The sequence below is a fragment of the Rhinoraja longicauda genome, chromosome 5 (genome assembly GCF_053455715.1).
Source record: "Rhinoraja longicauda isolate Sanriku21f chromosome 5, sRhiLon1.1, whole genome shotgun sequence".
Lineage (NCBI taxonomy): Eukaryota > Metazoa > Chordata > Chondrichthyes > Rajiformes > Arhynchobatidae > Rhinoraja > Rhinoraja longicauda.
The window spans coordinates 5,637,201-5,780,778 of record NC_135957.1 but is presented as its reverse complement, the minus strand read 5'-3'; the positions used below and the strand labels follow the sequence as shown (position 1 = coordinate 5,780,778).

Sequence of the window (143,578 nt, the reverse complement as noted above, 5' to 3'; positions counted from 1 at the left end):
TAAATCCCCCACCGCTCCCCTCCCCCAAGGTGTCCCCCAAGGCTCAGTCCTTGGCTCCCTCCTCTTCATCCTCTACCTGTTCCCCCTTGGTCAATTAATTGCCGTCATGGTCTCAACTTCCACTGCTTCGCCGATGATATCCAGCTCCTCATCTCCACCAAGTCAATGTCCCCCACCACACACTCTACACTGACAAACTGCATTACTGAAATAAAATCTTGGCTTCAATCAAACTTCCTCAAACTCAATTGCAACAAATCTGAAATCATCATCATTGGTCCAAAAACGCTCACCAAATCCACCCAAAACTTCATCCTCAACATTGATGGTCTCCCAGTATCCACCTCACCTCACATCCGGAATCTTGGAATCATCCTTGATCAAACCCTCTCCTTCGACAAACACATCGAACACATCACAAAGACAGCCTTCTTCCACCTCAAAAACATTGCCCGTCTCCGTCCATCCCTCTCCTCCACAGCTGCAGAAACCCTCATCCACGCCTTCATCACCTCCCGTCTGGACTACTGCAACAGCCTCCTCTATGGCGCACCCTCAAAAATCATCAATAAATTTCAATACATTCAAAACTCCGCTGCCCGTCTACTCACCCACACCCCGATCCGTGACCATATCACCCCCGTACTTTATAAACTCCACTGGCTCCCCATCCCCCAGAGAATCCAGTACAAAATCCTCCTCATAACCTACAAAGCCCTCCATAACCTGGCCCCATCCTACCTGACCGACCTCCTCCACAGGCACACTCCCACCTGCACCCTCCGCTCTGCCGCTGCCAATCTCCTATCCCCCCACATCCGGACCAAACTCAGATCCTGGGGGGACAGGGCTTTCTCCATCGCTGCTCCCACCCTATGGAACTCACTACCCCAAACCGTTAGAGACTCCTCCACACTCACCACATTCAAAACATCGCTGAAGTCTCACCTGTTCAGTACTGCCTTCAACCACTGAAGGTCACCTCACCTTCTGTCTCCTTTCTCTGTTCATTTATTTATTTACTTATTTATCTATTTATTCATTTCCCTATGTTCTCAAAATCTCTGTAAAGCGTCTTTGAGTATATGAAAAGCGCTATATAAATAAAATGCATTATTATTATTATTATTATTATTATCTCTAAGCTCTAAGGATAAGGAATCTGGGCTCATGTAGTGTAAAAACTGACGCTAAATTTTGCACATTGCCAATTGCAAGAAATTGGCAGCAACAAGGGATGAAACAAGATAACTACATGCTGGCGAGAGAGCTGTTCTTCTGAAGAAGTTGTGGACACACCAAACAAATTCCCATTTGAAGTATTCCATCATTTAATGAGATTATACCTGACGTGTAATTTAATTTCACCTTTACCCTCTGCCTCATAATACCTCTGATTAACAAAGATCTATCAGGTTCAGATATAAAAGTGGCACGGTGGCGCAGTGGTAGAGTTGCTGCCTCACAGCGCCAGAGACCGGGGTTCCAGCCTGACTACGGACGCTGTCTGTACGGAGTTTGTACGTTCTCCCCGGGACCTGCGTGGGTTTTCCCCGGAATCTCCGGTTTCCCCAAAGTCGTGCAGGTTTGTAGGTTAATTGGTTTGGTGTAAAATGTAAAATTGTCCCAATGTGTGTAGAGGATAGTGTAAGTGTGCGGGGATCGCCGGTCGGCGTGGACTCATTGGGCAGAAGGGCCTGCTTCCACGCGCTGTATCTCTAAACTCAACTGAACTAAACTAGAGTATCTAGGAGCACATCTCCATCTGAGATTCCCGAAGGGGCTGTTTCTATGACTATCAGCATGTGAGCCAGACCTTTGTGATACAAGTGCTCGTCTAGATGTTGTGAGGATACTGTTCAATGTGGTGAGGATACCCTTAAATGTTGCATTCTCCCTCCTGGCATTGGTTCGATCACGACTACGGGTGCCATCTGTACGGAGTTTGTACGTTCTCCCTGTGACCTGTGTGGGTTTTCTCTGAGAGCTTCGGTTTCCTCCCACACTCCAAAGACGTACAGGTTTGTAGGTTAATTGGCTTGGTAAATGTAAAAATTGTCCCAAGTGGGTGTAGGATGGTGTTAATGAGTGGGGATCGCTGGTCGGTGCGGACCCGGTGGGCTGAAGGGCCTGTTCCATGCTGCATCTTTATCTCTAAACTATATTCTGCACTCTGCAATGTTTCTCTTTGCACTACCTGCTGTACTTTTTGTGTGGGTTGATTGTACCAAGATGGGTGTTAAATGAACAGCATGCAAACAAAAGCTTTTCACTGTACCTCGGTACTCATCTTAGTAATAAGCCAATGACAATACCAAATAGGCCAACCGAGCCCCTTGAGTCTTTACCAGCTTCAAGAACATTCCCATCACTTCCATTCATAGAGTCATAGGTTATACAGCATGGACACAGGGTGTAGGGTCTAACACATCCATGCCCCATCTTAGCCAGTCTTATTTGTCCACATTTGGTCCATATGCCTCTCAACAGGACATCAAATGTTACACGGGGAAGGCAGGAGAAAGGGGTTGAGAGGGGAAAAACGATTAGCCACGATCGAATGGCAGAATAGGCTCGGTGGGCTGAATGTCCTAATACTACTCCTATGTCTTATGGCTCATAAGGTCGTAAGTCAAAGGTGCAGAATTAGGCCATTTGGCTCACCGAGTCTACTCTGCCATTCAATCAAGGCTGATCTATCTTTCCCCCTCAACCCCAATCTCCCGCCTTCTCCCCACAATCCTCAACACACTTAGTAATCAACAATCTATCAACTTCTTGCTTCAAAATACCCAATGACTTGGCCTCCACAGCCTTCTGTGGCAATTAATTCCACAGATTCACCACCCTCACAGCCCTTATCTCCTTTCTGAAGGTACGTCCTTTAATTCTGAGGCTATGGCCTGTGATCCTAGACACTCCCACTAGTGGAAATGTCCTCTCCACATCCACTCTATCTGTCTTTCACTATTCGTTAAGTTTCATAACCCCATACCGTGCAACCTCAAGTCCTGTGGTGATGGGAGAGTGGCGAAGCAGCAGGTGTGGATACACTGGAAGCTGTAGTCACGAACCTGCACACAGGTGGCCCAGGGCATAGGGTCGCCCTCTACTGGACCGAAGCAGCAGTGGAGTTCGGCAGCCCCCGGGTGTCTGAGCAGCCCTCTCTAGGATTCGCTCTGCTCACCTCCATGGAGGAAGGGGCTAGAAAAGGTGCCTCAAACATAGCCTGCTTCTCGTCACCTTGGCCAGCATACCGCGGCTGGCGGCGATCCCAATCAGTGGTTGAAATAATAAGAAAAACAAGTTGAAAGTGCTCAACCTTGGCACGTGGAACGTGCGAACCCTGCTGGATAACATCAAGGCAGATAGACGCACTGCAGAGGCACAGAGGAAACGCACCGCGCGCAAGGCCCGGGCTACCTCCACTTCTGCTGCAGCACCCATCCACTTGTGTCCCACGTGTGGGCGTGCCTTCCGGGCCCGGATTGGCCTCACCAGTCACTTCCGGACCCTCAGTCACCAATCCTCCAATAAGGGAAAGCAAGGAGAAGGCCAAGGGCAGAAAGGTCAGTGTGGGAATGGGAAGGGGAGTTGAAGTACGATGGCACGGTGGCGCAGCGGTAGAGTTGCTGCCTTACTGCGAAAGCAGCGCCGGAGACTCAGGTTCGATCCTGACTACGGGCGCCGTCTGTATGGTGAATTCACGCTCACTTTCGAACCCGAAGGACAAACAACAACAAGTTTCAATGAGGTCCCCCTCATTCTTCTAAACTCCATAGAGTCCAGGCCCAGTGCTGTCAAAGGCTCATCAAGCATTAACCCACTCATTCCAGGGATCATTCTTGTAAACCTCTTCTGGACCCTCTCCAGAGCCAGCACATCCTTCCTCAGATATGGGTCCTAAAACTTCTCACAATACTTCAAATGTGGTTACTCCAGCTTTTTGTGTCTATCTGCAGTGCAAACCAGCATCTGCAGTTCCTTCTTATACAAATATGGTCTTCTGGACTAAGCCTTTCCTATCCACTTCCAATCCCATCGATGTACTGTTCACCAATACAAGGATCAGTGGAAGGATTGCACCACCTCACTAATTAACCACCAGGCCTCACCATCTGCACCTCATCATCCACCTCAGAACACACACGTAACCTATCCCAGATCCCAAGGATAGACACAAAATGCTGGAGTAACTCAGCGGGTCAGGCAGCACCTCTGGAGAGAAGGATGATGTTTCGGGTCGAGACTCTTCTCCAGACTGAGACTCACGGGAGAGGGAAACTAGAGATATGGAAGGGCACAAAGAGAATGTGAAAAGGACAGATCAAGGCAGGCGATGCCCGAGGAAATGTAGAATGGTTCATTGTTGGCTGTGGGGAAGGTGATAACGAGGCATACAAACAGTAAAATTAATCAGGAGGACAGTGAAAGTAGTCGGACTAAGGTGGGGGGAAGATGGAGAGAGAGGGAAATCAAGGAGAAGGCCAAGGGCAGAAATGTCAATGTGGGAATGGGAAGGGGAGTTGAAGTGTTTAGCAACCGGGAAAACGCATAGGCCTAAGCGGACTGAGCGAAGGTGTTCAACGGAACTTACAGATCCCGACGGATTGCTGAAGAAAAGGAACAAGCCAGTACCAGCAGTACAAAGGGAGCTGGAATGGGAGCTATTCCTTGGAGCGCAGAAGGATGAGGGGTGATCTTATAGAGGCGTATAAAAGCATGAGAGGAATAGATCGGGTCGATGCACAGAGTGTCTTGCCCAGAGTTGGAGAATTGAGGACCAAAGGACATAGGTTTAAGGTGAAGGGGAAAAGATTTAATAGGAACCTGAGGGGTAACTTTTTCACACAAAGGGTGGTGGGTGTATGGAATAAGCTGCCAGAGGAGGTAGTTGAGGCAGGGACTATCCAACGTTTGAGAAACAGTCGGACAAGTACATGGATAGGACAGGTTTGGAGGGATATGGACCAAACGCAGGCAGGTGGGGCTAGTGTAACTGGGACATGTTGGCCGGTGCGGGCAAGTTGGGCCGAAGGGCCTGTTTCCACGCTGTATCACTCTACGACTCTATGACTCCATGTGTGCCTTAGATCCTTGTGTAAACAGGACTTTCCTGCTCCGTGTTTTCCAAGGTTGCTTTGTTTGTAGTAGAGGCAGCCTTGGGCTAACGGTGTATATACTCACACTCACACACACACACACACACACCTACTGTTATGTCTGTGAGGTGTCCAAACATTAGTCACTCATTATCTGGATTGTTTTCATAACGTGGTGTTCCTCTTCTTGTTATTCCCATTGACGCATCGGTCTCCGTGAGCTGATTCCACCTCTCCAGACGCGATCTATTGTCGAGGCGCTGGCGCGTACCTGTTCTGCTGACTGGAAGTCTTGCAACAGGATGAGGGAGGTCAGGGTACGTTGTGCAGGAGAGGATCTCTCGGTCTGTGTCAAGGGCAGGAGTCAATGGCTATTCTGATGAATGGCTTGCTTAACGTTATGATAAACACCGTGGAATGTCACTGACCCACTGTAGGCTGCACAAATTACCAAGAGGGGGAAAAGAGCTCAGTAGAAAGAGGCGGCTTCCAATCATCAGTGGATTTAATGTGCAGGAAAGAACTGCAGAGGCTGGTTTAAATCGAAGATAGACACAAAATCCTGGAGTAACTCCACGGGACAGACAGCATCTTTGGAGAGAAGGAATGGGTGGCATTTTGGGTCTCGACCCGAAACATCTCCCATTCCTTCTCTCCAGAGATGGTGCCTGTCCCACTGAGTTACTCCAGCATTTTGTGTCTATCATCAGTGGATTTACTTTAGTTTAGATTAGAGATACAGCGTGGAAACAGGCCCTTCGGCCCACCGGGTCGGCGCCGACCAGCGATCCCCGCATGCTAACGCTATCCGACATGCACTAGGGACCATTTACAATGATGCAAAGCTAATTAACCTGCAAACCTGTACGTCTTTGGAGTGGGGGAGGTAACCGGAGATCCCGGAGAAAACCCACACAGGTCACGGGGAGAACGTACAAAATCTGTACAGACAGCACCCGTAGTCAGGACTAAACCCGGGTCTCTGGCGCTGTAAGGCAGCAACTCTACCGCCGCGCCACTGTGTACAGTTGTCCCCTAAGACTGGGAGGAGGAGTTGAGTTTGAGTTGAATTTAGTTTATTGTCATCTGTTCCGAGGTACAGTGAAAAGCGTTTGTTGCATGCTAACCAGTCAGCGGAAAGACAATTCATGATTACAATCGAGCCATTCACATCGTCCAGATCCATGGTAAGGTGCATAATGTGAACAACATTTAGTTACAGGATAGTCCGAGGGTCAGCAAAGAGGTAGGCTGTAGCTCAGCACTGCTCTCTGGTTGTGGTGGGATGATTCAGTTGCCTGTTAACAGCTGGGAAGAAACTGTCCCTGAATCTGGAGGTGTGCGTTTTCACACTTCTGTACCTTTTGCCTGATGGGAGAGGGGAGAAGAGGGAGTGGCCGGGGTGAGACTCGTCCTTGATTATGCAGCTGGCCTTGCCGAGGCAGCGTGAGGTGTAGATAGAGTCAATGGAAGGCTCAAATGGAATCAAAGTTGGCCTCAGTATTTGGAGACGGAGACAGGCATGGCTGCTCGCTCTGGTCATGGGTCAACCTGGGGGTTACGGCACCTGACCTCTGATCTCTGACTACCTATTCCACCATCGGTCCAGCCATCGATGGGTAAAGAAATAGGCTGCTGTCGAACCTCCAGTGCATTGTCACAACTTGAAATTTTAGTGTAGGAAAATAACTGCAGATGCTGGTACAAATCGAAGGTATTTATTCACAAAATGCTGGATGAAAATCCAGTCTGAAGAAGGGACTCGACCCGAAATGTCACCCATTCCTTCTCTCCTGAGATGCTGCCTGACCTGCTGAGTTACTCCAGCATTTTGTGATTAAATACCTTCGACTTGAAATATGAGGTTCATTTCTCCCTCCATCGTTGTTGCCTGACCTGCTAGGTAACCCCGGCATTTTCTGCTTATATCTCAATTAGCCGATTGGTTAAATTCATCCCATCTTGTTCAACGGCTCAATGGTGCTTTATTGCCACGTACGCGCACAGCACGGTGAGATTCTTTTTGCACAGCCCATTGATGCACTGTCGCCTTATATCAGCGCCATTTACAAAGAAAAAGATAGGAGTCCAAAGTCCGGTCCACGTGTTGGAAGTGATGAAGCACTCCTGACCCAGGTAAGCCCAGGTAAGCCCTTTGTGCAGGAAGGAGCTGCCGATGCTGGTTTAAACGGGCAATAGACAATAGACAATAGACAATAGGTGCAGGAGGAGGCCATTCGGCCCTTCGAGCCAGCACCGCCATTCAATGTGATCATGGCTGATCATTCTCAATCAGTACCCCGTTCCTGCCTTCTCCCCGTACCCCCTGACTCTGCTATCCTTAAGAGCTCTATCTAGCTCTCTCTTGAATGCATTCAGAGAATTGGCCTCCACTGCCTTCTGAGGCAGAGAATTCCACAGATTCACAACTCTCTGACTGAAAAAGTTTTCCCTCATCTCCGTTCTAAATGGCCTACCCCTTATTGTTAAACTGTGGCCCCTTGTTCTGGACTCCCCCAACATTGGGAACATGTTTCCTGCCTCTAACGTGTCCAACCCCTTAATAATCTTATACGTTTCGATAAGATCTCCTCTCATCCTTCTAAATTCCAGTGTATACAAGCCTAGTCGCTCCAGTCTTTCAACATATGACAGTCCCGCCATTCCGGGAATTAACATAGACACAAGCCTGAAGAAGGGTCTCAACCTGAAACATCACCTATTTCTTTCCTCCAGAGAAACTGTCTGACTCGCTGAATTACTCCAACTTCTTTTGTGTCTATCTTTGTCTCTAACCCTTTTCTATCCATGTACATATCCAAATGTATTTTTTAAATGCTGTTATAGTACCCACCTCAATTACCTCCTCTGGTATTTTGTTCCACATACCCACCACCCTCTGTGTGAAAAAGTTGCCCCTGGAATTCCTATTATATCTTTGCCCTCTCACCTTAAACCGATGCCCTTTGGTTGTTGATTCCTCTACCCTGGGAAAAAGTCTCTGCGTAACGTGTGAGTGTATGTTCCTGCCATTGAATGTGTGGGGAAAAGGCAAAACCGGACCTCCTTATCACTCGAAAGAGGAAATAATCTTTCCTCCTGGAAGTGGTACGCCAATCTCATTGCTGTTTCGGGAAATTGCTTCTGTGTGATTTATATTCGTTCCCAAGGGACAGGGAGCCGGCAACAGGAAGAAAATACTTGTCAGACTGGATACCATATCTTGGAATGGAACTGAATCCATCTCCTTTAGGGTTTGGGCAGAGCAGGATGCTTCCTTGTACATCTAGGCCATTGGTGAGGGGAACTAGGAACTGACAGATTGGTATCTGTACTGATTTCCACAGTGAAGAAATAAGAACGTAACGCACATTTAAAGTTAAGGCTTCCTCATTCACATGGAGCAGCTTGTTCCCACCCTCATGACCCGGTCACGGTGGCGCAGCGGTAGAGTTGCTGCCTTACAGCGCTTGCAGCGCCGGAGACCCAGGTTCCATCCTGACTACGGGCGCTGTCTGTACGGCATTTGTACGTTTTTCCCGTGACCCGCGTGGGTTTTCTCCGAGATCTCCGATTTGCTCCCACACTCTAAAAACGTATAGGCTTGTAGGTTAATTGGCTTGGTATAAGTGTAAATTGTCCCTAGTGTGTGTAGGATAGTGTTAATGTGCGGGGGTCGCTGGTCGGTGCGGACCTGGTGGGCCGAAGGGCCTGTTTCCTCACTGTATTTTAAACTAAACTAATTTAAACTAAACTAAACTAAATTAAACTAAACTAAACTAAACTAAACCCACGAGCAGAAGGTCATAAACTCGGGATTCACTATGCAGAAAACATATAGGTTGAACAAACGTAGCAGATAAAATCATGAGGGGATTCAATAGGGTGAATGCACAGAGTCTTCCACCCAGAATCGGGGAATCAGTAACCAGAGGACATAGGTTTAAGGTGAGAGGAGACAGATTTAATGGGAACCTGAGGGGCAACGTTTTCACACAGCGGGTGGTGGAATGAGCTGCCAGAGGAGGTAGGTGAGGCAGGTACTATGTGACATTTGGACAGGTACATGGATAGGAAAGGTTTAATGGGATATGGGCCATATGTGGGCAAATGGGGGTTAGATGGGGCATCTTGGTCGGCATGGACGAGTTGGGTCGAAGGACACATTTTTCACACAGAGGGTTGGCTGGAGGAAGTGGTAAAGGTAGGTACTGAATGATAACAGCATTTAAACATCATTGAAGATAGACACAAAAAGCTGGAGTAACTCAGCGGGCCCGGCAGCATCTCTTGAGAAAAGGAATAGCTGATGTTTCGGGTTGAGACCCTTCATCAGACTCATGGTAAGAAGGGTCTCGACCAGAAACGTCACCCATTCCTTCTCTCCGAGATGCTGCCTGACCTGCTGAGTTACTCCAGCATATTGTGAATAAAAACCTTCGATTTGTACCAGCATCTGCAGTTATCTTCTTATACAACTCATGGTAGGGAGGAGAGGTGTGAAGGAAAACAATTTGTGCGGAGGGGCCAGATGTTGTAAGGAGATGTTGAAAGAAGGGAAGGTGATGCAGGGAGGGGAGAGAAATAAGAAGGGGAGAGTTGTTGTGAGGGCAAGATAGTGTATAGAGAGGGGAATCATGAGGAGGGGAGAGATGTAGTCAGGGCCGTCTTAACGCATGGGCCTGATGGGCACTTGCCCGGGGCCCCACGAGCATAGGGGCCCCATGCTGATCTGTGTATGTTAAGTGACTTGCAATAAATAAATACTACTTTAAAAATGTAGGTTCAATAAGTGCTTTTTTTGCAACATTTTCGGTCCCTAAGTGCTTCTCACAGCGATCTGTTTCGCAACAATTAGCTCCCTAAGTGCTTTGCTTTTCCATCCCTAAGTGCTTCTCACAGCGATCTGTAAGTGCTTTTCGCAACAATGTAGCACCCTAAGTCCATCGCTAAGTGCTTTTCGGTAAGTGCTTTTCGCCGGCTCGACAGGGGGGAAACAGGCCCTTCGGGGGGGGGGGGGCTATTATCACATTGGGTTAAAGCATAGAAGGAAGCGAGCAACAGGATTAATGTGAATGGGAAAAAAGGTTGGCATGAATGTTGATTGTTTGAAAGATACAGCATGAAAACAGGTCCTTGCGTGGGCAAGTTGGGCCGATCGGCCTTCTCCCACACTGTATGACAGGTCCTTTAACCCACCGAGTCTACGCCGGGCTTCGATCACCCGCTCACACCAATTCTATGTTATCCCACTTTCTCATCCACTCCCTGCACACTGGGAGCAATTTACAGGGGGCCGATCAACCGACAAACCCCCACTACTTAGGTATGTGGAAGGAAACAAGAGCACCCGGAGGAAACCCACGCGGTGACAGGGAGAACGTGCAAACTCCACACAGACAGCTCCCGAGATCAGGGTGGAACTTGGGTCTCCAAGTGAGGTGACAGCTGTGCTGAATACTGCAGGCCGAAGGGCCGGTTTCTGTGCTGGATGACTATGATTCAATGCCTTATACTGGATTTGAAACAGCTGCCCTTGGCTCACATCCAGAGTGGAACGGGAGTGGAATTGGATTAGTGCTGCTGCACATCCTGAGGTTATGCAATGGTTAGTCAGTGCAAAAAAATGTTCCACTCTTTCACTAGTTGGAAAGGACGACTTCAATGTTTGCTGAGAATCTGTCACTGTTGTGCAAACTCCCAGGGAGGGTCGACATCTGAGATGCATCTGGAGGGTGATGGTTCTTTGCTGCCGGATTAGTTGCTTATCCCCTCGCTGTCTCTGCACTTCCCACCCCACCCCACCCCAACTCCTAGCACGCACTGACTTGAATGAAGAACTAACAAGACAGAACATGTGCGATGGGATCAAGTTTTCTCCCACATTACAGGGAATGTAGAGAATATTGAACAATACAGCAGTGGAACAGGTCCTTCCGTCCACAATGCCTGTGCCGAACATGATGCAAAGTTAAACAAACCTCCTCTGCCTGCATGTGATCCATATCCCTCCATTCCCTGCATATCCATGTGCCGATCTAAAAGCCTCTGAAACACCACTATCGTATCTGCCTCCACCACCACCCCTGGCAGCGGGTTCCAGACCCCCACCACCCTCTGTGTTAAGAGAGTTGCCCTATAATCTCCTTTAAACTTTGCCCCTCTCACCTTAAATGTACGCCTTCTAGATTGACATTGACTTCTCTAACTTCAAGCAGTCCTTGCTTTCCCTCTCTCTCTCCATCCCCTCCCCTTCCCAGTTCTCCCACCAGTCTTACTGTCTCCGACTACATTTTATCTCTGTCCTGCCCACTCCCCTGACATCAGTCTGAAGAAGGGTCTCGAACTGAAACGTCACCCATTCCTTCTCTCCAGAGATGCTGCCTGTCCCGCTGAGTTGCTCTGGCATTTTGTGTCTATCTGCGATTTAAACCAGCATCAGGCGTTCTTTCCTACACGATAAACCAACATCAATCTGTAACGCTCAACCCCCGTGTAAAACGTGAGGTGCCTGTATTTTTGTTTGCTACCCAGTCGAATCTGTAAAGCAGGATATGAGGGGGTGTTATGTGCTCCCTGTGGTCACCCAACTGATATTAAAACTAACTGCAAGGTAGACACAAAAAACTGGAGTAACTCAGCGGGTCAGGCAGTATCTCTGGAGAGAAGGAATGGGTGATGTTTTGGGTCGAGACCCTTCTTCTAAAACTAACTGGCCTATCTTCCTAGCTAACTCCCTGCACCTCACATTTCGCTTGGGCAGCTCACACCCCAGCGCTATGAATATTGATTTCTCTAACTTCACGTAACCCTTGCTTTCCCCCGCTCTCTCCATCACTCCCCCTTCCCAGTTCTCCGACCAGTCTGACTGTCCCTGTTTACATTTTATCTCTGTTTGCTTTGTTTATTTTTAGAGATACAGCGCAGAAACAGGCCCTTCGGCCCACCGGGTCCGTGCCGCCCAGCGATCCCCGCACATTAACACGATCCTACACCCACTAGGGACAATTTTTACATTTGCCCAGCCAATTAACCTACAAACCTGTACGCCTTGTTACTTTCTCCTTGCTAACAATGATCTATTCTACATTTTCCTTGATCTGCACCCCCTTTGATGTGTCGTTCTCACACCTTACACTTCCTTATCTCTGTGTCTCCCCCTCCCATACTCTCAGCCCGAAACGTCGCCCATCTCTTCTCTCCAGAGATGCTGCCTGTCCCGCTGAGTTACTCCAGCATTTTCTGTCTAACTCCCTGCCTTCTGTCTTCCTCCATTTTGGAACAAGGGAGTCACATTGGAAGTTTTCCAATGTTTTGTTGCCCTTCCAGAAGTTAGCGAGCATTGATAAACTTTCAACCTACAGGTCCACTCCCTCTGCTGCCACTACCTGTGGCCCATTAGCTCCTCGTGATTTGTCCATCTTTAATCCCGTGAGCTTCTCGAATGCTTTATCCAACATGTTGGGATTTTACGTTCTTCCCTGCATTTGAAATTAACCCATGGGTTATCGTTGGGATGTTTGCTTTGCCCTCCAAACAATTATTTATTCCATTTATTTATTTTTTCGGTGAATACAATCCAACAGATTGACCATACAATCGTGAAAGTTAAATAATACGAAATCATGATATCAAAAATAAAACAGTATAATCACACATGATATTCTGTCTGAAGAAGGGTCTCGACCCGAAACGTCACCCATTCCTGCTCTCCCGAGATGCTGCCTGACCTGCTGAGTTACTTTGTGAATAAATACCTTCGATTTGTACCAGCATCTGCAGTTATTTTCTTATACTATATATAATCACACATGATATTCTCTGACCGAAAAAAAAAGTTTTATCCTGTCACCATTCCTTTGTTTACTGATATTAATTCACCAGCCTTGCGTCCGTGTGATCTCACATGCACCTTGGTGGCTTCATCATGTCCATGGATCGCTTTCCATTAGTTTTTTGTAGAAATTGCACACAGACTTTCTTGCAAAATCAACTATCTACCTGCTACTCGTTTTAATCTTTCGCTGCTGGATCTTACAAAATTCCCTGTTCCTCTGGTCGACCATTTTGTATGTCCTGCTTCTCAATTTAACAGTTAAAAACAGATTGCGCCCCCTTTTACAGGTGCGTGCGGTGGCGGAAGGCACTGGGGATGCGTCACAGAGCTGAACGGGAGACGGGGCCGCCGAGAACAACTTGGGACTTGGCCGCTTGCCGCCGAGAACGAAGAAGGGCCTGTTGGTAGGGAGCGTCAAGAACGAAGAGGGACCCAGTGGGCATCCCATGGCGGCAGGCCTGGTTCCCCGCTGCGAGAAGATAAGAGTGTGCGAAGAACTTTGTTGGTGGCAGTAACGTGGCGACTGTGTGTACTGCCTCGGTGAAGTCTGCTGTATGGTTTCAATAGTCAATAGACAATAGGTGCAGAAGGAGTCCATTCGGCCCTTCTTGCCAGCACCGCCATTCAATGTGATCATGGCTGATCATTCTCAATCAGTACCCCGTTCCTGCCTTCTCCCCATACCCTCTGACTCCGCTATCCTTAAGAGCTTTATCTAGCTCACTCTTGAATGCATTCAGAGAATTGGCCTCCACTGCTTTCTGAGGCAGGGAATTCCACAGATTTACAACTCTCTGACTGAAAAAGTTTTTCCTCATCTCCGTTCTAAATGGCCTACCCCTTATTCTTAAACTGTGGCCCCTTGTTCTGGACTCCCCCAACATTGGGAACATGTTTCCTGCCTCTAACGTGTCCAACCCCTTAATAATCTTATACGTTTCGATAAGATCTCCTCTCATCCTTCTAAATTCCAGTGTATACAAGCCTAGTCGCTCCAGTCTTTCAACATATGACAGTCCCGCCATTCCGGGAATTAACCTAGTGAACCTACGCTGCATGCCCTCAATAGCAATTTCACCAGATTGTATGCAAAACCAAAGAATTTCACTGTACCTCGGTACTTGTGACAATGCCTTCTTCTAATTGTGTCAAGTTCCTGCTGTGTGCTGTGAGATGATACGATAGAACTTTATTTATCCCAGGAGGGAAATTGATCTGCCAACAGTCATAAAACACAAAATACATGAAATTAAAATGACGAGTGGAAAGGATTGGGGATGTGTAAAGATTGGGGGGGGGGGGGGGGGGGGATGGAGAGGGGGAGTCAGTCTACCCCATGACAGAAGGGGGAGGAGTTGTTGTACAGTTTGATAGCCACAGGGAAGAAGGATCTCCTGTGGCGTTCTTGGTGGAATCAGTCTGTTGTTGAAGGTGCTCCTCAGGTTGGCCAGTACCAACTGTTCCCAGATATTGTTTCAATATCCACCACTACTCAGCTCCTGATCTTAGTTTATTTTTTTCCTACTCTAAGTCCGTTCCCACAATAACACAAGGACTCACCAAAACAAGAGCAGGTGTAGGCTACTCCGCCATTCAAGCCTCATGTCAAAACTGCCTTGAACTTCGACAGGCATATGTGGAAAGGATATTGGTTGCATCACGGAAGATAGACACAAAAAAGCTAGAGTAACTCAGCGGGACAGGCAGTATCTCTGGAGAGAAGGAATGGGCGACGTTTCCGGTTGAGACCCTTCTTGTTCTCGACCCGAAACGTCACTCATTCCTTCTCTCCAGAAATGCTGCCTGTCCCGCTGAGTTACTCCAGTTTTTGTGTCTATCTTCGGTTTTAACCAGCACCTGCAGTTTCTTCCTACACATTTGGTTGCATCATTGCCTGGTTCAGCAACTGAAACACCCAGGAATGAAGGTGATTACAAAATGTGGTGGACACCGCCCACCATGGGTGGGTTCTATAGGAGGCATTGCCTCAAAAAGGTAGCCAGCATCATTAAAGACCCACACCGCCCGAGACACTCTCTCATTTCATTCCTGCCATCGGGAAGGTACAGGAGGCAGAAAACTGACCACCAGGTTCAAGAACAGCTTCTTCTCAACACCTACCAGGTTCTTGAACACCACACAATCATAATCCAAGAACTATGGGCTGTCTTTGGTTGCACTAAGGTCTCTGGGCTTTTTTTTGCAATAGTATTGGGTTACTAATTTATTGAGTTTTTGTTTATTATACCTTAGCAATGTGTATTGTGTTACACAAGCCTGTTCTGCTGCTGAGTGTACGGATTTTAGTGTCAGTATGTATGACAACTCAACACTCTTGACCCTTAAGCCTATCCCACTATTCGACATGATCATGGGTGATATCTGCTGGCCTCAACTCATTATCTGTGCCAGATTCCCCTCAGATGCCTCAATTTAATAGCAATAATACAGACCCTAAAACAGACAGGGTGCGCACGGGTCAGTATAACCATGTGGGCCGAATGGTCTGTTTCCATGCGTATGATTCTAAGGCCTCTTTTGGATGAAGTTTGGGATGAAGTTTTGGAATCGATTGAACAAAAACCATCCTGGGGAAAGAGATTTTGTTAGAAATGTGTAAGAAGGAACTGCCGATGCTGGTTTAAACCAAAGATAGATACAAAAGCTGGAGTAACTCAGCGGGACAGGCAGCATCTCTGGAGAGAAGGAATGTGTGATGTTTCGGGTCGAGATCCTTCTTCAGATTGGTTAGGGATGAGGGAAATGAGAGATATAGACAGTGAAGAGGAGAGATAAAGAACAATGAATGAAAGATGTGCAAAAAAGTAACAATGATAAAGAGGACAGGCCATTGTAAGCTGCTCGTTGGATGAAAAATAAGAAGCTGGTGCGACTTGGGTTGGGGAGGGATCGAGAGAGAGGGAATGCCGGGGCTACCTGAAGTGAGAGAAATCAAAGGGAGACACAAAATGCTGGAGTAACTCAGCGGGACAGGCAGCATCTCTGGAGAGAAGGAATGGGTGACGTTTCGGGTCAAGACCATTCTTCAGACTATATTCTTACCACTGAGCTGTAAGCTGCCCAAGCGAAATATGAGATGCTGTTCCTCCAATTTGCACTTAGCCACACTTTGTCAGAAAGCTCTGTAGGACACAGCTCGGGTGGTTAAGTTCACAATGCAAGAAAAGGCCGACATTCACCTTTAGAGTTAAGGACTACAGTGGCGCCAGTCTTCCCAACCAACGCATGATCTGTGACCTTCTCAATGAAAGGAAATGGCCACTTTGTTCTGAATAGGGGCAAGTCCAGACTCTTAGACTTGTGCAAATTCCTTCCCAGATAAGCAAACATTGTTATTCCCCCAACAAACAGCAATAAAAGGCATGTTATTTTCCTTGCTCATCCATTACAATAAACACAATTGACTTAATCTGGGACTTCAAGTCAGATAAGATGCACTGAAGAACTTCTAATCAATTTTAAAAGTTCCGCTGACAAAGTTTGAATCAGTGTCCTCTCGCCCTTGAAGTTTGGATGCCAGTCATATTCTGGATCCAGCTTCCCCACATTTACTGTCTGATAAACCTCAACTAAAATAGAGATTTACAAGGATTTTGCTAGGATTTGAGGGCCGGAGCTATAAGGAGAGGCTGGCAGGCTAGGGCTTAACAACATTTAAAAGATATTTGGACATGGATAAGAATGGTTGGCGTGAACATGTTGGGCCAAAGGGCCGGTTTCTGTGCTGTATGACTATCATCTGGCAAGAGTCTGACTGAGCTATGATTTATAGTCTGCTTCCCTTATCACAATAGCTGTGATGGGCGGCACGGTGGCGTAGCAGTAGAGTTACTGCCTTACAGCACCAGAGACCCGGGTTTGATCTTGACTACAGGTGCGTGTCTGTACATTCTCCTCGACCTGCATGGGTTTTCTCCGAGATCTTTGGTTTCCACCTGCATTCCAAAGCCATACAGGCTTGTAGGTTAAGTGGTTTGGTTATAAATGTAAAACTGCCCCTGGTGTGCAGGGTCATGTTAATGTGCCTCCAAACTGGCTCAATCCCCGCTGAGGGACTGTTGCATTCTCAAATGTGGTTCCTTTCAAATGTGATTCTGTGCAGCTCATTCTTCAGGGGATACCCAATCGTTCATTGGTGCTTACAATACAGGGGTAGAGCTGGAGTACTGTTGTTTCAAAATACAAGAAATTGACCAATTATAGGCTGGTCAACCTAACATTGATGCTGGACAAATGAGCAAAATTTGAGGGTAGGTGCATGTAGAACTGGAACAAGAGGTACGGCAGCAGAACGGCGGTAGTCGGAGAGTTGCCGCCTTACAGCACCAGGGTCCCGGGTTCGATCCCGAACGCGGGTACTTGTCTGTACATTCCCTCTATGACCTGCATGGATTTTCTCCAGGATCTACCGTTTCCTCCCACACTCCAAAGATGTACAGGTTTGGCTTGGTATTCTTGTAAATTGTTCCTAGTGTGTAGGATAGTGTGAGTGTGGGAGGGTCACTGGACGGCACAGACTTGGTGGGCTGAAGGCATGTTCCCAATCTGTATCTCTAAACTGCACAGATTAATCATTGACTGCCAGCGTGCAGTTATATGTGAGTGCCGCGGACTAAATTGATTGAAATATTCGAGTTGATTGATGAGGTTAGTACATTTGGTGCAATCTACCTGACTTCAGTGAAGTATTTTGTCAAAGTTGGAAGCACCAGATTGTTCAGAAAGGAGATGTTGGAGCAAAAATACCTTACTGGCAGGAAACAAAGGGTAGTTGTTGACTGGAGTCAACCATTGACCATGCAAAGTGACTGGAGGACTAATTTGTAATAGGGAACCACAGGGGCCAAGGCCTTTGCTTTTGTGGTTAAATAACTAATATATCTGCATCACCCCATCTTTTAGAGTGCAAACAGGAGGGATGAATTAAGTACCGTAAGGCAAGTACCCTGTCAACATTACTGTCATATCTATGGGCCTGATATATGCTTCACTAGAATGCAGAGACAGTGGTAGAGGAAGCGAGACATCATTCATCCAAAGGGACAGAAATAGTACCCATGTTCCTCTCCTATGAGCAATAAGACAGAAGCATCGACCCAAAACATCAGCTTTGCATTTTCTCCAAAGATGCTGCCCGATTTAGAAACATAGAAAAATAGGTGCACGAGTAGGCCTTTCTGCCCTTTGAGCCAGCATTGCCATTCAATATGATCATGGCTGATCATCCAAAATTAGTACCCCGTTCCTGCTTTTTGCCCATATCCCTTGATTCCTTTAGCCCCAAGAGCTATATCTAACTCCCTTTTCAATACATCCAGTGAATTGGCCTCCACTGCCTTCTGTGGCAGAAAATTACAGATTCACAACTCTGGGTGAAAAGTTTTTCCTCGTCTCAGTGCTAAATGGCCCTTATTCTTAAACTGTGACCCCTGGTTCTGGACTCCCCCAACATCAGGAACATTTTTCCTGCATCCAGCCTGTCTAATCCTTTAAGAATGTTATATGTTTCTCTAGGATCCTGTTGATTTACTCCAGCACTTTGTGACCTTGTGTGTAAACCAGCATATCAGTTCCTTGTTTCTACATTCCTCTTACAAATTTAGTTTCCTGAAGAGGTTTTGTTAGCGTTGACCTTCCTTTGGTACATTTCCTTCAAGTTAAACTTCAATTACTTTTTGTATGCTCAACTAGTCATATTTCTTTATCAAGTTGATAGACATACAAAACTTAAGACACCATTTTATTAGCATTTCACCAATCTACAGGTTTTTTTTGTACAGTATGTTAATACAGCATTTTTATAAATGTACAATAGCATATATTGGCAAACGATAAATATATTCAGAGAAAACCATTTTTTGGCAATTTTTTGTAAGCATTGTATAGTTTGTAAAGAACCAGGAATGCCATAAAGGAATTTCCAAAATACAATATGCGTGCTTCGAATAATTTGTTTCACCTGTATGCAGGGACCACAGATACAAGTAATGTGAACAACCAAGAACCATTGTCAATTTTCTCTATTTTTGCATTCTGAAGCTCAGTTGATTAAGGATTGATATTTGAGGTTTGCTTCAGTGCAACACATCTGAACACAACTGAAAAAAAATGAGTGTTAGCAGGATTTACTTTTAAATATAGCATTCTCAAACTCTGCGCATCAGACAGGATGCCACAATCTACAAAAAAATGCTGGTCTTTGTTCTACTCTTCATTATAAAGACAACCAGTGCAAATAGGGAAATGACTACTTGGTCTTTAAAAGTACAAAATGCCAAACAGTTGAAATTTGTTCAGTGTTATCTTAAACGCTCCTAATTGCAGAAATGTAGGCATTTGGAAAAAATGTTATTCGCTAGTATTTAATCTACATTAATTCTACTCTGAAGACCAAGCTCCTTGTACAATATTTGGATACACACTCCAATAACAATGCTAATTAATGACCATATTAATATCACTGCCTAGAATGCAGAGGTCAATTAAAAACTCTAGACATCAATAATTCCTTGTGACCTTCTTATGTTAACCCAAACATATAAATATGCAATGAAATGAAGGTTCCACTGGAATAAAAGACGGTCAGAGCCATTGGGGGAAAAACAAAACTTGGGGCAGTTGAGGGGGAAGTAGGGAGACCCAAATGTACACTCAGCAAACATGATAATTTGATAAAATGCAAGCTAACACAGTAAATCACCCACCCTATCCCGGCTCAATAAGACTCCGAGCACTATGGACACTGGCTTTCCGAACATCTAGTAAAGAATCCCACTTTCTATAGACTTTGTTTTCAATGTTGCAGTACTAATCTTTGGTAGATATGGCCAGTTCATGAAATAGCAATTTGTAGACTATTAAAAACTTGGGAAATAATGTTAGGCTTGACTCGTGCACAAATAGCAGTGACGAATTATGTCCTTTACAGAGGAAAGGTGAACACTTTGATATTATGCAAGTCGAGCTTTCGAATACTGTCCAAAATGTTTCCACTTGGAGTGCAGGGAAGTGTGTGGCAGTGGGTGAAGATCTTTGTGCATTTACTCTCAACTTTGAGTAGCAACAAAAGTACTATTAAACAAGTGGAATAAAAGGTATACTTTGGTAGTTAGATTTTCACCAACGTTCTCTAGTATGCATTGAAGCATTCTCAAAGCATTGGTAATATCATTTGAAAAAAAAATCACAAGCAGGTGGCACAAGAATATCACATTTTAAAAAGATTGTGAAAATGATGTTATTTTAAATCATAATTTTAACTAGAAAGTGCTTTCACAATGCAGTGCACAATGAAGATATAGCTCCATGGTGAACAAACCTTTCCCATCTATTGTGCAGGTACTTAAAAATTCTGGTACGATCAATTGCTCAGAATCACGGATCCTATCTTAAAGTCCTTATCCTAACCACATCCCACAGCAGTTGGATCAGTGCATTCCTCATCCAGAATACAAATGGTTTGTAGCAGACAACAACTAAAAAAAGTCCAGCGCGATGCAGAGAGACTGTTTTGGTAATGTTGTGGGCTGAGCAGAATCATGATGCCAATGTTTTTTTGGAATTAGCTGAGAGATTAAGCATGGATTAGCTTAATGGACAATCACAGTTCATGCTTTATAAGCATTTATCAAGACAAAGGAATTTATTTCAATAAGATTGTTCCTTCCATATCCCCTCGAACTAGGAGTTCCATTGATTCTAGGATAGAACAATAATTACGTGCAGAGCTTGTGCAAATTTCAGCTCTTTCCTCTCTTCACCCTCCACCCCAGTGCTCAAACAAAAAACATTTGGAATCTCACCTGGTTTAAAAAATGATTTCACATTTGCAGTTAACATTTATTTTTGGTTTTAAAATGGTGCAGAATATTGTAAGCGATATCTATATTCCTTGCTGAGAGATGAGGGAATGGGCAGTGTCACGGTTAAGCCTTCAGCAAATTGCCCTGCATTAATCCAATACCAATGAGAGAAATTGCACCTTTTCCTCCAAGGTCTCACTGTTATTGGGGTCCAGTCTGTGGGATGGAATCATATTCAGTGCTACAAAGCCAACTTTATTGCTTCTATCTAATGCAAGATCAAGACCTACTACTCACAAATGTACTACGAGTCTGGATTCACTATATGGTTTCTATATAACGGCAGTGATTTTCCTCAGCAATTTTCAAGAACTACAGAACAGAAAAATAACTTACATTTACAAAGAACTCGCATACAAGCAACATTTTTTTTTAAACAGTGCCATAGTATTCAAAACAATAATGAAGGAAGTTGGACTAACTATTATGACAGGTTTGTTTTATAGTAACTTGAACACAAGCCAAGTTTAAAATAAAACATACAAAGGTCAGGTGACATGTTGAGAATCACACTATATTTAAAATGCCACACTTGGAATAACAGACAAGCTAGAACATGTATGAATGCATCCAACATGTTGCAAGTACAAGAGTTAGTATAACTTTTCCTCCATACACTGTATTGCACAATAAACTTGATTAGTAAGCTTGCAGTATACACTTGAATATATGCTGTACAATCAACAGCACACCATATTTGGTTTATTTTTGCTTAATGTCAAAATCTTCCTAGTATTATCATTATCACATATCCAATTAAACTACAAACCATCATTACAGATTATTTGTCACGGTCAAGGCTTCAAAGTCTGGAAAGAGAAAATACTTTAATTAGAAATTTTGGGCGTGAATCAAAAAGGTCCAGTGCCAAACATCTTTCATAGAAATATCAACGTTTTCTTACAAATCACCTATTTCTATGCTAGTGTGGTTCTGAAAACATTTTTCTCCCAACCTTCCTGTCCATGGGGACATCACCAAACATCACGCTACTGCTCATATGGCTGCGACACAGGGCAAAAATCTAAACAGTGATTACAAAATTATGCTTGCAGTAACTAGTTACTCAGTGGTTAAGGATGACCATCTGAACTATTCTTTAGTATCATGCACAAGCGGACTATTAGGGATAAAGCAAACAGCCCAGTTATTACCTAGGGGTAAACGGGCCAGAAGCTCGATAGGGGACCATTTCACCCGCCCTTAAAAAACGTCTGTGGTGCTGCTCACAGTAATAAGGTGCCATTTTGTTACTTCACAATAAAATAGAACGAAGCAAGATCGAAGAACAGTCCCAAAGATCCTCTGCCTCCAAGCAAACAGTAACCATATTGCCTAATCTCCTGGGAATGCAGAATTTGCTACCTCAAATAAACTAACCACCAATAGATGTCGAAGATAGACAAAATGCTGGAGTAACTCAGCGGGACAGGTAGCATCTCTGGAGAGAAGGAATGGATGACGTTTCGGGTCGAGACCCTTCTTCAGACCCGAACCGTCACCCATTCCTTCTCTCCAGAGATGCGGCCTGTCCCGCTGAGTTACTCCAGCATTTTGCGTCTATCTTCGGTTTAAACCGACATCTGCAGTTCCTTCCTACACCAATAGATGTCTATGTTTTGAGAGCTAATAGAGTATTGTGATGTGTGTAAATACAGGAAAGAAAAGTATTTACTATGTCAAAGCTGCAACACTATTTTTGCCTGGTTAAGATTTTGACTCTTCATTCACCAGTCTTTTTCATCTTCGTCCTATTGTGCTATGTTTCTCAAACGAGACCATTTTCCTTTTCAATAAGCCAACTTTCTCTTTGACGGGGGAATGAGATGAGGCGGAATTTCACCGGGCAGTTCGTGACCTTCCAGCTTGACTTTAATTAGATGGTTGGCCAATGCAAATTCTTCATCATCCAACATGCCATCCTTGTCAATATCTGCCAATTTCCAGATTTTCCCCAGCACCGTGTTTGGAAGCTTAGACTTCACCATCTCCTTCTTTGCATTTGCACCAGTGACCTTCCCATTGACGGGTGAAAGAGTATAAAATATCTCGTCGTAGCTTGGTTTATCTCGGATCACAATCCACTCCAGGTCGTCAATGCCCTCGCCAGCTCCCTCACCATATCCATGTCCAAATGGGCCATTCATTGTGCCTTCAAAGGCTCCCCCTTTCACAATCGGGACAGGGCGCTGGGATTCCTCCTGACGTACGAGGATCATTAGTTGAGCAATATCGCATCCCAACATGTCGTCCACGGTGTCCAACAATTTAATCTTCAGTGGCTGAAATTTGGAAAAATCCTGCGCTTGCAGCTGATCCTGGAAACCAAAAAAATAGGAATGTTATTCTGCATCAAAAAAATAATCTCAAAATGTGGTTTAGTAATAATTTGTAAAATTGTTGCAACCAATGGAAAATAATCTATCGCTCATGCAACACCATCACTAAATTAGTTTCACTATTTGATGGAAAATGGGATCATAAAGATTGTTGACCTACTTTTCACTTATCTGCTAGTTCCCACCTAGGTCACTTTATCCCACCACTGATGCATGTACATCCTAAGCCCAAACTCCAAAATTCATTCTATTAATTTCATCCAGTTGTGACCATTCTTACCATTAACATCTATAACTTGGCATGTATTTTTACTCGTACAGCATCTGTGAGCTTCTACATTACTAGCACTACAAGTACAAATAAACAATTTGCAGAAAATAAGTAACAGCAAATGGAATAGGGAAAATACAATGATTTACACCCTTTTCACCCATTTTCTCTTGCACTGGACAGCATGGGTGATTAAAAACACAAACAGTATTTTAATTTGGGTTAAAAAATAACTTGCAAACCCACAGTGGGCCGCACAATGCCACAGCAGTAAATTTGCTGCCTTAAAGCAGGGATCTCCAAACTATGGCTCACGGGCCACATCCGGCCCGCCACGAGATTTTATCCGGCCCGCAGCAAGCTCTTAGGAGTTGGGGACTGGAGGCAGAAGCTGCTGGCGAAGGTTGGCCGGAGAGTGGATCGCCACCGACCCAGAGCCGGGACAAGGTGGGAGACAAGACAAGGGACAAGGCCCCTCGCAGGCAACAAACCCAAGCAAACTTCTCTCCTCGCCACCAATCATCCCAGGGGGGGGGGGAAGAGTCGGGGTAGAGGGAGCAGCGGGTGAGAGCGGGAGCATGTCAGAGGGTCCGGTGAAGGAGCGCCGCCACTTGCGGGGGCTGCTCCCTCCCCCGCTCCCTCCCCTCCCCCCTCTCTCCCTCCCCCATCCCAGTGCCAGCGAGATCTGCGCCGCTCCTCCATTCTCTTCCCCAGCCCCGTCTCTCTCTAGTACAGCGAGATACGAACAAACACAAGTGAAACTTCCCTCCTCGCTGCCATCACTCACCCCGGGGATGCGGGGCTTCTGACCAACTACACTGTGTTTGTTCTTATTTCGCTGCGTTAGAGGGAGACGGCGCCGGGGAAGAGAGTGGAGCGGCGGTGCAGATCTCGCTGGCTCTGGGAGAGAGGGAGAGGGGAGAGAGAGAGGGAGCAGCACCCGCAAGTGGCGGCGCTCCTTCACCAGACCCTCTGACACCCTCCCCCTCTCCCGCTCCCACCCGCTGCTCCCTCTACCCCGACTCTCTCCCCCTCCCCTCCCCCTCCCCCTCTCCCGCTCTCACCCGCTGCTCCCTCTACCCCGACTCTCCCCCCCACACTCTCCCTCCCCCCCTCTCTACCCCTCTCTCTCTCCCCCAGTGTTTTCCGTTTTATAAATAATTGTACACTTACAGTATATATATATATATTCCAATATTTCAAGCTCTTTTTAAAATTTGAATATTATTTATATGTTGCTATATAAACCTAATGTAAACTAACCTAATCTAACCTAACCTCGTTTAACCTTTCCTAATCTAATCTAACATAACCTAGTCTAAACTTTTTAAAACTCACATTTCTTTATTTTTTCCTACGGCCCGCAAAATTGTGCCAAATATATAATGTGGCCCTCACGCTGAAAGGTTTGGAGGCCCCTGCCTTAAAGCATCAGAGATCTGGGCTCAATCCTGAGTATGGCGCTTTCTGTACGGAGTTTTTACATTCTCCCTGTAACTGTTCTCCGGGTGCTCCAGTTTCCTTCCATGTTCCAAAGATGTACAGGTTTGTGGGTTAATTGGCTTCTGGAAATTGTCCCTAGTGTGTAGGATAGAACTAGCTGGTCGGTGCGGACATGATGGGACAAAGGGCCTGTTTCCAAAGGGCCTGTGTCACCAAACTGAATGCCAAATGTTCTGTGAGCAGACTGACCCATTTCAACCACTGAGCAACACCAATTACTGGAAGATCACATGACATTTATTGAACAGAACAAACTATCAAGGACACATCGAGTCGGATTGTTAGTAAACAGCTCTGCACTCAATAAATCTATCCTCATTTCAAACAAACCTTCGTGTAGGAAGGAACTGCAGATGCTGGTCTAAACTGAAGATAGACACAAAATGCTGGAGTAACTCAGCGGGACAGGCAGCATCTCTGGAGAGAAGGAATGGATGACGTTTCGTGTTGAGCCTCTTCGTCAAATGAACCTTTGATGTGCTAATGAATTATAGTTTTCAAAATGGTACACACCCTGCTGACATTGCCAGCATTAATGAATATTAACAGGGTGCCAATATAAAGACAGATTTTTTTAAAAGGCGCAGTTAAATGTCATCGTTGTCTAAACAAATATGCAAAGAGATGCAATACAATTATTTCACTCCATCATCCACCCCATTCCCTATTGTCCCATTCTTCTTCTGCTTTCGGTGTAGCCTTGCAAATGTATTTTTTTAAACCCGAATTCCCTTACGAAAGTCTTGATTGCCTGCAAGAGTGTGGGAGAGAATCAGTGAGTGCAGTTACTCACAGACCTCTGAAACCTGCAATCGCTACCACCAAGGAAAACAAGGATAGCAGGTGCATGGAAACATCTGTAGACACCCCCCCCCCCCCCCCCCACCCACCCACCAAGGTCATGCTTTGTCCTGACTTTGAAATACTATTGTGCCTTCTTTGTCACCGGCTCCAAATCCTGGAATTTCCTCTCCAACAACATGTGTTCTATGGAAGGAGGACTGCCGCAGTTTAAACTGGGGGTGAGCTGCTATTCCAATAGCAATTTGGGATTGACTAATCAGCAACACGCAAAGCTTAAAAATTAAACAAAAGCTGTCTTGGAGCATCATACGGTAAATGCAGGGATGATGCTTCATCGAGCTGTGGTGACTAGATTCACAGCTGGTAACCAAGGACTGAGATAATAAGAAATGCCTTCACTCAGTGGTGGTGCATCTTTGGAATTTGAGTCAGAGGTGGGGGGAAAGGGTAGTCAATATTATCCTTAGTAGCGCTACAGTGGAGGTAACACTAATAATTTTATTATTCTGTAGTATTGGGCGAGTTGGTAGCACAGAGATATTACCAGTGATATTATCCACAAGCATCATTGGAATCTGGGCAATATGTAATATCTAATTATGCTCCATATAATTAGATATTACATAAATCAGTAGCTCAACATAGAAATTTAGAAAATAGGTGCAGGAGGAGGCCATTTGACCCTTCGAGCCAGCACTGATGGCTCATGGCTGATCATCCATAATCAGTAACCCGTGCCTGCCTTCGCCCCATATCCCTTGATTCCACTAGCCCCTGGAGCTCCATCTAACTCTATTAAGAACGCTATTCACAAACATTGAACTTGATCTACGGGGAATTACTTTAAATTTCATTTCTATACATTTGTCAGAATCAAGCTATTCTTGTTCCCTCATTCTTGTTCATTTTACATGCATTTGCAGCACCTTCTACCTATAGTTCGCAAGTTATAGGAGTAGAATTAGGCCATTCAGCCCATCAAGTCACGCCGCCATTCAATCATGGCTGATCTCTGCCTCCTAATCCCATGTTCCTGCTTTCTCCCCAATACCCTTGACACCCGTTCCAATCTTGTCCATCTCTGCCTTAAAAATATCCACAGACTTGGCCTCCACACCTCTCTGTGACAATGAGTTCCACAGATTAACTACCTTCTGACTAAAGAAGTTCCTCCTCACCTCTTTTTTAATAGAGCGCCCTTTTATTCTGAGGCTGTGACCTCTGGTCCTAGACTCTCCCGCCAGTGGAAACATCCTTTCTACATCCACTCTATCTATGCCTTTCACTATTCTGTAAGTTTCAATTAAGTCCCCCTCTCAACCTTCTAGACTCAAGTGAGTAAAGGCCCAGTGTCGTCAAACACTCATCACATGCTAACCCACTCATTCCTGGAATCATTCTTGTAAACCTCCTCTGGACCCTCTCCAGAGCCAGCACATCCTCAGACATGGGTCCAAATTTGCTCACAGTAGTCCAAATGCGGCCTGACCAGCGCCTATAGAATCATATGCAAGTTAATTTTCCCATAGTAAATCTGCTTTAAACTTAAAAATCATCCAAATACCAGGAATGTAAATAATGAAAAATTAAAGTATAGCAAGCAGTAGCATTCAGATCTTTATGTTCTTAATAGGTGGCACAGTGGTAGAGCTGCTGCCTTACAGCACGAGAGACCCTGGTTCAGTTCTGACTACGGGCGCTGTCTGTATGACGTTTGTGCGTTCTCCCCGAGACCGCATGGGTTTTCTCTGGGTGCTCCGATTTCCTCCCGCACTCCAAAGACTTACTCATTTGTAGGTTCACTGGCTTTGTTAAAAATTGCAAACTGTCCCTAGTGTGTAGGATAGGATGGTATAGTACATTGTGATCGTTGGTCAGTTTGCACTCTGTGGGCTGAAGAGCTTGTTTCTGCGTCATATTTCTAAAGTCTAATACTTTATTTTTAATGTTGTACAAGGATAGCAGACTACAATGACCAATTTAAAAACATTATCATATTTCTAAACCATATACATAATTTTCTCAGATTATGTGATAAAATAGATTCAATATGCACACATCATTGTGCTGCATGTTTGGATAATGTACAATTGAGGCAGAAATACCAAAACTATGTTGACAAAATGAGGGACGAAGCCAGCCAATTCACACCTACCTGCATTTTCTTAAGATTAGGAAAATCTCCTGGAGAAATTTGATGTTCTCGTTCAATCCGGGCGTAGACATCTGCAAGGCCATTAATCAGTTCTTTCTTCTTGTTATCTTTACCAAATACTGCTGGCATCTCTTTCCGTAATGCACTTATAATGTAGGCATGAACCTGAAGAGGAAAAACATGACAATTTGTTTACACACGAGCCTAACTTTTATGGAATAACTGGCAGATAACATATTCAAACATTGTAGGTTCAGCATTAGATTAACACATTGTACTATCAAATATACCCAGAACCAGAAGCAAATCCAACTTCTATCCTTTATCTCCTTATCTCATTTTGTCTTTTTAATCTCTAATCTTTGCCCAACCATCTGCCAATCATTAATCTAGCTATTAGTCTGAAGAGGTCTCGAACCAAAACGTCAGCCATTCCTTCTCTCCAGAGATGTTGCCTGTCCCACTGTTACTCCAGCATTTTGTGTCTACCTACTGCTTGCCAGGATTTATCCTGCCCCCACCTCATCCAGCTTTATCAGCCCCCCACCGTCATCATCGGCAGTCACTTGAAGCGAGTCTGGAGGATGTCTGTGCGTGACCTTGTTCAACGTGGGGAGACTGGTGCACAGACAGCCACCACACGGCCCTTGACAGATCTGGGTCAGGATCCAGTGGCATGGAGTCCAATACTCAGTGCCCCCCTCCCCTCTACCACAATCAGTCAGTGGAAGGGTCCTGATCCAAAAACATGACCTATCCACGTTCTCCAGAGATGTTGCCTAACCCACTGACTTACTCCAGAATGTGTTTTTTTTTTGTAAACCAGCATCTTCAGTTCCTTGCACCTTCATTATTTATCTGTTACTATTCTGCAAATCATAATGACATTTACCAGAAAGTTGTAAAGGCCTCATCCATCATATAATGGATCCTACAATCCCCTTCAATGCTGGCTTAGAGAAAATTACAACCCCATTGGATAACTGGGGGACATACTGAAGCACAGCGAACATCAGCTGAAAAAAATCGCCCAAAAGGATAGAACATTTACTTCTCTCCCTTTGAAGTGAAAAGACAGGTCATTATTCACCATCAGCGTGGATGATAAACTAAATTTCAGCTGGACTTTCACTTTAGAAATGTGTGTTCATTAACAATACAAGTAAAGCTTCAGAACTCTATTCACAAGTATGGAACAACTTCCATTGGCAATTGACTAACATCAACACCTAGGTAGACACAAAATGCTGGAGTAAATCAGCAGGTCAGGCAGCATCTCAGGAGAGAAGGAATGGGTGATGTTTCGGGTCAAGACCCTTCTTCACACCGATGACATTTCGGGTCAAGACCCTTCTTCAGACTGAAGAACGTCTTCATCTGCAGTTTTCTTCCTACATATCTTGCCGCTCCACAGCAAATTCTCCTCAAGGTATGACTACTTTGAAGAGGTTCTCCTCCTCTCTTTGACCCATTCCTTCTCTCCTGAGATGCCTGCAGCAGCCAGCAAATCTATTTTGGTAGTCTTCCAAAAACAAATTCTTATGTACGGGCTGGGCTGTATACAAATCGAGCGCTCATAATCTGGGGAGGAACTGTATTGGCATGGAGACTGTGCAGTTACGAAGAAATAAGACAGAAGAGAAAGATTTTAAACAAAGCACATAACTGAAAACAGTCAAATTGCAAGCTTTTATTATTCAAAATGCAGGTTTTAATGGAAGTAAATCACTGAGCAAGTCCTCCAATCCTAGAAGGAAACTTCCAGTTCTCTGGTTAGAAAGCACCAATAAGCACCAATAATCCATTCCACATCAGATAACAAAAATGTCTGAACAATTTTAAATTCACCAGAAAACAACATTTTCCTTGACATTATCAGTGGGGTAAATAAAAATGTCTGCTGCTTTCTTTGATCTTACAGCTCCAAAACAAAAAGTTTTGGATTGTAGAGTGAACAATGTTCGTATTACAAATCACCATTGCAAGAGCGGAACGGTTCAATATATGATTACCAACAATTCCCTTACTGCAATTAGTAAATATAAATTCCAACTCTTTGCACTGCACTGGTATATTTGCACTGTTGCAGGAAATCATTAAATCCCCAAAAGAAACTGCACCTGATGAAACATTTGTGATCGACTATATCCAGGGCTAGAGATGACTATTTGTAGGAAGGAACTGCAGATGCTGGTATAAACTGTAGATACAAAAAGCTGGAGTAGCTCAGCGGGACAGGCAGCAATTCTGGAGAGAAAGAATGGGTGACGTTTTGGGCCGAGATCCTTCTTCAGACCTAGCGATTTAGAGATCTCTCTAGAGATTACTAATTCAATTGGAAGACCAGCTGTATTTATGCAAGGCTGTCCAAGAATACCAGGCTGATCACAGATGCCTTTATTTTATTACAAAACCCCAGGCATGGAGTTTCACAATAAAGCCATAAACGTTAAGCTAACAGCGATTGGATAGCAACACAAAGAGCTGGAGGAACCCATAGATTCAGGCAGCATCTCTGGAGGACGACGATAGGTAACGATTCAGGTTGGGGCCCTTCTTCAGACTTTGACTGAAGTCTGAAGAAGAGTCCTGACCCGAAATATCACCTGCCCACAACATAGAGATGCTGCCTAACTTGCTAAGTTACTCTAGCACTGTGTTCCACACAATATTCCAGCATCTGCAGCCCCTTTGGTCTCCAATGATCTTTGGATATCATTTGGAAATCTGACGCTATTTATTTAAAAAAAGTTCAAGTCAGCATTTGATTTTATTGCTTAAAAAAACAATTGAATCATGTAGTTTTAAGTGTTTAACCCTCATATTTCACATGTCCAAAACAAACCTTCTAAAGCTGAAAAGCACAAGATTCATCTCCTTAATTTTGGTCGTTTCTGCCTTGTATATTGGAGCTTTAACACCTCTACATTAAGGCAGATTAAGGCACTTGGGATCAAGGGAGGCATGTTAGATTAGATTCAAAATTGGCTATGGCATTGAAGACAAGATAAAGGAGGGATGTTATTTTGATTGGATGTCTACAACCAGTGGTGTTCTGCAGGGAATCAGAGCTGACACTCCTGTTGAAATAATCTGGACAAAAGTGCAGGTGGGCTGATTAGCAAGTTTGCATCTGACCCAAACATTTCCCGAATTGTGGCTAGTGAGGAAGATGGAAGTTGGACGAGTTGGAAATCTAGGCAGAGAAATGGCAGATGGATTTAATCTGGATAAGTGTGAGATATTTCTCTCTGGGAGATTGGATGTCAAGGAAAGTATACAGTAAATGGTAGAAGCTTTAGAAACATTGATGTACAGAGGGGTTTTGGTGTGCAGAGCTCCCTGTAAGAGGAAAGGGGTAGCACAGTGACGCAGTGGTTGAGCAGCTGCCTCACAGCGCCAGACACCCGCCCGCGTTCAATCCTGACTACGGGTGTTGTCTGTACAGTGTTTGTACATTCTCCCTGTGACTATTTGGATTTTCTCTGGATGCTTCGGTTTCCTCCCACACTGCAGACGTTCAGATTTGTAGGTTAATTGGCGTTGGTAAAATTGTAAATTGTCCCCGAGCGTGTAGGATAGTGCTAGTGTATGGTCGGTGCAGACTCGGTGGGCCATAGGGCCTGTTTCTGCACTGTATCTCCAAAGTCTAAAGTAAAATCAGTGGGATTGTAAAGGCATCTATACGGTATGCTGCCTTTGTTAGTCAGGGCAGCAAGTATAAAACTTAGGAAGTCATGTTGCAGTTGTATATATAAAAAACTGGTTAGGCTACATTTGGAGAATTGCATGCAGTGTGGTCACCACATTGCAGGAAGGATGTAGAGAGAGACGTGAGAGGGTGCAGAAGAGGTTCACTGGAGTGTTTAGGAAGGAACTGCAGATGCTGGTTTAAACCGAAGATACACACAAAAAGCTGGATTTAACTTAGCGGCACAGGCAGCAGCTCTGGAGAGAAGGAATGGGTGACGTTTCAGGTCAGGACCCCTGGAGTAAAGGGTATTAGCGACAAGAGGTTGGACAAACTTGGATTGTTTTTGCCTTGAAGGAAGAGGGGTTACCTGAAAGAGGTATCCCTTGCTTGGGATCGATGCTCCAACCGCAGCCTGCGGATTGCAACATCGAGGAGCTCGCAGTCTCGGGTAAAGACTGATGTCCGGAAGCTCCAAGCTGCAGGAGGTTTGACCAGCCCCGACTCGGGAGTCTGATCGCCTGGCGCGGTGAGCAGAGATCCCCCCGATGTGGGAGCTTGATTGCCCCGATGCGGAGGGCTCGACTGCCGGTTGCGGGAACCAAGATCGCCTCAACAACTGAAAGTTCGAGTTCGAGAGAACAAAGAACGGAAGAAGATTGAACTTTTTTTAGCCTTCCATCACAGTGAGGAATGAGGGGGAGTTGCTGTGGTGGTTGTTCATGTTGAAAAATTATTTGGGTGTCTTGTTGCTCTTTATTGGTATGACTGTATGGCAATCTGAATTTCACTGTACGTTGGTACATGTAACAATAAACAAACCTTGAAACCTTAAAATAAAACTATGAGAAGCAAAGATAAGGTAGACAGACAGAATCCTTTTCCCTATGTTGGAAATATGAAATACTGGAGGAGGTCATAGCTTGAAAATAACAAGAGGAAAGTTGAAGGAGAGTTTTCTTCTTTCAACACAAAGTGGTCGGTGCCTGGAACACACTACCAGGAGACCTGGTGTTGGCATATATGATAGCAAAGTTCAAGAAGCATTTACACATACACAGGGGATTGAGGGACACATGAAGGCAGATCGGATTAGTTTAAAATGGCATCATGGTAACACAGACACTGAGGGATGAAGGGCCTGATCTATGTATCACCTCAAGCCTGCTCTGCTACGAGTAAGATCATGGCTGATTGTTTGTGGCCTTGGCTCAATTGTTCTGCCCGTTTCTCAATCTCCAAGCTGAAAACCAGAACTCTGGTTCTGGCAGAGTTCCAATGATTCACAAGGGTTACCAGGTTAGAAAAATTCATTTGTCTTTAGACTTGGGCAATTGAAAATAATCAAGTTGGAAGAGAAATGCTTAACCCTCAGCACAAATGGAATTTGAAGTGATTGCAGGATAGAGATAAGTACACATTGGCAAAATAACTTTAGTCCCAGTGCCAGGAAGCACATATTCACACAGTCAATGGCACCAGGAAGAACCTATTGTATTAGATAACTCACTGAAAGCAAACAGACTGAAATTTCAAAGAAAACAAGAGTAGTAGGCCATTCTTCGTTGTGCTTTCTCTGCCATTCAACATCACCATGGATCTTCTACCTCAACACCATTTTCCCTGCACCACCCTGAAGTCCTTAATTTCCTGTAATGTGCAAAAGATCTATTCATCTCAGTTTTGAATGCAATCATTGGAGACTTCAGAGCCCTCTGGAGAAGAGAATTCCAAAAAAGATTTGTGACAAGTGAAGAGATTCCCAATTTCAGTCCTAAATGTCTATTCCAATTTCTGAGATAATAGTCATGATACCTGGACTCCTTTACCAAAGGGAGACATCCTCCTGCATTTATCTCTAAACAATTTTTATGTATCTCAAAAGGTCTTTATTTCTGCCAAATGGTCGAGAATAGAGCCTTTGTCTACTCAATCTCTCTCCAAATGACAGTTCTCCCATCCAAGGAACCAGTTTGGTGAATCTTTGCTGCCTTCTTTATATGCTTAAAGGCAAAGGAACCATAAATTGCAAACAATACTCAGGGTTGGTCTCACCTGGGACATATTGAATTGCCATCAAATATTTTACCATTTTACCCATACATCAAAACAGGATGAAAATACAACTTAACACAGTTATTCAATTAAACATTGCCTATTTTAACCATCTGAACCATGTGCTTGGACACTTTTCTGAAAACTGTAGCTTGTATTTTCATCTTAGTTTTCAAATGTAGTGTTGGCTGTTAGGGTGTTTGGAAGTTGTAATGAGATGAAGTGCTGTACAGTACACATTCTGCTCTTTCCTTCTCTGGTGAAGCAACTAACCACAAAGAATCTCCCAGTGTGGAGTTACAACACAAGCTCAACACTGCACATATGCAGACTGCTGATGACTGCTTTTGCTGTCAACAATAAATCACGGCCAACACATAGGCTGCATTCTAGTTGCTTTCTCCTTAAGAGATCATCCTAATTGGTGAAAAAGTCAATAAAAGTTCACCTGACAGCTCTAGGAATCATTGCAGATAAAAGCAACTGGGGATTGACAAACATCATTAGAGTCTTTAAAGTAACAGAAGAAATGTCATGATGGCTTATATTTCATTATGTTCCACGCCAATCCACAAGTTATTGTTTAATTAACATCATTTACATGGAATCAGTGAAGACGGTCTTTATACTGGTACAATCAACTCTGGCTAATGTAAAACAAATATGCGATTTGTTTTCCATTATTTCCTCGCTAATAGACCTATTGAAAGCAAATTTTAGCATTTAGATCTACTACCAGCACCAGAACAATATTTCATTTAGATTCACTTATGAAATAAGAGGCCATTTAGCTCATCTAGTTAAATGCCAGCTCAGAGCAAACTCATTCGTCGGCTTATTTCCCTTAACCCATTACCTCTCAAAGCCCATCTACTCCATCTCATTCTCCTCCACGAAGGAAAACTTAGTGGCTAATTAGCCCACCCACTAGAATGCCTTTGTTCTATGAGAGCGCCCAAGAGACACCCACACAGTCCCAGGGAATAAATACAGCATACACACAGGCAACAAATGTCACAGTGGCGCAGCTGTAGAGTTGGTGCATTACAGTGCCAGAGACCTGGGTTCGATCCTGACTACAGGTGCTGTCTGTGTATTTTGCACGTTCTCCCTGTGCTTCAATTTCCTCCGACATTCTAATATGTGCAGATTTGTAGGTTAATTGGCATCTGTAAATTGTCCCTAGTGAGCAGAATAGAACTAGTGTACGAGTGGTCGTTGATGGGCTGATGGGCCCTATTTCATGCTGTATCTCTAAACTAAAGATGAGGATTGAACAGCTTGCTGGAGAAAAAACAGCAGAGCTAACGGCTGTGTCACTGTACCATCTAATATAACTGTTTAAAGGAGGTAAAGGCACAGCATTGGCTTTGCTACCATTTAAAATTAAAGAATGAAGAACAATTGGAAAGCTATAATGCTTATTTCCAAGTAAACAGGAAATTACATTCAAGTACCGGAAACATTCAATTTACATGCAATAATTCAAAAAGCAGAAACTTCACAAGTTGGAAAATTGCTTTTTGAAGCCAATTATTTTTCAAAAAGCATCTTAGATCAAACATGACAGATATCCTGTACTATTTTCATTTGCAAGTTTTGACCTTGAAAAATTCAGCAAATGGACTAATATTGAACAATTAATCCTGGCTGGGCTATTTGGTACACATTGAAGAGATTACTGCAGGTAACAGTCCATGGCAGTTGAAGGTTACTGTATGGTAAATTAGTTGATGTTAGTTAAGACAGTGAAGGACAACCCATTTCAATATTTCACAGGCTGAGGAGCCAAAATACATTTTGTTCTTGATAACCAAGATTCTGAATACAGTTTGGAATGTCTCTAGAATCAAATATCCTATTAAGACAACAAATTGAGCAAATATCAGATAAATGCCTACTTCCAGTACGTCCAAGTCTCATGCAAAATGGTATTTTGTGGACAAAAAAAAACCAGGTGAAAAGAAAAGGTCCAAGGAGATATTTAAAGAGTACCAGGTTCCAAACATGGGAAAATATGGAGTTGTTCATTTTCGAAAGAAGAGCAAATACAGTATTTAAATGGAGAAACACTGCAGATTGCTGGAGCACAAAATGAATTAAGATTATTGTCGCACAAGATTAAACAAGTTGCGACTATCAGAGTTTCCAAGAATGAGGTACAGTCACATTGAGGCATACTAAATTTGTTGAGTGCTGGAATAAATGCTGAAATGTTCCATCCTACAGATCTCCTCTGCACATCTCCTCTGCACCTCTCCAATGCAATTAAGTCCTTCCTATGTTCATTCTGAAAGGAGAGGGTAAACGGTCAGAAGTCATAGGCCATGATCAGTACTGCCAACATAGGCAAGAGACATGGAGTCCTCTGAAGGATATTTAAGGAGTTGCATAGAAAGTTCAATAGCAGGAACTTAGGTTCTAATCTAAGAATGACTTCCTGTGCCATAAAATAGCGAGCATAGAAATAGATGAGCAAGTGGTTAAAGAGCAGAATGCAGGAGGGAGGGCATTAGGATCAAAGGAATCTCTTCTGGTACGTTGCTTGGCCGGGGTGGGGGGGGGGGGGGGGGGGGGGGTGGATATGCAAAATGGCACATTGACTGACAGTGCAGCAGATAGAGATACTGACTCAATGCTCAATGTAGGAAAGGCGATGTAGACAGATCCCAGAAAGGTGCTAAGGCAATAGAATTGTAGTGAGACAAATAACTGCAGATGCTGGTTTACTTGAAAAGTCAAAGTGCTGGAGTAACTCAACAAGTCAGGCAGCATCTCTGGAGAACACGATTAGGTGACAACTTGTGTCAGGACCCTTCTTCAAACTTGTAGTAGTAGTGGTGGTGATTTTAACTTTTATAACATTGACTGGGATTGCATGAGTGCAAGGGGCTTTGGTGGGGAGAAATTTGTAAGTTACATTCGAGGGTTTTCAGAAGAATGTACAGTCCTACTGAATAGCACATCTTAGAGAATGAGGACAGACAGGATTGAAGTGTCTATGTCCACAGAGATTGGAATGAGTTGCCAGAGGAGCTAGTGGAGAAAAGTATAATTGCAATGTTTAAAATGTGTTTGTACAGGTACAGAGTTAGATTTAGCTCTTAGGGCTAACAGAATCAAGGGATATGGGGAGAAAGCAGGAACAGGTACTGATTTTGGATGATCAGCCATGATCATATTGAATGGCGGTGCTGGGTCGAAGGGCTGAATGGCCCACTCCTGCACCTATTTTCTATGTTTCCACAGATAGGAAAGGTGTAGGGAATATGGGCCTTAGGCAAGAAAATGGGATTTGTGTAGATAGGCATTAGGGAAGAACATCCCTGCTATTGTATTCTATGCCTCGGCCAGTGAAGCCTAGCATCCCGTATGTCTTCTTCACTACCATATTTACATGTATTGCCATCTTTAGCAATCTTTGTACTTGTTCACCAAGCTCCCCCAATACTCCCTCCTGCCCTATCATTTACAGTTTTACTTCCTACCCTTAGCGAGTTTCTAAAATACATTGCGTAGCACTTTTTGGGATTAAATTCCAAGTGAAATGACTCCATCCAATATTACTCTCCAGATCAAATTTACAACTTGATGCTTCAATATCACAAGAGAGCAGGTAGACTGAGGAACACGTATGGGTCTACGGAAGGAATATCATCCGCAGAATAGCAAGCAACCTATTTAAGCTACGATTCAGTACTTCAGACCTGTGGCTTACAAATTTCTTCCCAAAATCCCAACAACCATTCTCCTACATAAACCCCTAACCACCTGATAATGACAATAAAAACATTTCCAATTTCTCATCTTCAGAATGCCCCCCATCCAATGGAAAAAAAGATTTTTTAGCCATCTGATAATCCTCAGATTATGAGAAGGCTCATAATTTTGGAAATTATTTTTAATACTTGTGAATGAATTACATTACACACTACCTTAAATTAATGGTCGGTCATCCCACAGTTAGTGGAGCCACTGCCTCAACGCCAGAGACTCTGGTTCGATCCCAACCTCGGGTGATGTGCGCAGAGTGTGCACATTCTCCCTGTGACCGCATGGGTTTCCTCTGGGCACTCCGGTTTCCTCCCATATTCCAAAGACGTGCAAGTTTGTAGATTAATTGACCTCTAAATTGCCTCTAATGTGTAAGGAAAGTGGGATAACAGAACTAGCGTGAACTGGTGATCAATGGTCGGTGTAGACTCGGTGGGCTGAAAGGCTGGATCTACACTGTCAAAACTAAACTAGCATATTCATTCTAGAAATAGAAATTTAAAAATAGTCCCAATGTCTTTAGTTACATATTATACGGGCAGATTTGTTGAATAAATGACCTGATGTGTTCTCAGTATGTACACATAGAACTGTATTAGGTGGAACAGAAATCCTTGGAGAATATCAACAGGGCGGGATTTCAAACTTTAATTAAAATTTGTTTCTTTGCGATTATATTCAAACAATGAAGTGTGCTATGTCAAAGCCCCACAAACAATGGTGTAACTGGAAACTAGAGTTAATATGCACTTGATGCCCTTGGGGACAATTCCAGAATTTGCGCAGCAGGAAATCTGCACTAGAGATTGGATGGGATTAATACCCCAAGTCAAGTCAAGTAAACTTTATTTGTCACATACATATACAAGATGTGCAGGGAAATGAAAGTGGCAACGCCTGCGGATTGTGCTAAAACTACAAAACAGAATAGATTTTTTTTTTTTTTAACACAAAAAATAAATTAATACAGTAAATTAAATTAGTTCCTGGTGATATGGGAGTTAACAGTCCTGATGGCCTGTGGGAAGAAACTCCGTCTCATACTCTCTGTTTTTACAGCGTGACAGCAGAGGCGTTTACCTGACCGTAGCAGCTGGAACAGTCCGTTGCTGGGGTGGTAGGGGTCCCCCATAATGTTGCTGGCTCTGGATCTGCACCTCCTGATGTATAGGTCCTGCAGGGGGGCGAGTGTAGTTCCCATGGTGCGTTCTGCCGAACACACTACTCACCGCAGAGCCTTCCTGTCTTGGGCAGAGCTGTTCCCAAACCAGATTGTGATGTTTCCGGACAAGATGCTTTCTACAGCCCCAGAGTAGAAGCACTGAAGGATCCTCAGAGAGACTGAATTCCCTCAACTGTCTGAGGTGGTAAAGGCACTGCTTTGCTTTACTCACCAGTGCGGCAATGTGTGTTGTCCATGTCAGATCCTCTTTGATGTGGACTCCCAGGTATTTAAAGCTGCTCACCCTATCCGCAGTAATCCCATTTATCTCGAGTGGCGTGTACGTCCTCGGATGTTGAGCCCTTCTAAAGTCTACAATCAGCTCCTTAGTTTTTTTGACAGGAGGCTGTTGTCCTGACACCAAAGTGCCAGATCAGCCACCTCCTCCCTGTAGGCCTTCTCATCGTTATCGGAGATCAGGCCCACCACCAGTGTCATCAGCAAACTTGATGATGGAGTTGGAGCGGAACCTGGCCACACAGTCATGTGTGTACAGGGAGTACAGTAGGGGGCTAAGGACACAACCCTGGGGATCCTGTGTTCAGGGTGAGGGGGTTAGATGTATGTCTCCCGATCTTAACCACTTGGGGCCTGGCGGTGAGAAGGTCCAGGACCCAGGCACACAGAGGAGTGCTAAGCCCCAGTTTCAGCAGCTTCTCAGCAAGTCTGGTGGGGACTATTGTGTTGAAAGCTGAACTAAAATCAATGAACAGCATCCTCACATAGGCCCCCTTCTGGCTGTCAAGATGAGAGAGAGGGGTGTGCAGAACCTGGGAGACCGCATCATCCGTGGATCTGTTCAGACGGTATGCGAACTGCAGCGGGTCTATATTGCGAGGGAGGAAGGCACAGATGTGGTTCTTGATCAGCCTCTCGAAGCATTTCATGACCACCGAGGTGAGGTCAAAATTATACAAATACTTTCAAATATTGTTCACGTTGAAACACTGCAAAGTGGAATTACTTGCTGTTTGATGCACTATGTCCACTGTATCTGTCAATTTAAGACTAAGATATTTAATTTTTAATTCAAATACAAACTATTAGTATTAGAATTTTAAAATATCAGTAAAATTCTTTCATTTTTGGAAACCAGAATTAGCATTGTTAGCATTAGTTTAGTTACGAATTAAATGGAACACAAGACAGAAGCAACTCATACTAATCAATTCTAGAATGTAGGAAAGGAGGGAAATTATGGATTGGCTTCGGATTACTACTAAAATTCGTTCATGTTTGTATACACATCCACAAACCTTTGCAAGTCGTGCTCTCTTGATTAGGTCGTTGAGTTTTCGTAAAGCGGCATTTCGGGGGAGGCTCTGGATGTCTTTAAATAAATCTTGTTCTTCTGCCTCAAAGAGTTTGCGATTGTCTGGAATCAAAAGAGGGTGAGACCAGAACGAGCCGATGTACACGCGAATTACTTCAGGTGTATTGACAATTTTGCCCAGAGACCACATGAGAGCACCATAAACACGCATGAGTTCCTGGGTCTCAATCTGATCCGCCTTGTTCAACACCACACGTATCTTGTCCTCGTGGTTCTTCAGAGCTTTGATGACGTCCGAAAATTCATCCGAAATATCCAGCTTATGAGCATCAAACAGCAGGATGATACGGTCAACTCGTTCTGCAAACCATTCTAGTACTGCAGCAAAATCATAACCTGGGAGAGATAAACAAATTGCGGTTTAAAAATGCAAACATTTTACAATTATCCTACCGTTATGGCACAGAAGATAGACGGCCCAGTGAGTCAATACTAGCTTGAAATATAGCGATTCGTCCATTCCCCCATAGCCCTGAAAATCACTCTCAAATTTGTGCCTGTTTCCTCTCTGGATGATACAAATCAAACCAGTTTCCATCAAATTTGCAGACAGTGGAAACAGTTCATAGAGCCAAGTGTGAACAGCACAGAATCAGGTCCTTCGGCTCAATTTGTTCATGCTGACCATGATGCCCCATCCAAGCTGGTCCCATCTGCTCTCATTTGGTCCATATATTCTTCCAACTCAGTTCAGACCTGTAATTTACTGCCCACAAAAGTGTACATTCCCATGCCCCCTCCCTCTAAAATCTCCACCAGAATCCTTTTGTTACAAATGTCTAAATCCTTGCTTTCTGATCCTTGTGGTAACGGAGGCCCTATTGCTATGAAAGATCAAGCAAGGAACTGAATTTTCGTATGGCCTCGTGTTATATTAAAGTTACAAAATTAGGAGCGAAAGGAAGCTTTAGAACTTTAAACCACATCAGAAAAATATGGAAGCAATGAATAAGTTTAGTGCAAATCTATACAAGATTCAAAGCTAAACTGTCACCACACGTGCAGGTTTGGACAAGTCACATCCATCCACTCAGCTGGCTCAGAAATCAGAGTTCACCTATTTCTTAAAATTAATTTTGATAAATATTCCATGGAAATCTGAAAGTTATTAACCATTCTGCTTTTACTGCTGATTGTGAATGAATAACATCTTATCTTGGTCTTCCCTCTTCATTGTTCCTCTCATTATATTAACTGAGGTGGCCCTCAGGGTTGAACAATGGTATTCTATATGATCTCCATAGCAGGGCATTTTCCTGTAGCCCAAATGTGCAGGAACATGACGGTTGCATGAAAACAAATGTAATATGTTATAGTTTTACTTTAAGAATTAAAATTTGCACAATCTGCTGTTTGTTATGAGTACAAAATGCAGCAAAAGTATACAAGGGATCGATTTGGCACTTCTGAAAGACTAAATGAACCATCTGATTTGTGTTAGGAATATAGATAGTAGGCACGAATTGTTAGTTTAGTTATTTCTTATAGAATCTAAACGTTTGCGACCTTGTGAACCATGTTAAGTAAGAAGCCAATTTTCTCCAAGCACATTAGTTTAATTAAATTGTCAATAATTTAAGCAGGTTAAATGGCAGAGGTGCATGGGAAAAGCAAAATACAATAGCGCTTGTAAAGGATTTCACAGAGAGGACAGTGATGACTTTTGAGTATTTAGGAACTAGCTTGAAAACACCATTAGTTTGCTTAGCAAGGCAAATCTCTTTGAATGCATCCAAATCATGCTAGTTAATTTTGGGTGTTGCATTAATTCTGATCAACACCAATTACTAATAGGATAAGTGACATTTAGGGTCAAGTCGATTCTTCAAACTAAAGATCCAGTCTGAGGAAGGGTGTCGACCCGAAACATCACCGACCCATGTTCTTGAAGGCAGAGTATTATCTGAATGGTGTCAAGTTAGGAACAGGGGACGTACAATGAGATCTGGGTGTCCTAGTGCATCAGTCACTGAAAGGAAGCATGCAGGTACAGCAGGCAGTGAAGAAAGCCAATGGAATGTTGGCCTTCATAACAAGAGGAGTTGAGTATAGGAGCAAAGAGGTCCTTCTGCAGTTGTACAGGGCCCTAGTGAGACCGCACCTGGAGTACTGTGTGCAGTTTTGGTCTCCAAATTTGAGGAAGGATATTCTTGCTATTGAGGGCGTGCAGCGTAGGTTTACTAGGTTAATTCCCGGAATGCCGGGACTATCATATGTGAAAGACTGGAACGACTAGGCTTGTAAACACTGGAATTTAGAAGGATGAGAAGAGATCTTATCGAAACGTATAAGATTATTAAGGGATTGGACACGTTAGAGGCAGGAAACATGTTCCCAATGTTGGGGGAGTCCAGAACAAGGGGCCACAGTTTAAGAATAAGGGGTAGGCCATTTAGAACTGAGATGAGGAAAAACTTTTTCAGTCAGAGAGTTGTGAATCTGTGGAATTCTCTGCCTCAGAAGGCAGTGGAGGCCAATTCTCTGAATGCATTCAAGAGAGAGCTGGATAGAGTTCTTAAGGATAGTATGGATAGTCAGGGGGTATGGGGAGAAGGCAGGAACGGGGTACTGATTGAGAATGATCAGCCATGATCACATTGAATGGCGGTGCTGGCTCGAAGGGCCGAATGGCCTCCTCCTGCACCTATTGTCTATTGTCCTGCCGAGTTACTCCAGCACTTTGTGGCCTTGTAAATACATTATCCAGGATATGCAGTTCTTTGCTACTACAAATTATTAATGCATTTTATCCTGGTTTGTCCATATAGTCAGTCTTAACAAGAATAATACCAAAATAGCTCAGTTTATTACTGAAGTATCAAGAATCAGTGTTTAGAAAAAGGTTTCTCCTTTAGAATTCCATTGCATCTTATGAAACTTTTATACAAAATATGAACAATTAAAATACATTAGTGTTATGGAGAGCAAACAAATCGTTCAGCGTGTAAGTGTCAGTTTTCTAAATGTGAAACAATAGTTAATGCAGAACATTATTGGCAAAATAAAGAGCAAATTAGACAAAATCAGGCAACTGAATCATCCTACCACAACTAGAGAGCAGATCGGAACTACGATCTACCTCATTGGTGACCCTCAGACTATCTTTGATCGAACTTTACCTTGCACTAAACATTATTCCCTTATCATGTATCTCTACACAGTAAATGGATCAATTGCAATCAAGTATTGTCTTTCCACTGACTGGTTAGCATTCAACAAAAGCTTTTCACTGTATCTCGGTACATGTGACAATAAACAAAACTATAAAAATATATCTAAATGATCGGAGACATCGTAGGATGTGGTTGGCATTACTGGACTTATCGTGCACTAAACATTATTCTATTTATTCTGTATTTATTCTGTATCTATACACTGTGGATGGCTTATTGTAATCCTGTTTATCCCGTATCTTTACACTGGCTTGATTGTAATTATAGTCTTTTCGCAGACTGGATAGCACTCAACAAAAATGCTTTTCCCTGTACCTCTATACACATGACAAACTAAATTATCAAACTCTGTTACAATATCCATTTTGGGTTACCTCAACGATTAACTGCTTTCCAAAATGACTATGGGCAGCAGATTCCAATGGGAATTACTCATCTCAAGATTCAATTAAACCAATTTTTCATTGTGGGGTATACCCAGTGTCAAATGTACGAAAGTAAAACTTATTTAATGCAATAGCACAATCAAATCAGCTTCTATCTATTGCTTTTAGGTCAAAGAAATAGGACAAACCCCCCCCAATCGACATCCTTACGCTTGCCCGCTAGAAGATGATACAGCGGCCGCATGATCTGGGCCGCGGATGGCACAAAATGGTGATAGAAGGGTTCGATAATGGAATGGCCCGACCCAATCCCTATATAAATGGAGTACAATCTGTCGGGGCCCACCGTCAACCATATCCCTTGCTCTTCACACTCCTCCCGCCCGTCTCCCCAGCCCCCTGCACATCTCAAGGAAAAAGAATCCAGCAGTTTCCTATATTATATGAAAGTCTGTATATTCACAGAGTACTGTAACACTTGAGCACCAGTTGGTTTCATGACAATGATCCATAGATGGTTTTGAACAATGGTAGCTTGGTATTGCGGGCTTCCTGCTTTCATGAAAAAGTAATGGGTTTGCATGGCTTCTTGAAACTGTACTTGTCATGGATAAGCATTAACCATGGGAAGTGTCAATTAATAAGGGACTATAACAAATAAGTATTTGTAAGCACCTTTATTAGGTTTTTAATATTGTTTTCACCTCACGTTCACTTGTGTCACCATGTGCTGAAAACAGTCAGCAGCCAGGCTCTGTCACTTGAGCCAGGACACTGAAAATTAAAACTTGATGAGACTGCCTACCTTCACGAACTGGATAAGTCACGAACAGGATAAGTTACTGAACCCCAAAACTACTGACCAACACATCAAGTAATTTTAGACAGTGAAGCAAACTGCAAGCGAGAGCAAGCCTTCAATTGGTGAAGAGTGAAAGTCAGTAAAATTTGCTTTTTAACAAAAAAGAGCTGTGCTGCTTTGAAGTACCTCCATATGGGCATCTATGAAGCAAGCTGAACTCCTCCTCTTGCTCTGCTTGAAGATAAAATGTTGATAAAAGCAGCAAAGAGATAATAAACAAGTTAACAAATAATCCCTTCCAATCAAGCTCTTCACGAAAAGAATTACCATTTCTTTTTTAGCTTCCGATTTAAACAATCAATTGGATTTAAAAAACCCAAGATGCTATAATAAGAAAAATGAACGTGCTCTGCATTCATTGGAAGATCTAGCACCATCATTTAACATGGTTCATCAACAACAATTTCTCAAATATTTTATCTTTAAATCTTTTGGGTTTACAGGAAAGTCTCAAACTATTCATTTCACAAGATTTGAGAGCAGACTTATGTTTCACTTATGTTTCACTCAAGATGCTTCCCTCTTTACATTTGGCACCAAATGATGGTGCTCTTGAAGTAAATGAAAGATGCTGGAAAAGTGAAATAAAAACAGAAAATGCTGGAAACACTGAAAGACGTGTAGCATTTTGTGGAAAGAGAACTAGATTTAATGGTTTAGGCTTGAGACTATTTGAACTTAATTAATTTGTCAAGTATTCAACATTAAGGAATTTTTAAATTTTGCATCCACAGTTTCTTGAATTTCAATGAGAACACTTAAATTTACCATTCCTCATCCAGACTACAAATTAAGCAAGGCTTTGATTTTGAATAGATTCTAATATTGGTCTGATACAAATTACCCCACCTAATTTGCTGGAAAAAAGATTAATCAAAGAAAGACAGATCGATAGATACTTTATTGTCACATGTACCATGTAGGTACAGTGAAATTCTTTGTTTTTGCATACACAGTACAAAATAGAGTTGCCACAAGGTGCTGACAAAGTTGCAAAGGCCCCTGAGATATAGTTGGTCCCTTCGTCGTCGTCCCTCACCACCACCACAGGTCCCTCTTGTTCTCAGCACCACCCCACGCCAGGTTCCCCCTTTGTTCTCTGTGGCCTCCCACGCTGGGTCCCCTTTGTCATGAAATAATACAGCCACCACTTCTCAACAGTGTGACTGTCGGATAGTCCATTTATGTCCAGGGGCACGTATAGGAATTTAAATTACTCTAGGACCGGGGAGCTTTGCGCTCCTGCTTCCTCCATTTTGTGCCTCCTGCATTCCCTAACCATTTCTCACCCTTACCTGTTGGGAAAAAAATTAAAGTTTTCAATGACTCCTTTCTAATTTGCACCTCAATATCCCACGTTGATTTATCCAAGTAGGCTGCTTAATCTCAAAGACCTCAAAAGACCAGTAGCATAATCAAGAACCAGTCACATCCTGGCCACTCCCTCTTCTCCCCTCTCCCATCTGACCAAAGGTATAGAAGTGTGAAAACGCACACTTCCAGATTCAGGGACAGTTTCTTCCCAGCTGTTATCAGGCAACTGCATCATCCTACCACAACCAGAGAGCAGTGCTGAACTACTATCTACCTCTCTGGTGACCCTCAGACTATCCTTGATTGGACTTTGCTAGCTTTATCTTGCACTAAATGTTATTCCCATATCATGTATCTATACACTGTAAATGGCTCGATTGTAATCATGTATTGTCTTTCTGCTGACCGGTTAGCACGCAACAAAAGCCTTTCACTGTACGTCAGTACAAGTGCCAATAAACTAAACCATCAACTAAAAACAAAGCATATATATTACATCAATCTCAATATCTTGGCATCTTCTCCTCCTGCTCCAATGACTCGGTCTAATCTTAGGACTCCAGGTCCTACTAGTATGCCACCAACATCCTAACCGCCTCCAGGAATGACTTCCAGAGGCTCCAATGGGCTCCTGACTGCTGGCTCTTTACCTCTTCACCCCAGCTTTGGCATTGCTGTGGTAGTTCACTTCACAGCATGAGGAAAGTGTTCAACTTGATCAATAGTGTCAGGCACATTGGACTGGGTCAACCCTGTCTCAGTGTCAGAATCCTCATTTGACAATGAACCGCTTAAAGACTGTAGATCTGTACGAGCATTGACTACCATTTGCTGATCCATCTCAGTCATCCATATATAGAATCTAAACGGCCTGTCCTATAACTATGAAAAGCATTCAATATGTTAACTGTTCCACGATTACCAGGCACTAACCTTTAAAACGCCAGCAATCATCAACACAGACACATACCGGGACTTTGGTATTTGCAAACCCCCAACCCAGGAGTTTATGTTGACTTAAATTTGGATAAAGGTTACTTGCTGCTGCTGGTGATGCTACATTCATCTGAAGAAGGGTCTCGACCCAAAACATCACCCATTCCTTCTCTCCAGAGATGCTGCCTGTTCCGCTGAGTTACTCCTACATTTTGTGTCTGCCTACATTCATCAGTTCCACACGAGCAGGCACCTTCTTAAGCAAGCAAGCAAGTCAACGCTGTGGTAAAAGCCAGCTTCTTCCAACTTCGTACCATAGCCTGGATGACAAAGGAAGTCAGGTCTCTCCTCAAGGACCGTAACACCGCCTTCAGGTCTAGTGATAGAGCTCTATACAGTGCTGCTAGAACCAACCTGAAGAGAGGCATCAAGGATGCCAAAGCGTCCTACAAGAGGAAGATTGAGGACCACTTTTCCAACAATGACCCACGGCGGGTATGGCAAGGCATCCAGCACATCACCAACTACAAGACCAGCAACCGCACGACTGCCGACGGCGACGCCTCGCTGGCTGAGGAACTTAACTGTTTCTTTGCTCGTTTCGAGGTGAAAGCTACAGTGGCAGACATTACACCCTCTCCAGCACCTGACAGCAACACCTTCACTGTGCAGGAGTATGATGTTAAGCGCGTGCTCAGAGCAGTGAATCCCAGGAAAGCTGCAGGCCCCGATGGTGTGACGGGCAGAGTGCTGAGGGAATGTGCAGACCAATTATCTGAGGTCTTCAAAAAATCTTCAACCTGTCCCTTTTAAAATCCACCATCCCTCCCTGCCTGAAGTCCGCCATAATCATCCCACTGCCGAAAAAGTCTGTCATCAGCGGTCTTAACGACTACCGTCCGGTAGCACTCACACCGGTCATCACAAAGTGCTTCGAGAGACTGGTCCTGCAGCACATCAAAGCCAGCCTCCCACCCACCTTCGACCCACACCAGTTTGCCTACAGAGCAAATAGGTCTACAGGGGATGCCATCGACACTGCTCTTCACACTGCACTGACCCACCTTGAACACCAGGGGAGCTATGTGAGGATGCTCTTCCTCGACTTCAGCTCTGCCTTTAACACGGTCATCCCGAGCAGACTGGTCACCAAACTTTCCGACCTTGGATTTTCCCAAACCATCTGCCAATGGATCAAGGACTTCCTGACCAACCGCCCCCAGACAGTCAAAATAGGCCCTCACCTCTCCTCCACCATTACACTGAGCACCGGCTCACCACAGGGCTGTGTGTTGAGCCCCATCCTTTACTCCCTCTACACTCACGACTGCGCCCCCACCCATCCCACCAACACCATCATCAAGTTCGCGGATGACACGACTGTGGTTGGACTCATCTCAGAAGGAGATGAGACAGCCTATAGGGATGAAATCCAAAGGCTGGCAGCATGGTGTTCAGTGAACAATCTGGTCCTGAACTCCTCCAAAACAAAGGAACTTATAATTGACTTTAGAAAAACCAGTGGAGATTACGACCCACTCTACATCAATGGGGTCTGTGTGGAAAGGGTACCAGCTTTCAGGTTCCTGGGTACGCACATCGCAGAGGATCTCACCTGGTCTACCAACACCATCACCACAGTAAAGAAGGCACAGCAGAGACTCCACTTCCTGAGGATCCTCAGGAAAACCAACCTGCAGGAGAAGCTCATGTTGTCCTTCTATCGCTGCTCAATCGAGTGTGTGCTGGCATACTGTATAACCACATGGTATGCCAGCTGCTCAGAAAAGGACAGGAAGGCCCTTCAGAGGGTCATCACGACGGCCCAGAAAATCATCGGCTGCTCACTGCCCTCCCTGGAGCACCTGTTCAGCCTACGCTGCCTCAGTAGAGCAGGCAAAATAATAAAAGATCCATCCCACCCCGGCCACCGTCTGTTTGTTCATCTGCCCTCTGGTCGACGTTTCAGGTCGATCAAATCCCGAACAAACAGACTTAAGAACAGTTTTTACCCCAGGGCCATACGAGAACTGAACACTACCTTGCACTAGGCAACACCGTTAAAAAATCGGTCATATAATTGTATTTAATTGTATTTATGTATTTATTTGTTTTTGCATTTATTGCATATATGTTTGTACGCACCGTCAGGATTGGCTATTTTTTAATTTCGTTGTACTCGTTGCAATGACAATAAATGAATATTATTATTATTATTATTATTATTATTATTATTAAACTCAAACCTTTCCTCCAATTCGACGACACTGAAAAAATCATTCACGCTTTCATTTCCTCCCGCCTAGACTACTGCAACTCCCTATACACTGGGATCAGCCAATCTTCCCTGTCCCGCCTGCAACTGGTCCAAAACGCCGCAGCGAGACTCCTGACGGGTACCCGTAAAAGGGACCACATCACGCCGATTCTGGCCTCTCTCCACTGGCTCCCTGTACGGTACAGAATCAACTTCAAGCTCCTCCTATTCACATATAAAGCCCTAAATGGACATCCCCCCCCCTACATCAAAAATCTTCTAACCCACCTCTCTAACTCCAGGTCCCTCAGGTCGGCCGACTTGGGGCTACTCACTATCCCACGGTCTAGGCTTAAGCTCAGGGGTGACTGCGCTTTTGCGGTTGCAGCTCCTAGACTGTGGAACAGCATCCCTCTCCCCATCAGAACTGCCCCCTCCATCGACTCCTTTAAGTCCAGGCTCAAAACCTATTTCTACTCCCTAGCGTTTGAGGCTCATTGAGGAGGCGCTGTGAACTGTTTTGTATGTGCTGTTGTGTTTGTATGCTACTGTATGTTTCATTTTTTTCCTTAGTACCTAATCAGATGTACAGCACTTTGGTCAACGTGGGTTGTTTTTAAATGTGCTATACAAATAAAATTGACTTGACTTGACTTGACCTTCTTAATTTCCTGGAGTAGAAACAATACATTCCCACCATGCTTTCACATTTCCCACCCCCACAAAACCATCACTAGCATACGCCAAGACTAAAAACAGAACTGTACAGCACAAAAACAGGAAAAAACAGAAAAATAGCAGGAGTAGGCCATTCGGCCCCTTCCAGCCAGCACCACCATTCAATATGATCATGGCTGATCATTTAAAATCAATACCCCGTTCCTGCTTTTTCCCCATATCCCTTGATTCCTTTAGCCCTAAGAGCTAAATCTAACTCTCCCTTGAAAATATCCAGTGAATTGGCCTCCACTGCCTTCTGTGGCAGAGAATTCCACAGATTCACAACTCTGGGTAAAAAGGTTTTCCCTCATCTCTGTCCTAAACGGCCTACCCCTTATTCTTAAACTGCGACCCCTGGTTTTGGACTCCCCCAACAACAGAACATTTTTCCTGCATCTAGCCTGTCCAATCCTTTAAGAATTTTATATGCTTCTATAAGATCCCATCTCATCCTTCTAAATTCCAGTGAATACAAACCCAGTCGACCCATTCTTTCATTATATGTCAGTCCCGCCATCCCGGGAATTAACCTGGTGAACCTACATTGCACGCCCTCAATAGCAAGAATGTCCTTCCTCAAATTAGGAGACCAAATTAGCACACAATACTCCAGGTGCGGTCTCACCAGGGCCCTGTACAACCACAGTAGGACCTCCTTGCTCCTAAACTCAAATCCTTTCGCAATGAAGGCCAACATGCCATTAGCTTTCTTCACTGCCTGCTGAACAGATCCTTAAGCCCACAATTTCTGTGCAGAATGTGATGCCAAGTTGAGCTAACATCATCTGCCTACACATGAAGAAAATAAAAAAGTCAGATGCTGGAAATATAAAATAACATTAAGTACTAGAAAAACTCAACCGGTCAGCAGCATCTATGGAATTACAAATCATGCTGCTGAGTTTCTCTTTGCATTTTCTGTCTTTCAGCTATTCGGTAAGTTGTCAAGATAGCAGCTTCAAATTCCTTGGAGTTAACATCTCGGATGATCCATCCTGTGCCAGGCACATAGATGTAATCACAAAGGCAGTACACCAGTGACTCTACTTTGAGAAGTTTAAAGAGATCAATCACATCACCGAATACCCTAAAACTCTACAGACTGACTGCATCATGGCCTGGTACAGCAATTACAACAGACAGAAACAAGAGGCTGCAGAGAGTGGAGGACTTGGCTCTGTCCCCGGCGGTCAAGGAAGGAAGGGGCTGGCGGAGGGTGCCGGAGGTCAGACAATGATGGACTCACGCGAGTGCCAGAGGTCGAACAGGCCTGAGTGGGTGTCAAAGGTCGGATGAGCCACATAGGACAAAGAGCCCGGTGTTACAGGCTGCCATGAGAACAAACGTGGGGTGGGGGGGGGACCATTTAGAATAAAGGTGGACCATTGGGGACTAAATTGAATGTTTTAACTTTGTCGGTGCCCTTAATGTTGTGACTCTTTGCTTACGTGTATGCAAAACAAAGAATCTCACCGAGACACGTCACATGTGATAATAAAGTATCATTCATTCAAAGCGACAACTCTCTCCCGCAACAAAAGCATCTACACAAGGGGTTGCCTCAGAAAAAGGCAGCATCTGCCATCGAGAAAGTGCAGCAGCTGGGTAAGGCCCACTTCTTGCTGTAGATCGGGCACGAGGTGCAGAAGCCAGAAGTCCCACACCACCATGCTCAGGAGCAGTTACTTTTCTACAACTACCAGGTTCTTGAATGAACCAGCACAACCTTAAACCTAATCACGCAATGGAACGCTTCTAGCTCTACCATGCACTTGTAATTTTTCCTAATTATGTTTTGCACCAATGTCTTGTTTCTTGCAGCTTTCTTTCTTTTAAAAAAAAAAGTGCCGGTGTAACTCAGCGGGTCAGGCAGCATCTCTGGAGGCCACGAATAAGCAATGTTTCGTGGCTCTTCAGCAGGTCAGCCATCTCACCCGCTGAGTTACTCCAGCACGGCCTTTTGTAAACCAGCATATGCAGTTCCTTGTGTCTACGCATGTAAATTCTTTTTATTGACTTACAGAATTTGTGTACTTTGTTTTAGTGTTGTCTGGTGCTGCTGCAAGTAAGGTTTTTATTGCACCTGTATCTCATCATAATTGTGCATCTGACAGCAGAGTTGACTAGTTATATCCACTGTGTGGTTTGGAAGTGTGGAAATAGGCTCGTGAGCGCACCAGGTCCGCGCCGACCATCAATCACTTGTACACTAGTTCTATCCCACACACTAGGGATAATTTACAGACGCCAATTAACCTACAAACCTACACAAGAGAGGAAACCGGAGCACCCATTGAAAACCCACGCTGTCACAGGGAGAACCTACAAACTCCGTACAGACAGGACCGCAGTCAGGGTGGAACCCGGGTCTCTGGCATTGTGAGGCAGTGACTCTTCCGCTGCGACACCGTGCCGCCGACTGGGAATGCAGCATTAAAGCAGCTCATTAAGCTCATATTGCCATTTGCCCAAACCTCCTCTAAAATTAGTTTATCTTATAGTTATCCATTTCCCTGACAGCAGGGGAGTGGAAGAGAATGGAACAAAAACCTGAAGCCAGGAGAAAGACACACAAAGCAGTACAATTTCCTCTGACAATTATCAATGCCCCAGGATATCAAAATTGACAATGGAGAATATGTGCACTACTTAAGACTCAAATGCCAAGTTTTTGAATATAGTGTAGCTTTCAAATTTCACATGATCCTTGACACCAACAATATTTCCGAATCAAATTTCCACTTTCATTTGGCAGGTTAATACTGGCAAAACTTCAGTTGTTGAGTGAAGTGAGAAAAATGAAATAATCAAAACAATAAGCCCAATCCCTGTTGAACAAGGACAAGGACAAATTGTTTCTGCTGTTCCTTTGCTGTGCTCATTTTAGTCTTTGCTGAGCCAGTCTAAATATATTCTATTTTCAAGAGTAGCTCAGGGATATAGCAAAACTGTCCGCCAGAAAGTCAATTATTTTTACAAGTTTGACAACTTTAGGTTCCTCACTGAAGTCTCCATGGTCCAGTCCCGCCACACTGAACGAGTCTTACTTTACTGAGCATTCCCTGGAAAGGGCGGAAAACTAGAATATGAGAAAGAACTGGCAATAATTATGAGCACCAATCTGCTGGAAGAACTCAGTGGGTCAAGCAGCATCTGTAGGTGGAAAGGAATGGTTGCTGTTTCAGGTCAAACGCCTACATCAGGAGTGAAAGGCACCTCCAGCAAGGTTGTTGCGCCAGATTCCAGGATCTGCAGTCTCATGCGTCTTCAATTAAAAAAATCTTTCCCCCCCCACTTCTCCATCCATTTTATTGAAGGTATCAAAAAATGCTGGAGTAACTCAGCGGGTCAGGTAGCAACTCAGGAGAGAAGGAATGGGTGACGTTTCGGCATTTTTTGATACCTTCGATTTATACCAGGACCTGCAGTTATTTTCCTCCATCCATTTATATGCTTTTATGCTCAGCACAAGATTGGCCCCATTCAAATGAAAGAAAATGTCATTGTAAACAGAAGTTAATGGAAGATTCCCAGTAGGTGGCCCTTGAGAATTCAAACACATCTGAAGTCTGAGTGTCAGTCTGAAGAAGGGTCCCAGCCTGAAATTCATCTGCCCATTCCCTCCACATATGCTGCCTGACCTGCTGAGTTTCACCAGCATCTGTAATTTGTGTCTACAGAATACAAGGTGGTGTTCTTCTACTTTGCATGTTCGCCTTCATAACGAGAGGATTTGAGTACAGTAGCAAAGAGGTCCAGTTTAATAGGGTCCTGGTGAGACCACACCTGGAGTATTGTGTATAGTTTTGGCTTCCTAATTTGAGGGATGGGCATCCTTGCTATTGAGGGAATGCAGCATAGGTTCACGAGGTTAATTCCCGGGATGGCGGGACTGTCATCTGATGAAAGAATGGAATGACTGGGCTAGTATTTACTGGAATTTTGAAGGATGAGAGGGGATCTTATAGAAACATAAAATTAAGAGATTGGACAACCTAGATGCAAACAACACGACACCCATTCCTTCTCTCCAGAGATGCTGCCTGACCCGCTGAGTTACTCCAGCATTGTGTGTCTATCTTCGATTTAAACCAGCATCTGCAGTTTTTTCTTAAACATGTTCTTGATGTTGGGGGAGTCCAGAACCAGGGGCCACAGTTTAAGAATAAGGGGTAGGCCAATTAGAATTGAGATAAGGAAAAACTTTTTCACCCAGAGAATTGTGAATTTGTGGAATTCTCTGCCTCAGAGGGTAGTGGAGACCTATTCACTGGATGCATTCAAAAGAGTTAGATAGAGCTCTTATGGCTAGTGGAATCAAGGGATATGGGGAGAATGCAAGAATGTGGTACAGGTGCTCCTCAACTTACAATGGGGTTATGTTCTGATAAACCCATCGGAAACCGAAAACATCGTACATTGAAATGCATTTAAATACATCTGATCACGTGGCCGGAAGCGAGCTGCCATTGCCTAGCTTTTGCACCAATGTAAAGTCGAAATACCATACGTCGAAGCATCGTTAGTCGGGAAGCACCTGTCCTGATTGTGGATGATCAGCCATGATCACATTGAATGGCGGTGCTGGCTCGAAGGGCCAACTAGCCTACTCTTGCATATATTCTCTATGTTTCTATGCCCCAAGAATTACTTTATCTTATTGCAATAGTTTTCACGTTGCCTCAAAAAAAAGAGGAACATTTCACATAAGCACAATGAATTTATGAATATAAATATTTAAAAAAGATTTATCCCCCTACCCCCCCCCAATAAATCTGAAGGGTCCCAACCCAAAATGTCACCTATCCATGTTATCCAGAGATGCTGCCTGGTTAGTTACTCCGGCAGTTTGTTTTTTTGTAAATCAGTATTCCGCAGTTTTGTTTCCAAATTATTTTTTATTGCCATTGATTTGGTAGGAAAGCAACTGAGATGACATTAGGAATAGAATGGCATGCAACTTGTAATACAAAAACCAATTGCTCTGTAATCAAACTAAGAGCAAAAGGCTGTCAGAAATAGCAGTAGGCCTATTTCATCAGAAAAGCACTAAGAAATTGATTAAGGAGGGGACGACCCAAGGGGAATAAATGGGGAGAAATTAAAACTGAATCCAAAAGCTTCTATTTGTGTATTTAAACGAAATGGCTAGCAAGAGAAAATGTGGGTTCCTTAAACAAATGGGAGAATTTAAAATGTGGAATGAAATAAAATGGCAGAGGAATTAAAAACTTGTGTAGGTTTGCACTGAAGGTAAAATACCTGTCAGAATGAGAACGAGCCGCGTGACATTGAGGAACTGAAGGAGATTGTGTTAGTACAAATACAGCACTTTGAAGTATTCAAGTTGGAGAGACAAAGCTAATAGATCCAAGGACACAATGATCAACATCCCAGTGTTTAAGATAGCAAGAGAAGTCCGATGTATTGGTCCTCTTTCAAACTTCAAAAGATCCTGTAACAAAATCACTCTCCAGCATAAGCATCCTCATCTGCCATTCTACTTTGTCACTGCCCTTGGCATCTTCTATTAAGAAAACAGTGCAAGAAAAGCAGGTCCAGCCTCCTTGATCTATCCTTGTAACTCTAATTGCCCATTTCAAGAACCATTCCTAGATATTTTCTGGACTTGTTCTCCCTTCACAGCCTTTCTATAATGTGGCGAGCAGAATTGAATTCGACTCCATTTGATACTGGACTAGTGTTTTATACAGATTAGATGTGTCTTAACTACTTTAATATCTCTCCATTGATAAAGTTGGTATTTGCACATATTCTAAGCAGTATCCGTTATGCTACATTGGTTCTCTTCATTCTTCCTTTTAAAATGCCTCACCCAACTTTTTCTGCATTAACTTCATCTACCATTCCACCAGCCTGATTATGGTCTGATGTAATCACAATACTGCCAAATTTAGTCATCTAAAAATTTAGAAATTGTAACATGCACCCTCCCCACCCCCAATCAAATCTAGGTTAATTGCTTCAAAATGTAATGGCTACAATATCAACCCAATGAAAATACCACTGTTCACCTTTTCCCCATATTCAAAAAAATCTGAATAGTATGTGAATATTTATTTTTGCATTCACAACAGGCAGACAGAGACCCAAAGTAATACCTTGCTCAAAAGACTAGATCTTGGATGACTAACCCTCAAAGTGAGGCAAGTTGCATCATCTTCACAGCTATCACAGCTGTGCTCTAACTTAGCACATACTGCATTTAGCACTTGGTCAGTCTAACTTGCATTCTTGAGACAAAATTATTCATAAAATGGGTGTGCCGCTGAAAGCGTTGGTATTTATTCAGTGATGGCCTACACTTACTGCAAATGGTACACATACCACAGGCGAACAAGTTGGCCCAGAACTTGTGATTGGCAAGCTATCCTCATTTGTCAGAGATCACCATAAATCTGACCTACTGAACAGTCCTTCCAGTCAGAATACTGGGCTCTGAGTTTAAAGGGCTCTGCAATGTAAAACAATCACGCAAAGATAGAGCGCTGAATAAGCACAACAAAAAAATCTGAAAAATAACAGCTGTCCGAACCAATTCCCCTGACTGAACCAGCTGTCAAAACCATCTGTTTGAGATTCAGATATTGCAAACCAAATTCAGGTTTAAAATTAGTGTATTGACAACTGTGGACCTCAGTCTGTCTCCTCCATTATACCAAGATTCCAAATATCAGCAGTAACTGCTCCTTGTAATTATTGGGGAACAGAGCAGATTAGGCCAATCAGCCCATCGAGACTCTGCCATTCAATCATGACTGATCTGAACAGAACAGATTCTGTTCAGAGCAGACTCGATGGGCCGAATTCTACGCCTCAATTTAGCAGATTCTGAATTAATAGGCTAGGATTTTGCAAGGAATCCCTCATTGGAATGAAATCAGGCAAACCATCAAAAAGTCGCAGACCACAAGTTTGGGGTTCATGCTTTGTTTGGGGGATGGGTGGGGTAGGGAGAAGGGAGGAGTTGTCTTGAAATTGCTGACAATCATTCAAGTAGATGCAGACATTCAAGTAGGTGCAGACCCACAAATTCAGATCTTCAACCTCAGAGAAATGCAGCCACGTTGTCGATTTGGAACTTGTGAGCTGATCAGCACCACATTGTTGGACACAATGTTCATTATTTCACTTGTCTAACTTATTCTAATCCTCCCAGTTGCACATTACCCCCACATGGGCCAAAATCATGTTCCAAATGAAAACTTGTAACAATGCACTTGAGAATTGAAGGCGTGTCAGCAGCTGCTGGAATGAGAGTCAGAAAAAGACCCAGATTCCAAGTCATGGTGCTGTCCTGAATTCTATTGAAAACATTTCAATAAAGCAAACTCATATCCAAAGTGCTGGAGTAACTCAAGGGGTGAGACAGCATCTCTGGAAGACATGCATAGCTGACCTTGGCTATCCATGTCCTCCGGAGATGCTGCTTGCCCTGCAGAGTTACTCCACCACTAATCTACACAATATTCCAGCAATCCTAGGACTTTGCTTGGGCATCACAAATTGGGATTTTGTAGTTTTCTTTTGTAATCTTAAAAACTCCTGAGAAAAACAGTATAATCACAATTTAGACTCTTACAGCAAACTTCAAACAACCCATTAGTTCCCACCCAAAGGGCAACATCTCAGCGCGTCACTGGAGTGGATGTTTGTAGAGGAGGCTACTTAGCATCAGTTTAGTTTATTGTCACGTGTACCGAGGTACAGTAAAAAGCTTTTTGTAGCGTGCTAACCAGTCAGCAGAAAGACAATACCTGATTACAATCGATCCATTTACAGTGTACAGGTGCATAAGGGAATAACGTTTAGTGCAAGATAAAGCCAGCAAAGTCTGATCATGGATAGGCTGAGTGACACCAATGAGGTAGATAGTAGTTCAGCACTGCTTTCTGGTTGCAGTAGGATGATTCAGTTGCCCGATAACAGCTGCGAAGAAACTGTCCCTGAATCTTGTGGTGTGCGATTTCACACTTTTGCCCTGATGGGAGAAGGGAGAAGGGAGAAGGGAGAAGGGAGAAGAGGGAAGAGGGAATGGCCAGGGTGCAACTCATCCTTAATTATGCGGCCGGCCTTCTAAATATCTCAACTGACATTGAGGAGATCAAGGAATATCCTTGGAACTCTTCCTCAAATTTCTTAATCTCCTTTAAGGCAGAGGGAGACAGATTCTTAAAAAAGGGGTGAATATCCTGGATAGATAGGAATGCTGTGGAGAGGTTGTAATCAGATATTATTGAATGATGAAATCACCACAAGAGCCTCAGTGACCCTTTGCTGTATGTTGTAGCGCAACTGAAAAATGTGTTGACAAATAAATAATCCTGGGTTATGGGGCCATTATTTCTATGCACGTCATGGAGATAGGAAGTAAGGGACTAACTGAAGGGGTGGAGGTGGTGGGGCAGGAAATAGGTTGGAGAGACTAGGATTTTAAAAAATTCACCAAAAACCCCTCTGGTTAACAAGAACAATCTTGTGGATCATCAGTGGATGCATGAAACCTACCAAGACTGACAACATCTACCTACTCTCTGGCCTTGCACCTCCTGGAATCAGAAGAGCTGTAGCCAGTCAAAAAGAACGCCTCAGACAATCAGAGGATGAAAGACACCCCCTACATGACCACCCTTTGCTACCTCAGCGTTTGAAATCACGCAGGTTTGCTCTCTTCTGACCGTCCCCTGGACTGCAGTGCATCGTCCAGAAGGCTCAAACTCTGAGAAGAGAGACTAGAGAAACCTCCATAAGACATTCACATGGCAATCGACCCCTCTGAGAAGCTCCCACCAGGTTCCGACCAACCGTGGATAACCTGGCGCAGTCTCAACAGACTGTGGAGAGGCGTGGGGAGGAGCAAATCGAACATGCTGAAGTGGCGATATATTGAAGATGTAGCAGACTGCGAGTGCAGACGGGGCCTCCAGACTATGGAACAACTCCTGAGCTGTGACGTGCTGCTTGACACATGCACTGTAAAGGATCTTGCAGAGGCCAACGACGTGGCACTAAAATTGGCAAACAGTTGCGCGATGACATCAATAAATAAATAAAACAAAAACAAAGAGACCTTATGGGATAGGGTGCAGCAAGTCAAGAGTGTTTTAACATCATGTCCCAAAACAGAACAATGAAATTCTTAGTTGCAGCAGCATTACAGATATGTAAGCATAGTAAACACTATGACAACAAAAAGTTCAGTATATTTGAAAAAAAACAATAATAGAGCAGGGTTTGGTTCAACATGAATGCTAGGAGATTGAATGAAAATGGTTCATGTTAAACAGGATCCGAAAGGCAAGTGCGAGAAAAGGTTGGGAAAATTAGCATGTATGCTTCCTCTCCCCCCCGGCTGTATCATTAAAAGTCAGAATAAAATCCTCTCCAAATGAATACATCTGCTATGAGACACCTTTTCCAAGAACAATGTTTGTCACAATAACTAACATTTAAATTACAGGTCAAGGGCATTTCAATAAGATCCGTTTCCTTTGAGATCCCAGAGATCCTCCTGGTGGATGACATCAACTTTTTTGGTACATTTTCCAAAAACTATGTAATTAGACCAGAACAAATCTCTCCAATCGTACCTTAGTTGCAACCAATAAAAGTGAGCATCGGAATATAATAGAAAGGGATGAAATACAAAGAGACAAACACACAGCTATATCACATGCTCGAAGCAGATGAGATTTTTGTAATCTGAATGTCTGTTTGGAAACGGAAGCCAATATGAAGCAGGCGATTTTAAAAGCAGAGTAATTGTAGATTTACCTTAAAAGTATTGAATCAAGAAGAAAATCAGGCTGAAAGAGTGATATGTTAGCAATGGCTTTATGTCAAAACATCACGATGACCACTAATCGCGTATCATGGTCAATTTGTATTATTCCTTGCTCACACAAATAAGATCCTAATTTTGGTTAACATTATATTAGGTATGTTCCACAACACTGCCATTCCCTGTGTTTAAGTTTTATTTGTTTTAGAGATAGTGTGCAAACAGGCCCTTTGGCCCATCGAGTCCACCCCGACCAGCGATTCCCGCGCATTTACAATATCCTACACACACTAGGGACAATTTACAAATTTACCAAGCCAATCAGCCTAAAAACCTGTACATCTTTGGAGTGTGTGAGGAAACCGGTGCCAGAGAAAACCCACGCAGGTCATGGGGAGAACGTACAAACTCTGTACAGGTAGCACTCAAAGACAGGATTGAACCAGAGTCTCTGGCGCTGTAAGGCAGCAACTCTACCGCTGTGCCACTGTGCCACCCTATGTTTGTACTGGTCAAGATTAACTTCCTAAAATGCATTACTTTGCACTAACTAATGTTCTATAAAGTTGTTACAGGACCTCCAAGTCCTTGTATTTTGTGCGCCAGTTAATGAAGGTTAGCATCCCATCTGCTGCCTTCACCAACCTATCTTTCTGTGCTATGGACTTACTCAAGGTCCTTCTGTACCTCATTACACTCTAGGGCCTACCATTAAATGGAGTCCATCTTATCCTTATTAGACCTGTAAAAAAAAATACTCTTCATCTATCAGTACTGCAAATAATGACTTCAGGAAATAATAGATGCTGATTTTCAAGGTAATTCACATCGTATCAAGTAGACAAGTAATTTGGTTCAGCATTATAGTTTCCAGGAAGAAATCATTAATCTAACAAATTCTGTCCCACATCCTTCACTGTACAAATTCAATGTACCTTCTATGAACTATTGGAAACGTAGCCAGTGTACGACAGTGAGCAAACACTACCCAATGTCTCTTAAAACTAATGTTTTGAGGACAATTATTTGTAGTATTCTTGATGAGAGCTTGCATTTCTGACTGAATATAGAAACATAGAAAATAGCTGCAGGAGGAGGCCATTTGGCCCTTTGAGCCAGCAACGCCATTGTGATCATGGCTGATTGTGATCATGGCTGATCATCCACAATCAGTGCCTGCCTTCCCCCAAATCCCTTGATTCCATTAGCCCCTAGACCTCCATCTAACTGTCCTTTAAATTCATCCAGTGAATTGGCCTCCACTGCCTTCTGTGGCAAAGAATTCCACAATTTCACAACAGTCTGGGTGAAAAAGTTTCTTCTCACCTCAGCTTTAAATGGCCTCCCCTTTATTCTCAGACTGTGGCCCCTGGTTCTGGACTCCAACATTGGGAACATTTTTCCTGCATCTAGCTTGTCCAGTCCTTTTATAATTTTATACATCTCTATAAGATCCCCTCTCATCCTTCCAAATTCCAGTGCATACAAGCCCAGTCTTTCCAATCTTTCCTCATATGACATTCCTTTCCATCATGGGTGTATTTTGCTTGGCACAGAGAGAGAGCCTGCACTAAACAAGCATCCTGTGCCACGATCTCACCACACACCAAAACATAAGCAATTGCGATATTTTACTTAACAGGAAACATGCACCATTTTTAAGACCTCACCTCTGCTGATGCGCTGCTTTTCTCCTGAAAGGATACCAGGCGTGTCAATTATGCTAATGCTTTCAAGCACAGGATTCGGTAACTGGGCACACATAAATCTAGAAAACAAGTATTTCATTATTGAGTATTCATTAATAAGGCAAACGATTTAAATATTAATGCACACAAATAAAGTTACATTATTGGAATGCAACAGCTGAAGACCTGGATGGGGTAACACAGCACCACTTCTTGACCAGGCATTAATCTACAACTTCCAAATACTTTGGATTCATTTGAACGTGGGTTCCTGCAAAACTTTTAATATCACAAAACATTTTTAAAAAAATCAAATTTATCCCTTCTTTCTTTGCCAAATGGAAGTAAACGATTGTAAAATTTTCTGCTGGGGCAATTTTAGAACCTGCATTTTAAATTTCAGAATTTATCAAGTTGCAAGGAACAAACAGAACATCAACTTACTTGCAAATAAAGCATTCCATTTCTAAAGGCTTAGTTCTGTGAGCATGAAGTCCCAAATGCAGATCTAAGACCAGTGTTGTACACAAAAGGGCCTGTCCCACTAGGGCGATTTTAAGGCGACTGCTGGCGACTAACCTTCCAATTGGGCATGATCGTGAGGAGTCTTCAAAGAATCGTAGTGGATCTCGGCGCGTCGCTGAGAAATGAACCAGATTGAAATTTCTGGGCGACAGCTGGCTTGTCGCCAGGTATCGATGCTTATTGCGGGCGCTGTCGCATGCTGTCCCCAGGTTTGCTAGGTTGTCGCAGATGCATTTAGAAGCACGTAATATTAAATTAAGTAAAGTAATTTGAAGATACCATAAAATACTTGTGTATAACCAATTTATTTACCGTCAGGACATTTGACAGGTAGATTAGAGGCGACAGTTTGACGGTCAGGTAAGTGTGAGAATTTCGCAATGTTGATGGCTATCAGCGATTACTTTTAAAGTAGGCTCCCAACCCAGATATTCAACCCAGAAACCAGATATGCATCTCCCATACATTTTCATAGAATGCCCACACTCCACACAAAAATCCATTTAACCACATTTAAAATAAAATTTCTTAATTAGTAAACTGGAAGTCAATCCAGTTTATGCCTTGTTACCATGAAGCTTGATTTTCAACTAACCCGGGCTAGATGTTATATTTCAAAACTCTCAAGTAATTACAGACGTCAGTGATTTCAGCGAAAATTAGGACGCCAGAGAAGCATTGATAAGCGTGGGAATTTCACGATGTTTCCGAAGACTGTGTAATCTCTTAGCCAGGTGCTAGTTTCACAAAAAAAGTAACTTGTATCGACATGACTCGGCATTGTCGTGGTCATTGTCGTAGGGTAAAAAAAAATTTTGGCGATCTGCTACGACTTTGACAGTCAATCGTTTAATTGGGACAGGCCCTTAACACTGGATGATGGCATGTTAAAAGCAGTTAAGAAAATGGACACCAAAAAAATCACTGTGCAGTAAAGAGAAATGATCATCTATTGCAGCTCATTGCCAGTGAATAGGTGGATGGTACAATGTCAGATTACTGCTAAATAATGTATTTTTGTACAAATGGTGCTCACAACGAACAAATCGTGCCAGGGATCATTGCACGTAATTGTAGAGTGGAGTGAATCTATATGTCAAATGCGAAGCTGTTAACCTACATCACCCCAAAGCCAAGGTCAACAACTTCCGGCAGGTGCTTGGATGTGTGCAGGCTTGGAGTCTGTGGTTCAAATCCTCTGATTATTCACTGAAGCATACCACAAATTGCGCAAGCTATATCCCCATTGTATAACACCAACTTTCTACAATAAAAAAGGCCCATGCAGAAATCATTGAAAACAGACGCAGGTGGCGCAGCGATAGAGTTGCTGCCTTACAGCGCCTTACAGCGCCAGAAACCCAGGATCAATCCTGACTACAGGTGCTGTCTGTACAGTTTGCGCGTTCTCCCCGTGACCTGCATGGGTTTTCTCCAAGATCTTTGGTTTCCTCCCACACTCCAAGACATACATACAGGTTTGTAGGTTAATTGGCCTGGTATCAGTGTAAATTGTCCCTGGTGTGTGTAGGATAGTGTTAGTATGCGGGGATTGCCGATCGGTACACTCTGTGGGCTGAAGGGTCTGTTTCCGCGATGCATCTCTAATCTCCAAACTAAAACTAAGCTAAATTAATCCGAGACCATTTTTCATTTTTGCAGGACCATCTTTCAGTACGGGAAGACGTTAATGAAATTTAAATTCATAAAAAGGTCTTGAGCATAGCCAGGGTAATTGTGTTTATGGATTTTGGAAAGGTAAAAACAGGATGCGTGGGTCTGAAGAACGGTAAGGTTGAAGGGTGTGTAGGGCAGACAGCCAGAAGTGATAAAATCAGAAATAGTCTATGAGATTGTGGACTGGTGCTCATATGTGGGGTCATGGTCCAAGGATAGGTAGGAGGGGGTGTCCGAGAGCCGGCACCTGGCCTTAGCGCGGTAGATGTCAACTTGCCACACTACCTCAGCACCTCCCTTGTCGTCGGTTTGATGATGATGATGTCGGAGTTGCTCTAGAGTGAGCAGAGGGAAAACGTTCAGAGGGGGTGAGGTTAGAGTAGGGAATCAAGAGAGAGCTAGATACAGCTCTGAGGGCTAACGGAATCAAGGCAATATGGGGACAAAGCAGAACAGGGTACTGATTCTGGATAATCAGCTATGGCTCAAAGGGCCGAATGGCCTACGCCCACACCTACTTTTTAAGTTTCTATGTAAGGGGAGTGGAAAAGTTGGGGCGATTGATGTCACGCTGGCAGTTAGAAATTAAGAGGTCTAAAGAGGGTTTATTTTTCTTTTCCAGTTCCTTTTCTCCAGAGATGCTGTGAGCCGCGGAGTTACTCCAACCTTTTGCATCAAACTGCATTGGATTTTGTACTCCACTACTAATAATGAAAGTAGTTTACTGGACATCAAGTGGAATTTTGTTAATATGTCATTTAGAGTAATGTACATAGATTTATCCCCAGACCCAGAGCGTGCACTAGCTTTGGAATCAGTGCATCATGGCTTCAAAAACAGGATTCTTGGGGCGAGAATACCAGAAACAAATCTGCATCTGTGGAAGGAGACAGTTAACATTTCAAGTTGAAGATACAGTTCTGACAAAGGGTCTTCATTAACTTTTTTTCTCTGACCAACTGCTGGGTTTCCGACAAATTTTAGTCCAGATTACCAATACCTTCAGTTGTTTTGATTTTCATTTACCTGGGAGGATGCTAAGAACCAAGCACAATTTACCCATATTCAAGTAATTTAGAAGAATGTTAGGATGATCCTACCGAGAAAAGATTCTGAGAGGGGTTACCAGGGTGGATGAAGCAAGGCAGGTTCCCTAAGCTAGGTGGTTAGAACTAGATGGGATGGACCATTTTAGGACACCAAAGGAATTGAATAAAATGGGGAATGGGATAGAACGAGTAAGTGAAGGAATCAAAGTATCTGACATGGTAGTGAATACCTGACAGACTGTGCTGCCTACACCAGTTTCTACTCCTATTGTTCTTTTAACTTAAATCCAGTATTCTTAAGTTTATTCAAGGATTCCATTTTCTCCTCCTTATTCATAAATACTGCTAATACAAGTCATTGTACAACCAATAGCAAGTACATTGCAGCAAAGAAAAACAGAATTTCCATATATTCAATCTGTACATCACAGAATTATGTCCTGCAAAGTCTACCCCAGAGTTGACTAGAGGTCAAATCCTGACCATCTGAAATACTTGTAGCTTCAAAAACTCAGTGTAAAATTCCTCTCATTATTCAGTAAACACATATGCACATCCATTTCTTTTGATATTACTTCAATACATGGCAACAATTATATTCTGATATAATTACCCAATTAGAATTAGCAACAAGAAGTCGTGCTGGAGGAACTCAGCAGGTCTGGCAGCATCTGGGGTGGGAATAGACAGATGACGTTGTCCAATGAGTTCTTCCAGCACCGTGCTTTGCTCAAGATTTCCCCCATTTTGGTGAAATGGTGGCGCAGCGGTAGAGTTGCTGCCTTACAGCGCTGGAGACCTGGGTTTGATCCTGACCAGAGGTGTTGTCTGTTCGGAGTTTGCCTGTGACCGCATGGGTTTTCTCCGAGATCTTCGGTTCCCTCCCACACTCCAAAGATGTACAGGTTTGTAGGTTAATTAGCTTGGTACAAGTCTAAATTGTCCCTAGTATGTGTAGGATAATGTTAATGTGCAGGGATCGCTGGTATGAGTGGCCTGTTTCCACGTTGCATCTCTAAAACCACAACTAAAAAAAAGATTGCCCTTTCACTTCTCTAGAATTAGCAAAACTTGTGATGCGTATTTGTAAATATGTAGTTGTACATATGTAGTTTAAAAGCATGGGAAGTTAAAAAATATGGATAAAAGATCAAAGATCACAAGTTCATGACATCAGCAAAAGTGCAAACCATTAACGTCTGAGCAAACAGTTCACAACATGGCAACAAGCTGGAGAGAAAATTAATGCTCTTTCCAAAGTGTGAACTTAGCTTAATTAATATGTGGTTTCCCCAATTACAATTTTTGCTTCAGATAAACTGGTGTCATCAGTCATGGAGACCGTCGAGAGAATCAGTGATGAGTAGCCTCCGCAGGTGTACCAGTGAGTCTACAATAACTGACATCTGCCAGAAGCATCTCCAAATCAGACCTTGACCTAGAGGACGCATTCAAAGCCATCCAACAACTTGTGACTCTCCTGTGCCGAGTAGTATTGATCAGTGAAAATGAAGGGAAGACAGGCTAGAATTAGATATTCGACAGGAAATCATCCATGCCAACAAGTTCAACACAATGACTTCCTGCAGGGCAAAGAACAACTCTAGGCTGGACCATCCATTATAACCTGTCAGTGAAAACAGAGGAAGTTTTTAGAAGCAAAAATAGAGGTGGTAGAGAAATAATGTTGAAGCAATGGGGGGGGGGGGGGGCGCGAAATGATAAGAGGGGTAGACAACCAAAAATGTTTAACAACAGCTCATCTGTGAGGCAAGATGTTTTGAAAAGACATTAAAAGGCCTCAATTCATGGATTATAGTAATTAAGATAAAATAAGATTTCTAGCCCCCCCCTATTTGTCATCCAAAAGCATCCTAAATCTAAAGCTGCCATAGTGTCTAAACAAAAATACTTATGAATCTATTAAGTGCAATAAACAAAAGGGTTTTAGACAGTTACCTACTGAGAAACTAGAGCCAAGACAAATATCCAAGTATATTTGTATTCAAAATATTGCTCAATTACAAAGAATTTGGAATAAGCTTTAGAGCAACAAAACATACAAAGGCTAAAACAAAACAATGAAACAAAGTAGTTGAGCAAGCTTTTATAATTATAGTAAGCATACAAAACATTTGTTTTCTGCATTACCAGTAGGAACACTTTCACCTGACGTTCTTTACATAGAACAATACAACACAGTAGCAGGCCCTTTAGCCCACAATGTCCATGTCAAACACAATGCAAACATGATAAGTAGATTAGTGTTAATGTGCAGGGATCGCTGGTCGATGCAGACTCAGTGAGGTGAAGGGCCTGTTTCAATGCTGTATCTCTAAACTAATGTAAACTTATCTCCACTGCCTACAAATGATCTGGATGCCTCCATTCCCTGCTTATCCATGAGCCTATCTAAAACACGAATAGTCATGTTGTGGGGGTAGACTGAAACTGACACCCCCTCCCCCAATCTTTGCATATCCCCAATCCTGTCCACTCATCACTTTAATTTCTTGTTTCATGTATTTTGTATTTTTATGACTGTTGACAGATGAACTTCCCTGCTGGGACAAATAACGTTCTACCGTATCGTACGGTAACCCTCTTAAATCCCGCTATCATATTTGCCTCCACCACCACTAGCCCAGGCAGTCCATTCCAGGGACCCAACACCCACAAAATAAAACTTGTCCTGCAGATCTCCTTTAAACTTTGCCCCTCCACCTTAAAGCTATGCTTTCTCGTCTGAGATCTCCATCCAGATTAAAAAAATGGTTCTGACTGTTTACTTATTCAAAGACAGTAACTCAAACACCTTTTCAAGGGCAATAAAAACCATCTTTGCCGGCAGTGCTCAGATGCCGTAAAATAAAAGGGAGGCTGTAAATTGAAATAGAGTATTCAGTTTCATAACATAGAAATGAATTCAAAGCAATAAGGCGCAGGGCAGAATCATAGCCTGGAATCTGGAGTTAATGATAAAAGAATTCAGGTCAGAGCAGTGAGATTAAAATTTGGATTGCACCCAAATTACCACATTCACATTACTTGCAGTATACACAGCTAACCATCACCAGAAATAACACTTTATATGGATATGAAGGAAGACAAAATGCTGGAGTAACTCAGCGGGCCAGGCAGCATCTCTGGAGAGAAGGAATAGGTGACTTTTCGGGTTGAGACCCTTCTTCAGACAGGTTTGAGGCAGATACGATAGCGGGATTTAAGAGAGTTTTAAATCACACAAGGATGGCCTAATCTATGGTAATTGATTTACAACTTCGGATTTTCTCTTGTCTTCGACTACAGTGGCAAGTTAAATTTGAACCCAACAAAGTTCTTCAAAGCATCAAATGTCCAGATCCTACTACGTGGAATCCCTCCACCACTCTACCTGAACTGCAGTGCAGATTTCTAATTTATCTTCCTTGTGTGTCTTCACACACAAGAATTGATATTACTTATCTAGCATTCAGTGATTTGCTATATTTAAGCAGAGTTTGATTACATTGATTTGGGGACAAGAAAGATAGCACCAACTTAAATTGTGAGCCATTAAAGGTCAGGGGGATGGATGATGGGTGAAAGGGCCTGGGTGCACAAGTGAAAACACAGAAAAATGGATGATGTCTTACATGGACAATTTGGGCAGAAGGGCCCGTTTCCGTGCTTTATTGCTAAAACATAGGAAGGGGGGGGGGGGAAGAATGCAAAAACACCCAATCAAACAAACATTTACTTCATTTGTATCAAGTAAAGAATTTCCTTAATGGCAATCTAAATCCCCGAGTGCCATGCCATTTCGGTATACAGTACAATGCTTTGTTTCAAATGAAAGAAAAGTCCCACGTTAAAATCTTGAATGCAGAGATTAGTTATCAAAGAATTAACATGATTTTTAAAACCAGGATTGCAGTCGAGAGTAAGTGCAGCAACAAGTTAAGATGGGAGGGTGCTGCTGCAGGTGGAGGCACCCATCAGGGGAATTGTTGACAGACACAAAAGGCTGGAGTAGCTCAGCAGGTCAGGCAGCATCTCTGGAGTAAAGGAATAGGTGAAGTTTCAAGTCAAAACACTTCTCAGAATCATAACGGGATATTTGGATCCAAGCCTCAGAAGTGATCAGACAGCAGAGTAGGAGTGTTCTGGGATGGTGGCAGCAGGGGTGAAAGTCAAATTAGGACTGATTGATATTTGTTATGAACTTCAAACCAGCATTGTGCTGCTGAAGAAAAAGGGTCTGAAGGGTCTCGACCCGAAACGTCACCCATTCCTTCTCTCCAGAGATGCTGCCTGTCCCGCTGAGTTACTCCAGCATTTTGTGTCCTCCTTTGGTTTAAACCAGCGTCTGCATTTCTTTCCTACACATTGTGCTGCCGATATTCAGTTGAAGGAGGAGTGACATCATCCCACGGATCCCTGGTGTGAATCATTTTCAAACTGCCTAGCAGAATTTTGAAATACAAAATGACCTGGAAATGATTATCGTGTTTCATTTCAGAAAATTCATTTGGAATTCTAGAAATACTGCAAGAGCCAAGCAAACTGGGAGTATTGCAGTATTTTGCAACTATCTAAATTGACTATATAACTACATTTGTCCTGCATTGCCAGGTGTTAGATATTATGGATTAGATTTTTTAGATTTAGAGATACAGCGCGGAAACAGGCCCTTCGGCCCACCGAGTCCGCGCCGCCCAGCGATCCCCGCACATTAACACTATCCTACGCACACTAGGGACATTTTTTTAAACATTTACCCAGTCAATTAACCTACAAACCTGTACGTCTTCAGAGTGGCATTGTTGGTAGATTTAAAAAAAATCTAATATCTGTGGTAGACAAATTACAGGACACGAGTCTGAGGCCTAAGATCTATATCTTAGGCCTCAGACTCATGTCCAAGGACAGGGCCATAAACATAGCCTATATGGACTTCAGCAAGGCCTTTGATGAGGTTCTGCCTGGTAGGCTGCTCTGATAAGTTGGATTGCATGGGATCCAGGGAGAACTAGCCAACTAGATACAGAATTGGCTTCATGCTGAAAGCAGAGGGGGGTGGATAAAAGATTATTTGCCAGACTGGAGGCCTGTGACTAACGTTGTGCCTTAATGATGAGTGCTGGGCCCGATCCACAAGGCACATCATTGCTGTTTGTCACCTGTATCAACAATTTAGATAAGAATGTACAAGGCATGATTAATAAGTTTGCAAATTAAATTAAACTTGGTGGTATCATAGACAATGAAGTTGGTTATCAATAATTACATAGGGATCTTAATCAACAGGCAAAGTGGGCCAAGGAATGCCTGCAGTATTTAATTCAAGCAAGTGTGAGGTGTTACTTTTTCGGAAGTCAAACTAGGGCAGGGTTTTCATAGTGAATGGTCGGGGCCAAGGGAGTGTTGAAGAGCAGAGAGATCTGGGAGTATATGTACATAGATCCCTGAAAGTTGTGTCACAGGTTAATAGGATGGCAAAGTTGTGTTTTGGCATGCTGGCCTTTATCAGTAAAGAAATTGAGTACAAGTTAGGATGCTATGTTGCAGTTGAACAAGATGTTGGTAGAATGCATTTGGAGTATTGTGATAGTGTTGGTCACCCTGCAACTGAAAATATGCCATTATGCTGGAAGAGTGCAGAGAAGATTTATGAGGATGTTACCAGCATTTGAGGCTCTGAGGGAGAGGGGGGGGAGTGGTTAGGCAGGTTAGGGCTTTATTCCTTGGACTGCAGGTACTGAGGGAAGATCTTATAGAAGTGTACAAATGCACAGGATGAATAGACAAGGTGAACGCACACAGCCTTTTTCGCAGGGAATGGAAATCAAGGTAATAGGTATAATATAAACCCTTGGGGCAACTATTTCCAAACAGAGGGTGTTCGGTATATGGAATGAGCCAGCCATTGAAAGTAGTTGAGGGAGGTACAATACCATGTAAAAGACACTCAACATGTATAGAAAAGGTTAGAGGGAATGAACCAAACACAGGCAAATGGAACAAGCTTAGTTGAGGCTTCTTAGTCGGCATGGACAAGTTAGGCAGAAGGGCATGTCACCACCATGGTATATGACTGACTCCAAAACAGGGCAAAAAGAAACAAGTCAGTTCAAGAAAATATGCTGCCTCATTGTTGTTACTGATCAAACCACAGTGAACTAAAGATTTTTTGATTGCCCAGCTCAAAAATCAATATGCGTTATATTACTTGAACCCATTCCAAAAAATCACTCAATTACTGCTACTCCTCCAATTTAATTTCTTTGCTCTTATTCAAACACATTTAAAAGCCCAACTAAATTTTTAATGTCCTTCGAACTACATCTATAATGCATGGACACTTCTGTACATAAAGGTTATTAGCTGGATATGTTTGATCCCAAGATCCCCACATTTTCAGACTAGACCAGTTTAATTCCAGTTGATAACATTTAAAAACAATTATAACTTCAGGTTAAGGACAAAGTTCAATGAACAACCAGTTTCTGGAAACTGATTGGATTTAAAACCTTATCTACAGGCAGATTAAAAATGTTTTGAAACCTACTCTGCCATAATATCTTTTAAACAAGGTGACAAGTTTGCTCATAAATGGAGATAAAAAACGAATCATTCACGTCCTAAAGATTGGAAGTACAAACATTCACGTCCTAAAGATTGGAAGTACAAACTGAAAAAAACACAGCAAAATAAAGGAATTACAGTACTTAAGGAATATAGGTTGTGTGCCCATGATGTGAAGCAAAAGATGTATAGGAAAGAACTGCAGATGCTGGTTTAAATCGAAGGTAGACACAAAATGCTGGAGTAACAGCGGGACAGGCAGCATCGCTGGAGAGAAGGAATGGGTAACGTTTCGGGTCGAAGAAGGGTCTCTACCTGAAATGTCACCCATTTCTTCTCTCCAGAGATGCTGCCTGTCCCGCTGAGTTACTCCAGCATTTTGTGTCGACCAGCAAAATATGTATAGTTTAACTGGAATACTCTGCCTACAAACACCAAGACCGACTTTAATATCAATACTGTAATCAGTGTAATTTCTGGAGCCGGAATGTTAATCTTGATTTATTGATGTTTTTGTTGTAATGGATTGAATTTAGAAAACTGTATTATTAAGTACTGGTTGAATGTTATCCATTCTTACATTTACCATTGAACTTAACTACCAAAGACAGAAGTAGTCAGCTATCAAAATTGTCTTTTTACTCATCCTCTCCTATTTACTTGCCAGCCACATCGTCTCCTATTGACTTGCCCTACACATTATAATCCCCCAATATTAAAATCAACTCTCAATGATTGAGACAAACCTGTTCAAATAGGCATTGCCAAAGGCATTAAGCTTCCGGAATGGCTTTTTTGGATCCACCACCAGAGCATTTCCTGGAATGACACCTTCCACATCCCCATTCATTACCGCAATGAAGCAGTCAGTCGTGGGTTCTGGCCCGATTCGCATTCCTGGAAAGTCTTGTTCCAGAAGGTATCTGAAACAGAATCAGCGAAAAGTAAGAATTTGCAGCAACCAAGCAGTCATTTGATAGATGTACAATGGGAACAAAAGATAGGCAAAATGCTGGAGTAACTCAGCGGGACAGGCAGTATCTCTGGAGAGAAGAAATTCCTTTTCTCCAGGGATGCTGCCTGAGTTACTCCAGCATTTCGTGTCTACCTTCAGTGCAAATCAGCAGCTGCAGTTCCTTCCTGCACAACGGTAACAAAAGTCTGTTAACCATAATTCTTAAAGCTTACTAAAGAACAATTCACTTTCTAACAAAAAGAGTTGCAAAGTCAGGAGCAGGGAATACAACTGAGAAGTGTTTGCCATTTAATTGGTGAATGGCAGATCGTACCTCAACTCAATTTACTGTTTTCAATACCCCCAGAAATAACACCAGGGTGTTCTATTTTCAACATGGTGGCTTTTGAAGCAAGAGAAGGTGTCCCCATTTTCCATGTCCCAAAGCTAAAAGAAAGTGATGGCCAAATCTTTTTTCTAAATTGGTAACACTATCCCTGGATTCTTCCAAGAGGACATATTCTCCCCCCCCCCCCCCCCCCTCAAATTTAAGAGGCGTTTAAAGTAAATGAATCCCTATAATCAAGGGAATAAAAGCCAACTTTACCAATGAGCCTTACAATTTAAGCCCCTGAACCCAGGTATGGCACTGGTGAATCTTGCTATCCATCCAAAAGGGAATGCATTTTAATTTGGAGAACAGGCAGACACAAAAATCAGCACAAAAGATTACATGCGAGCAGCAAAATGTCACTCGTTTACATTTGTGTTCCAAATGATTATGTTAAATCGGTTGTGAATACATTGCAAAGTTTACTTCATCACAGAAATTATGCACTTTAGCAAAAATATTGAGCATGTTACTGCAACCATCAAATAGCCACACAAATGAGGAAACAGGCCAAAGTATTTTCTCCAAAGAAAAAAGATAAGGCAGAGGTACCCCGAGCAGAGACTTGCAGTCATAAATGTAAAGTAGCTGTAAAGCAAAAATAATTTGGGAAAATCTATACACAGGGAGTGCTGTGAAGGTGAAATTCTCCATGTGAGAGCAATCAAGGAACAGCAGAGATAAATTCAAGGGGAAAATACTCAGACGAAATGATCGCAAGTTCAAAGAAGCTGAAAGAGCCCCCCTACCCCTCCCTCAAAGGAATGGTCTATAGGTCCATTTATCTGTGGTAAAATAAGTGCTGGTAAGGTTAAATGCCTGCTTATTTAGGCCAGGGGGCAAGTCAAAAGCACATAACCTGGGCAAAGCAATTCTAAAGAAGTCAATGAGGGCAAGAGTAAAGAGCAGCTAGGCATGATGAAACTGTATAAAATATTAAACAGGCCACAACTGTACACAGATATAGTTACCAAATCACATGGTGGATGCAATAGTGTGAGAGTTGGATGACATGGTAGATGAAATTCAATGCTGAGAAAAGCAAGGTAATATACTTTGTTTGAAAAGAGACAACCTGGACTAAACAAAACAATCCCACAGGGAGATTCAGCAACACTGCTGGTAAAATAAATTGACCTTTGAAATGGCAAACTATGTTGAGAACACAGTTGCTAAAGGGCCTGTCCCACTTAGGCGATTTTAAGGCGACTGCCGGCGACTAAACTGTCGCCGACAGTTCGTCGGGGTGTCGTGGGCATGATCGTGAGGAGTCTTCAAAGAATCGTAGTGGATCTTGGCGCGTTGCTGATAAATTAACCGGATTGAAATTTCTCGGCGACAGCTGGCTTGTCGCCAGGTATCGTTGCTTATTGCGGGCGCTGTCGCATGCTGTCCCCAGGTTTGCTAGGTTGTCGCAGATGCATTTAGAAGCACGTAATATTAAATTAAGTAAAGTCATTTGAAGAGACCATAAAATACTTGTGTTTAACCAATTTATTTACCGTCAGGACATTTGACAGGTAGATTGGAGGCGACAGTTTGACGGTCAGGTAAGCGTGGGAATTTCGCGATATTGATGGCCATCAGCGATTACTTTTAAAGTAGACTCCCAACCCAGATATGCAACTCAGAAACCAGATATGTATCTCCTGTACATTTTCATAGAATCCCACAAAAATCCATTTAACCACGTTTAAAATTAAATTTCTTAATACTGCAATTAGTAAACTGGAAGTCAATCCAGTTCATGCCTTGTTACCGTGAAGCTTGGTTTTCAAGTAACCCGGGCAAGATGTCATATTTCAAAACTCTCAAGTAATTACAGACGTCAGTGATTTCAGCGAAAATTAGGACGCCAGAGAAGCATTGATAAGCGTGTGAATTTTGCGATTTTCCGAAGATGGTGTAATCTCTTAGCCAGGTGCTAGTTTCACAAAAAAAGTGACTTGTATCGACCTGACTCGGCATTGTCGTGGTCATTGTCGTGGGGTAAAAGAAAATTTTGGCGATCTGCTGCGACTTTGACAGTCGCTGGCAGTTGCCTGAAAAATCACCTAAGTGGGACAGGCCCTTTAAGGATCAATGTTTGTTTCTAAATATCAAAGCACGAGGTGCAAAATCAAGATTATGTTGAATCTTTATAAAACGTGTTTTATAAAACACTTTCCCCAATTAGAGTACATCACATTATCAAGTCCAGAACATCATACCTTGACGACCCTGATTTTCAGAATGATTCAAGGATAATGTTATTTAGTTACATGGGCTGACTAGAGAAGGTAGAGAAGGAATTCACCTTCATTCGTCAGGATGCCAATGGGATTTAAAAAAAATTTTTTTAAAGAGTTTAACATTGGGATTTTTTTTAAATAAGGCAAATTGAAACCAATTAGAAATGGATCAAGGATACAGGACACATGTGATCAGCAAAAGATCCAGGGATAACCATCCGGAAGTAAATAGTTTAGGAGGAATTTGGGAAAAGGTGCAGAGGAATGCGACCAGCTGTATTGCTCTGCAAAGAGCACCAGAGACTCCAGATTATCTTCCATAGTCACCAACTCTACATTTCTACAATTTTTTTACTGCGAGATTTACATGGATGTTGCACATGCTAAAGAATTTGTTATAAAGAAAGATTGGATAGGTTTCACCGAGTTCCTCTGGCACTATCTGTTTTGGACAAGATTCCAGCATCTGTGGTCGTCTGTGACTCCATTAAACCTATGCTCTCCAGTTTAGACTCCCCTACCTTGGAAAAAAGGCTGTGACTATTCACCTTGTCAATGCCCCTCGCGATTTTATAAATCTCAGCCTCTACACTCCAGGGAAAAAAGACCAAGCCTATCTAGCCTCACCACAGAACTCAAGCCCTCCTGATCCACTAACATCCTGAAAACTTTCAAGACATTGTCAAAAAGGCAGAAACCCAACCCTCACCACTTTATCCAAAGGAGCACTCAAGCTACTTGTCTGCATCACAAGCTTGGAAAAAGAATTGGTCAGGGAAGTGGAGACACAGGGATGAGGAATGGGGGAAGGAAAATCTTTCTTGGTCGTGGAATCCTCCTGTGCCACAAATTTCTGGCATCATTGCAGGATGTTGCCAGGACTCGATGGCCTGAGCCATAGGGAACGGTTGGGCAGGCTAGGACTTTATTCCTTTGAGCACAGGAGGCAGAGGGGCAAATGGCCCAATTCTGCTTCTAGAATTTATTATATGGATTTTGTGCAGGCAGATTAGTTTAACCTGACAGATAGACACAAAATGCTGAAGTAACTCAGTGAGACTGGCAGTACAAGTTCATAAGTGATTCGGCTCATCAAGTCCACTCCACCATTCAATCATTGTTGATCTATATTTCCCCCTCAACTCCATTCTCCTGCCTTCTCCCCATAACCCTTGACACCCTTACTAATCAAGAAGCTATCTATCGATCTATGCCTTAATAATATCCACTGACTTGGCCTCCACAGCCACCTGCGGCAATGAATTCCACAATTCACCACCCACTGACTAAAGAAATTCCTCCTCATCTCCTTTCTAAAGGAACACCCTTTAATTCTGGGGCTGTGACCTCTGGTCCTGGACTCTCCCACTAGTGGAAACATCCTCTCCACGTCCACTGTATCCAGGCCTCTGGAGAGAAGGAATGGGTGATATTTCGAGGGGTGTGGACCCTTCTTCAGATTGATTGCGAACGGGAGAGGGAAGTGTAGAGATGTGGCTGAGGACGGACGCGATGGGCCGATGGGCCGGTTCCCCGCTGTGTGCTGCAGTGTTACCATTTAGGACTGAGATGAGGAAAAACCTTTTCACCCAGAGTTGTGAATTTGTGGAATTTTCTGCCACAGAAAGCAGTGGAGGCCAATTCACTGGATGTTTTCAAGAGAGAGTTAGATTTAGCTCGACTTGGGGCTAAAGGAATCAAGGGACGTGGGGAGAAAGTCCTATTTCTACTCCCTAGCGTTTGAGGCTCATTGAGGAGGCGCTGTGAACTGTTTGCGTGCTACTGGGCGGCACGGTAGCGCAGCGGTAGAGTTGCTGCTTTACAGCGAATGCAGCGCCGGAGACTCGGGTTCGATCCTGACTACGGGTGCTGCGCTGTAAGGAGTTTGTACGTTCTCCCCGTGACCTGCGTGGGTTTTCTCCGAGATCTTCGGTTTCCTCCCATACTCCAAAGACGTACAGGTATGTAGGTTAATTGGCTGGGTAAATGTAAAAATTGTCCCTAGTGGGTGTAGGATAGTGTTAATGTATGGGGATCACTGGGCGGCACGGACTTGGAGGGTCGAAAAGGCCTGTTTCCGGCTGCATATATATGATATGATACTGTATGTTTCATTTTTTTTCCCCATTGGAACCTAATCAGATGTACAGCACTTTGGTCAACGTGGGTTGTTTTTAAATGTGCTATACAAATAAAATTGACTTGACTTGACTTGACTAGTGAGACCGCACCTGGAGTACTGTGTGCAGTTTTGGTCTCCAAATTTGAGGAAGGATATTCTTGCTATTGAGGGCGTAGGTTTACTAGGTTAATTCCCGGAATGGCGGGACTATCATATGTTGAAAGACTGGAGCGACTAGGCTTGTATAAACTGGAATTTAGAAGGATGAGAGGGATCTTATCGAAACGTATAAGATTATTAAGGGGTTGGACACGTTAGAGGCAGGAAACATGTTCCCAATGTTGGGGGAGTCCAGAACAAGGGGCCACAGTTTAAGAATAAGGGGTAGGCCATTTTGAACTGAGATGAGGAAAAACCTTTTCAGTCAGAGTTGTGAATCTGTGGAATTCTCTGCCTCAGAAGGCAGTGGAGGCCAATTCTCTGAATGCATTCAAGAGAGAGCTAGATAGAGCTCTTAAGGATAGCGGAGTCAGGGGGTATGGGGAGAAGGCAGGAACGGGGTGCTGATTGGGAATGATCAGCCATGATCACATTGAATGGTGGTGCTGGCTCGAGGGGCCGAATGGCCTCCTCCTGCACCTATTGAAATTTAAAATTAAAAAATTTAAAGCAGGAACTGGGTGCTGATTTTGGATGATCAGCCATGATCACACTGAATGGCGGTGCTGGCTGGAAGGGCCGAATGACTCGTGTTTCAATGTTACCTGATGAAGGTTGTCTTGCCGGTGGAGTACTGCCCCACCAGCAGCAGCATGGGCTGGTTGTCGAAGTCGGCATCCTCAAGCGAGGGCGAGTGAAACTCGTGGAAGCGGTAGTGCTCCTCCAAGGGCAGCAGCTTGGTCCTGTACAGCTTCTTCAGGCCGTCCGTCACCGTCTTAAACAGCTCGGGATCCTTCTTGCCTCGATCACTCCTCCCCAACCAGCTGAACATGGCGATTGATCCTCTCGGACTGATGAACGATTACAGCAAATTTTAAATTATATATATATATCTTTCGCAATTGGCGTGACCCGGTTGGAAAAACCCTTGATTGCAGAGTAAATAGATGCAGAGCTGTGTAGTTGTTTTTGCAATATATATATATATATATATATGTAGGCCGCTGGAGTGAAGGAATGGAATATATATAGCAGCCGCTTTTCCCTTCTCCTTCTTTCTCTCTTCCCCTTCAGAGCTGAGGTTGTTTTTGCAATATATATATACAAATATATATATATATATATTATATATATAACAGACGCTTTGCTCTTCTCTTCTCTCTCCCCTTTCTCTTCAGAGCTGTGTAGTTGCTTTACAATACATATACACATATATATAACAGCCGCTTTTCTCTTCCTCTTCCTCTTCCCTCCCCGGTTCACTAATTTCACTTCAGCAGCAACCACGACCCTGCTGCTGCTGCTGAGGCGGCCGCCACTGCTGCTTCTCCGCCTCCTGTTAAAGAAGCCGGGGCTCTGCCGCGCGCGCTCCCGCTCGTCCCGGCCCCGCCCCGCCCCGCCCCGCCCGCCGGGTGGCGCGCTGGGCGGAGGGAGGGAGAAGGGGGTTGGAGATTAGCGGGGACGCGCAGAGCATTGAAGGGAGGGAGGGAGGGAGGGAGGGAGGGAGGGAGGAGGAGGAGGAGCTTGGTTGTTCCGTGGGAGGAGCTTGGTTGTTCAGTGGGAGGAGCGTGGTTGTTTAGTGTGGGCATCGGGTGCGGGTCGGTTGGTCAGCTGGTTGGTTAGCGGGTTGGGGGCGTCGGTTGGTCAGTGGGGGGGCGGTTGTTTAGCGGGCGGGTAGCGGTTGGCGGTTGGTCAGCGGGTTGGGGGCGTCGGTTGTCCAGCCAGTGGGGGAGCGGTTGGTCAATGGGGGGGCGGTTGGTCATTGGGGCGTCGGAGTCTGAGGGGTTGGTCAGCGGGTTGGGGGCGGTTGTTTAGCGGGTGGGCGTCGGTTGGTTAACGGGTTGGGGGGCGATTGGTTAGCGAATTGGGGCGGTTGGTCAGCGGGTTGGGAGTGTCGGTTGGTCAGCAAGTGGGGGGCGATTGGTTAGCGGGTTGGGGTGGTTGTTTAGCGGGTGGGCGGTTGGTGGTTAGCGGTTTGGGGTGGTTGTTTAGTGAGTGGGGGCGGTTGGTTAGCGGGTTGGGGGCGGTTGTTTAGCGGGTTTGCGGCGGTTGTTTAGCGGGTTGGGGGGGTGTGGGTAGCGGGAGCGTGCTGGGGTTGGGGGCCGTTGTTTAGCGGGTTTGCGGCGGTTGTTTAGCGGGCGGGGTGGGTAGCGGGAGCGTGCTCGGGTTGGGGGGAACGCGTGTTAGCGGGGGAGCGCGAGGCGGTTGTTCAGGTGGTTTGCGCGTGGAGGGGGCGGTTGGCGAGGGCGCGTGGGGGGCAACAGCCACCCTCCCCTCCCCCCTCGAGACGACCGTTAACGGTCGCAGCTCGCGATCCTCGACCCCATTCCAGTCAGCGACACAACTTGTCAATTGGAGCCAATGGATCAACAAATCAATGACAAACTTAGTCAACCAAATCAATCCAGTTAACCCAACTACCCGAGCCACCTGTTATTGGAAAAATAAAACGAATTAACTAACTGAGCAACCATATTCAACACAAGCAGCCAACCATCAATAGCTGAATCAATTTGCGCTCAACCAGCATTTTACTCAGTTTGACACAACCATCAACTAATCGGATAGCCAACAAAGTTACCTTCAATCAAAGGCATAGGTCAACAGGTAAGACAACCACACCTGTTGTAGAAAGTGTTAACGTTATTTAATCCAATAAAGCAGGTGTCCTGAATCAATCAATAACTTCCACTGAATGAACCCTGTCTCAGGCTAACTGAACAAACAAATAGTATGGGTTAAATTATTAGTACGGGTGTCAGGGGTTGTGAGGAGAAGGCAAGAGAATGTGGTTTGGAGGGGGGGGAGATAGACCAGCCATGATTGAATGATGGAGTAGACGTGATGGGCTGATTGGCCTAATTCTGCTCCTTTCATTTATGACAATTAATTGTCAAACTGATTAGCCAACTCAAACCCGGCAACTAAATGAACCAAATTGACATATTTTTAAGCAAGTTCACCAAGTCAAATAAATTTGTTCTATTGGCATAGAAAAATTGGAGTCAAAACAGTAGATCAAATTAGCCTTGTCAAACTAGTTAAACCAATTGAGTCCACTCAAATTTATGAACTCCATGCAGTCAAGTACGTTAAGATGAGTAAAGCCAAGTTAACCAATTCAAGCCCTGTCAAGCAAATTGACATACAGAACAGCAGCCAAGTTAATGTAGTCAATCATGTTAATGCAGTTTTCTTACAACAGTGAAGGTGGCCGTTCAGTCTTATGCCACCGTATTGAAACCCAAATTGTTCGCAAGTTAGTAACACGTCGCAAAGCAATATATCGAAGCATAGGCCAACCAAGGACAACGTGTAGTTAAATTCAACCATTCAGATATTGCCACAAAATGAATTCTCATTTAGCAGGAGATGCTTGCGGTAGCCAGCAAATCTTCTCCGCCTCACTCAAACACTCGTTTGTATGTACATAGGCTTTGTAATCTGGCAAGAACAATTGCCTAAAATCTGATATAATTTTTTTTTCCTCTGTTACGGAAACTTGGAACACACAAAATGCACAAGAAGCAATAAATCTTGTCAAAGCTCGTGGATTAGGAAAGGCTTTTGAAGTTGGGGATATCGGGGAAAGGGACGGGATTCAAAGATTGTGGTTTATAGGAGAATGCTGGTATCAAAGATGTTCAGGGGGTGCAATAAATTAAAGAGTGGCCGAGGGATTACTTTATGGAGCTGGCCAAGGCTACCTACACATAAGGCAGCGCGCAGAGAAAATGCCTTGGGTGAAGAGGGTGGCAGCGTTGTACTGTGAGACTTTTGTTCATGACTTAGGACTGGAGAAGATGTGACTGCTAACACAATCGACGTGATGACAAATTGACAAAGTTCATTGTTTCTTTTGCATAAGACTTGTCAATCCCAAATCCATTGTTGGCCTCAGCTGTTAAATAAGAGCAAGTCCAATGGTCCTCACCAATAAAATGGCTTAATATGTGAGAAAATGATCCTTTGAAAAGGTGTATAATATGAGATTTAATGGGGAAAAGAGCTTTTTATTTTAGAAAATTGTAATGTGGGGATTTGTCTGGGAACACAATTATCTCCATAACGAGGTGCACACCCGTATAATAAAATGTCAGTGATCGGCAAATATATAATGCACAAGGGAACCCAGGTATGGTACAATGAGATAGGAGTAAAAAATGACTTCATAGAGAAAGTTATGCACTATGCTCTGTTAAAAGAAACATTCAACCAGATTTTCCTGACTACGTTTGCTTTAAAAGCCGAACCCGCTGGCTAAATCATTTGTCCTCTCAGATCTGTGACATTGTATGAGCTCAGCTATAACCTCAGCCCGACTGTTTTACCCCCAGAGGCCAAGATCTCGTGTTCCTTGACTGAAGGCTATTCCAGGTTAATTTTGCTGATTCATGTTGCAATACAGTTTGCTTCTCACTGCTGTGTTGAAATGGCGGTGTCCCATAGGGCTCTGTGCTGGCACCAATGCTGCTCAACATCTACATCCATGTCCTGCCTGCAACCCAGTCAAAGAAGTATGGTTATGCTGACGACCTGGCCATTCTACTCAGTAAGGCATCCTGGGAAGCAATCGAAGAGGGCCTCTCTAAAGACATGAACATCTTGTCTTCATATTTGAGGAACTGGCGTCTTAAGCTCAGCACGGGTAAGACAACATCCTCAATGTTCCATCTTAACAACGGAAGCGACTCGCGAGATGAACGTCATGGTGGATAACGCCCGGTTACAGTCCCAGCCCGTCCCCACGTACCTCGGAGTGAAGCTCGACAGAACGCTGTCATTCAAACAACACCTGGAAGGTGCCAAGGTAAAGATAAGCGCCCGTTCCGCACTGATACGCCGCCTAGCCGGCACCACATGGAGAGCCACGATGAAGACACTGCGCATGTCCACAGTGGCCCTGGTGTTCTCAGCCGCCGAGTACTGCGCCACGGTCTGGTGCCGTAGCTATGCTAAGAAGCAGGATGCTGCCCTCAACAGCGCCCTACGGACTGTCTCCGGATGCCTACAAGCTACCCCAGTAAACCAACTGCCCGTCCTTGCCGGCATCGCCACGGCCAACATCAGATGAGAAGCAGCCACGCTGGCCCTTTCTCGAAAGGCACAGACTAGCGATTTCCACCTTCTCCATCAGATCGTCACAGAGACACCACGACATGTGCGCCTCAAGTCACGGCGCCCCTTTGCCATGCAAGCCCACGAGCTGTTCTGTACAACACCGGTTGACACTTCCAAGGCCACCTAGGTCAAGACGAGAAGGAGAAACCAGTGGAAGTCAGCGGAACCATCTAGGCTACACCGCTACATCGGTGAACCCATGGACGTCCCCGGCCAGGACCTGCCCCGAAAGCAGTGGATAGGAGCAATTGCTTGAGGACAGGCGTCGGACGCTATGGAGTAGCGATGAAGAGGTGGGGTCTCGTGGACAGTGCCTTCTGCGAGTGTCGGGACCCAACACAGAAAGTGGAGCACATAGTCACCAGTTGCCCCAAATACTGGCCACCGAATGGTGAACGAGGTCTGATTGACCTGGACAATGACACGTTGGCCTGGCTCGCCTCAACGGAGCTGCAGGTCGCTATGGGGGCCTGAGAAGGCACATCAGGGTTCTCTCTATCAAAGCGTGTGTAGAATACATTGCTTGTCCAAGGGTGATGCTTCACTGTCCATGAGCTGCAACTTGGTTTCACCTAGTTGAAAGTGAGAGCGTAAAAGTCCAGCCATCTCGTCCTACAGCTCAGAGCGAAAGTCCTTTTTAACTCTTTGATGGTATTATTGAGATCGTACCTGGACTTCTTGTAAGAATCTGCGTAGCCAGACTTGAATGCTTCAAATCTGGTCCTCAGAAGATTGCGGACCAAGGCTTCTGGTTTTATTTGATTTAATGTTTATTTATCTATATGCCTATAGAACTATTTATTTATTTATGTTTGATGACACTAAATTTGATGGACAGTGAAGAACCTTATATAATACTAGACCAAGTGGACCCGTTGGGCCCACAACTCATTGGGTTGCCATTGTGACGTGGGAAAATTGTGCTTTTTTCTTTAAAATAAATGGCTTAATAAAACAATCTAGCACCCTCCCCATCCTCACTCCATCCCCTCAACCCCTCTTTTTCCCCATCCATTCCCCCTTCCCCTCCCACCCCCCAGTCACCCACTCCAAACCCCCTTATCCCTCCCTCCATTCTTAGGGGCTGTCGGGTTTCCATTGTGTTGTCGAACATGGAGGTCTTACTGCGCATGGGCGGCTGAAGGGCACAGCAAGTGGAAAAGGGATTTATTAAAGTTTAAAATGTGAATAACAAAATATAACAATGTGAACGTTAATAGGATTTCTTGATGCAGGAATTTTCAACATCAGCATCATTTCCCCTTTTCACAACAGGAAGGAGTTGTCGAAAATCGCCACAACAAATGGTAAGAATGCCGCCAAAAGGCTCATCGTTCTTTTTGCATAGATCTCGAAGAGTGTTCTGTCCACCGCTTCAAAGCTCTCCCTCCTAATCATCGGGCACTCATTCCAAACAATCTGTCTCACACTCCTGATCAAACGAACCATGTTGGAGTTCTTCTCAATGTTGCACATTGTATTATCGGTCACTTTGATGGGTATCTTGAATCGAGAATGTGCAGTTCTTTCACCAGGCATCAATGTAGCTGCTATACCAGAGGATGCTACAGCAAACGCAATAACAACTTGACCTCAATCTTTGGAGAGGATCAAATTGGTGAGAATTGTCTTGACCATTCCTGCTGGTTTATCAATGAAAAACATTGAAGGAACATTCCTTTCCAAGCAGCTGCACACATGGTCATACACTGCTCTTTGCTCAGCATTCAGCAGAGGCTCCTTCTCTTCAACAATTCACTGTTGTTCAGGTCTATTGTACTGCAATCCACGCAGCAATTCTGGATTGTCACCATCAAGGTTCATCTTTCTATGTCTTGGTAGTGGCACATGAATGTATCCCAGTGTCTTGTAATTCACAAGCTTGTCTTGAATATACAACAGAGTCTGATTAAGAAGCCTCTCATCAATCATGATATTTGGAACATCGATTGTTCTCCGTTCTCTTTGAAGGTAATCTTCAGACATTGAATTCTTGAAGTGATCCCATAATTGTCGAGAAGTGTTGATCTCACCAGTCGTCAGCAAAACAAACAAATCTCTCATTGCTTCGGGGAGTCTTGTCTGCTCAGCATCTTCCATTGTCTGTTGCCAATGGTTGTCAGTTTGCAACAAACCTCTTTCTATGCAGACGTCTTTGAAGGAAGGAAGAATATGTCCGTCATGTGTCCTCGATGAATCGAAGGATACTGGCCCTTTTACGTGATGGAGAAGCAGTCTCAAGTAGTAGAGGTCACCACAATTTGGAGAAACGGTATACACTCGTCCCAGAACGTTGGCTTCAAAAATACCTGGAAGATCTTCCACTATCTTCCCAACCTTCCTCCTTTGCCATTTCTTATTGTTCCATGTGTAAAATCGGGGTACATTAGCGTAGTACAGTGTTCTTGCAAATTGATCTCGAGAACACAATTCCATGAATTCAGTTAAAGTTAAATTCGTGATATCCTCATTTCTCTCCAGCCGACTAGCATTGACTCTGATGACAACTTGTTCTTGTGTTAGATGTACCTTTAGTCGAATGACAGCGGGGCGTCTCTCATGAGTTGGAAATCCAAGGATTGATCCCACTGCTTCCAACGGACCAATGTATCTGCCAGCAAAATACTGTGCAATTTCGTCATCCCTGTTAACTCCAAAAACTGCTTGATCACTCCCCTTCAAGGTGTACTTGAGCACGTACTTGACCAACTTTACAGAGGAGCATATCTCAACGTTGATGTGACATTTGAACAACTTCAAGAGTTGAGCATTACAGGGCACCACCCATTCAGAAGTAATAGGTCGATCCCAGCGTCCTTCTTGATGTCCCTGAATTCCTCCCATATCCGGAGATCTCCTGTACAGAGGATGTGACTCATCTCCACACTTTGTACTTTCGATAAACCGCTTCTGGAATCTCTTTCTGCATCTTCCATTCTTCCAACATGGAGAGGTGTGGTCACAGTATGGTTCATGAACAGACCTCCCAACATTTGATTTTACAAATTCATAATTTTAATGTCCAAAATTCAGAATTTTACATCAAATTCATAATATTGCACATAATGCAACTTTTCTGCAAAACAAAAGTATGCACGCTAAATGCGCATATGCGTTGCGCTCCATTCACGTGTGAAAAACGACTATTATTTCCAACAGTCTGTAGTTCTTGGACTACGTACAATGTCAGGCCTATCATGCGTATATTCTGGTATTTATCGAAAGGTTATTGAACAGAAATACTTTTTACAACAAAGAAAAAATTGTTTTGTTTTGTTTTTTCTATTTTGTTTTTTCCGTACACATCCCAATTTTCTTGATATTGAATAAAAGAACAATGGCCATAAAATGTATGACTAAGTTATGAAGAAAGAGTTTCATTTAAAACTGCACATACCTAATTTCATTGAAGACATTCTTGCTCCAGTGGTCTTCAACAGCAAATTAGGCGAGGCCCGGCGAGGTAGGGGCCCGGTGAGCGGTGTGGCGAGGCCCAGCGAGCGGCAAGGTGAGGCAAGTCCTGGCGAGCAGCAAGGTGAGGCACCGCGAGCGGAGAGGCCTGGCGAGTGGAGAGTCCTGGCGAGCGGTGAGGCCTGGCAAGCGGCGAGGCCTGGCAAGCGGCGAGGGGAGGCCTGGCGAGTGACGAGGCGAGCGGCGAGTAGCGGTCCGACGAGTGGCGAGGTGAGGCAAGCGGCAAGGCCCGGCGGGCGTTAATGCAAGGCCCGGCGGGGCGAGGCGAGGCCTGGCGAGCGGCGATGTGAGTCGAGGCCCATGTCGAGGCGTTAATGCCCGGCCCGGTGAGCATAGCGGCGAGGAGTGGCCCGATGAACGGCGAGGCCTGGCCCGGACTGGCAACGCCGGGCGAGCGGCGTAACCAGGCAAGAGGCGCGGCGAGGCGGGGTGGGGCAAGCGACGGGGCAAGTGTCAAGGCATGTGTTTTCCGGAAAAATGTGAGGCGAAATCGGGAATGGCTGAAATAAAATAAGGCCGAAACCTTCTACCAAATTCGGAGGTCTTCCTCCCTCTTGGCATGATATTGAAAAGAAATAGGTATTGATCAGGTGAGGGGAGGGAGGATAAAGGGGGTGGAGGGGGGATGGAGTGCTTTAAAACAACCTTAACTCAATTTCAGTTAATGTAGGGGAGGTTTGGAGGAGTTTTTAAGGGGGTTTATCTTTAACAGCTCAGCAGCAAATAAAATCTTAATACAAAAACTATTGTTTGTTTGTTTGTTCCTGAACTCCAGCTAAAACGGTACACGATAGCGTGACAATTTTAGGCTCACCTTACCGTCATCCTGCAGTCTTATCTGAAGAAGTTTCATTGAAATATGTGTTATATTTTTTTAAGTTATTCACATTTTAAATCTATCCTAGGGAGGGGATGGGGATGGATGGAGGGGAGAGGGGGGGAGAGGAGGAGGGGGGAGAGGAAGAGGAGGAGGAGGGGGAAGAGGAGAGGGGGGGGGAAAGAGGAGAGGGGGGGGAAAGAGGAGAGGTGGAGGGGAGAGGAGGAGGAGGGGGGAAGATGAGGGGGGAAGAGGAGGGGAGGGGGGAGAGGAGAGGGGGGAGAGGAGAGGGGAGGAGAGGGGGGGGAGAGGAGAGAGGGGAGGGGATCGGATACTACACGAATGTGGGAGGGGTTTGGGCCCATTGGATCCGCTTGGTCTACTTAGTCTGACCTTTAACTGCTCGGCGGCGGCTCGGGGGCTCAGTGGCGAAGGAGACGCTGGTGGCTGAGAGCGGCGGCTGAGTGCGGCAGCAGCAGCGGCGGCGGTGATAGCTGAGCGGGAGCTGCAGGACTCAGCGGCGACGGAGACTCCCGGGGTTTAGAGCGGGAAGAAGAAGCAGAGGCGGCGGCGGCACGATGGTTCAGCTGCGGCTCTGGGGCGCAGCAGTGAAGGAAATGCCCGTGGTTTAGAGCGGGAGCGGCGGCGGCAGCGCGATGGCTGGGCGGGGGCTCCGAGGCTCAGCAGCGACGGCAGTGATGGAAACGCCTGGGGTTAGAGCGGGAGCGGCGGCCATGATGGAGTCGTCTGTGGTTTGGAGCGGGAAGAAGAAGCGGTGGCGCGATGGATCAGCGGGGCTCCGGGGCCCAACAGTCAAGGAGACGCCTGTAGTTTGGAGCGGCGGCAGCGGTGATGGCGGGGGCTCCAGAGCGGAGGCAGCGGTAATGGCGGGGGCTCCGGAGCGGCGGCAATGATTATGACGCCCAGGGTTTGGAGCGGGAGTGGCGGCAGTGACGCTCCCCCACTTGGACCGCGAAACCAAACGGGCGTCTGGCGGGAAGTGGGAGCTGAACGAAAATGACGACCCTCCCCTCAACTGCGCACGCGCAGTCACCCGGCGGCCATCTTACGTAAGTGTAGGCGCTGGTCTGGCGGCCATCTTACATGAGGACCGGCCCCGACTGCGCATGCGCTGGTTTTTAAAAACTATAAAATGTGAATAACTTAAAAAATATAACACCAATTTCAATAAAACTCCCATTTCTACCATGAAAGCGACGACGGTAAGGTGGGCCAAAATTGTTGCACTGCCTTGGACCGTTTTGGCTGAAGTTCGATCACAAACAAACAAACAAATTATAGTTTTAGTATATAGATTACAATAGGATCTTGATCAACTGGGTCATCAGTGGGATGAGAACTAGCAGATGCAATTTAATTCAGATGAATGTGACATATCACAATTTGGCAAGTCACACAATCCTAACACTCTCTTTTCAGGCCATCTTTACCACTTTTCCATTTACCTAAATGAAATTAAATCCAGCCCAAGAATTCAGAAAATGAAATAGACTCATCTTTTTGTTCACCAAAACTATTAGAAGCATTTATACATGCATGATTTTCCCTCCATGTATGGACAGAAAACTGTCAGGAAGCCAGAATTTCTGATGCACAAAATCCTTCATAAGGAGTGTGGAAGATAATAATAATTTACATTCTTTTGATAATTACTTGAATTTAAGCAAGTCGTAATTAACCATTAGCCTGTGAAATTCTTTGAGTATTGCTCCACCCAGTGGCTGAATAGAAAACAAAAGGAAAATTGCAAGTTGAATCTACAACATTCATCCAGTAACATATTTAATTATCAACAAAATTAACAGAGGTATATTTCTACACATTGAAATCTTTTCTAATCTAATTAGAATTTTCTTAATTCTTCTTCTGTGAATTTGTTTGAAATTATATACTAGACATATGAAGCATAATTGTATTTTTTGGTTAAGATAAAAGTGTATCTGCTGCATGATTGTATTGCGTGAAATCAGGCAGCACTTACTCAGCAACAACTGAGCAATGCAAGCTCCATTTGGGTTTGGCGAAAGTCGCTCAGCTTCTGATCTTATTGCAGCCTGATCCAAAATGCACAAAAGAATTGAACTTGACTCGAATTCACTTGGACCATCTCCAACATCACCCTACCGTTTCTTAATCTCACTGTCTCCATCACAGGAGATAGACTATCGACTGACATCTATTATAAACCTACTGATTCCCACAGCGATCTAGACTAACCTTCTTCCCACCCTGCCTCCTGCAAACACTCTATCCCCAACCCCGAATTCCGCCGTCTATGCCACATCTGTGCCCACCATGAGGTGTTCCATACCAGGACATCCGAGATGTCCTCATTCTTTAGGGAACGGGGGTCCCCTCTTCCATCACAGCTGAGGCCCTCACTAGAGTCACCACTACATCCCGCAGTTTCGCTCTTGCTCCCCCTCCTCCCAGTCGCAATAGGAACAGAGTTCCCCTAGTCCTTTCCTTTCACCCCATCAGCCATTGCATACAGCACATAATCCTCCACCTTTTTTTGCCACCTCCAATGGGATCTCACCACTAGCCACACCTTTCCATCTCCACCACTTTCCGCTTTCTGCAGAGACCGTGCCCTCCGCAACTCCCTGGTTAACTAGTCCCTTTCCACCCAAACTACCCCATCCCCAGGTACTTTCCTCTGCAACCGCATGAGATGCAACACCTGTCCCTATACCTCCTCCCTCGACTCCGTCCAATGACCCCGACAGGTTTTTCAGAGGTTCACTTGCACCTCCTCCAAACTCATCTACTGTATCTGCTGTTCCAGGTGGGGACTCCTTTATATTGGTGAGACCGAGCGCAGGCTCGGCGATCGTTCTGCTGAACACCTCCGGTCAGTCTGCCTAAACCTACCTGATCTCCAGTTACTGAACAGTTTAACTCCCCCTCCCATTCCCACCCTGACCTTTCTGTCCTGGGCCTCCTCCATTTTCAGAGTGAGGCCCAGTGATAATTGGAACAAACAGCACTTCATATTTCGCTTGGGCAACTTACACCTCAGCGGTATTGACTTCTCTAACTTCAAGTAACCCTTTCTTTCCCTCTCTCTCCATCCCTCCCCTTGCCAGTTCTCTGACCAGTCTGACTGTCCCTGATTACATTTGATCTCCTTTTACTTTGTTTTCACCTTCTCCTAGCTAACAATGATCTATTCTACATTTTTGTTGATCTTCCATCCCCTTAGATGTCTCATTTCCATACCTTACGCTTCCTTACCTCTGTGTCTCCCTCTCCCTTGACTCTCAGTTTGAAGAAGGGTCACGACCTGAAACCTCACCCATTCCTTCTATTCAGAGATGCTGCCTGTCCCGCTGAGTTACTCCAGCATTTTGTGTCTATCTTCGGTTTAAACCAACATCTGCAGTTCCTTCCTACACAATCTCCTCTTGGGAGCAGATGCAGTGGAGATGGAGGAATTGAAAGTTGTGAATTGCATCTTTGCAAGAGACAGGATGAGAGAAAGTGTAGTCCAGATAAATGGCATTTTTTTACGTTTGGTAGTAGACATCATTCGATAGTCTGTCCCCTGTGATGAAGATAGAGAGGTCAAGAAAGAGGTGTCAGATATAGTCCTGGTGAATTTGAGGGCAGGGTGAAAGTTAGTAGTGAAGCTAATGAAATCAACAAGTTCTGCACAGCACAGATGCAGGAGGAAGCTCTTCCATGTAGTCATGAATGCAGTGGAGCAGGAGTTGGAATGGTGCCAGTGTACACGTGAAACAATGACTGTTAGATAAAAAAGTAGGGTGGAACCCATGCCAGTGTCTATGGCTACACCTTTAACTTGGAGAAAATGAGAGGAATCAAAAGAAAATTTGTTGATGGTGAGGACAAGTTCCACAGATGGAGGAGAATGCTAGTTTAGTTTAGAGATACATCATGGAAACAGGCCCTTTGGCCCACTGAGCCCATGCCAACTGGCGATCCCCTCACACGTTCAGTTATGTCAAGTCAAGTCAAGTCAATTTTATTTGTATAGCACATTTAAAAACAACCCACGTTGACCAAAGTGCTGTACATTTGAATTAGGTTCCAATAGAAAAAAAAATGAAAACATACAGTAGCACGCAAACAGTTCACAGCGCCTCCTCAATGAGCCTCAAACGCTAGGGAGTAGAAATATGTTTTGAGCCTGGACTTAAAGGAGTCGATGGAGGGGGCAGTTCTGATCGGGAGAGGGATGCTGTTCCACAGTCTAGGAGCTGCAACCGCAAAAGCGCGGTCACCCCTGAGTTTAAGCCTAGACCGTGGGATAGTGAATAGCCCCAAGTCGGCCGATCTGAGGGACCTGGAGTTAGAGAGGGGGGTTAGAAGATTTTTGATGTAGGGGGGGGAGTGTCCATTTAGGGCTTTATACGTGAATAGGAGGAGCTTGAAGTTGATTCTGTACCGTAAAGGGAGCCAGTGGAGAGAGGCCAGAATCGGGGTGATGTGGTCCCTTTTACGGGTACCCGTCAGGAGTCTCGCTGCGGCGTTTTGGACCAGTTGCAGGCGGGACAGGGAAGATTGGCTGATCCCAGTGTATAGGGAGTTGCAGTAGTCTAGGCGGGAGGAAATGAAAGCGTGAATGATTTTTTCTGTGTCGTCGAATTTGAGGAAAGGTTTGATTTTAGCTATGGTTCGAAGTTGGAAGAAGCTGGCTTTTACCACAGCGTTGACTTGCTTATCAAATTTTAATGCAGAGTCAAATATCATGCCGAGGTTTTTGACATGCGGTTTGACTAGGCAGGATAGGCTTCCAAGACTGCCTGTTATCAATTTGATGGAGTCGGGGGGGCCGAATAGGATGACCTCAGACTTGCTCTCATTTAATTGGAGGAAGTTCTGTGCCATCCAACATTTTATGTCCTCAAGGCAGTGTGAGAGGCTGTTTAAATTTGACTGGTTGTTGGGTTTCAGGGGGAGGTAAAGCTGAGTGTCATCGGCATAGCAGTGGAAAGAAATGCCGTGCCTTTGAATGATTTGGCCAAGGGGGAGCATGTATAGAGAAAAGAGAATGGGGCCTAGGATTGAGCCTTGTGGAACTCCGCAGGAGAGGCTAGCTGGAGCAGAGGAATAACTGCCTATGTTGATGGCGAAACTCCTATCTTTGAGGTACGAAGCGAACCAGCTCAGGGCAGTGCCATCAATGCCAACCGCGTACCGGAGATGGTCAATAAGGATGGTGTGGTCCACTGTATCGAATGCTGCGCTGAGGTCGAGAAGGAGCAGGATTGCACAGTCGCCGGTGTCGATGGCGAGAAGCAGGTCGTTGTGTACCTTCAACAAGGCAGACTCTGTGCTGTGGTGGGCTCTGAAACCTGACTGGAAACTTTCCAGGATGGTGTTTTGGTGCAGGTAGGGCACTAATTGGTTAAGGATTGCCTTTTCAAGGACTTTTGACAGGAATGGCAGTTTGGAAATGGGTCTGTAGTTGCTAGGCAAGGTGGGGTCTAGGTTAGGTTTTTTCAGTAGGGGCTGGACCACCGCGTGCTTGAAACTGGTTGGAACAGTGCCAGTGGCCAGAGAACTGTTGATAATAGAGAGGATGCTGGGACCAGCTATTGCAATGACATCCTTCAGAAGGGCAGTGGGGGCAGGATCAAGGGGGCAGGTTGCAGGTTTCATAGCGGAGATAAGCTTTGCAAGGGAGGATAGAGTGACGGGTTGGAAGCAGTCCAATTTAGATGAACAGACTAGTGAGACAGCTAGGTCACGGGTGGGAGGGGAAATGTTCATTCTAATATTCTCAACTTTGTTGGTGAAAAATTTAGCGAATTCTTCGCACTTAGCAGGGGACCCAACTAAGCTGGTACTGGGGGCGGGACATATGACAGAGGTAATTGTTCTAAATAGGACCTTGGAGTTATGTGCTGTTGCTCTTGTTCCCTTCTGATACTCACTGCCTCTCAAGGTCTCTTTGCGTCGTTCCTTCCTTGACCAAGCTGCGACTTGTTTGCTCCCTCCTCTTGGCATGATCTAAAAAAGTTAGAGATTTATCAGGATGTATGTATTTAATTAAATTAAATTAAATTTAACTAAATTAAATCCTACTTATTAATGAACATGAAAGCATTAGAACAAAATGTTTTTGTTTTTTCTTGAAATAAAATAAACCTCAATCAAAAAGGTTCTTTAGTACTTGTCACTTTCTGTTTTGCGTTCTTTCTCGATGATCGACACGTGCATTAATTTCTTGTTGCTCCTCTTCCCTTCTGCTCCTCACTGTCTTTCGATGTCTCTTTGCGTCGTTCCTTCCTTGACCAAGCTGCGACTTGTTTGCTCCCTCCTCTTGGCATGATCTAAAAAATATAGAAATATCTGGATGTAGATATTTATAAATTCTAAATAAAAACCTACTTATTAATGAACACGAAAGCATTAGATGAAAATGGCAATTTCTTTTCTTGAAATAATATAAACCTCAAACAAAAAGATTTTTTTGTACCTGTCACTTTCTGTTTTGCGTTCTTTCTCATTGATCCTCCCACATTCAGTTATTTGTTGTTGCTCCTTTTGTTCCCTTCTGCTCCTCACTGTCTTTCGATGTCTCTTTGCATCGTTCCTTCCTTGACCAAGCAGCTCCAAGCTGTTCCTTGTTTATCCGTGACACGTTCAGTTATTTATTGTTGCTGCTCTTGTTCTATTCTGCTCCTCAGTGCCTGTCGATGTCTCTTTGCTGTTGGTGACTCAATGTGAACCCAACGGGTCCGTGCCTGTGCCGTTCGGGCCCGTTAATCTAATACTTACATTAGAAGGCCTTTTCCATCTCCAGTGCCCGTCATCCATGTGTGATGTTACAATGTGAACCCAACGGATCCGCGCCGATTACATTCTGATTGGCTCCTGCCGCTCCTCCACACGTGCGGTCGATTGATATACTCTGACCTCCCGCTCGACGCCTCATTGGTCCAGGTCCCACGTGGGGAGTCATTGCTCAGCGAAGCATGCGTCGAATGACAACATTCTTCGTTGACCTCCTATCCTTCAGGAAAACGTTGACATTTTCCCTAGCCTTTCCTCGGCTAAGAGCCACATACAATTGTCCATGCTGAAATACCGGTTTCTCGTGGTATATCAACACATTATCCATGGTCTGTCCTTGTGCTCTGTGGATTGTCATAGGAAAACATGTCTGAATTGGGAATTGTCTCCGCTGAAAGGGAATGTCTTCGCCTTCTGTCAAAGTAAGCGGTATCATAGGAATCATTACAATGTTATTTTTGAAGGCTCCAATGTTGATTTTTGCAATGATCAGATTATTATGTAGCTGTTCCTCAATCATCCTTGTTCCGTTGCATGGCCTTGGTAGTGCCAAATTTCTCACAAAAATGATCGGAGATCCTTTTTTCAACTCCAATTTGTGTGGTGGTAATCCAGAGATCTCTACTGAATCGAGGAATTCTGTTGGGAAGTGAGTAGCATTAGTTCCCTCAGTCACAGCATTGAAAGAAAAGTATTTCTTCATGATTCCAGGGAAGCATCTGATACATCTAGAATTGATGCTCCTCATCATATCGTTGAGCGGAACCAAGATACAATTGTTGGAGAATAATTCGGCAGGATTGTCGAAGGTGGGTTAAATAAAATCAATGCAATACTCCAGTGATCTTGCTGATAGAACCATGTCTTCTGGGATTTTAATCTCATCGTCTTCATTTTTCGAAATCCTGTCTTCTCCAACATTCAGCAAAAATTGAGAATAGTCGTCTTCTCCATCTCTCAATCGCATGTTCCTATTCAATTTAAACTTGGTGAAAGTTCTCCACAAGTAGGATTTCTTGATGCATGAATTTTCAATATCAGCATAATTTCCCCTTTTCACAACAGGAAGGAGTTGTCGAAAATCACCACACCAAACTGTAATAATACGGCCAAAAGGTTCATCCTTGGTGCATATATCTCGAAGAGTTCTGTCCACGGCTTCGAAGCTCTCCCTTCTAATCATCGGATACTCATCCCAAACAATCAGTCTCACTTGCCTGATCAATTGTGCCGTGTAGGAGTTCTTCTCAATGTTACACATTGTATTCTCGGTCACTTCAATGGGTATCTTGAATCGAGAATGTGCAGTTCTTCCACCAGGCATCAATGTAGCTGCTATCTCAGAGGATGCTACAGCAAACGCAACATCACCTTTGCCTCTAACTTTGGAGAGGATCAAATTTGTGAGAAATGTCTCCCGTTCCTGCTGGCGAATCAATGAAAATCATTGAAACAACATTTCTATCCAAGCAGTCGCACACATGGTCATACACGACTCTTTGCTCAGCATTCAGCATCGGCTCCTTCTCTGCAACAAACTGCTGTTGTTCAGGCATACTATACTGCAACTCATGCAGCAATTCTGGATGGTCAACAATGTTCATCCTTCCATTTCTTGGTTCTGGCAAATGAAAGTATCCCAGGGTCTTGTAATTCGCAAGCTTGTCTTGAATATACAACAGAGCTTGATCATGATGATGCCTCTCATCAATCATGATATTTTGATCCCATCGAGGATTGTTGACCTCATCGTTCATCTGCAAAACAACAAACAAATCACTTATTGCACCAGGGAGTTTTGTCCTCTCAGCATCTTCCATCGTCTGTCGCCAATGGTCATCATTTGCAACAAACCTTTTTCTCTGCAGACGTCTTTGAAGGAAGGAAGAATATGTCCATCATGTGTCCTTAATGAATCGAAGGATATTAGCTCTTTTACATGATGGAGAAGCAGTCTCAAGTAGTACAGATCACCACATCTTGGAGAAACTGTATACACCCATCCTCGAACATTGACTTAAAAAACCCCTGGAAAATCCTCCACTATCTTTCCAACCTTCCTTCTTTGCCATTTCCTATTGTTCCATGTGCAAAATCAGGGTACATCAGCGTAATACACAGTCCTTGAAAATTGATCTTGAGAACACAATTCCATAAATGCAGTTAAAGTCGTTCTCGTGAAATCATCATTTCTCACCCGCTGAAAGGCATCGAATGTGATAACGACTCGTTGTTCTTGTGGTAGATGTACCCGGAGTTGAATGATAGGAGGGTGTCTCTCCTGAGTTGGAGATCCAAGGATTGATCCCACTGCTTCTGATGGACCAATGTATCTGCCAGTCAAGTATTGTATAATCTCGTCATCCCTGTTAACTCCAAAAACTGCTTCATCACTCCCCTTCAAGGTGTACTTGATGGCATATTTGACCGACTTTACAGAGGAGCATATCGCAACGTTGATGTGACATTGGAACAACTTCAAGAGTTGAACATTATAGGGCACCACCCATTCAGAAGTAATAGGTCGATGCTGGCGTCCTTCTTGATGTCCCTGAAATTCTCCCATATCCGGAGATCTTCTCCTGTACATAGGATATGAATCATCTCCACACCTTGTGCTCTCGATAAATGGCTTCAGGAATCTCTTACTGCATCTTCCATTCTTCCAACATTGAGAGGTGTGGGTGCAGCACGGCCCATGAATCATGTGCTTCAGTACCAATCCATGCATCTCGGGATCTACTTGCGTGTCTGGTTTTTCAGCTTGCACAAATCTGTCAACATCTCTTTCTTCGTGGCTTATTCGCTTTGTCAAGTCACAACAGACAGTGCAAATGAGGCAGTCCTCTCTTCTGATATTCCACAGTCAAAACATAAGCTATACAGTTTCCAAAGAGGCCATCTGGTTCAGTAAGGCACTTGATGAAGTGCTTTCTTTTCAGATCGAAGACCCATGCAATCAAGACAGAAAATCAAGACCCTTGCAATCAAGACAAAGATAGACAGAAACCAAAGAGTGGGGATAAATGGGTCCCTTTCAGAATGGCAGGCAGTAACTAGTGGGGTACCGCAAGGCTCGGTGCTGGGACCGCAGCTATTTACAATATACATTAATGACTTGGATGAAGGGATTAAAAGTACCATTAGGAAATTTGCAAATGATACAAAGCTGGGTGGTAGTGTGAACTGTGAGGAAGATGCTATGAGGTTGCAGGGTGACTTGGACAGGTTGTGTGAGTGGGCTGATGTATGGCAGATGCAGTTTAATGTGGATAAGTGCGAGGTTATCCACTTTGGTGGTAAGAATAGGAAAGCAGAGTATTATCTGAATGGTGTCAAGTTAGGAAAAGGGGACATACAATGAGATCTGAGTGTCCTAGTGCATCAGTCACTGAAAGGAAGCATGCAGGTACAGCACGCAGTGAAGAAAGCCAATGGAATGTTGGCCTTCATAACAAGGGGAGTTGAGTATAGGAGCAAAGAGGTCCTTCTGCAGTTTTACAGGGCCCTAGTGAGACCGCACCTGGAGTACTGTGTGCAGTTTTGGTCTCCAAATTTGAGGAAGGATATTCTTGCTATTGAGGGCGTGCAGCGTAGGTTTACTAGGTTAATTCCCGGTATGGCGGGACTGTCATATGCTGAAAGACTGGAACGACTAGGCTTGTATACACTGAAATTTAGAAGGATGAGAGGGGATCTTATTGAAACGTATAAGATTATTAAGGGGTTGGACACGTTAGAGGCAGGAAACATGTTCCCAATGTAGGAGGAGTCCAGAACCAGGGGCCACAGTTTAAGAATAAGGGGTAGGCCATTTAGAACTGAGATGAGGAAAAACTTTTTCAGTCAGAGAGTTGTGAATCTGTGGAATTCTCTGCCTCAGAAGGCAGTGGAGGACAATTCTCTGAATGCATTCAAGAGAGAGCTAGATAGAGCTCTTAAGGATAGCTGAGTCACGGGGTATGGGGAGAAGGCAGGAACGGGGTACTCATTGAGAATGATCAGCCATGATCACATTGAATGGCGGTGCTGGCTCGAAGGGCTGAATGGCCTCCTTCTGCACCTATTGTCTATTGTCTAAGTCTGGTCTATCACACGGCTGCTGATTCAGAAAGGCACCATCGGTGCTTGCTCCACTTCGGATTGCCAGTCATCGTAATGAAAAACAAAGCATTGCCATACTTCCGAACATACATCATGGCATCCTGGCATCGTTCCATCATGTATCTCGGTCCATCGACAAATGTTGAGGAGAGGATTATGCGCTTTCCAATGTTATCCAAATCATCATTATCATTTAATGCATCCGTCAGGCCTCTGTAAGTTGTTGATCTCAACGATGGTTGATTTACGCGAATATAATTGAGCCTATCACTTTCAATCTTAGCTGCCGTCAACGACATATTGTTGAAAGAGTCGTCCTCTCAAAAGTTGGTTAAATTCATTATCACGATTCATGATCCTCTAGGCATAATATCGCATTGCTGTCAATTTCTTGCTGACACTCATTTCAAGTTGGTGATGCCATCCATCTCCAAGCAGAAAGAAAAGGGCGTATTGAAGACTGTCATACGACCTATGAGACTCTGAAATGATTTGCAGGTGTCCTCTTTCTTTCAAGACAATGTGCTGTGATGTTCTCTCGGGTTCATCATTGTTTGGTATTATGACAGCAACTTCGTTGGCAATTTGTGTGTTAATTTGCCTTTCATGTTCACAGGCTGGCTGACGATCTGGATCAATGACGATTGATGCCTCTGGTAAATCTCTAATTCTATCCTTGGCAATGTTAAGTGAATTAATGTAAGGTTATTTAATCTTATCAATTTTTCAAGAATCTCAACAATTTCCCTTTGAATGCCAGCATCTTGCAATGTACCCATTCGCAATTGAATGCTATCTTGGGGGTCCATGAAATAGACCTGCAAGAATTGACTTGGCTGGTCTAGGTCAGGCATCAACGGACTAAGGTAATGATGAATCTGCCCTTGAATGATGACTGAGGGACTCCATCCAGGCCTTGGTGGCAGCACTTCCTTGGCACCGAATGATGTCATTTGAAAGAGGCAGTTGTATTGTTGAATATTCTTTCTGAACTCGTTTTCTTGCGGTGTGCCAATAGTGTACAATCTCATCAGTTCATCAGGCAGTGGCCGTAGAGGAGCAATGTTGACCTTGCCCTTCATGCAGCAAATGTTTGCGGTTTCTCCAGAGAAACGGTACGCTCGACACTGAGGGCAAATCTTCGTCATGTCCCCAACATCGGCAGAATGATTTCTCCTTGCGAGTTGTGCATTTCGTCTTGTTGTATCTCTGTCTCTGGACCGCTGTTCAGACAGCCGTCTAGTTTCTTCACCTGCCGTCTCTTCATCCCTTCTGCTTTGCGCTCTTTCCTGGAGATCCTCTCGACGTTCAGTTCTCACTTGTTGCGTCTCTTCATTCCTTCTGTCTCGTGCTCTTTCTCGGAGATCCTCTCGAGAACTTTCCAGACGGACAACTATATCTGCAGCACTCCACCAATCAGGCCTTTATGATTGGAGTGGCCAGACGGAAGCCACTCCTCAGTAAAAGGTGCATGACAGCCCGCTTTGGAGTTTGCCAAAAGTCACCTAAAGGACTCTCAGACCATGAGAAACAAGATTCACTGGTCTGATGAAACCAAGATTTTACTCTTTGGCCTGAATGCCAAGCATCACGACTCATCACCTGGCCCATACCATACCTACAGTGAAGCATGGTGGTGGCAGCATCATGCTGTGGGGATGTTTTTCAGCAGCAGGAACTGGGAGACTAGTGAGGATCGAGGGAAAGATGAACGGAGCAGTACAGATAGATCCTTGATGAAAACCTGCTCCAGAGCATTCTGGACCTCAGACTGGGGCGGAGGTTCACCTTCCAACAGGACAATGACCCTAAGCACACAGTCAAGACAGCGCAGGAGTGGCTTTGTGACAAGTCTGTGTACGTCCTTGAGTGATCCAGCCAGAGCCCGGACTTAAACCCGATCGACCATCTCTGGAGGGACCTGAAAATAGCTGTGCATCGACGCTCCCCATCCAACCTGACAGAGCTTGAGAGGATCTGCAGAGAAGAATGGGAGCAATTACCCAAATACAGGTGTGCCAAGCTTGTAGCGTCATACCCAAGAAGACTTGAGGCTGTAATCGCTGCCAAAGTACAGTGGATAGTTATCCTTCCAACTTCCATATCATTGGGATGTGGAAGGAAATGGGACCCCCTAGAAAACCCATAATTCAAATGCTTCTTCAGACCTGGAGATCATTACTTTTCTATTCCATTAGTCTCTTCAAAAGGGGCATTGTGGAGTGAGGAGTAAAGGCGTGTTTCAGTGCTGGTGTTCTGCCTCATCTGTTCATTTCATTGCAGTAGATAGATAGGATCTCGAACCAAAATGTCACCTATTCCTTTTCTCCAGAGATGCTGCCTGACTTGCTGAGTTACTCCAGTTTTCATTGCAATGTTCTAGCTTGTTCTATCATTCTAAAATGATTCTTGGTGATCCTCTATCTCAAAACCACATCCCTCCACTCTTTCGATACCTATCAATGCCTATTATGTCCAGAAATTTATATATATATTTACTTTTCTTAAATGGAGACTTGGCCAACACTGCCTTCTTTGTCACACTTGTTGGATATAGTCCTGCCATCACTGGTATCAGTCTGGTCAACCCATACCACAATGCCTCTCTTACCCCTTTCCAGTTCAGTAGGTCAGTTTCTCTAGCCCACTTCCATTTCTAAACTCTTCATTGCTCTTACATATGACAGATCTGCAGGAGTATACTGGTATCTTGAGAACTTTGACAAATATCTTGCGGAACTCCACTGGTCACAGACCTGCAGCCAGAATGTCTACCTTCTACCACAACCCTCTCTTCCACCTTGGAAGATGTCGGCGACTGTGGGGGAGAAGGAGGAAGAAACGGCGGGGGAGAGGCTGAGCAGACTGAGCAAAGCGTGAACGAAGCCGAGGCCATGGTTGAGCCTGGAGCGGACAAAGCAATGGCTGACAGAAAGAAGCAGCAGCTGGTGAGAGGGGAGGGAGCCCTATGGTGACCGAGCACGTCCTGTCGGGTGGTGGCGGCAGCCTGAAGAAAGCGCTGTCCCAAGGGGCTACAACGTGAGCTGCGGTAGCAGCTACGTCAACCGATGAAGCAGGGCTCGCTGGAGCAGACCAGCGGGATCGGCACCTAGTTTTAAGGTGAAATAACACAAAATATTGGAGTAACTCAGCATATTGAATCAATCTGAAGAAGGGTCCCGACCACATGTCACCTATCCACATTCTCCAGAGATGCTGCCTGACACGTTGAGTTACTCCAGAGCTTTGTGTCCTTGTGTATAAACCATTATCTGCTGTTCTTAGTTTCAACTGCATACAATGATAATCCCTTACTCGGTAATAGTAGACAAACGACAATAACGGACACACCACCCCACCCCCCCAGGTCTGTTATAACGAGGGTTTACTGTACAGTGATAACTTTGTTTTGCTTGCTATCCAAAATGATCATATCGTAAATGAGTGCTATCATATCATAGGAAATAGTTAATTAAATCAATATTTTATAACAATAAATACTCTGCCTCTTTCAAGTTTGATTTGTATTCCTTGTTTCGCACTTTAGTTCAGTTCAGTTGTTTATTGTTACGTGTGCCGGGGACAGTGAAAAGCTTTTGTTTCGTGCTAACCAGTCGGCAGAAAGACAATACATGATTTCAATCGATCCATTTACCGCGTATAGATACATGATAAGGGAATAACGTTTAGTGCAAGATAAAAGGCTGCAAACATGGAAAATAGGTGCAGGAGGAGGCTATTCGGCCCTTTGAGCCAGCACCACCATTCATTGTGATCATGGCTGATCGTCCCCAAACAATAACCCTTGCCTGCCTTCTCCCCATACCCCTTGATTCCACTAGTACTGAGAGCTATATCTAACTCTCTCTTAAATCCATCCAGTGATTTGGCTTCCACTGCCCTCTGTGGAAGCCAAATTCCACAAATTCCCAACTCTCTGGGTGAAAAAGTTTCTTCTCACCTCAGTTTTAAATGGCCTCCCCTTTATTCTAAGACTGTGGCCCCTGGTTCTGGACTCTCCCAACATTGGGAACATTTTTCCTGCATCTAGCTTGTCCAGTCCTTTTATAATTTCATATGTTTCTATAAGATCCCCCCTCATCCTTCTTAACTCCAGTGAATACAAGCCTAGTCTTTTCAATCTTTCCTCATATGACAGTCCCGCCATCCCAGGGATCAATCTGGTGAACCTACGCTGCACTGCCTCAATTACAAGGATGTCCTTCCTCAAATTAGAAGACCAAAACGGTACACACTACTCCAGATGTGGTCTGACCAGGGCCCTATACAACTGTAGAAGAACCTCTTTACTCCTATACTGAAATCCTCTTGTTATGAAGGCCAACATTATAGACAATAGACAATAGGTGCAGGAGTAGGCCATTCAGCCCTTCGAGCCAGCACCGCCATTCAATGCGATCATGGCTGATCACTCTCAATCAGTACCCCGTTCCTGCCTTCTCCCCATACCCCCTCACTCCGCTATCCTTAAGAGCTCTATCCAGCTCTCTCTTGAAAGCATCCAATGAACTGGCCCCCACTGCCTTCTGAGGCAGAGAATTCCACACCTTCACCCCTCTCTGACTGAAAAAGTTCTTCCTCATCTCCGTTCTAAATGGCCTACCCCTTATTCTTAAACTGTGGCCCCTTGTTCTGGACTCCCCCAACATTGGGAACATGTTTCCTGCCTCTAATGTATCCAATCCCCTAATTATCTTATATGTTTCAATAAGATCCCCCCTCATCCTTCTAAATTCCAGCGTATACAAGCCTAATTGCTCCAGCCTTTCAACATACGACAGTCCCGCCATTCCGGGAATCAACCTAGTGAACCTACGCTGCACGAACTCAATAGCAAGAATATCCTTCCTCAAATTTGGAGACCAAAACTGCACACAGTACTCCAGGTGCGGTCTCACCAAGGCCCGGTACAACTGTAGAAGGACCTCTTTGCTCCTATACTCAACTCCTCTTGTTACGAAGGCCAACATTCCATTGGCTTTCTTCACTGCCTGCTGTACCTGCATGCTTCCTTTCAGTGACTGATGCACTAGGACACCCAGAACTCGTTGAACATCCCCTCTTCCTAACTTGACACCATTCAGATAATAATCTGCCTTTCTATTCTTACTTCCAAAGTGAATAACCTCACACTTATCTACATTAAACTGCATCTGCCATGTATCCGTCCACTCACACAACCTGTCCAAGTCACCCTGCAGCCTTATTGCATCTTCCTCACAATGCACACTACCCCCCAGCTTAGTATCATCTGCAAATTTGCTAATGGTACTTTTAATCCCTTCATCTAAGTCATTAATGTATATCGTAAATAGCTGGGGTCCCAGCACCAAACCTTGCGGTACCCCACTGGTCACTGCCTGCCATTCCGAAAGGGACCCATTTATCCCCACTCTTTGCTTTCTGTCTGTCAACCAATTTTCTATCCATGTCAGTACCCTACCCCCAATACCATGTGCTCTAAATTTGCCCACTAATCTCCTATGTGGGACCTTGTCGAAGGCTTTCTGAAAGTCGAGGTACACCACATCACTGACTCTCCCCTGTCAATTTTCCTAGTTACATCCTCAAAAAATTCCAGTAGATTTATCAAGCATGATTTCCTCTTCGTAAATCCATGCTGACTCGGAATGATCCTGTTACTGCTATCCAAATGCTCAGCAATTTTGTCTTTTATAATTGACTCCAGCATCTTCCCCACCACTGATGTCAGACTAACTGGTCTATAATTACCCGTTTTCTCTCTCCCTCCTTTCTTAAAAAGTGGGATAACATATATCCACAGGAACTGATCCTGAATCTATAGAACATTGAAAAATGATCTCCAATGCTTCCACTATTTCTAGAGCCACCTCCTTAAGTACCCTGGGATGCAGACCATCAGGCCCTGGGGATTTATCAGCCTTCAGTCCCATCAGTCTACCCAAAACCATTTCCTGCCTAATGTGGATTTGCTTCAGTTCCTCCATCACCCTAGGTTCTCCGGCCCCTAGAACATTTGGGAGATTGTGTGTGTCCTCCTCAGTAAACACAGATCCAAAGTAACGGTTTAACTCGTCTGCCATTTCTTTGTTCCCCATAATAAATTCCCCTGCTTCTGTCTTCAAGGGACCCACATTTGCCTTGACTATTTTTTTCCTCTTCACGTACCTAAAAAAACTTTTGCTATCCTCCTTTATATTATTGGAGGCTTTCTTCACTGCCTGCTGTACCTGCACGCCATCTTTCAGTGACTGGTGTACAAGGACACCCAGGTCTCACTGCACCTCCCCCTTACCTAATCTAACACCATTGAGATAATAATTTGCCTCCTTGTGTTTGCCGCCAAAGTGGATAACCTCACATTTATCTATATTATTATACTGCATCTGCCACGCATCTGCCCACTCACTCAACCTGTCCAGGTCACCCTGCTACCTCCTAACATCCTCTTCACAGTTTACACTGCCACCCAGCTTTATGTCATCCGCAAACTGATCATCGAATTGAATGGTACCAGAACAATAGTAAAAAAGAAAACCAGCAGAGTGCAGAATATAGTTTTAGGACTACAGAGAACGTGAAGATCAGAAAAACAGAGCGAGTGCAGTAACGAGATGGATTAAGGATCGGAGATATAGGACATAGGACAAGTCCGTTTAAGAGTCTGATAACAACGGGGAGATGTTCTTGAATCTAGCGGTTTGATGTGGGCAGTGTGGTTGACGCAGTCTACATGGACCTCAGTGAAGTCCTATGGCAATGGGATCCATGACAAGTTGGCACATTTGACCCCAAATGGCATGGATCTGAGGAGACAGAGGTTAATGGTGGAGGATTGCTTTTGTGATTGGAAGCCTGAGAGCAAAGTGTACACAAATTTCAGTGCCGAGAGCCTTACTGTTTGTTAAATACTTTAACAATATAGTCTGAATCCGTAGGTTTGTAGACAATATAGAAGTGTCATCTTGCAATCTGAGACTATCCTCCTTGGTGATGATGAGAATAGTCTCAGGCTGTTAGTTGGTGAAAAGGACAAAACAATGGCAGGTGGAATTTAATCCTGATAAGTGCAAAGTGATGTACTTTGGGAGAAGGCAGGAGAATAGAGTTAGAAGGGAGCGATAGATCAACCATGATTGGATGGAGGAGTAGACTAGATGGGCCGAATGGCCTAATTCTGCTCTTATCACTTATCAACTTATGAAGACCAATAAAGGCAGGGCATACACAATGAATATAGTGTACGAGGGAGTATTGTTATGCAGAGGACCTTGGCGTACAAGTCCAAAGAGCCCTGAAGGTGGCAGCACGGGCAATCATTATTGGCGATTTTACCTTCATTACCTGAACCATAAAATGTAAAAGCATGGAGATTATGGTACCGAAGAAGCGTCTCGACCTGAAACGCCACCCATTCCTTCCCTCCAGAAATGCTGCCTGTCCTGCTGAATTAGTCCAGCATTTTGTGTCTATCTTCATTTTATGGCATGATTAGTGAGGCCACAGATGGTGCACTGTGAACAGTTCTGATCACCCCACTGTAGAAATAATGTAATTATACTGGAGAGGATACAGGAGACATTTGGGTCCCTCCCAGAAATGTCTCCTTTCTGAGTTCTCCATTGGTGCTACCTGACCCACTGAGTTAGTCCAGCACTTTGTGTCTTTTTTTGTAAACCAGAATCTGTAGTTCCTTGTGTTCTTCTTCCTGTTTTGGGATGGAGAATTTTAGTGATGAGGAGATCGTCTTGAGATTTTATTGGATGGACAAACATGGCTACAGAGGTCCTGGTAGAAGTACATAAAACTATGAGAATAGATAGCGTGGATAGAAGGAAGACTTTTGCCATAGAAGAGGAATCTAAATAAAAGCAACGATTATAGGAAAAGGGGTAAGAGGATTTCTTTTTCTCGTTCAGAAGGTGGTTTGAAACTGGAAAACCGCTGGTTCAAGAGAGACAAGTGTGTTTTATTATCACGTGTCCCAAAACGGAACAATTAAATTCTTACTGCAGCAGCAGAACAGATATATAAACATACAGTAGTACTAAGTAGATACCATTATGTACAAAAAAACTTTGTTATATTAAAACAAGCAAAAGAATATAGTACAAAGACAGAAGCAAAGCCCTAAGTCTGTAGTGCAATCAGAACAGTTTGTAGGTTGGCGTTTAATTGGAATTTGTAGTGTTCAATAGCCTAATAGTTATTGGGAAGAAGCTGCCCCTGAACCTGAACTTTACAGTTTTCGGACTCCTATACTTTCTTCCTGATGGCAGGAGAGAAATGAGAGCCTGGCCAGGGTGGTGTGGGTCCCCGATTATTCTGGCTGTCTTTTTGAGATCCCTTTGATGGTTGGGAGGTCAGTACCCATGATGGACTGGGGCGTGTTCACCACTTTTTGCAATCTTCGTTCTTGGGCATTCGAGTTGCCGAACCAGGCCGTGATGCAACCAGTCAATATGCTCCCTACCTGTAGATGTTCAAGGGAGTTGACGCTCTAAACTGGTTGAAGGGTAGTGAAGGGACTCTCACAACTTTGAAGTATCTAGATGAACATTTGAGTCATCAGGGCACAGAAGCTATTGATCAAATGAGATTAGTATAGATGGGAACCTGCTGGTTAACATTGAAATGGAGAACGAAAATGTCTGTTTCTGTGCTACTTAAGATACTCGGGTTCGATCCCGACTATGGGTGCTGTATGGAGTTTGTGCGTTCTCCCTGTGACTTGCGTGGCTTTTCTCCGAGATCTTCAGTTTCCTCTCAAGCTCCAAAGACGTACAGGTATGTAGGTTAATTGGCTTGGTAAAAATGTAAAAATTCTCCCTAGTAGGATGGCATTAATATGTGGGCATCGCTGGTTGGCACGGACCTGGTGGGCCCAATGGCTTGTTTCTGTGCTGTATCTCTAAATTTAAATTAAAACTAAACCCTAACCCTCCCTCAACAAAGAAACGCTATGCCTCTTGCATGACCATGGACTTGTCTTTTTTCAAATTATGTTTTGAATTAATGTCATATGTTTTTTGTACAAGATTTATTTCTTTTTACTGTTCTGCACAATTTTCTAGATGTAATTTATGTATAATTTATGATTTTTGTGTGTTATGAGTCGAAATGTCTGTGATGCAGCTTTTCATTGTACCTGTACATCATTGTATTCATGCATATGATGATAACCTCTTTGTGAATTGACGAAATGCTACCTTCATGAGGCAGCAAGCAACTCATTTACTTTAGTTTAGTTTGGAGATACCGTGCGGAAATAGGCCCTACTGCCTACACCGACCAACGACCCTCTCACATTAACACAAGCCTACACACACTAGGGACAATTTACACTTATATCAAGTATACAAGCCCAAGCCAATTAACCTACAAACCTGTGCGTCTTTGGAGTGTGGGAGGAAAACGAAGATCTCAGAGAAAACCCATGTGGTCACGGGGGGATCGTACAAACTCCATACGGACAGCACCCGTAGTCGGGATCGGACCCGGATCTCTGGCGCTGCAAGCGCTGTAAGGCAGTAACTCTACTGCTGCGCCACCATGCCACCCTAGACTGCCATCATGTAGATGCTTATGATCTTGGAGAGGGGAGAGCCATGATAGACTGGGCTGAGTCCGCGATCAGCAGCCACTGGTGATTCTGTGCATTAGAACTGCCTTACCAGGCCATGATGCATCCAGACAGGATACTCTCTGCAGTGCATCCATCAAGAATTGTTAGAATATTTGGTGACATACCAAAATTCTTTAAACTTCAAAGTAAGTAGAAACTCTGATGCCTTCTTCATAATTACATCTATGTGCTGAACCCAGGACATATCATCCAAGATTTAGTGTCCAAGGCATTGAAGCTGCTAACTCTGATCATATCACTCTGCTGATCATTTCTGTTTCTGAGTAAGAATCGACCCGGAGACCCAGTGTTGTGATGCATCACCCTCTTTATTTCACAGTGAGAATACATTCCCAGCAATACATTTTAGAAAACAAAAGACAGACAAGCACTCTGAAGATGATATCTTATTAACTTCCCAAGAGCAGCTGTAAACAGAAACAATAGTCCAGGACCAGGTTTTGCAATTTCATAGATGGCTTCAATACAATCTCAACAATCTCAGTATTATAATAAAAATTTTGTAGTCTGGAACCAGCTCTGAGTGAGGTCCACATTCCTGGATTGGATCCCTCCATGATTCCACCCCCACAACCCCAGTGCTCATACAAATAAAATTGACTTGACTGTGTCCCAGCTCTTCCCATTTTCAATGAGCTCTTTTCACATCATCTTTCACTGTTCTGCTCAGTAACACTGGGATAAACACATACCGACTCCATCCCAGTTTGTCCTGTTACTGTACCTGTCCTCAGAACCATCTCATTCTCAGCCTGAGCACAAATTGTTTAAAGCAAGATTAGAGGAAAGGGAAATTCCCACAGAGATTCAACCTGTTGCCTAGAGGAGATCCTGACCCATGTGCATTTGTGCAGTGTAGAGATTTTGAAGAAATATTCCTTGATGGCTTTTTCCACAAACTTCCAGATTTCAACCCAGAAAAGTTTAAACGTGGAGCTTCGTATCACTTACTGATTCTTTCTCACCCACTTGTCTGGCTTCTCAGCACCCACACAACTAGTAGGTCATTGGACACTGGGCAATAACATGGGATTCAGGGGAAGGTTATTATAAACAATGTTAAACAGTCTGAAGAAGGGTCTTGACCTAAAACATCACTTGTCCTTTTTCTTCAGAGATATTGCCTGAACTGCTGAGTTGCTCCAGCACTTTGTGTCTGTCTTCTTAAACAGAACAGCAGCAGCCAGGGCTCTGTCTGGAGTAATTGGACCTGTTAGGGTTGGAGCCAAATTCCCGGTTAAGGTGGGGGTGAAAGACCATGTTACTCCCCGACATATTTCACCCGGGGAGCGACTGGGAGACACAGCCCCACATTGGGGTCTATCGGACACTGGACGATCAGTGGGACCCTGGGCGGGAATCTTTGATTGTGGCCCTTGATAGGATCAAAGCAGTGAACAGTGAAAATATGAATCAGTGAATGGAAAAGGAGGCCTCGCATTTGAGTGAATGTAGCTGTTTCATTGTGACTGAAGTGTGAGCTCCCTGCACTGCAGCCCTGTGGCTGGCAACTGCATTAGAGGGCAGTGTTTATACATGGGGTACAGGGGATGGTTCAAAACCTCAACAGTGGGAAACGTACAGGATTCATCAAATGTGTAAATCACCCAGAGCTGGTTTTGCTCCATTCAGATGCCACAGAAATACACGTTGATGCATGTGGGAGACCCTTTTTAAAGATAAGAATAGAGTTTAACACATCTCACTGATTAAAATCTGTAAATGTAACAGAACCTCTGAAAGAGAAATTTTGTTTCAGTTCTTTCTAAATGCAATTTGCACAAGTCCACGTGTGTTGAACCATCTGATGTAGACATAATTGCGGTGAAAGGATTGTTGGTCATTTTCCAAGTCCTTTTTGAATTCATTGGCAAGCTGCCCATAATCTCCATTTGTTTGTTCAAATGTCCTGTGAACAAATCAGAATAAATATCAAACAAATGTAGCCTAAGTTATAACAAAAGAACATTTACCCGATCACTGAGGTTAAAAGGGAGCAGGTGTCATCACTCCCTCTGGGCTTAAGACACAATTGGCATCAGACAATGAAGATCAAAGGCTGCTCCTCTTTGGTAGACAGGGAATTCAGTCCTCATGCAGGGTTTTAACCAAAAACGTGGAGAATTCAATTTCCCCCACAGATGCTGCCTGGCCTGCTGAGTTCCTCCAGGAGATTGTTGTTGGTTTGAATTCATTTGTCGCTCAATCCTTCTCCCCTGCCTTCCTCATCACTTTCCTCTCTAATCGATGAACTCCAGGGCTACAACACTTGCGGCCTCCCTCTTGTGTGAGACTACTTAGGAGTTACCAAGTCAGGAATCCTTTGCACAAGTACTCACAAGCTTAGGGTGGTAAAGAAAGTATATAATTTGCTTGCTCACATAGTTCGGAGCAATGATTATAAGAGTCAGGAAGTCATGATGCAGCTTTAATAGACTTTGGATATGCCACATTTGGAGTATGCGTGCAGTTCTGGTCGCCCGTTTACAGGACGGATGTGGGGGCTATGAAAAGGGTACAGGGGATTAGGGCGTATTAGCTACAGAGAGAGGGTGAACAGACTTGGATTGTTTTCTCTGGATGGAGTGAAGTTTTGGGTCAGGACGCTTCTTCAGACTGAGAGTAGGAGCTGGGGGTGGTGAAGAGCTGGAGGTGAGGAAAGACCGGGACCAATCAAGGCTGGCCACAAATGACCTCAGGCAGGGTGGTTCTTGGTAAACCCATTGTTGGCTAGGGAAGGTGTGATCTCAAGAGGAACACAATGTGAGAAACGGTAAAACTGGTAAAATGACTAGGGGGGGGGGGGGAATAAGTAAAGGTTACTTAAAATTACCGCAGGGTTGTAAGCTGCCCAAGCAAAATATGAGGTGCTGTTCCTCCAATTTGCGTGTGGCCTCACACTGGCCAAGGAGGCCAAGGAGAAAAAGGGCAGTAAATGAATGGGAAGGGGAGATGAAATGGTTGGCAACCGGGAAATTCTGTACAAGATTTCATAGACCTTTGTAACGCCACCTTTAGCCATGTTTATTCCAGGGAAAACAATCTTGAATCTATCCAGTCTCTTATCATTTCCAGTCTTCCGATCCAGGCAACAGCCTTATGAAATGTTTCTGAGCCCACTCTAGCTTAATTACATCCTTCATTTATCTGGGCAACAAGGTTCCCCACCATCATGTATAGCTGTTACAATGATGTCCCAACACCAGCAAAGGCAAGTGCATCTTCTTCTGAACCATTTGTATCCGTGCTGCCACTTTGAGGGAACAATGTACTCTGTTCTATAGCCAAAATGTTAAATGTTTATCTTTCCACATATGCTGCCTGACCTGCTGAAAGATTCCAGATTTCTGTTTTTATTTCAGATGCCCAGGATCAGCAACGTTTACTGATTTTCAATGAAAGGATGTTTTATTTTGACATGTCAAGGATCAAAGACAGTACAAACCTAAAATTAGATACCTTGTGCATGAGAGCTTTTGCAAAAAAGTATACTTTTGCATCAATAAGAGTTATGAAGCCACAGCCATGGAGTTACACAGCATGGAGGTCCTTTGGCCCAACTTGCCCATGCTGACCAAGCTGCCCCATCCACACTAGTCCCATTTGCCCATGTTTGGATCATATCCCTTTAAACCTTTCTATGTACCAATCCAAATGTCTTTTAAATATTATTATAGTACCCTCCTCAACTACCTCCTGCGGCAGATCATTCCATGTACCCACTGCCCACTGTGTGAAAATGTTGCCCCTCGGGTTCCTGTTAAATCTTTCCCCTCTCACCTTAACCATATATCCTCTGGTTCTTGCCTCCCCATTCTCACGTTCTATTCTCCACATGATCTCATACACCTCTAAAAGATCATCCCTCAGTTTTCTGCACTCAGTATTTGTTTCTGATACTAATGGGACAATATGACAAATGGATTGTCAACAATGTGAGTTACCAGGCTCAGCATCCTCACCTGAGATTGTATCAGGTGAAATCGTGTATTGGGTCGTATCCAATGTTCTACCTGAACCTGTTGGTGTGGAGAGTGGTCGTGTCCTCAGGAGAGGGAGTGAAGGTTTTGAGTCAGGAGCCAACTCATTCTTACCACCGCTAATGATGGTCACGATCCCTACTTGTGTGGACCAGCCCACTCACCACAGTCCCACCGTGCGTGCCTGAGTGTAGTGTTGGGAAGACAATCTTGAAATGCATCAGCAGAATAAACATTAACAAACCTTACCTGACATAAAATGTCCTTTCAGAATGAATGACTGCATTAACTGCTGTATTTCCTGATGCAGGTGGACTTTGGACTTGAAGAGGCAATGAAATGAAAAATGAAAATCTCTGTATTATGGTGCCATTTTCAAGTGGGACGTAAACTGACCAAGGCGCAGAGATGGGAACTATTGTATCTGTGAAAAAAAGGACAATTTTCAGTGAAAGAGTTTTGTTAGCAGACTGTTCACCGCGTTGTTCTGGGGTGATAGATTGCAGGTGGGTTTCTGATGAACCTTCACCTGGAGTGTTAACTTTGTTTCTCTCCGCAGCCACTGTCTGGCCTTCACTCAGATCAGAGGATCAACCAGAGATGAGAGGAGATTGGATTAAATTACACCCTGCGGGAACAGGGAGCACTCACCAGCTGAACTCACAAGCTCCCTGGTAAAAAAAATGTTTTTAATCAGCTTTTGCTTCTTTTCTTCATTCCCCTTCTATTTTTAATTTTATTTCCCACTCTCTCATCTCATTTCTCACTCCTCTCTACCCACTCTCACTAAAATGCATGCGCAGATACGCCCGCGGTAGAAGTTAGTGGAGTGGCTATTACGAATGAGAAGGTGCTTGGGGAGCGGAAAGGCCTGAAGGTGGATAATTCACCTGGACCAGATCAACTACACCCCAGGGTTCTGAAGGAAGTGCCTTTCGAGATTGTGGAGGCATTAGTGTTGGTCTTTCAAGAATCAGTCGAGTCAGAAGTGGCTCCAGAGGATTGGAAAATTACAAATGTTACTCCACTGTTCAGGGAGGGAGCGAAGCAAAGGAAGGGAAACTATACGCTGGTTTGCCTGACTTCAGTGATTGGTAAGATTTTAGAGTTCATTATTATAAAGGAAGAGAGTACTTAGAAGCACCTGATAAAATAGACCAACGTCAGCATGTTTTGTGAAGGGGAAATCTTGCCTGACAAATCTTAGCATTCTTTGGGAAGTAAATAGCAGGATAAACAGTCATTGGATGTTGTTTACCTGGATTTTCAGAATGCCTTTGATAAGGTGCCAAACGTGAGGCTGCTCAAAATGATGAGAGCCCATGGTATCAAAGGACAGATATTAGCATGGGTAGAAGGTTAGCTGAATAGCAGAAGGCAAAGAGTGGGGAAAAAGAGGGCTTATTCTGGTTGGCTGCCAGTGACTAGTGGTGTTTCGCAGGGGTCGGCGCTGGGGCTGCTACTTCACACTGTATATCAATGAATCAGATGAGGAAATTGAAGGCTTTGTGGCCAAGTTGGCAGATGATATGAAGATGGGTGAAGGGGCAGGTCATGTATCGAAAGCAGGGACTCTGCAGTAGGACTTGGACAGGTTGGGAGAGTAGGCAGACAAGTGACAGATGGAATACAGTGTGGCGAAGTGTGGAGTCATGCATTTTTGTAGTAGGAATAAACGCATTGACTACTTTCTAAATGGGGAGGGGATTCGGAAATAGGAGGTACAAAGGGACTTGGGAGTGCTTTTGCAGGATTCCCAAAAGATTAATTTGCAAGTTGAATTGGTAGTAAGGAAGGCAAATGCAATGTTCCCATTTATTTCGAGAGGACTAGAGTATAAAACAGGGATGGAATGCTGAGGCACTTGTCATAACGCATTTGGAGTATTGCGAGCAGTTTTGGGCCCCATCGCTGAGAAAGGATGTGCGGGCTTTGGAGAGGGTCCAGAGGAGGTTTATGAGCATGATCCCTGGGGAGATTGGGTTAATGTGTGATGAGCATTGGACAGCACTGGACCTTTACTCGCTGGAGTTTAGAAGGATGAGGGGGGACCAAATTTGAAACTTACCAAATAGTAAAAGGCCTAAATAGAGTGGCTATGTAGAGGGTGATTCTACGAGTGGAAGAGTCTAGGACCAGAGGGCATAGCATCAGAATATAAGGACGCACCTTTAGAAAGGAGATGAGGAGGAATTTCATTAGTCAGAGGGTGGTGAATCTGTGGAATTCATTGTTGCAGACAACTGTGGAGGCCATCAATGGGTATTTTTAAGGCAGAGACTGACAAATTCTTGATTAGTAAGGGTGTTAATGGTTCTGGTAAGAAGGCAGGAGATTTTTTTTTTTTAGATTTAGAGATACAGTGCGGAAACAGGCCCTTCGGCCCACCGAGTCCGCGCCGCCCAGCAATCCCCACACATTTACACTATCCAACACACACTAGGGACAATTTTTAAAAAAAACATTTACCCAGTCAATTAACCTACATACCTGTACGTCTTTGGAGTGTGGGAGGAAACCGAGAATCTCGGAGAAAACCCACACAGGTCACGGGGAGAACGTACAAACTCCATACAGACGGCGCCCCTAGTCAGGATTGAACCTGAGTCTCCGGCGCTGCATTCGCTGTAAGGCAGCAACTCTACCGCTGCGCCACCGTGCCGCTGTGATTTGAGAGGGAAAGGTAGATCAGCCATGAACGAATGACGGAGTAGACTCGATGGGCTCCTGTGACTTAGGAACACACACACACACACACATACCTCCTGTCACACAGTGAAACTCACTGATTGAACAACACACAGTGTTCCTGCGCAGTTGAGTTGCCTCCCTCTGTCATCACCTGTTTCATTCATAAAAGGAGCTGAGAAATGGAGAGCTCCAGCAGCAGAGAAGATAAGAGTATGAAGTTCAAACTGGAAATGTAAGGAGGGTGAATGGTGTCAATTGGAGAACCGTGTACAGATCTGGTCACCTCACCACAGGAGGGAAGTGATAGGATGGAAATTGGGAAGAGCTGCGTTTGCCCTTTTCGCCCAGCACAGCCAGGAAGGGCCGACTGGCCTTCATTCCCGTGTCATGTCCTTCCATGAAGCACAGAGACCATCTAGTGAACAAACATGGATCCTGTCTGGCTGCCTGCTCACTAGTTTGAAATAAGATGGGTCAAACACTGAAACATAAGATATGTTCTGTGCTGTTCCATTGAAGAAACATCTAACATACCTGCATCATTATCAAAACGTGAATAATCGAAAAATCTGTTCAGGGCAACGTTTCGTGCAGCCGTTAAATCCATTCCATCAACAAATGTAAAGATGAATTTCAGCATTGGGAGAAGTACCTCTTCATAACCCTGGTGTGGTGAAAGGAAATAGAGGAGTCAAAGGAACAGCGGTGAAGTTCAGGGGCAGTATCTGTGTTGGGAGCCATGATGTGGGAGTCCGATTAGTCCACAGTTTCCATGCTCCGAATGGACTGAACGTCCACATTGCAACCCTTGCACATTTTTAATCATTTTCTACAAGCTGTAATGCTGCATTCTACACTCTGATTTTCCTTTTACACGACCTGATGTCGTCATGTCATAGTTATAGAGTTGTAGCGTGATACAGTGTGGAAACAGGCCCTTCGGCCCAATTTGCCCACACCATCCAACATGTCCCAGCTACACTAGTCCCACCTGCCCACATTTGGTCCATATCGCTCCAAACCTGTCCTATCCATGTACCTGGCTAACCGCTTCTCAAATATTGGGATAATCCCTGCCTCAACTACCTCCTCTGGCAGCTTGTTCCATTCACCCAACACCTTTCATGTGAAAAAGTTACCCCTCAGATTCCTATTAAATCTTTTCCCCTTCACCTTAAAGGTATATAGTATAATTTGCTTGGATAACTGGCAAAGCAAAATTTAAAAATCCACTAGAATAGGGTGGACCCCTTGTGTCCAAAACTCTCCCGAGGGAGCCACTCGTCCCGGCCGCGGGCAGCGATCGCTGCAGGTGCCGCTTCTTCCACTCCACTCTCCCACCTCTCATTGGCCGCAGCTCCCGTCACATCCCGCCCCCTTCCCATTGATGTCGAACACGGCTGACGGGCAGTGCAGGTTGAAAAGGGATTTTTAAAGTTTACCAAGCTGATTTTTAAAGTTTAAACCGTTTAAATTTTTTAAAATATAACAGCCATTTGAATCGCAAGACAATGGTAGTTAAGGTGGTGCTAAAATTGTTGCCCTATCGTGTACCGTTTTGGTACTAAATAACATACTTAATCTTATATATACACCGATCAGCCAAAACACTATGACCTGATGAGCCACAACATTATGACCACCTGTCTAATATGCTGTTGGTCCTCCGTGTGCAGCCCCATACGCAGCAGGGTGCGATGCACTGTGTATTGTGACACATTCCTCCCGTGACCACCATTAACATTTTCTGTGACTTGTGCCACAGTAGACCTTCTGTCGGTTCGGTTTGGCTGATAGGTGTATATATACAAGATGAGAGTTTTAGTAATATTTAGATATCTTGGTTCACATGAGAGTAATCAACCAATGAACATATGAACTGGAAAAGATGGAGTAAAATGGGGAATTAGGTTCTACTGGTGGGGCAGTGACTGCTATGTCAGCTCTGAAACCCATGGGAGTGATAGCAGCATAAACTCGTGAGGAGCCAGTGCATGAGATGTAACTTTACTGCTAAATCTACGAACGGCACTCAGCACAATCTTCCTGTAGACGAGATATCCTGAGTGTGGTTATTGATGAGACCAATTTGAATAACATTTTATCTTGAAGAGGAACTCCTCTCTAGGGAAGAAAAGACTCGTATGTTTTCCTGGATAAAAGCAATTCAGTCGTAAAGGGGTGACAAGCTATGTGGAGTCCCAAAGCTCACACCACCACTATTTTTGTTAGTTTAGTTTAGAGAAACATAGACAATAGGTGCAGGAGTAGGCCATTCAGCCCTTCGAGCCAGCACCACCATTCATATCTGATCATCCACAATCAGTTCCCTGTTCCTGCCTTCTACCCATACCCCTTGATTCCGCTAGCCCTTAGAGCTCTATCACAATACACAGTGAATCGGCCTCCACTGCCTTATGAGGCAGAGAATTCCACAAATTCACAACTCTGTGTGAAAAGGTTTTTCCTCATCTCAGTTCTAAATGGCCTACTCCTTATTCTTAAACTGTGGCCCCTGGTTCTGGACACTTCCAACATAGGGAACATGTTTCCTGCATCTAGCGTGTCGAATCCCTTAATAACTTTATATGTTTCTATAAGATCCCCTCTCATCCTTCTAAATTTCAGTGAATACAAGCCCAGTCGCGCCAATCTTTCATCATATGACAGTCCCGCCATCCCAGGAATTAACCTTGTGAACCTACGCTGCACTCCCTCAAGAGGGGATCTTATTGATACATAAGATTATTAAGGGGTTGGACATGTTAGAGGCAGGAAACATGTTCCCAATGTTGGGAGAGTCCCGAACCTGGGGCTACAGTTTAAGAATAAGGGGTAGGCCATTTAGAATGGAGACGAGAAAAAGCTTTTTCAGTCAGAGAGTTGTAAATCTGTGGAATTCTCTGCCTCAGAAGGCAGTGGAGGCCAATTCTCTGGATGCTTTCAAGAGAGAGTTAGATACTCTTAATAATAACGGAGTCAGGGGGTATGGGGAGAAGGCAGGAACGGGGTACTGATTGTGAATAATCAGCCATGATCACATTGAATGGTGGTGCTGGGTCGAATGGCCTACTCCTGCACCTATTATCTATTGTCAATAGCAAGAATGTCTTTCCTCAAATTAGGAGACCAAAACTGCACACAATACTCCAGGTGTGGTCTCACCAGGGCCCTGTACAACTGCAGAAGCACCTCTGTGCTCCTGTACTCAACTCCTCTCGTTATGAATGCCAACATGCCATGAGCTTTCTTCACTGCCTGTTGTACCTGTATGCTTACTTTCAGTGACTGACGTATGAGGACACCCCGGTCTCGTTGTACTTCCCCCTTTCCTAATCTGACACCATTCAGATAATAATCTGCCTTCCCGTTCTTGCCTCCAAAGTGAACAACCTCACATTTATCCATATTATACAACATCTGCCCACTCACCTAACCTCTCCAAATCACTCTGCATCCTCTTCACATTTCACACTGCCACCCAGCTTTGTGTCATCTGCAAATTTGTTTAAGACCAATTATCAAATACAGCGCGGAAACAAGTCCTGCGGCCCACCGAGTCCGCACCGTCCAGCAATCGCTGCTCACTAATGCTATCCTACACGCACTAGGGACAATTTACCATTTTACCAAGCCAATTAACCTACCTGTACGTCTTTGGACACTTGTCACCAGTTCTCTTCACTCTGACACCCCTCAGGAAATAGATTACATTGTTCCTGTAATATTTCAAACATTGGCAGACTCCACATTTGTGGATCCACAGACTTTCATCTTTCCTCATGTTAAACCTTTACCGGACCTTCATCATATTTTTAATTTCAGCTGTGACTCTGTGTTTGAGACTGAAAATGAAGATGGAATACAGATGGAATCACAAAAAATTCCACAATCCCCAGTTCCTCTACGATAAACTCCAGGGTGAGCGAGAAGTGCAGGCATATGAATCTTCTGGATTTCCACATTTTTTTAATCCATTTTCCGCACTTTTTGCATGATTTCTGCGTTTTTCACTTTGCCAAAATTGCGGAGAAATCGGATCGAAAAAAAGAGGGAAAAAAAAAGAAAATAAACACGAGGGTTCCGCTAGAGGTCGCTAGGGGTTCCACGAGAAATAGTGGCCAATCAATGAAATCCGGATAAAATTACGAGAGCCTACTTGAAATCCCCCGGCCTTGGAAGTCTCCCCGAAAATGTGGCACTAGGCTGGGCAAAGCAGCCAATCTCGACCTCATCGGCACTTCCACGTCCGATCGATGGGTTGAATTTTCAACCTGCGACCGGGGCTCTGGAACTCCAGTCCAGCTGGAGCCAGCACATCTAACCCCATAGCTGACTTACTTGGCCGGATGGATAAACCAGCAAAGCTCTAGAATTAAGAGTGCCAGAAAATCAGTGGTGGAACTATAATGAGTAAATATTAAATTGAAGTGCAAGATTATATAACTAAATTAATAAAAATAATAAAAATGTTATTAGTATACAGTGACATATTCAGATTTTGTAATGTCCGTTTTTACTTTGAAATTCACTAAAAGAGGCTTGAAACTGGTAATTTTGTGTGTAAATTTTCAAATATTTTCCAATTTTTTGACCGCCGCAGTTCTTTTCCTCTTTTTTAAAAATCTCACTCACATGCCTGGAAGTGGGAATGTGAAGACGTTCAGCAAACTGATGCCAAAGTCCTTCTTGGCTTGTCGGGATCAGCTCCACAACACAGACCAACATACCAGCAGAAAGGTGTTTTAAACGATGGTGAAATTTTAACCAGAGCCAAGTGCAGAACAGCAAATATCCAATCTTTCACATTATCCATCCCTGCTGATTCCCAACAAAACTTACATTATGCGCAGTGACATTCAAGGTTGGAGGACAGATCACGCTCTTACACGCTTCTGCCATAGGATCATCTGCTCCTGTTCCTGCAACCTGCAGCCCAAGGAAGGCAGAGAGAGTTAAACAGATTCTCAGCATCTTGGTCACTGTTGGATGCACCCAGTCACTCTCCACACCTTCAGCTGGATCTGCTGTCGAGCAGTAAGTTCAATCCTCTTTATATTGTTTTACATAGATAATTTTGAATATTACCGCTGAGAAATGAAGTCATCTTATATATCATGCAAACTTTGTTTTATTCCAACCTTATGCTAGATTTTGGAATAATTAACCCTCGATATGCTGACACTGAGGAAACCTGAGTATCTCTAATTCATCACCGCATTCACTCTGTGACCCTGGTTTGTTGTTTCCTGAACTGTTACAAGAAGACCCAATGGTAGCACGAATGACAACACCTCGTCTTCCCTCTGGCCATGTCGGAGTCTTCCAGACCCATTGTCAAAGTGTCAATTTTAGCAAACTCAATTCCTCTCTGTATCAGAGTGGCCATTTCTACAGTAAGTCACCCATCTGTGATATTGTCCCAGTTTCTCTCTGCATCATTAGAGCCTGACCGGTTGGACAAGTCCCACAGTCCTGTTATTAGCAATACATAACGCAGGCAAGCAAGCACCGTCACTTTCCAGAGACACAAGGAACTGCAGATGCTGGAACCTTGTGTAGAATATAAAGTGCTATTGTAGCTCAGCGGGTCAGGCTGCATTTATGGAGAACATGGATAGGCAAGGCTTTTGGTCGCATTCATTATCAAACTGATTGTAGTGTGGGTGGGGGGAGGGGGAGTGGGAGAAAGTTGGTAAAGAGATGTGGGCAGAACTTGGTAATTGATAGGTTGTTACAGGTGAAGGGGTATTGGATTGGCAGATAAGTGGACAAAGGCCTGAGGTGAAAAGGAGGCAAAAAGTTAACAATGAGCAAAGCCAGTGGGAGGGATATCAATGGAAGAGGATGGGGGAGTGGGGGAAAAATGGGTTGGATAATAGTAGAAATGGGTGTGCACTAGGGTTGGGGAAGGGGGAGGGACACAGGAAAGAGAGGGGGAAGAAAAGCAGGGTTACCTAAAACTGCAGAATTCAGTGTTCATACCGTTAGGTTGTAAGGTATCCAAGAGGAAAATTAGGTGCTGTTCCTCCAGTTTGTGCAATGGAAGAGAACTAGGACACAAAGGTTGGAATGGGAATGGAAAGGGAATTAAATGGGTGACAACCAGGAGATGTAGCAGGCCATGGAGACCGAGCACATGTTTTAGGTGAAACAGTAGCCTAATCTATGCTTGGTCTCGCCAATGTATAGAAGGCCCCATTGTGAACATCAAATGTAATATATGTGGTTTGAAGAGGTATATGTGATCCTCCGTTTCACCTGCAAGGTCTGCTGGAATCCCTGGATGGAGTTGAGGGAGGAGATGTAAGGACATCTCCTGCAGTTACAGCTGTGGTTGCAGTGGAAACTACTTGGGGAAGGGGCAGAATCGATGGGAAGTGATGGGTGAACCAAGCAATTGCGGAGGGAGTAGACTGTGGAAGGGAGTGGGGATAGAAAAGATGTGATTAGTGGTGTGATCATGTTGCAGGTGGTGGGAAATATTGGAGAATGTTTTCTGAGGTGGAGGCTGGTGGAGTGAAAGATAAACACCAGGGAAACTATCTTTGTCCTGTCTAGGGGGAGGAGGAGTGAGAGCAAAACTGTGTTACGCAGAGGAGACACAGCCTCAGCTAAGTAGCAGATGCAGTGGAGACAGAAATTGAAGGGATGGCATCCTTGCAAGAGGCAGTGTTGGAGAAGGTGTGGTCGTCATTTTCTAGTGACTTCTAGCTTAGTCACTATCACTTCCTAACTGGCCCTCTGAACCCACTTCACTGGTCTCATCCTTCCACTGATGTCCCTCATTTCCCATCATTCCTCCTTTCTCCTTGTTGTAACTTAAAGTTGCCTTTTATCTCCCTTTCCCAATTCTAAATAAGGGTCTTTGACCTGAAACATTTACTTCTTTTCATTTTCAACAGATACTCCCGACCTGCCTGATGTTCCCAGTATTTTCTGTTTTTATTTCAGATTTCTATCATCTGCATTGTTCATTTTCATCCATGAGATGAGGGAAGCCAGAATACCTCAAAGGGAGTGGGATTATTAAATATAATCGGTCTTTCCACGCTCAAATTCCTGATACAATGGAATCGGCACACACAGAGTTAATGTCACCAAGTCCATCACAGGGATGGGATCCAGCATCATTTCCATAATGTATCAGCTGCCATTTCATTGGCATTGCACGCCCTGCCAGAAGAACACCGGATCAAAAACATCTTCACAAAGGTGTTAAATTCGTTTAACCTGGATTAGAGTGGCGTCAAATGTCTGGAAATTAGTCTTGATGTTCTGGCTGGTGTTTGTTACACGTAGCACCTTATTTTCCAATATTTTCCAATATTCAAATCCCAAATGACCTCAATAACAGTGCAATGCAAAACTTGTCTCCTCTCTGTGTTTCAAACTTGTTTGTCTGAGCAATGAGACAGAGAAAAGTCCGGCTCTATAAACACATCTTGAATCACATGTCTCCTCGGTATCCTGCAGCACCACCTTTGCTCCCCCTGTTCCTAGTTGCAACAGGGATAGTCCCCCTCGTCCTTACCTTTTACCCCATCAGCCGTCACATACAACACACAATCCTCCAACAATCTTGGCCACCTCCAACGGGATCCTACCACAAGTCACATCTTCCCATCTCCACCCCTTTTCACCTTCTGCAGAGACAGTTCCCTTATCGACTCCCTGGTTAACTCTTTCCTTCCCACCCCAAGGTACCTTCCCCTGCAACTACAGGAGATGCAACATCAGTCCCTATACCTCCTCCCTCGACTCTGTCCTTTCAGGTTAGGCAGAGGTTCACTTGCACCTCCTCCAACCTCATCTACTGTATCCATTGTTCAAGATGTGGACTGCGGCTGGACCAAACTTAGACTGGGCGATCGTTTTGATGAACACCTTCGCTCAGTCCGCCTGGATCTACATGATCTCCCAGTTGCTAAACGCTTTAATTCCCCTTCCCATTCCCACACTGACCTTTCTGTCCTGCTTCTCTATTGTCAGAGTGAGGATAAACGCAAATTGGAAGAACAGCACCTCATATTTCGCTTGGCAGCATACCACCCAGTGGCCTGAATATTGATTTCTCTAACTTCAAGTAACTCCTGCATTCCCTCTTTCTCCATCCCTCCCACAGTTGTACCAGCTTCAAAGTCGTCTTCTTTAGTTTCATTGTCTATGCTCGTTTTCAACTCGGCCACAGCTATCAAAGATGGTAGAGAAAAGGTTCTGTGTAGATGAAGAAGAAATCCCTTCTATAATGGAGAAACCAGTTAAAAGTTTGGGTAGGTGGTATAACAGGAAGTTGGATGACACAACAGGTTCAGCAACTTAGATAGGATGTTTGCTGACGGTTTAGAAAGGATAGAGAAGTCTGGGCTTCCAGGCAAGTTGAAGTTGTGGTGTTTGCAATTTGGGCTATTCCCTAGGTTGATGTGGCCATTGACAGTATATGAGGTTCCAATTTCTTATGTGGCAAGGAAAGGAAGATTGGTTAGTTCATATATTAGGAGTTCCATGGCGTCTTTGTAATGTGGCCTTATATGGGAAAGGTATTCTCCATTTACCATTGTCGAGCCTAACAGAGGAGTTTAAGTGTGCTAAGATGAGGTTAGAGTTGCAATTATCAGGGTGTAAGGATACCTTAGCAAATCTGGTGCTAAGTGTAATTAGAGGGAAGAATTGGAACACAAAGCAGGCAGTAGAAGAAGCACAAGCAGCTCTGAGATTACAGACATTGTTGGTCAGATGCTGCAAGCAAAAGGAGGCTTAGGGCTCAGCACAGGGAAACCAGTGTGGAGTAAGGCAGGTTCAACAGAGAGGAGGAAATTGGTTGTAGAGCAGGTACGTCGTTAGGAGAAAGCAGGGAGATGTGTAAGGGCAGTAGCTCAGCTTAAGCACGGACAGTGGATGAACTGGTAAAGTGTGGAAAAGAGGAGGTTTAGCTGGAGGGACCTGTGGTGCATTGGAGGCGGGTCATGTAAGTTTGCTTATAAGGGCTATTTATGATGTGCTGCCATCAGGCAGAACCTCAAACAATGGGTCGGTGGAGACCCAGCGTGTCCCTTGTGTTCAGAGGGCATATTTTGTCAGGATGTCGGACTAGTCTTTCTCAGATCGGTATACCTGGCGGCCTAACCAGGTATTAAAGTGCATAGCTGCAGCAATTGAGATGAGTAAAACAGGTGAATTCAGTAGGCATCGGGACTGAGAGGGAAGTGATTCATGTGCATGTGGATCCCAGTCTTATGCAAGGGGGATATTTGTGATGTAATGATGGGCTAGGATTAGTGGAAGATAGGAGGCAAGTGTTTAGCATTTGTTTAGAGTGAGCTATTTGGCTGCAGCTTCCTTTATTTAGTAGATACTGGTAGGAGAGGAGAGGAGAGGATTGTTCGCTCATTCATTCTGGGCTGCCAGTTCTGGGATGAACCAACTGTTGAGCCTTCCTGTGGTGTAGTGGGCCTAATTCAACAATACACTAGTGAAGGGAGGTGCCCGCTTGATAATCCCAATGATATACTTGCATCTGCAGGATTAGCTTTTATTAAAGAGCTAATTAATATGTAGCTGGGTTTTTTTGCATATGGAGTCATTTGTCGTAAGTTGGTGTATTTAGTTAGATAAAACTTTGGTTTTGGGTTTGGTTCTCTTAGTTGAGCGCTTATCCTGGAGTTATAGCACAAGTAATTTTAGCCCACAGCTAACAACGGCCTGTTTTCTTTATCATCATTACTTTTTTGCATATCTTTCATTCATTTGTTCTATATCTCTCTACATCGTCTATATCTCTCATTTCCCTTTCTCCTGAATTTCAGTCTGAAGAAGGGTCTCGACCCAAAACATCACCTATTCCTTTTCTCCAGAGATGCTGTCTGATCCGCTGAGTTACTCCAGCTTGTTGTGTCTATGTGCTCAATACTCCAGGTGTGGTCTCACCAAGGACATAAAGACTGGCAGTTTACATCCTGTTTCTCAACAGTCAAGAGAGATCAAGAATGAAGAGAGTTTAATTGCCATATGGACTGGCAATGAAACAATGAAATTCTTACTTGCTGCAGCTTTAGTTTGATTTAGTTTAGTTTATTGTCTCGTGTGCCGCGGCACAGTGAAAAGCTTTACCGGACGATTTAATGCAATAATGCACAAATAAATGTAGAATAATCAGCATTACAATAAATTAATAGTAGTACTAGGTAACCAAATCATAAACAGCAGAATGTAGACGTAATCATGAAAGGCTTGCAATTGATCTTATTTTCCTGGTAGTTTAAAGAGATTTGGCATGTCACCGAATACTCGAACAAACTACAATAGGTGGAGTGTAGAAAGTTTCTGGCTGTTTGCATCATGGTGCAGTACAGCAAGTCCAATGCAGAGCAATGAAGGAGTTTGCAGAGAATGCTGGACACGTCCCTGTCCATTATTGACATTAGCTCTCCAATATTGAAATCATCTACATGATGCACTGCCTCAAGATGGCAGCACCTATCATCATTCATATCATGCCCTTTCTGGCAAATGCTGTCAGGCAGGAGGTACAGAAGCCTGACACCACCAGGTTCAGGAACAGCTACTTTCCTACAGCCATCAAGTTCATGAACCAACCTCCATAACCCTTATCCTACCTTGCAATCGATTACTGCGCTCCACCTCTTCCACTGATATGGATTTGATTTTTTATTGCGTTTTACATTAATGTCTTTAATTTTTTGTACACTGTTTTTATTTTTACTGTGTTGCAGAATTTTCAAAGTGTAATTTATGTTTTTTGTGTTTTCTGAGTCTGTGCTCCAATGATACTGCTGCAAGGAAGATTTTCATTATACCTGTACCTCACCATACATGCATATGACAATCAACTCAACATGTGATTTGTCCATCGTGCACCTACATGAGGCAGTGTCTCATGCTTTTGATGGTGGAGAGTGGGTTGTCTGTGATGGACCAGGCTGACTCCACTATTCTCTGTAGCCTCTTGTGATTATGTGCATTGAAGTTGCCATAACAGGCCATAATGCATCCAGTCAGAATACTCTCTACAGTGCATCTGCAGTGTTTCGCTTGATGTTCGGTGACCAAATCACTTTAAACTTCATTGAAGAGGCATTGATGTGTCTTCTTTATTAGCTTTGTACTGCACCCAAAACAGGCCATTCAAGATTTGAACATCCAGAATATTAAACCTGCCATCTCTGATCATATCATTCTGGTGACCAGTTCTGTTTCTCAGTAAGAATTGGCCCACAGACCGAGTGTTGTGATGTATCACCTCTTTATTTCACATAAACATTCCCAGCAGTTTGGAAAACAAAACACACAAATGCTCTGAAGACAACGGCTTATTAACCTCCCAAGAATAGGTTGTAATCAGGAGCAATGGTCCATGAGCACGTTTTGCTGTTCTGTAAATGGTTTACACATAATCTCGTTACAATTTTGTATTTGAGTGTTGGACCAAGTGAGGTCTACATTCTCACATCGACCTCCACATGGTTTCACCCACCACCACCCCATTGCTCTGTGTTCCCAGCTTTTCTCCATTTTCAATCATGTCTTTTCAGATCATCACCTGGGATCAAGTGTATCCCCGGATGAGTTTTGGCAATAGAGGAGCATACATGAGAAGGAAATGAGAAGGGCTCATCCGGTGCCCCCCCCTCCCCTAGAAACTAAAGCGCTCATCTCTGTGTGGAGCCACAGGAGATGGGCAAGGCCCTCAATCAGTATTACTCCTTTGTGTTTACTGTGGAGCAAGATGTGAAGATTGGGCAACTTGGGACAGTTAATGGAACTGGCTTGAGGACAGCCAGTATTATACTCAAGAAGATGCTGAATGTTTTAAGGCGTATGAAGGTGAATAAATATCCCGGGCATGATCAGATATATCCGAGGATTCTGTAGGAAGCTAGAGAAGAAATTGCAAGCACTCTAGATGAGTACATGAATCATCATTAGATACATGTGAGGTGCTATAAGACTGGAGGATGGCCAATAATGTGCCTCTATTCAGGGAGGGCTGCAAGGAAAAGCCTGGGAACTATAGACCAGTGAGCCTATCGTATGTGGTAGGCAAGTAACTGAAGAGTATTCTGAGGAATAAGAGATATTTGGATTGGCAGGGGCATTAGGGGTAGACAACATGGTTTTGTACAAGGAGATCGTGACTCATGAATCTGATTGAGTTTTTTGAAGAAGTAACTAAAATGGTTGAGGGCAAAGCTGTTGATGTTGCCTACATGGACTTCAAAAGATCCATCATTGTACCGGTGCCAAAGAATGCCTCTCCAGCGTGTTTAAATGACTACCGACCGGTGGCCCTCACCTCGGTTGTCATGAAATGCTTTGAGAGGCTAGTCAAGAAGCACATCTGCGCCCTCCTTCCTCGCAACATGGACCCACTACAGTTCGCATACCGTCCGAACAGGTCCACGGATGATGCGGTCTCCCAGGTTCTACACACCGCTCTCTCTCATCTGGACAGCCAGGGGGGCTATGTGAGGATGCTGTTCATTGACTTTAGTTCAGCATTCAACACAATAGTCCCCAGCAGACTGGTTGAGAAGCTGCTGGAACTGGGGCTTAGCACCCCTCTGTGTGCCTGGGTCCTGGACTTTCTCACTGCCAGACCCCAAATGGTCAGGATGGGGGAACACAAATCTAGCTCCCTCACCCTGAACATAGGATCCCCCCAGGGCTGCGTCCTTAGCCCCCTACTGTACTCCCTGTACACACATGACTGTAGGGCCAGGTTCAGCTCAAACTCCATCATCAAGTTTGCTGATGACACTGTGGTGGTGGGCCGAATCTCCAACAACGATGAGAAGGCCTACTGGGAGGAGGTGGCTGAGCTGGCACTCTGGTGTCAGGACAATAGCCTCCTCTTGAATGTCACTAAAACAAAGCAGCTGATTGTGGACTTCAGAAGGGCTAAACATCCAAGGACGTACACGCCACTGGAGATAAATGGGTCTATTGTGGATAGGGTGAGCAGTTTCAAATACTTGGGAGTCCGCATCGCAGAGGATCTGACGTGGGCAACGCACATTGCCGCACTGGTGGGTAAGGCTAAGCAGCGCCTTTACCAGCTTCTACTCTGGGGCTGTAGAGAGCATCCTGTCCGGCAACATTACAGTCTGGTTTGGGAACAGCTCTGCCCAGGACAGGATGGCCCTGCAGAGAGTAGTGCGTTCGGCAGAACGCACCATGGGAACTACACTCGTCCCCCTGCAGGACCTATACATCAGGAGGTGCAGATCCAGAGCAAGCAAGATCATGAGGGACCCCTGCCACCCCAGTAACGGACTGTTCCAGATGCTACGATCAGGCAAACGCCTCCGCTGTCACGCTGTGAAAACGGGGAGGATGAGACGGAGCTTCTTCCCACAGGCCATCAGGACTGTCAACTTTGATAACCCCAGAGACTAAATTTTTGTCTACACTTTTTGTGCTATGTTTAGTAACTTATTAACTTTATTTATATGCTGTAACTGTAATTCTTTTTGTGCACAACCCGCAGGCATTGCCACTTTCATTTCACTGCACATCGAGTATGTGTATGTGACAAATAAATTTGACTTGACTTGACTTGACTTGACTTCAGCAAGGCATTTGATAAGGTTCTGCACGGTTGGCTGCTCTGAAAGATTACATCTCATGGAATCCAGGGAGAACTAGCCGACTGGATAGAGAATTGGCTTCATGAAAGGAAGCAGAAGATGATGGTGGAGGGTTGTTTTTCAGGCTGGTGGACTGTGAGTAGTGGTGTGCCTCAGCGATCAGTACTGGGCTTATTGCTTTTAAAAGTTTAAATCACCGATTTGGATGAGAATGTACAATGCATGATTGGTAAGTTTGCAGATGACACGAAAGTGGGTGGCATCCTAAATAGCGACGCTAGTTGTCACAATTTGCAGCAGGATCAGTTGGGAAGGTGGGCTGAGCAATGATTAATGGAATTTAATACAGATAATTGCGAGTTGTTGCATTTTGGGAGTGAAATTCACCGTGAATGGTAGGGCTCGGGGGAATGTTGTACAGCAGAGGGATCTAAACATACAGGTATGTAGTTCCTTGAAAGTGACATCACAGGTAGATAGAGTGGTCAAGAAGACCTTCGTCAGTAAGAGTATTGAGTATAGACGTTGGGATGTTACGTGTCAGTTGTGAGGCCACATTTGGACTAATGTGTTCAATTTTGGTCACTTTGTTAAAGGAAAGATGACGTTGCCAGGACTTGATGGCTTGAGATATAGGGAGAGGTTGAGCAGGCTAGAGATTTATTCCTTGGAGTGCAGGAAGGTGAGGGGTGACCTTCTAGAGATAGATAAGATCATGAGTAGAATAGATGGGGTAAATGCACAGAATCTTTTACCCACAGTTTGAGAATTGAGATCCAGACTGCATAGGTTTAAGGTGAGGGGAGAAAGTTTTAAAAGGAACCTGAGAGGCAACTTTTTTATACACGGGGTGATAGATATATGGATCACACTACCGGAGAAGGTCGTTGAGGCAGTTACTATCACAACGTTTAAGAAACATTTAGACAGGTACAAGGATAGGATAGATTTAAATGGATGTGGGCCAAACACAGGCAGGTGGGACCAGTGTAGATGGGGCATGTTTATCGGTGTGTGCAAGTTGGACTGAAGGGCCTGTTTTCATGCTGTATGATTCTGCGACTCGATGAAATGCTGACCTTGTGAGGCTGTATCACATATAGATGCTTACGATGGAGGGCAGGGCAGTTCCTATGATGGACTCAGTTGAGTTCTATACTCGTCAAATTCCTGCCATTCTGTGTATTGGAATTGCTGTTCCAGGCCATGATGCAACCATCAGGATTCTCTGCAGTGTTATCTGCAGAAGTTTGTTCAGAGTATTTGGTGACACATAGAATCTCTTTAAACTTTGCAGAAAGCAAAGGTGCTGATGTGCTTTATTTGTGATGAAATCTATGTGCTGGGCCCAGGGCTGGTCATCTAAGATTTTCACATCCCAAAAAAAAGCTGCTAACTCTGATCATATCACTTTGGTGACCATTTGTGTTTCTGAGTAAGAATCGACCCGGAGACCCAGTGTTGGGATGCATCACCCTCTTTATTTCACAGTGGGAATACATTCCCAACAGTTTGAAAAGCAAAAGACATGCAAAGACCGAAGACAACAGCTTATTAATTTCCCAAGAGCAGATGTCAACAGGAGAAATGGTTCACGAACAGGTTTCGCTATTGTGCAGATGGTTTACATTCAAACTCTTTGCAGTCTCAGTATTAAAATGCCACAGAAATATATGTTGTTATTGTTGTTGGTGGGAGACCCTTGTTAATGTTATGTCACAGTCTGTCCTGTTCACTCACCTGCCAGCCACGCCCACCACGTTAAGCCAACTCCCCTCACCTGTTCACTCACCTGCTCCAGATCACCAATCAAGCCAGCATATAAACCCTTCCTGCACACACTCTTTGCCAGATTGTTCTTAGCCCTCACGCAAGACTCTCCAGCATTCTCTCTTGGACTGATTTCCCGTTGCCGACCCTGCCTGCTCCTGACCTTCACGCCTCATCGTAGCCCTGGTGAATGCCTCCGTCTTCTGTCTCCGACCACGAGCAGGTAGAAAGAAAGCTCATTCTAAAACTACTTCCTTGGTTCCATGTGCTGCATTTGGGTCTACCTGCGGTCCGTTACAAGTTAGGTAAAGACTTTAGTGCATCTCACTGTTTGGAATCTGTAAATGTAATAGAATCTCTAAGAGAGATATTCTGTTACATAATACTTTAAAATGCAATATGGACTTCCATTAGTCCATCTGTATTGTACCAATTAATAAAGGCATCATTGCTGTTAAAGAGACGACCGTCTTTTTCCAAGTCCCTTTTGAATTCATCGATGAGATGATCATAGTCTTCAGTTTTCTCATTAAATGTCCTGTGAACAGTTTGGAATAAATATTGAATAGCTTCTCGGTAAACTTAACAATATAACCCTGTCCCAATTGCTGAGGTTGCAAGCGAGCTGGTGTTGTCAGTGCATCTGGGCCCCAGATAGTGAAAAGCAGAGGTTTCACCCGTGGGTGGGTCTAAACTTGCTCTCCCACCCACAGTCCCTGTTATCCTCCACCCTCATGCTCATCGCCTCAGACTGTGGAACTCCAGGGTTCCAACACTCACAACCTCACAGAAGTTACATGGTACTCAATCGGTCTGGACCCTTCCCAAAGAACTGGGTCCTCATGACGGAACATTGGCTTGGGAGATGGTGCTGACTTTGGCTCCCCAATCCAACCAGTGAATTTGGACAGCTTTAGAAGTATCTCATTAGCACTTTGAAGGAACAAATGGAATGTGCCCAATAGTGTTAATTTCCTTTGTATAATGTATTGCTGGTGTTGTAAAGTCTGGGTAATGTACAGTTTGGCACATTGGGACACGCCGAGCAAACCATTTTGATCCAACCCTAACATTGTCATCAAACCTGCCAACAAGAATGGTGCTGTAGTTCATTCAACTGACCTCTATCTCACAGACACCCCACCATACCTCTCTCTTTACCGTGATCTCACCAGCATGGCCTCCCGCACAGTCACGGACCTCATGACCTTGACCGCTTCCCTTCACCGCTTCCAAACCTTCAAACAGCTGGCTTGTATCTCCTGCATAAGATCCACAAGCAGGACTATCCAAGAGATTCATTGTTTCTATCTGCTCTTGCCTCACCATACTTACGTCTTCCTACCTTGATTCCTTTCTTGCTCGACTGGTCCAGTTTCTTCCCACTTTCATCTGTGAATTCAGGTGCCTCGCCCACCTTGACAATTCTCATTTCCCTGGTTCTAACTGGTTCATCTTCACCATGGATGTACAAACCCCCTACATCTCCATTCCACATCAGGAGGGTCTGAGTACCCTCTGCTTCATCCCTGAACCCCAACTCAACTAGGTCCTTTCAACCACCACACTCACTCACTCATCTGACTGAACCTTCCTCACACCAAACAGCTTCTTTGTTATCTCCAACTGCTTTCTCTCAATCAGCACGCACACTGGACGAAGCCATGCTGGCCTTTTTGTGGGAAATATGAAGGGGTGTAAATTGACCAAGGTATTCCGAGGGGAACTATCGTATCGGTGGAAAAAGAACAAATTTCAGTACCATTACATGAGCAGAGCATTCCCCACTTCTTCAGGGTGGGAGGGGTTATAGGTGACATATTGACGATATTTCATTGACCCGTAAAGATGGCTCTCAGAGGAACCTCCCCAAGCTGAAATATTAACTCTGATTCTCTCACACACACAGACACTACCTGATCTGCTTGGTATTCTCTGTTTTTATTACAGGTGGGGTTACATAGTGGATCGCACTGGAAGAATCTCATCCCAAACAAAAGTCACCAAGCATGTCCATCACACACAGTGCACAGCCCGCAGAAGTCACTTCACTCAACCTGGAGGGTTTTTCAAAGAAACGAGAACCTGGAAATGAATTGGACCCTGTGGCAACAGGGGGCACTCATGCGCCGAGGTGAGAATAGTATTTATTAACCTTTACATCTGTTTAAAATGTCTTTTCTTTTAGATTTTCAATGTTCTCGTACTCTCACTCTCTCAATCTCTCTCTCTATTTTTCTCATGCACACACCTTAGTATCTTTCCCTAATTTCCTCCCATGATTTTTCATCACTTCTCAAACATCTGAGTTGTGCTTTAAACCCAGTTTGGTTTTCTTTATAACTTTGTGACACACATTCTTTCTCTCTGCCTTGCTTTCGCTTCACTCACTTTCACACACGCACGCACGCACGCACACACGCACACACACACACACACACACCTCAAATTGGAATGAAATGGGTGATGAATAAAGTCACAAGTCACATTCGGTCTGGTCACCTCACCACAGGAAACGATCGATAAGATGGAAATTGGGAAGAGCCCAGTTTGCCCCTTTTGCCCAGCACGGTCGCCTTCTGTCTGGCTGCCAGTCTGTCCAGACTGGCCGCCTTCTGTCTTGTGTCCTTGAATCCCTCCATGAAGCACAGAAAACCACCTGGTGGTGAAATGTGGATCCTGTCTGCCTGTCTGCACACTGGTTTGTAATAAGATGGGTCAGACACTACCAGATACGTCCTGTGCTGTTACATTGAAAAAATATCTAACATACCTGCAGAATTATTGAAACGGGTATAATCGAAAAATCTAAAGTGGGCGATTTCTATTGCAGTGTTCAGATCTGCTTCTTCAACAAATGTAGAGAGCCATTTCGTTTCCGGGAGGTGATGTTATTCGTAGGTCTAAGGTGGTGATAGGAAACAAATGATTGAAAGAAACAACAGTGTAGGGAGGTGTTTTGTGTGTGTTTGATGAGGCTACAGGCTCCATGGACTGGACTGAAGTGACAGAACGTGTTGAATTTACACGACTCGCTGCACGACTCATTTTATTTTCTGTCACCTGTTCTCCCCGCTCAGACACCCTCAGGCAATAAATCACATTGTTGTAATATTTCAAATATTGGCAGACTCCACATTCGTGAATTCAGTCTTTCGTTTGCCTTCATGTTAAACTGTTACTAGATCTCCATTGTTTTTTAAATTTTAGCCGTATCACTATTTTTCAGTCTGAAAATGGAAATATTTATGCATCATAATGCAGTTGTCATCAGGAAACGTCATCACTCCCCACCCTCTCCGGGATAAACTCCAGCATTTCTGACCATCACCCTGGAAATACTCAAACCGGACTGGGAATTCCACTGTGAGCAGAGGGACTGAGCTTCACCCAGTCTGTACTGCCATCACTGAGCTGACACCTAGTTTGTCCTGCAACACATTGACCTGCCCTATGTGTGAGCACTTGTCTCCTGATTCCACTTCCTGATGGACCATCTTTAAACTTCTCCCTTGTTCACTTTCCCGGTTTCATTCTATCTCAATAAACAATTACAAACTCCACCACAGGCAATACATTTCCACCAATACTTACATCATGAGCAATGTTTTTTATGAGAGGGTAACAAATGCTATACTTGCACGCTTCCTCCACATCGTGATGCGCTCCTGTTCCTGCAACCTGCAGCCCCAGGAGGACAGAGAGAGTTAAACAGGGTCTCAGCATCTTGGGCTCCGTTCTGGTCGCTGTTGGAGGCTCCCAGTCTCACGCCACACCTCCTGCTGGAGCTATTGTCTGAGCCCCGAGTTCAAACCTTTTTATATTGTTTTATGAAGATGATTTGAATATCGGTTCTGAGGAATGAAGTCAGCTAAAATATTATGCAAACATTGTTTTTACCAAGCTTAAGTTGGATTTTGTAATCTTTAGTTGGAATGGCGGGACTGTCATATGTTGAAAGACTGGAGCGACTAGGCTTGTATACACTGGAATTTAGAAGGATGAGAGGGGATCTTATCGAAACATATAAGAGGGGTTGGACACGTTAGAGACAGGAAACATGTTCCCAATGTTGGGGGAGCCCAGAACCAGGGGCCACAGTTTAAGAATAAGGGGTAGGTCTTTTAGAACGGAGATGAGGAAAAACTTTTTCAGTCAGAGAGTTGTAAATCTGTGGAATTCTCTGCCTCAGAAGGCAGTGGAGGCCAATTCTCTGGATGCATTCAAGAGAGAGCTAGATAGAGCTCTTAAAGATAGCGGAGTCAGGGGGTATGAGGAGAAGGCAGGAACGGGGTACTGATTGAGAATTATCAGCCATGATCACATTGAATGGTGGTGCTAGCTCAAAGGGCCAAATGGCCTCCTCCTGCACCTATTGTCTATAACCCTCAGAGTGTTGACTCTGAGCAATCCTGTTTCCTCAAGAAAGACATTTTCGATATGATTCCAGCTCTCTCCATCGGTCTGAGAAGTTCCCAGTGGTGTAATAACAATGGTGAGATGTCAGCAGTGGATTGTCCATATGTTACAATTCAACCTCTCTCCCGAAATACTTTTCTCATATTCAGTGCAAAACGGAGCTTCCTTTAGCAGTCTCACACCTCATTTACTTAACATAATTATATCAGAGTTTGGTGAGGCCACAGCTGGAGTATGTGGACAGTTTTTTTTCTCTGATAAAAGGAAGGATCTGTGTGTCTTGTAGATAGGTTTCACTGGATTGAATGCGGTTATTACATGTGGATTTCAACAGGTTGGGTCTAAACTCTGAAGATTTTCATGGTGAGAGATAATGTTGTTAAAACATTTCTGATGTCGAGAGGAGAGGATTAGACTTTGGAAGAGCCAAGACTTATGAGGATCACACGGGTCAGTGTTGAGACCCAGGTTAGAACAGCTATGGTCTTAAAGAACAGCACAGCAGGTCTGAGGGATTGGATGATCCTCTCCTGCCCCACTGCAATGTTGTACACCTTCTCTCTGTGAGAAGGAATAAATGGACCCGTATATTAACCTTGCTGGACAGCGAGATCTGGGGAAGATGGAGTCAGCAGTCAGAATGGTCATTAATGGCATTACCCTATTCATTCCTCATGATCTTATCCTACTCTTCAAGATCACTCCTCATCCTCCTTCACTCCAAAGAATAAAATCCTAGCCTGCTCAACCTCTCCCTGTAGCACAATGTATACAATATCTACAGCTTTGGCCCCATCAACCTTTTTGGTCACATCTTCAAAAAACTGAATCAGATTTGTGAGACACAATCTCCCACGTACAACGCTGACCATCGCTAATCAGCGATCTAAATGTATACATCACAATAGGTGCAGGAGTAGGCCATTCGGCCCTTCGAGCCAGCACCGCCATTCAATGTGATCATGGCTGATCATTCTCAATTAATACCCCGTTCCTGCCTTCTCCCCATACCCCCTGACTCCGCTATCATTAAGAGCTCTATCTAACTCTCTCTTGAAAACATCCAGAGAATTAGCCTCCATTGCCTTCTGATGCAGAGAATTCCACAGATTTACAACTCTCTAAGGGAAAAAGTTTTTCCTCATCTCCGTTCTAAATGGCCTATCCCTTATTCTTAAACTGTGGTGCCTGGTTCTGGACTCCCCCAACATCGGAACATGTTTCCTGCCTCTAGCGTATCCAATCCCTTAACAATCTTATATGTTTCAATAAGATCCCCTCTCATCCTTCTAAATTCCAGTGTATGCAAGCCATACTAGAATTACCTTTTTCTTATGACTCTTTCTCTTACAATGAATAACCTATCATATGCACTAGACAAAGCACATGTAAAATTGCTGGTAAACGAGACTAGTCGTACATTTGCTCTAGACTCGGTGAGCGTCTGCTTCTGCAGTGCAGCGGGGCCTTCGCATGCAGAGTTTCGTGAAATTTCTCCTGTGTGTTTGTGCGTGCTAGCTTTGCTTAGATTCTTGAAAGAAAGTCCTGATAGATTCTGGCTGCCAGGGATCGTAATTTTGTAGAGGCTCAAGTTTAGACAAGGAATCAATCGATGCAGACAGAAGTGACCCACTCGTGAACAATCACCGGAAGTGGGAATGGCTCGATTTCGGCCACCAAGAAACTGGACTGAAATTATCGGATTGTGTAAGGCTAATAAAAAAAAAATGGTTTCGCCGTGTGTATACTGCGTGACAAAGAATTTAAGTATGGAGGTTGGGGACGTGTAGTGCTGGTTGACCATGTTGGAAAAGAGGCACACAAGAAGATACTGCAGCTCAAAAAAACAAACACATTGCTCCCCGGTTAGAAGTCTTCACTGTCTAGTCAGAGTACCACCTATGGAATACATCCTTTCTTCAAATCACAAGCAGAAAAAGCACCACCGAAAAGTACTGTTCCAGAATCGACAGTTTCAATTGCAGACAGAGTTGCATCGACTGAAGCTAGAGTTTTATGATTTAGTGCAGAGCACTAGCTTAATTTCATGATGGTTCCAAAAATTATAGTTATCCAAACAGCTATCTAAAGACAAAGCTGCCTTTGATGCATTATCTATTGATCGCACATCAGCCTCATACAAAACAAATCACGGAGATGCAAAATCCTTTACCGGGGAGTTGATTGAAGACCTCAAGTCAGCACACTTTTCAATTAACATAGATGAGGCTACCAGTGAAACAAGCAAATGAGTTGTCTCGATTTTAGTTTGCTGCTTTTGTCAAAAACATAAGGAAATAGTCGTGAAACACCTTGCTTCCTTCTCAGTTATATAAGTGGACAGTGAAACTTTGTACAATGAAATTGTTGCTCTTTTTGAGAAATATCAGATTCCATGGGAAAATCTATCGTCAATCCTAATGGATTCATGCAACGTCATGCGAGGACGCAAGAGTGGATTAGAGACACGTATCCGCCAAAATAAAATCCCACATCTTACAGACGTTGATGGGGCCAGCTGCCACCGTGCACACAATGCTGCAAAAGCATTCTGTGATCCATTTGATGAGTATCTTGAAAAACCTGCAACAGATTTATACATGGATTTTAAGTGGTCAGCAGACTTGTGCGAAAACCTACAGTGGATTTGCCAGGCATTAGATATTAAGTACTCAAGACCAGAGAAGTATGTAAGCCACTGGTGGCTGTCCATGTATGATGTAAACTGTGACATCATTCGTAAGTTGGATGCATTGCTGTTATTTTATTACTCATTTCTGCCACCTTCAGATAAGGACACCTACAAGGATGTTGTATGTGAAATATACAAGCAGTATGAAGTTGATGAAACATCAAGAAGTGGAGTAGAGAAACTACAAAAACAAATGGCAGCAAAAACGATGACCACTGATGGAACAAACAGAAAGAAGAGAATATATCAGAAATTGTTCTTCACTAGTCGGAAGACTGAACTACTGAAGATATATGGATCAGTTTTACCAATGCTGAAGAAGTATGTTCTGCTCTTTCAGACAAGCCAGCCAATGATTCACAAAATGACAAAAAGAAGGATTTACTTCTTGACTTCCTGACATGCTTCATGAAACCGGAAGTTCTAAAGGATATAAGTAGTGCTTCACTTGTCAAGCTGGACCTTGGTGATAACAGCCACCACTTGCCAGACAAAGACATGCACCTTGTGGACCAGTTTGTGGACTGGTGCCAGTGGATCAACGCGGGGAAAACCAGGGAGATGGTGGTAGATTTCCGCAGGCGCAGCCAGGTCCCCCCGGTGAACATCCAGGGAATGGACATCAAGAGGGTTGATTCTTATGTACCTGGGTGTCTACCTCAATAATAAATTGGACTGGACCGAAAACAGCGATGCGCTATACAGAAAGGGCCAGAGCAGACTTTATCTGCTAAGGAGATTCAGGTCCTTTGGAGTGCAGGGGGCATTCCTAAGGACCTTCTACAACACGGTGGTTGCATCAGCCATTTTCAATGGAGTGGTCTGCTGGAGCAGCAGCATCTCAGCGGCGGAAGGGAAGAGACTCGTCAAGCTGGTCAGGAAGGCCAGCTCTGTCCTGGGTTGCCCCCTCGACTCAGTACAGGTGGTGGGCGAGTGATGATGGCAAAGCTATCATCGCTGCTGGACAATGACTCCCACCCCATGCATAACACTGTCACTGCACTGAGTAGCTCCTTCAGTGACAGACTCCTTCACCCCAAGTGCGTGAAGGAGAGATATAGGAGGTCCTTCCTACCCGCTGCTGTGAGACTGCACAACCAGCACTGCTCCCAGCAGACGAGTCAACAGTAACAGTTAAGAACACACAGAAAACTGATGACAATTTATCCTTGTCTTTACTTTTATTTATAATGTCTTGCTATCCACTTTGCTGCTGTAACACTAAATTTCCCCGGTGTGGGATGAATAAAGGAATATATTATTACCTTGTGAGGCAAATTATGAAAGATCTGCCAAATGATCCAGCAAAGAACCTAATAAGGCAGCTAAAAGCAGGGTACATCAAATGTGCAAAGAAGCTTCAAGCCAAAATGCCTGTTCATAACAAGCTTCTTAGATGTCTGAAGAAGGGTCTCGACCCGAAACGTCACCCATTCCTTCTCTCCCGAGATGCTGCCTGACCTGCTGAGTTACTCCAGCATTTTGTGAATAAATCGATTTGTACCAGCATCTGCAGTTATTTTCTTATATTAAGCTTCTTAGATGCATGTCTGCCATTGACTCCATATGAATAGGTCATACTACAACATTGCAACATGTTTTGCAACTACCAGGGCTAGTTACCAATGTGTTTGCTAATGAAGACCAGGTCACAGAATATGAACAGGAGGTTCGCAAGTTCCAACTTCAAACTCACTTCATTCCAAAGGATGAAGTTAGGGCAGATACATTGTGAACAAATATTAATAAAGTGAGAGACTATCCTAACCTCAGCAAGCTGGCACTATTTCCAGTTTCCATGGTCCAGAAGTGGAAAGTTCATTTACTATCATGGGAGGTATTTTGAACAAAACAAAAGGTCAGATGCATATCTCAACATCCTCATCCATACAAGCCATCAAGTATCATCTGAAGAGTGAGAAAAAAACTGCCTATCAGTACTTTGCACGGAAAGATTTCTTGCATGACCCAGTAGATCAAAGACTTTGTAGGAACATGAAATGGGCATACAAAGAATACGAAGCAGACAAGGAAAAGGAAAAAGCTGTAGTAGAGAAAAAAAGAAAAGTTGTTGGGATTACAAAGCCCCCAAATTCAGATGTTGTTAAATTGGAAGGGGTTCAGCGAAGATTTACAAGGCTGTTGCCAGGACTTGAGGGTGTGATATAGGGAGAGGTTGAGCAGGCTGTGACTCTATTCACTGGAGTGCAGGAAGATCAGGAATGATCTTACAGCGGTGTATAAATCATGAGGGGGATAGATCGGGTAGATGCACAGAGTCTCTTGACCAGAGTAGGGGAATCGGGAACTAGAGGGCATAGGTTTAACATGAAGGGGGAAAGATTTTATAGGAATCTGAGGGGTAACTTTCACACAAAGGATGGTGGATGTACGGAACGAGCTGCTGGAGGGGGTAGTTGTGGCATGGACTATTGCAATGTTCAAGAAGGAAGTAGATGAGTAGGACAGGATAGGACAAATGCAAGCAAGTGGGACTGGTGTAGAGGGGACACGGTGGTCAGTGTTGCTAAGTTAGGCCGAAGGGTCTGTTTCCACACTGTATCACTCTATGACTCTATATCTCTGCCTTGATATCTCTTTCGCCAACTTCCAGATGAAGACAGTTTGTACAGTTGTGTACAGTTTTGGTCTCCTAATCTGAGGAAAGACATTCTAGCCTTAGAGGGAGTACAGAGAAAGTTCACCAGATTGATCCCTGGGATGGCAGGACTTTCATATGAAGAAAGACTGGATAGACTAGGCTTATACTCGCTGGAATTTAGAAGACTGAGGGGGGCTCTTATAGAAACATATAAAATTCTTAAGGGGTTGGAGAGGCTAGATGCGGGAAGATTGTTTCCGATGTTGGGGAAGTCCAGAACTAGGGGTCACAGCTTAAGGATAAGGGGGAAGTCTTTTAGGACCGAGATGAAAAAACATTTCTTCACACAGAGTGGTGAGTCTGTGGAATTCTCTGCCACAGAAGGTAGTTGAGGCCAGTTCATTGGCTATATTTAAGAGGGAGTTAGATGTGGCCCTTGTGGCTAAAGGGATCAGGGGGTATGGAGAGAAGGCAGGTACGGGATACTGAGCTGGATGATCAGCCGTGATCATATTGAATGGCGGTGCAGGCTCGAAGGGCCGAATGGCCTACTCCTGCACCTATTTTCTATGTTTCTAAGACCCAGCTAATGAGGAGCTTCTTATCACTGACGGAGTGATTCTGTCTCAGTCTCCAGTGGCTTCTCAGCAACAAGACAACTGGTAGGTCATTGATCGTTGGGAAATAAATTGGAATTCAGTGGGCAGGTTAATTATAAACATCTTTGAAAAGAACAGTAGCCGACTTCCAGTTGAACGAGCCATGAGATGGCAGGTTAGGGTAAGAGCTCCCGACATTTTGAGTTAATATTTACCCACTACAACTCGAATATTTCCAAAACTTTTGTTGCAGTTTCGTAAATATTGTGGGTCAGGATTATGCCTAGAGGAAAGAGTAAAAAGTCGAAGCAGATGGAGTTTTTCGATGGTGAGGGGGAAGGGCCTAGCCGAGCCTCCTCAGCTAGCAGTGCAAGGGAGGACGATGATAAGCAAATGCACCCAGATAAGGAACGAGAGAGAGCGGACCTCAGCCTCATATTGAAAGAGTTGAGAGAGTTTAGAAAGGACAATAGTGAACAGCTGAACGGAATTCGGGAAGAAATTACTAAGACGAACACCAGAATCGGGGAGGCGGAAGAGAGGATTGACGCGGCTGAAAACAGGCTACAGGTGGCAGAGGACGTGGTGACGGAGCGGCTGCAACTCCAAATATACCTAGATGCCAAATTGATGGATATAGAGAGCCGCTCCAGATGTGAAAATATCCGAATTCATGGAGTTAAAGAGGGAGCAGAGGAGAACTCCCCGTCAATGGTGGATTTTGTGGAAGGTTTGTTGCGGGAAGGACTGGGGCTCCCGGCCGCCTTTAAACTACGGGTAGAGAGAGCGCACCGAGCTCTGATGTCGAAGCCGCCCGGGGATGCCCGACCGAGGTCCATGGTGGCCAAGTTGTCAAGTTACAGGATGAAAGAGGAGCTGCTTAGACGGGCCTGGCAGAATAGAGGATTTCAATACCTCGAGAAGAGAGTTAACCTGGATCACAATTATGCGCCAGATGTGTTAAAAAAAACGGAGGGAATACACTGAAGCGAAAAGAATCCTGAAGAAGAAAATCAGATTTCAAACTCCATTTCCGGCCAAGTTAAGAGTTTTCTACCAGGAGGGAACAGTGGTATATGGATCGGTGGAGGAGGCGACGGAGGATATGGCGAAGAGGGGACTCCCGGTGTCGGTCATCAAACACCCGGAGTCCCTTTTGGAGCGGATCCAGCATCTCACGTGGCGTAGTGCCGGGAGACCAGGGAACCGGGAGAGAACGGTCAGGAAAGTGGATTTTAAGGAAAAGTTACAGGCTTTTAGACACCAGGACTCGGGATAATGACTGAACCGAAAGGCAGAGGTGACCAAAGGAAGTGGGTGAGTCGAGTTTTGATGTTGGGGAGTTTCAGGACCCGTCTCCTATCGGAGGACAGACTTTAAGGCCTTGTTTTTACTCGTTACATTAAACGAGCATGGTATAGGCAATGAACACGGATATTACGTATATGTCGGGAGGACTCTTCTAACCGATTAGCCGGATAGATGGACAGCTTTGGAACGGAAGAGCCACCGTTAGAAGACGACCCTCTCCCACCTGTCAGGGGGAGAGGCAACACCTCAAAGCCCTCTCACCATCAGGGCTTTAATAGGGTCAAAATCAGGACCCCACAGTTGGAAGTCCGTTTAGTTACTTTAGTGTTATTATTGTGTTTTTGTTCTGTAGTTATTTTTTGGGGGCTGTTTCGTGCATGGATACTGGAGCTGGTATGGTTTATATATTTTTATTTCTTCTACTTATTGGACACTAAATGCAAGCAGTTAAAATAGTAACTTATAATGTGAATGGCCTTATCAATCCTATTAAGAGAAGCAAGATATTAACCAAAATAAAGAGAGATAGAGTCGAGGTGGCCTTTCTACAAGAAACACACCTGTCTGAAACAGAGCATGCTAAACTAAAACGACTGGGCTTTAAACATCAGTACTCCTCATCATATAGTGCTGGTCATAGGAGGGGGGTGGCAATATTAATCTCTAGCAATATAAGTTTTGATCCCACCTTTGAAAAGTGAGATCCAGAGGGGAGATATATCTTCATGAGAGGTAATTTAGGCGGCTCATTGGTTACTCTGTTAAATATTTACGCTCCTCCCAACTCGGATTGGAAATTTTTTAAACAAGTGTTTGATTTCATAATATCTGAAACCCAAGGAGTATTAATCTGTGGGGGGGGATCTTAATGTTAGATTAAATCCTAAACTGGACTCTTCAAATGTTCATATAGCTCAGCCGAAATTGATAAATAAAAAAATTAATTTGGCAATGAAGGATATTGGATTAATTGATGTATGGAGAGAACTAAATTTGTCAAAACAAGACTACACATATTTTTCTAATCCACATTTGGCATATTCTCCGATTGATTATTTTCTTACCTTTGGAAAAGACCTTCATAGGGTTGTAAGCTGCGAGGTGGGGAGCATGGACCTTTCAGATCATAGTCCTTTCAGTCCGGTCACGTGTGGCTGCGCCTAACGGCTGCGGCTCTCTGGCAGTCTGTTTGTCTTTTTTTTTGTGTGTGTCGGTGTTGGGATGGTTTTTGTTTCTGTTTTTGGTTGTGTATGTATGGGGGGGGGGTGGGGTGGGGTGGGGGAAACCTTTCTTTTATTGGGTCTCTTCCCCGGGGCGCAGCTCGGCCGCGGGGCCTTCCATCGCCCGCGGGGCCTTCCAGCTCGGCCGCTGTACTTAACATCGCCGGCGCGGCTCGGCTCGGCTGCGGGACGTTTCAGTGCCCGGTGCGGCTCGGCCGCTGGACTTAACATCGCCGGCGCAGCTCGGCTGCGGGACGTTTCAGTGTCCGGTGCGGCTCGGCTGCGGGACTTAACATCGCCGGCGCGGCTCGGCTGCAGGACGTTTCAGTGCCCGGTGCGGCTCGGCTGCGGGACTTAACATCGCCGGCGCAGCTCGGCTGCGGGACGTTTCAGTGTCCGGTGTGGCTCGGCCGCTGGACTTAACATCGCCGGCGCGGCTTGGCCGCGGGACGTTTCAGTGTCCGGTGCGGCTCGGCCGCGGGACTTAGCAGCGGCCGCGGTGCCTTCCATCGCCCGGCGCGGCTCGGCCGCTGGACTTAACATCGCCGGCGCGGCTCGGCCGCGGGACGTTTCAGTGCCCGGTGCGGCTCAGCCGCGGGGCCTTCCATCCCTTTGCGGGGGCTGTGCGTGTCGGTTGCTTCGGTAGGGGTCGAGCTGCCTGTCCGTGGGCGCGGGGGGGAAGAGAGTGGACGTTTTGTTGCCTTCCATCACAGTGAGGGGGTGTTTGGAGTCACTGTGATGGATGTTGGTGTTGGGGTCGTGTGTCCTGTGTTCTTTTCTTTTTTGCTGTGTCTTGTGACTGCTGAAATTTTGTTCGGTATTTATACCGAATGACAATAAAGTTCTGTTATACTGTTGTACTGTTATAGTCCTGTGTATTTAAAACTACTTCTTGATCGGTATCAAAGAGACACTTTATGGAGATTAAATACATATGTACTGACTCATATGAAAGAACAGATTAAGAACGATATTACAGAGTATCTGGAACTAAATGACAATGACGAAGTTTCACCTCTGATACTGTGGGATGCATGTAAAGCGGTGCTTCGGGGCAAGATAATAGGATACAGTGCTCACATAAAGAAAGCTAGACATGAAAAGTTAGATCGGCTGCAAGTGGAACTGAAACAACTGGAACAAAACCATAAGGATACAAATGATCAAAAAATCCGAGAACTACGTGAAGAAGAAGAATGAAATAAATGATATTTATACAAAAGATATAGAAAAAAAGTTGATTTTTGTAAAACAGAAATATTATGATGGGGGAGGAAAAGCCAGTAAATTATTAGCTTATAAACTAAAAAAACAACAGGCAGAGAATACAATTCATAAAATAAAACACCCTGTAACTAATTTTACACACTATAAATTGAAGGAAATACAAAATTGTTTTGATATATATTTCAAAAGATTATATTTACAACCTCAAATCAGTGGGGAGAAAATGGAGGATTTCTTTAATGAGATTCATTTGCTGAAATAACAGAGAAAGAAGTTAGTTAGGTCTGCTATAGTACATCTTAAACCAAATAAGGCCCCGGGCCCAGACGGGTTCCCTTCAGAATGGTACCGGGTAATGGTGGACTCATTGGTCCCTACGTTACAATGCACTTTCAATTGGGTTCTCAAAGAGAACGTAATACCCCCCTCCTGGAAGGAGGCAGTAATCTCATTGATTCCGAAAGAGGGAAAAGATAAATCTGTATGCAGTAATTTTAGGCCAGTGAGCGTACTCAACCAGGATTACAACATTTTTACTCACATACTAGCCAAACGATTAGAGTGTTTGCTACCACAAATTATTAGCCTGGATCAGACAGGGTTTGTTCGAGGGAGACAAACCCAAGACAACATTAGAAGGACATTGCACATAATTGACCACATAACAAAATTTAACTTAGAAGCAGTCCTAGTTGGGTTAGATGCTGAAAAAGCTTTTGATTGTGTAAA

The 143,578-nt window shown here is 44.2% G+C and overlaps 1 protein-coding gene and 2 pseudogenes across 1 annotated transcript; all 3 read right to left on the bottom strand.

Moving 5' to 3' along the window:
- Positions 1-22,306: 22,306 nt before the first annotated feature.
- Positions 22,307-78,138, bottom strand: LOC144593362 (EH domain-containing protein 3). Its single transcript, XM_078398811.1, has 6 exons — positions 77,389-78,138; positions 71,672-71,848; positions 61,090-61,187; positions 39,893-40,305; positions 27,895-28,059; positions 22,307-23,140 (listed from the first exon to the last, which is right to left on the bottom strand). The coding sequence occupies exons 1-6, from the start codon at positions 77,613-77,615 to the stop codon at positions 22,613-22,615; spliced, it is 1,608 nt and encodes a 535-aa protein (XP_078254937.1). The 5' UTR covers positions 77,616-78,138; the 3' UTR covers positions 22,307-22,612.
- Positions 78,139-93,792: 15,654 nt separating this feature from the next.
- On the bottom strand, positions 93,793-94,534 carry LOC144593830 (ATP-dependent DNA helicase Pif1-like; annotated as a pseudogene).
- Positions 94,535-94,724: 190 nt separating this feature from the next.
- LOC144593829 (uncharacterized) lies at positions 94,725-97,381 on the bottom strand (annotated as a pseudogene).
- Positions 97,382-143,578: the final 46,197 nt, after the last annotated feature.

Excerpts from the sequence above, each read along its gene's own strand:
- LOC144593362 (XM_078398811.1), bottom strand. The coding sequence starts at position 77,615 with ATGTTCAGCTGGTTGGGGAGGAGTGATCGAGGCAAGAAGGATCCCGAG. Across the intron at positions 61,188-71,671 it reads GGCAATGCCTATTTGAACAG|ATTTATGTGTGCCCAGTTAC; the intron begins GTTTGTCTCAAT and ends CTTGTTTTCTAG. Across the intron at positions 23,141-27,894 it reads CTAATCTTAAGAAAATGCAG|GATCAGCTGCAAGCGCAGGA; the intron begins GTAGGTGTGAAT and ends TTTGGTTTCCAG.